Source organism: Beta vulgaris, chromosome 8 (genome assembly GCF_026745355.1).
Source record: "Beta vulgaris subsp. vulgaris cultivar EL10 chromosome 8, EL10.2, whole genome shotgun sequence".
NCBI lineage: Eukaryota > Viridiplantae > Streptophyta > Magnoliopsida > Caryophyllales > Amaranthaceae > Beta > Beta vulgaris.
In genome coordinates this window covers 16,662,447-16,806,625 of record NC_079209.1, presented here as the reverse complement: position 1 = coordinate 16,806,625, position 144,179 = coordinate 16,662,447, and the positions used below count along the sequence as shown (strand labels likewise).

General features: G+C 35.9%; 3 protein-coding genes, 1 long non-coding RNA gene and 1 pseudogene across 5 annotated transcripts; 2 read left to right on the top strand and 3 right to left on the bottom strand.

The window, feature by feature from the left end:
• The first annotated feature begins 29,237 nt into the window (after positions 1-29,237).
• On the top strand, positions 29,238-64,709 carry LOC125492881 (cysteine-rich receptor-like protein kinase 44; annotated as a pseudogene).
• Positions 64,710-80,709: 16,000 nt separating this feature from the next.
• LOC104901116 (cysteine-rich receptor-like protein kinase 10) lies at positions 80,710-87,719 on the bottom strand. Its single transcript, XM_057391009.1, is given in 3 exon segments — positions 80,710-81,134; positions 86,929-87,380; positions 87,383-87,719. Coding segments are annotated over 3 exon segments (783 nt in total). The 5' UTR covers positions 87,681-87,719; the 3' UTR covers positions 80,710-81,101.
• A 3,176-nt stretch (positions 87,720-90,895) lies between these two features.
• On the bottom strand, positions 90,896-91,543 carry LOC130589848 (cysteine-rich receptor-like protein kinase 10). The gene has a single exon (XM_057391452.1). It carries the CDS (start codon positions 91,541-91,543, stop codon positions 90,896-90,898), a length of 648 nt encoding a protein of 215 aa, XP_057247435.1.
• Positions 91,544-124,137: 32,594 nt separating this feature from the next.
• On the top strand, positions 124,138-143,285 carry LOC104901115 (cysteine-rich receptor-like protein kinase 6). The gene is made up of 8 exons (XM_048634940.2): positions 124,138-124,417; positions 124,587-125,292; positions 131,506-131,642; positions 141,561-141,691; positions 141,849-142,059; positions 142,158-142,395; positions 142,581-142,731; positions 142,808-143,285. Exons 1-8 carry the CDS (start codon positions 124,354-124,356, stop codon positions 143,117-143,119), a joined length of 1,950 nt encoding a protein of 649 aa, XP_048490897.1. The 5' UTR covers positions 124,138-124,353; the 3' UTR covers positions 143,120-143,285.
• On the bottom strand, positions 126,527-129,876 carry LOC104901114 (uncharacterized). Of its 2 annotated transcripts, XR_007269041.2 has the most exons (3): positions 128,877-129,809; positions 127,765-127,825; positions 126,527-126,836 (listed from the first exon to the last, which is right to left on the bottom strand). It is a non-coding gene; the product is annotated as an uncharacterized LOC104901114 (long non-coding RNA). The 2 variants fall into 2 exon arrangements; XR_791155.4 differs by lacking the exon at positions 127,765-127,825 and having other exon boundaries at positions 128,877-129,876.
• Positions 143,286-144,179: the final 894 nt, after the last annotated feature.

The window sequence follows — 144,179 nt, the reverse complement described above, 5'->3', positions numbered from 1 at the left end:
CATGTCTCCATTCTCATTGTCCAATTGCAACTCATGAGTCATAAGGGAACCAGCAAGTTGTTCCAGATTGAACTTCGTAAAGTCCTTAGTTTCCTGTAAGGCAGTTACCTTAGCCATCCATCGATCCCTAGGAAGGCTCCTTAGGACCTTTCGTACCTGTTCCTCAGATGTAATCACTTTTCCAAGAGATGTTAGCTCATTAATAATATTAGTAAAGCGTGTAAACATGTCTTGGATAGACTCTTTTGATTTCATTTGAAAAAGTTCATATTAGTTCTGTAATCCCCCACAATTTTAAAGAATTTTCATAAATATTAAAGTATTTATGTAGTTATATTTAAATCCAAATGAGTTTGGAAAATGATTTGACTTTTAAAAAGGGTTGACTATTTTAAAAGTCAACTAAAAATATTTTTCATAGCTTAATAAAATATGTAATGTTTTAATTAAGCATTTTAATAAGAGTTTTAATTACTAAAAGTATATTTGAAAAGGAAGCTTAATGGAATCAAAAGCCCAAAAGTGATAAAAAGGAAAAGAGCTAATTGATGACTACAGTCCTAAAGAGCCCATCTCATTAGTCATCAAAGTTTCATTAATTAAAATCTCTTTTCCTAAGCCCAAAAGTAAAGCCTCTATATAAATATCCTAATAAACCCAAATTTTACCCTACACACCTTATTTCTCTCTCCTCTTTCCACGTGATTTCTCCCCTCTCTTACTCGGCACTTTCTCTCTCTTCTCCTTTTGTGCGTCGTTCTTTGTTCTACCACAAAAGTTGTTTCTTCTTCTTCAAGTAACGTTTCTTGTTCAACAAGAAACGTCACAAATCTTTTCAAGTGCCAAGAACTTGCTGTCGCCGGTCTATTTTGGTCCTTGCTGCTGTCCGGTGCCTTCCTTCCTCCATTGTTGTGGTTGTTTTTCTTTCTTCCTCTTCAAGATTCCATTAAAGTACTAGTTTTTTATATTATTTTATTATTTATTAACATTTTACGATTTAAATTATTGTTTTATATGCAATATGATTTCGGCTACCGTATATTAATTATAATAAATTTCAGATTTATTATATTAAGTTATTTTTAGTTTTATCATGAAATTTATAGTTTTTAGGGTTTTTAATTACTAGAAACTATATACTTCCTCCGTTTCAAAATAGATGGTACATTGTTGACTAAAGCGCTTGTCGAGGCACTACTTTGATTACTAATATCTTTAATTATGTATTAGAGTAAAGTATAAAATTTTGATTTTCTGAAAATATACATTAAGACAAATCCAACAACATATTACATTATAACATTTGATTTTACCTAATAGTAAATAATGCATGGTCAAACCTCATTCATGAATAGTGGAAAAGTCAACAATGTAGCATCTATTTTGAAATGGAGGAAGTATATAAAGTATAAATCATGAGATTTGGTTAGTACATAATTTTATATGTATTCAATATATTTTCAGAAGATTTATTAAATCTTATAAATGCTGTAATTTCATAAAATAAGTATTTTAAGGGTTTTAGATGATTTTTAATCACTAGAATAGTTGTACTATACTAGGGATTAAAAATAACGAAAGTTTGGTACGTAAAAAACGATTTTAAAACACGTTTAAGGGGGTTTTGTTCGTTTTAAAGTTGTTGTAAATTTTAGTTCGAGATATTTATTTTCATTATTTTATTTTCTAGGCGGAGATTTCGTAGTAGGAGACTTTTAGCGAGTAAAAGTAGCCTATAGATTTGTTTATACAAGGTACGTACATTGTCTACGTGCTATATGATTTAGAAGCATGCTCTAAGAATGTTTTATTTATTAGTATCATGTATAGGACTCTATTTGTTCATATATATGATTACTGGAATTGTTTTACATGTTATTTGACTGTGTGCTACATGTAAACTAGAAGTATTTATGATTATAAATGTTTTATGGAAGTTTGATGCAAGCAGGATAAGTCAAGTTTATGTATTAATTCGTGAGTGAATTCATGTAAGTTAGATTGAATCATGTTTTACATGGATTCTTGAGTATTATGATTATCTTATAAGAACCGTGAATCTTATTTGGTAAGTTACAAGTTATACCTATATAAAGGTAAAGTTAATTGTTGGCTAGGTTCAACAAGCAAGTTAGTAAAGTATAAAAAGAAGTTAAAGGAGTCTTGATTGATAAGTTGTGAACACTTGTTAATCCAAAGATAAAAAGGAATTCTGTTATGATTGTGTGATTATTAGTTATGTGTTATTTGTTTGGTGGGTGTCAACACAAGTAATAAATATATTCAGCATAAAGTGAAACGAGAATAGGTTATAGACTTTAGACTGGTGCACGTCTAGAGTTGGACACTAAGGGTTGGAGTACATGGTGGTAGCCCATGGCTTTTCTAGGAATGCATTGATCACCATCCCTCTTTCAGTTCAAAGGTTCCTCGATATCGCAGGTCATTTTGGAATATGTGGTAGCTCCCAAATCTCCTATTTTAGATAAGCCAACTCGTCCAATAACTATTCCATTTAAAGAAATAAATAAAGTTTAGAGTCTAGTTCAGTAAGAGTTGTATGCAGATTATTATATGTTTATATTATTATTTATCCCTGCAAGTTATATTTTTGTAGTATCATGTTTACGATTATTTATGTCTGATATGTAGTACTCAGCTTTGCTGATTACGTGCTTGTTGTGTTTGTGATCATGGCTTTGCCTATTGATCCTGTGGTGATCCTTCGGGGGAGCAGAGTCAAGACAGCATTGACATTACAGGTTCGCAGATGCATCTCATTGGGAATCTGGAATGGAGAGACTCTTGTATTATAGTTTCATTTAAGTTGCTTTCGTATATAGGAACATTTACTTTTCAGACAATAGTTTTTAAGTTGGTGTGTTTTAGTTTCTGACATTGTTTTTGGTTTCAAAAGTTTTAATAAAGTTGTTTTAGAAAGTTGTTTTCCGCTGCAAAATTCTGAGTAAGCCGATACGTTATCACACGGGCGATAATGCCTGGGTAATTCTCTAAGGTTTAATATAAAAGTATTTTCTAGAAAGAGAGAATTATCGGGGTGTTATAGGTTCATCAAAAGATCTCTTTTTGATCTCTTAACTTCACTCGTACCTTCATGAGTGACTTCAAGAAGATCCCAAATTTCTTTTGCGGTTTTGCATCCCATGACACGATTGTGTTCATGAGGTCCAAGACCACAATGAAGCAGTTTTATAGCAAGAGCATTAATTTTCATCTTTTCGAAATCTGCTTTATCAAAATCGGATATAGATTGAGGAATTACCTCATTCTTGTCATTAGTGGTAGTGACTTCAAAATCACCTACCTCTATGACTCTCCATACCTGGTAATTGTTGGCTTTGATAAAGATCCCCATTCTTTCTTCCAGTAAGTGTAGAACTTACCATTGAACATTGGTGGCCTCTACGTAGAGTACCCTTCTTCTAGTTTTGTAATACCCCATATTTTTAGTATTTATTTAAATAATAAAATATTTATTTTATATTTATTTTCTAAAATAAATATTTTAAGCAAAGGGTATTTTAGTATTTTATGTGATTTTTAATTATTTTGGCGGGAATATGGCGCCAAAATTGGATTTGTTAAGCTTTTGGTATTAAATCCTAGTCAAAAAATTTCTGAAAACCAAAAAAAAAAAAAAAAAAAAATTTTTTTTTAGGGCCATATATTCCTACGGGATTTATGGTGAATGGAGGGAGTTTTGTTTTCCTATAACTTCCAAATTTATGATGGAGTTACAAATCTTGGTTTAATCCCTAATTTATGGTGAAGGTTACAAACTATTTAATTTTTGAAATTAAGTACTACCTATTCTACTCCTATAAATACCCCATATCTTAAGCCATCTTTTCCACACAAAAACTTTGAAGAATCATATTTCTTACTTCAAAGTTCTTCTTTCTCTTCCTATGTATTCTAGTTTTATATTTCTTATTCAAGTTTCAATTTTCTTTTTTAAGAAAAATATTTTCATATTTCTTACTCAAAAATATTATGCTCATGATAGATCATTCATGTTTAAATTCATGATTAAGTTCATGTGGTAGATTGCTTGTTGGTTGGCTATGAGAAAGCTCAAGTATAAGAATAAGTGAAGATACTAGTATTAGTTTGTGCAAGATCAAGGTACGTTATGTAGCTAGATCTTTTAAAATGTGGTTTATATGATAAAGTTGTTTATTATGGTTGGATTGGTTTAGAAATTTGGTTTGAAATGGTTACAATATTTTATTATTTACTCTTGGAAGTGAAAAGAAGGAATGATTTTATCAATCATTTTTATATAGAAGTTTTGTTATCCTTTTTGGAAAATTAGATTATTTTTACAAGGAAAGGTTGATTGGTTTTTATGAACTTTGAATGTTCAAAAAGTTGTTTATGAGGAAAGGAGGTTTATTCATGACTTACAAGTCATATTATTATTATTTCCGCTTGATTAATATCAAGAGATTCAAAGTCCACTTGTTGGCAATTATAGTTACCCCTTGATATAGCTCCGTGATGGGATGACTAGCTTGGGGGGTGTGCACACTTAGCAAAATAGAAGGGGTGATAAGAAGAGGAATTGTTTTCAGGATTATTTTTAATCCAAGTTGTTTGGAAAGAGTTTGTTCTTAAAAGGTTATTCTTGAATTATTATTCAAGTGTTTGGAAAGAGTTTGTTCTTAAAAGTTTATTCTTGAATTATTATTCAAGTGTTTCAAAAGAGTTTGTTCTTAAAAGGTTATTCTTGAATTATTATTCAAGTGTTTGGAAAGAGTTTGTTCTTAAAATGTTGTTCTTGAATTATTATTAAGTGTTTGAAATAGTTTATTCTTAAAGAGTTATTCTTGAATTATTGGTGATGGAGTTTTCAAAATGAAAAATTGTTATGAACTAACAAATGTGTTACTTATCTAGTACATTTCATACTCAGTTTTATACTGACGCGTATTTCCTTTTTCCTATTTGGCTTTGCCCTGTTTACCTTTTTGGTAAGCAGTTTTACAGGTGAATTTTGGATGTGCATGGGAGCATACTAGGAAGGGATCTTCACCTAGATTAGGGTTTTATTTATTTGAGTTTGAGACAATATTTACTTTTATTAATAAAGAAGTATTATTATTTTTGGTTAAAGTCTTCCGCTGCAAGTTATTTTGGTTAGTTAGTAGTTGGTTGCCGAAAGTGTTAGTCACGTGGCGGTAATACTCCTAAATTACTCAATATTATTAATTTTATTTAAAAGTGAGTAATTTGGGGGTGTTACAAAGTGGTATCAGTTTTTCAGGTCTTGAAAAGATAAAAGTTGAACATTAAAATTGATGGGTAGACATAAGATGGGCATATAGAGTTTCGCATTTGCATTCTAAATTTTTTTTTAAGTTTAATTATTTTATTTTTGACGATTTGTATAGATGCATCTTGCTAGTCCACAAAAAGTATAATATTATATATTTATATTTTTATTTGGAAAGAGAAGGGTGTAGATATGTTGGGGTGACAAGCTCTGTCTAGGATTAGGAAGGCTCTCCCCGACGCTGTGGGTAACTTCCTTACCTGGGAGCTATAATCACCTTGGCTATTCTATATCTTGAAATCAAGTACACTTTAAAATTTTTGAAATAAATATTTTAAGCCATAGTGGTGCATCTAGTACAAATTTAAACTATATATATTTAGTTATCATATATTAATATTACTTTTATGATGATGTACTTGTAATATTTCAATTCTTTTTGCTTTTATATGATCGTTGTTGGAAGTTAAGGAAAAAGTTTATGTTATTCCCTATGTATGGGATAAGCAAGAAGTCATGCTGCATTGGCGAGCAAATAGTAGTACTATGTGTATTTTTTTTACCTTTCGAAAATACTCAGGCCAGTCTGATTATATGGCCATTGATGAGTTGGAGAATGTTATTTAGACGACTACGTACCAGATTTAAAGTTTTCAGATCGTAGACATATATAGTTTTGTTTTGGTCATGAAACGTTCTAGTTGTCTTAAGAAATTTTTGATATGCTCAAATATTCTAGTATTGTTATAAATAAGGCTTCATATTTGGCCGTGATATATGAAATATGTGATTGCTATGTTTTGAACTAGTTATACCGGCATGGTTATTTATTAATTTTTTTGGTAGTTACACAACTATTCTATGAATGTTAGTTGAGATTTATCCTCAAACACCCTTATATCTAGTAGAATGGCAGAAAGAAGGAGAAGGAGTATAAGTTCTATGGTTAGAAGGCTAGCAAAGATAACTGAAAACATCACTCAAGTGATAGCTAATCAAGTAACCAAGCAGAGTGAGACCGATAGTTTTGTGAGGTCTTTAAGAGGGTAGCACTGTCAAACCTCCGACTTACCATGGGAAAGAGGACCCATCTATTTAGAAAACTGGATCTGAGAATTTGATAAGCTTTTTGATGTCATAGTGTGCCCTGAAAACCTTAGAGTTAATAATGTTGTTTATTATTTGAGAATGAGGCAGACCTATTGTGGAAACAAAGGAAAGATGATCTTTAGAGGATCCGAATTTGGTGGAACGAGTTTAAAGATGCCTTGAGGACTAAGTTTTATCCTCGTACTTAAGGAAGCAAAAGGCTATGGAGTTCACCAATCTGAGATGGGGACTATGTTGTTAATGAGTATTATAGCAAATTTTTGGAGTTAATGAGGTTTGCGCTGAGATAGTACCATTGAGACTTTGAAGGCCCAAAAGGGTTGACCTTAACCTCCAAAGAAGTTGGGAGGAGTAACTTTGAACTCTTGATGAAATTTATGGTAGAGCTGCTCACTTTATGGGATTAAAGTAAGAGAGCTTGAAGGACCTTCTTTGGAGAAAAGAGGATGCATAACAACAATGGGAACCAACAAATGGAGATAAGAAGCCTAAGCCTAATGGTGGATTTAACCAAAACTGAGAAAACAATAGGTATCTAGTCGGAAGCCTAATGGAGAACAAGGAATGGGAAGAAAGTGAGAAACCTTTTTTCTGCAAAAGGTGTGATAGAAATACACTGAAAGATTGTCAAGGCAACTTGGTGACATGCCATTATTGTCAGAAATTGGGCACCGTGAGTATGAGTGCTTTAGAAAAGCTGGTGGAGAACCTGCATCAAACCTGACCCGAGTAGTAAGGCCCTAGAATGATCAACAAAGTTAGCTTCTTCAATGCTGGTGTTAAACCAGGATGAGGAATTAGTCTAAAGATAGAGTTTTTGTCATGAACCGCCGTGAGGCTCAGAATGTTTCTGAGGTAGTAGTTGGAACCTTTTTCATTAATTCCTTGTCTGTCAAAGTGTTATTTGATTCAGGAGCATCTCATTCATTTATTTCTAGCACTTTAGTAGACAAGCTCCAGTTAAGCAGTCCAGTGTCTATTTCTTTGAAATTGCGTTGCCATCAGGGAAAATGTTTAATTGTACTAGTTTGCATAGTCAAGTACCTTTAGTGATAGTTTGGGTGAGATTTTCATCCGACTTAGTTGAGTTTGCCTTGTCAGACCTCGATGTAGTTTTGGGGATGAGATGGTTGGGAAGATTGAAGGCTCAGATTGATTGTGAGGCCCAGAAGGTGTCCTTAGTCGGTCCCAAGAAAGAAAGGGTGACTTATAGGAAGCTTGGGAAGGAGAAGGGAATGAAGATAGTGTCTGCGATGAGAATTCAATCTTATGTGAAGAAGGGGTGTCCATTATTCTTATGTGGAGTTCAGAGGATTGAAAAGGAAGATGAGAATAGGGAGATCCCGGTCGTATCTGAGTTTCCTGATGTGTTTCCTGAAGAGATACCGAGTGTGCCACCGGTTAGGGATCTTGAGTTCATCGTAGACTTGATGCCAGGAACCGGACCTATTTCAAAGGCTCCTATAGAATGGCTCCAGCTAAGATGAAAGAGTTAAAAGTTCAGTTGGAGGAGTTATTGGAAAAAGGGTATATAAGACCTAGTTCGTCTCCTTGGGATGCACCTGTATTGTTTGTGAAAAAGAAGGATGGTAGTTTGAGGTTGTGCATTGATTATCGGGAGTTGAACAATGTGACGATCAAGAATAAGTATCCACTTCCGAGAATAGATGATTTATTTGATCAGTTGAAAGGAGTGGGGATTTTCTCGAAGATAGATTTGAGGTTAGGTTATCACCAATTGAGGATTGCTGAGGGTGATATTTCTAAGACTGCATTTAGGACGCGTCATGGTCACTATGAGTTCACAGTGATGCCATTTGGTCTGAATAACGCACCTGCAATGTTCATGGATTTGATGCATAGGATTTTCAGGCCATGCTTGAATAAATATGTGGTTGTGTTATAGATGATATTTTGATATATTCGAAGGTTAGGAGCAGTCATGAACTGCATTTGAGGGAAGTTTTGTCCACCCTAAGAGAGCATAAGTTGTACGCCAAGTTCTCTAAGTGTGAGTTTTTGGTTGGATAAGGTTGCATTTTTAGGACATGTTATCTTAAAGGATGGAGTTTCAGTGGATCCTGCTAAGATTCAAGCGGTGCGCGAGTGGCCAATACCAAAGATAGTGTGTGATATAAGGAGTTTCCTTGGGTTAGCTGGTTACTATCGAAGATTTGTAAAGGATTTCTCGAATATCTCGAGACCAATGACTAGCCTGATGAAGGAAGAATGTAAGTTTGTTAGGAATCCAGAGTGTGAGGAAGTTTTTTTTTTGGTGTTGAATGAAAGGTTGACTACAACACCTGTTTTGGCTCTACCTGATGAAAGTCAGCAGTATGATGTTTATAGTGATGCTTCGAAATTTTCGTTAGGGTGTGTATTGATGCAGAACCGGAAGGTCATTACTTATGTTTTAGGCAGTTAAAACATATTAGGTGAATTATCCAACTATGATCTTGAATTAGTTGTAATAGTGTTTGCTTTGAAGTTATAGCGAACTACTTGTATGGGGCAACGTGTAAGTTGTACACGGATCATAAGAGCTTAAAGTATATTCTCACTCAGAAGGAGTTGAACATGAGGCAGAGGAGGTGGTTGGAGTTGATCAAGTATAATGATCTAGAGATCCAGTATCATGAAGGGAAAGCTAATGTTGTTGCTGACGCATTAAGTCGAAAGTCGAGTCATTCAGTTAATGCAATAGTGTTGCCAAGTCAGTTATGTGTCGAGTTTCTAAAATGTCATTGGAAGTAATAGAAGAAGAGGTGTTGAAGAATTATTGGGTTCTTTGTCGATTCAACCCTCAATCTATGATGAGATTAGGGAAGGTCAATCAAAGGATGAAAAGTTAGAAAAGATTCGAGAGAAGATCCAGGATAGTCAGGTATCGAATTTCCAAATAGCCGATGATGGAAGTATTCGGTTCAAAGGATTGTGGTGTATACCATATAATAGAGATGAGTTGAAGCGGAATTGATGGAAGAAGCTCATAGCTCACCTTATTCAGTACACCGAGGTGGTGATAAGTTGTATAAGAACATGAAGCGAGAGGTAGCAGAGTTCGTGGCTAAGTGTCTCACATGCTAAAAGGTCAAGTTTGAGCACAAGAGATTGCAAAGGAAGGTTCAGCCCTGGATATTCCGAGATGGAAATGGGAATTCTATATCAATGGATTTTGTGTCTGCATTACCAAGAATTAAGGCTGAAAATGATACAATTTTGGTAGTGGTAGATCGTTTAGCTAATCAGCAACTTTCTTCCTATGAAGAATACTTGGTCAATGGATCAATTGGCTAAAGCATATGTGAAATGGGTGGTGAAGTATCATGGTGTGCCTAAGGACATTGTTTTTGATCGTGATTCACGGTTCTTATCAAATTTTGGTAGAGTTTGTAGAAGGCTTTGGGTAACTAATTTATTATTGAGTAAAGCTTTTCATCTGGCTACAGATGGACAAACGGAACGAACAATCCAGACTTAAAAATATGTTGCGATCTTGTGTTATGGAGTATCAGGGTTCGTGGGAGGATTTCTTGGATTTGATAGAATTTTCCTATAACAAACAGTCATCATGCAAGTATATTGGTATGGCTCTGTTTGAGGCTTTATTGGTCGGAAGTGTAGACGTCAGTCTGCTGGAATGATATTAGTGAAACTGTGGTGCTTGGACCGAATTCCTCAAAGAGACGGCGAAAGAGGTGAAAGTGATTCAAGAAAAGATCAAGGTTTTAAGAGTTATGCTGATTTGAAGCGAAGGGATGAAGAGTTTCAGGTTGGGGAGAAGGTATTGTTGAAAATATCTCCAATGAAAGGGGTGATGCGATTTGGGAAGAAGCGAAAGTTAAGTCCAAAGTATATCGGGCCATATGAGGTGTTAAAGAAGTTCGAAAAAAGTGGCATATAAGTTGCATTTGCCAAATGTTTTAAGTCGAGTCGATGATGTTTTTAGTTAAGGAAGTATATTTCGGATGTGTCTCATGTGCTGCAACCTGAGGCCATTGAATTAAATGATAGTTTGACTTACGAGGAAAGACCTGTAAGAATCCTTGATAGTAAAGTTAGAAGTACTCAGACTTAGGATGTAAGATTAGTCAAAGTATTATGGTTAAACCATCATATTGAGGAAGCAACATGGGAAGTTAATGCGGATATGCGCAAAAAATATATGGCGTTGTTTTTCGAGGTTAGTTGTCGAGTTACGGGGTCGTAACTCCTTTTAAGGGGGGTAGAATGCGATAGAGTTTCGCGCTTCTACTATAGTTATGCTTTTAGCATATTTTTGAGTCAGTATATGCATTTTAGACATGAGCATTTGAGTCAGAAACTACAATTTTGAATTTTAATCCGTTTTTGGAAAGTGTTTATGACTTTTTGTCTTAAGTTTCGAGGTCGAAACTTCTTTTAAGGGGGTAGACTGTAATACCCCATATTTTTAGTATTTATTTAAATAATAAATATTATTTTATATTTATTTTCTAAAATAAATATTTTAAGCAAAGGGTATTTTAGTATTTTAATGATTTTTAATTATTTTGGCGGGAATATGGCGCCAAAATTGAATTTGTTAAGCTTTTGGTATTAAATCCTAGTCAAAAAATTTAGAAAACCAAAAAAAAAAAAAAAAAAAAAAAATTTTTTTTTTTAGGGGCCATATATTCCTACGGGATTTATGGTGAATGGAGGGATTTTTTTTCCTATAACTTCCAAATTTATGATGGATGTTACAAATCTTGGTTTAACCCTAATTTATGGTGAAGGTTACAAACTATTTAATTTTTGAAATTAAGTACTACCTATTCTACTCCTATAAATACCCCATCTTAAGCCATCTTTTCCACACAACAACTTTGAAGAATCATATTCTCTTACTTCAAAGTTCTTCTTTCTCTTCCTATGTATTCTAGTTTTATATTTCTTATTCAAGTTTCAATTTCTTTTGTTAAGAAAAATATTTTCATATTTCTTACTCAAAAATATTATGCTCATGATAGATCATTCATGTTTAAATTCATGATTAAGTTCATGTGGTAGATTGCTTGTTGGTTGGCTATGAGAAAGCTCAAGTATAAGAATAAGTGAAGATACTAGTATTAGTTTGTGCAAGATCAAGGTACGTTATGTAGCTAGATCTTTTAAAATGTGGTTTATATGATAAAGTTATTTATTGATTTTATAATGGTTGGATTGGTTTAGAAATTTGGTTTGAAATGGTTACAATATTTTATTATTTACTCTTGGAAGTGAAAAGAAGGAATGATTTTATCAATCATTTTTATATAGAAGTTTTGTTATCCTTTTTGGAAAATTAGATTATTTTTACAAGGAAAGGTTGATTGGTTTTTATGAACTTTGAATGTTCAAAAAGTTGTTTATGAGGAAAGGAGGTTTATTCATGACTTACAAGTCATATTATTATTATTTCCACTTGATTAATATAAAGAGATTCAAAGTCCACTTGTTGGCAATTATAGTTACCCCTTGATATAGCTCCGTGATGGGATGACTAGCTTGGGGGGTGTGCACACTTAGCAAAATAGAAGGGATGATAAGAAGAGGAATTGTTTTCAGGATTATTTTTAATCCAAGTTGTTTGGAAAGAGTTTGTTCTTAAAAGGTTATTCTTGAATTATTATTCAAGTGTTTGGAAAGAGTTTGTTCTTAAAAGTTTATTCTTGAATTATTATTCAAGTGTTTCAAAAGAGTTTGTTCTTAAAAGGTTATTCTTGAATTATTATTCAAGTGTTTGGAAAGAGTTTGTTCTTAAAATGTTGTTCTTGAATTATTATTAATGTTTGAGAATAGTTTATTCTTAAAGAGTTATTCTTGAATTATTGGTGATGGAGTTTTCAAAATGAAAAATTGTTATGAACTAACAAATGTGTTACTTATCTAGTACATTTCATACTCAGTTTTATACTGACGCGTATTTTCTTTTTTCCTATTTGGCTTTGCCCTGTTTACCTTTTTGGTAAGCAGTTTTACAGGTGAATTTTGGATGTGCATGGGAGCATACTAGGAAGGGATCTTCACCTAGATTAGGGTTTTTATTTATATGAGTTTTGAGACAATATTTACTTTTATTAATAAAGAAGTATTATTATTTTTGGTTAAAAGTCTTCCGCTGCAAGTTATTTTGGTTAGTTAGTAGTTGGTTGCCGAAAGCGTGTTAGTCACGTGGCGGTAATACGCCTAAATTACTCAAATATTATTTATTAAATTATTTATTTAAAAGTGAGTAATTTGGGGGTGTTACAAGTTTCTCTCTAGTATTCATATTTTTCAAGATCTTGAACTCAACAGGGTTTACTGATTATTAGAGTTCCCGCTCTGATACCAATTGTTCTATAATATGAGCACTATAAGAGGGGGGGTGAATTATAGTGAGAGAATAATTTATACTTTTTTGCGGAATTAAAAGTAAACTTGGGAACAAACAATGGGAACACGAGAGATTTAGCGAGGAAAAACTTCCTAGGCCTAGTAGGAAGAAACAACCTCGACCACAAGGGATTTTAAACAACTTTCCACTATAATAGGCCAAAACAACTCTGATTACAACCTATTACTTTTCTCTCGATTCTCAACTTAAGTCACTCAACTCAAGTTCGCAACGACAGTTCCCACAACTCACGTTCCTCTCAAACTTCACTAGAAGTTCCTTTCTCTTTCTCTTTCTCTCTCTCTTTCTCTTGCTTCACTCAAAGCTTCTCACACTTACAATAGTCCACTCAAACCCTTTTCTCAAAAATACACTTTGTAAAATAATGGAAGAGTAATAAACTCGATTAATGTAAGTATGAATTCTCTTAAGGAAAAGGCACTGACACTTTAGATAACTTAAGACAAATTAGCTAAGTCAGACACATTTTGTTCAAATGAATTAGGCGCATATTTATAGACAATTAAGACAAGACATTATCACCACTAAGTTAGACCATTATCCCATGATCTCCATGATGTTAATTATTTTAACCAAAAAAAATTAAATATTCTGTGTCAAGTAAATAATCCACTAATCCACTACTTGACTTCATAAGAGAAGCAGTAACACATTACGTGGTTTTACAAAACTTGAAGAATAATTAAACTCATTTAATTTAATTAAATACTTGGAGGATAATTAACTAAGCCACTAAATCCACTAACTACATAAATCGTGTAGCAGTAGGTTTAGGCGTGCAATCCAATTTTTAGGAAATAAATAAATTTAGCTAGTTTTTAGGAAAAATATCTTTTTCAAAATATCTTCAATGAAAACGGAAAAAGAGTTTTTATATTTTAAAATCCGAAACATTTAAAAACCGGAAAGATATTATTTTTGAAAACAAAATCTTTTAAATAAAATATAAAAGATAAAAGATAAAAAGATAATATTTGAAAATCGGTTAAATTAAAATAAGAAAATCTTTTTAAAAAGTGGATCTTAGTTAAAACAACCCTAAAAACTCTAACAACTATACTGGGCACAAGTTTAACTTAGGCGCACAACATTAGAGTCTCTTAGGAGTTCCTAAATCAGTTTTAAGTCTTGTTCCCTAACCTTGTTCCTATAGTGCCAGGTCTTTCCTTACATGGGAACAGAACCAAGTTCCTTTGAGAATTCACCACGAACTTAATTAAGCTTTTACTCAACCTTAACATGAAGATTAATAAATACCCTAATGTATTCTAATTTTCATTCCATGCTTGATTCTTCATCTCTCGAACATCTTTACTTCGATCTTGATTAATTCTCTATTTTAATCTTCAATCAAGTATTCTCTTAGCTCGAGCATGAATTACCTTGCAACAACATAAATAAAATATACTATGTCTTTTGTGGTTAGGTCATCTTCAAAACTCAAGGGTCAACAGAATTTCTTGAGTGAAAAAGGTTGTTGATTAGATTTGGAGATTGTTGGTTGTTGCATGGAGTTGTTATGACCTTTTATGGTCATGTTTTCATTTATATGATGCTCCCCCTTCTTGGTTTTTCCACCACAATTTCCAAATTATTTTCCATACCTTTAAGGCTTTAACCTCAGCCCCATTACAACCCCTAAAAGTCCCCTTGATCATTGTTATTGTATTGTTAAATATTAAGTGAGTCAAAAAGTCAAAGTTAAAGAGTATTTGCTTCATCTGAGTCGACTTATTTAGGTTAAGAGTCATTACTTACCCTTAAACACATGAGAGATTTGAGTGCACATAACTATAGTGAGGTCTGTCATGTTTGGTTAAATCCAGCTTGGGGGAGATGGTCTGTGGTATGATTGGAGAGTCGATTGCAATACATGATTGTTTCGATGCTTGGTTTATGTAGTGATTATATCTCTTGTGTTTTCAATTGAGTGTTTAGCCCTGTTGTAGTCCCATATTGTAGGTTGTCTAACTTTTCCGATGTCTATGTCTTATTGCTTGAGGACAAGCAATGGTTTAGCTTGGGGGAGTTTGATAAGTCATTTTATATATAGTTTTTAGATGCATTTAGGTTGCATTTTAGAGCATTTAGTTTCATATTTAGGTTCATTGTGCATTATATTCTTAAGTTATGCTTTTCTATTCCTATTCGGTATGTTTTCTTTTTGATGAATTTCAGGCATTGAAGACTTATTTGGAGTATGATTAGCTAAGCTTAAGGATTAGGAGCACTTGGAAAGGAAGCTACAATGCATAAGGATCGTATGGATATGTCATAGTACGAGTTAGAGAAAAAACGAAGCGGAAAATCATTAGAAGAAATGTGAAAAAGAGTCACGTCTACTCTTCTGATCATAACTTTTGATGTATTCTTAGAATCGAGTAATTCCACAGATTTGGAAACTAGACTTGAAGATCTTTCCAACGATAGGTGGCACGCCCCGAGGAGACTTTAGTCAAGGAGTTATGCCTTTCGGAAGATTGCACTGTTCTGCTGGAATCTGCCACGCTACGCGCGGATCACTAATCCGCCTATTAATGATTTATTTAAGACTTTCCTTATCTTGTAAATTACTTTCCAAGTCATTATTATTGAATATTTATTTAGATAGGTTTTCATTCTTTTCTCTCTCCTCCCTCTCACGTTATATTTTAGGTTTTAGGTTTTAGTTTTCTCTCTCTTCTTTCTCTCTAGTTTTTAGTGTAAACCCTAGTTTTTATTCTTTTCATTAATTCATGAGTTCTATTAGTTTTTCATTGATTTCTTTTAATTATGTTTCTTTTATAGTTTTAGATTTCATTATTTATTTCATGATAGAGTAGTTTTTTTATCTATGGTTAAGTTGAACCCTAGTATGATTTAATTCATGATTGTTTCTTTAAATTCTCATATTAATTGTTAATTGTTCTTGCTTAATTGATTGTGCATATTCCAATACTAGATTAGGGATAACTAGTATTGTTATTTCCATTGTCTTGATCACAACGGGAGTTGGATTTTGACGGATTTGAGTATTTCAATTAAGGACATGAAGTTCTCCACGGGAGTAGGTAGAATGGATTGTTAGGAAGTTAAAGTGTCGTGTTTAATGTCTTTAATTTGCATGATTCCACAAGAGTAGGCTTGAATGCATATTAGAGAAGCCATAGATACTCATGAGAGGTCTGTAGTATTTTATAGGGTGGACTTTTCCTTGTGAACAGTTAATTGATTAATTTGGGGTAGGAATTATTTTGTATTACTTCGTGTTAGTGGGGATACATAACTGTAGAGTCTTTTATTTATATATTGATTAGTATAGTTATTTCGACGATTATTGATATTAATTTCCTTTAGTCTTACCATTATTTAAACGACAATTATAGAACAACTTTCTCTCCGTGGGATCGACTCTGACTTACCCTACTACATAGTTAGAAGGATTAGTTAGGTTATTTATTTTTGTTAGGTGCGCGACACGCCTTTTACTTTCCCATTATCAAAATTTTGCTACTATCTCATCGTATTTAATAATATGTCCAACTACTATATGCAGTGTTGAGAATTCATGAGATCAGAGAGAATCCTAAGGTGCTAATGCTCTCTAGAAAGAGAAACCCCAAAACAAGAAAAAAGAAAAAGAAAAAACTAAAGCCTACTCCTATTGCGTATCATTTTGTTTTCCTCTTCAAACTCCTCATCCTTTCCTTCATCGCTGCAACCCTTTCGCCTTCCTCCCAAATAGATCCCTCCAAGTAATGATTTCAACTCGGCGGACGGAATAGTGTTTCGCTTTTCTTGCCTCGAGATGTAGCGAAAATTAGCCTATTTTACACCAAGAACTCCTATTGAATTAATCTCCCTCCCCAATCAAATTGCAAGGATGCCCATCATTAAGGCGATACTGATCCTCTCTCACCTCTGCCAAGGAGCTGCAGTTAACACGCCACCCCCAGGGAAGTTCTTCTTTCTCTCTCTTCGTTTCCTCTCTTCTGATGTACTCTCTTTGCTTTATTTTTCTTAGTTTTACTACATAATGCTTCCCCTTCCCTCTTTTCTCCTTTTTGTTGGTTCTTCGAAATTGACTGCCTTAAGTAATAGACTACACTTCTCTTCCCCTCCCCTCTTCACTCGAGCTCTGCTCATCCCTCTGATGATTTTATTTTCCTTGCACTATACTCCTCTTTGCCTCCACCATCAGGATGCCCATTATAAATACCCCTCCTTTTCTACCCACTTCCTCTCATCCTCTCATTCAAAGCACTCCTTCTGCTCTAACATCTCTCTCTTTGCTTTCTGCCATCTTCCCTTACCTCCCATGTCGGATACTCCTCCTCTTAACTATGTCGCTGTCGTCAAATCCCCTATCTCTTCTAATCCCGTTCCCCCTAACTCTAATAGGACCTCACCACCTCCAACTTCCCCTTTGGATCACAATACTTGTCCGCCCATTACCACTACCCTCACCATTCCCCAACCAATGAGCCATAACAGTGACTGTGCATCTTCGTCTCCCCTCCCATCAAGGAACACAAATCCTCCTCTCACAGACCTTCCACATACACCTTCCCTAAGTGTGACTGTCGCAGCCCCCACTATAGAAAACACCACCCTTGAAAAACTTTCGTCCTCCTTTTTCTTCGAAAAAGTGTGGGGAGACCCTATCCCTACTACTGCTGTCATTAATCGCCTTAAGCGCGACTGGCAATTCATCCATGGTGAGGTCTCTTTTCGCCATCTAGCCAATGGGTTGTTTCTCATCTTCTTTTCCAACCCTCTTGATCGGGCTGATGTCTGGGATAGGAGACCTTGGTTCGTCCAAGGTCTCAATTTTGTCCTCCTGCCTTGGCGCCATTTTTTCAAACCTTTTTTTACCCGCATAACTCACGTTGATCAATGGATAAAAATTTTGTTCCTGCCCATCGAATTCTGGTCTTGGACCCACTTAGCCACCCTCACCCAAAAGATCGGTCACCTCATCAAACTCGACCGCTTCACTCTTCAAAATGATGAGAAAGTTCAGTTTGCGCGCGTTTGTCTCAACATCAACATAACCAACCCTATGCCGAGGTCCCTCACCATGACTGCTGGAAATGACTCCCATGAGTTCTTCCTCTCTTATGAGGGTGTTCACGAGGTATGTTCTCTTTGCGGTGCCAAAGATCATTTTTTAAACACTTGCCCTAAAAAACCTGAACCTTGCATTGAGCTTGTGGTGACTCAGATGGAAGCTAATAACATCAATCGTACTTCCAACCAATCCTCCCCTGATTGGATTTTGGTTAAACCTTAGAGGCGTCAACGTTACCATCGGTCTGTCCCTTATCGTGGTACCAACAAGTTCTCTACTCAGCCTTCCCAACCTGTTATTTTACCCAACCCCATCCCTGATCAATCCCTCTGTTATAATGAAACCTTTTGTCATCCTCCCTCATCACAACCCTCACCCCCTCCTCCTTCCAATCTGCTTTCACAAATGCATTTGCTACTCTTGCGGACTTTCAAATCTCTTGTGACGCTGACCTTCAGCTCAACCCACCCCAGGACGATCATGACCCGTTGGAGAATCTCAATGACCCGGGTGAAGATGACCTCGACGAAGACTTTCTCCAGGCTTTGGGAGTTATCCACCACAATCCCCACATCACCTTTGATGCTGATATGACAAAACTGTAACATTCTCATGAAACTCAATCTGCTCAGGAGCCATCTAACACACCTAAGAGGCGCAAAAGGGAGCTTTATGAGCTGGCCCAGTCCTCTTCCTCCTCTACTCCATGATTCTGCCATCTTTTTTATTTTGCTTACGTACCATGAGGGTATTTTTTGGGTTATTCTTGTTTTTGTCTAGCTTTTGCGTTCTTCAATGTATTAATTATAAGACTAGACCGGCCCCCTCATTTGTATGCTAGTTCCCCCCCTTCCTAGAATTCTTTGGTGTTCCTATGTTTTAGGGGGTTTTATTATGTTCATTAGTTTTAATTGTACTATGTTTAATTCATCTACTAATTACAACTGTTGGTTCGTTTATGATTGTGTTTCAGTAAGCTCTCAATCTGTACTACTTCTTCCACCCCACTTATACTATGTCTCTCACCCTTTCATTTTCCAAGAACAATTCTCTCGCTTGTCTCCATCGAACTTCTCTTCGTCTTAATGCTCTGTCCATTTGGTAATTATCTTTTCCGAATTTCACTTCTTCTTAAGGCTCTATATACGGACTCGAGTGTTCTATCACTCGCTAATGACTCGAGTGCTCCATCACTCGCAATGCTCTCAGGGTTTTTACCCCCACTCAGTTTCTTCGTTTTCGAATTACTCACTTTCTTGCACCAGGTTTCCTCAATCCTCAAGTACACCAAAAATGGTGCCTATGGCTGCATTCGCAAAGTGTTAGTGTTATCAAAATTTTGTGTTATTTGGCCCACTTTTTATCAGGCCCAAAGGACCTGATGGTACGTTGTTTACAGTTACCAGAACTCTTAAAATGGGTTGCTTCGCACGTCCTCAAACGGATCTTCGTACCTCTTATTTGTTTTTTTAAATGAAAATCCTCACATGGAACATCCAAGGGGGAAAAAATCCCAACGCTCTCGCCGCATTAATTTACTTAAAAAATAAATTCCACCCCGACATTATCTTCATTTTTGAGAGTCTTACTAATTCACGCAATAGCAATACAATTTTAGACGCTTTACATTTTGACAACAAATTGATCATTGACCCCGTTAATCATTGTTGAGGTCTTTGGGTGTGTCGGAATAACAACAACATCATCCTAAACAATCTTGTCCATACATCTCGTTATGCCAAACTAACGGTTACTTACAACCCCAATGCTAAAGCATATTGCATCCTTGGCATCTATTGCCCAGCCAAGGAACAAGAAAATGACATTTTTTGGGCGCACCTATCCAACGAGCTACAAAACATTCCTTCCCCGTGGATCTTACTAGGCGACTTTAATGAAATGCTAACTTGTCATGATTGCCCCGGCTAATGACCAATACAAATGCAATTGATATACCCTGTTTACAAAAGTCTTTTTCCTGGAAAAGCAATTTACCTGATCAATCTATCTATGAACGACTTGATCGAGCAATCGCACTTTAAACATTTAGAGATGACTTCCCGGATGGTACTATCTCTTACTGCAATTTCTCAGTGTCTGATCACGCCCCCTATGTTCTACTCTTCCAACGACATTACTAAAAGAACTCCAACCTTGTTCCGTTACCAGAACTTATGGGCCCTCGAAAAAGAGTCTCATTCAATAGTAAAAACACATTGGAACATTAACATTACAGGATCCCCTTTTTTTCGCGTCCAACAACGACTATACCGTTTTAAATCAGCTTTAAAAACATGGGCAAAACAAAAGTTTCATCACACTCACAACAAATTGCTTGCCAATGAAACCATTATACAAGAGCTACAAAACCGCCTATGGCTCCAACCTTTTAACTCGATCCTTATAAATCATATTGGTCGGTTAATTAAACAAAGGGAGAAACTTCTTTTCTATGGGCAACGCCACTGGGGGACTTTGAGTCAGAAAACATGGTTAACACAAGGAGACCGTAACTCCAGATTTTTTCACAATAGAATGAAAAAAAAGGTGGCTTCCACCACTATTTACAGACTCAAAAATGACCTAAATAATTGGGTCGACTCTCACGAAGATATAGCCGACATTCTAAATCTCTTATTAAAAAAACGATTCACCTCTACAGCTGATCCCCACTGAAGAATTGATCTAAGCCATATCTCCCCCTTTGTCTCTAACATGGAAAAATCTAACCTTCTCGCTCCTGTCTCTAAAAGGGAGATACAGGATGCTTTCAATGACATCAACCGTAATAAAGCCCTGGGGTCTGATGGGTTTGGAAGCAAATTTTACGAGGCCTATTGGCCTCCGATTGAGCACGATGTATGTCTTGCTATCCAAAGCTTCTTCCACCACGGAAAGCTCCCCCCCTCTTTGAATCACACTATTATAAGGTTAATACCAAAAATTGATCACCCCAAAAACCCTAATCATTTTCGGCCTATCAGTCTTATTAACACTATATACAAAGCCATCTTCAAAATCCTACTACAACGCCTCACTCCAATTTTAGCAAGGGAAATTTCACCTCTTCAGAATGCATTCACACAGGATCGTTCCATACATGACAATGTTCTCATCGTCCAAGAAATTGTAAATGTTTTCCAAAAATCGCAGAGTAAAATAGGTTGGTGTGCCCTAAAACTCGATATGGAAAAAGCTTATAATCGTATTGAATGGGATTTCCTATGGCTATTATTGTCATCCTATGGATTCCCCTCTCAATGGGTCTCCTGGATCAAAGAATGTGTTACTAACGTTTCCTACTTTATTAAGGTTAATGGCCAAACCTCTCCATGGTTCAAACCTTCAAAAGGTTTGCGTCAGGGAGACCCTCTCTCCCCGTATTTGTTCATTATCTGTATGGATGCTTTCATAAGAAAGCTCATGCTTGCTTCCTAAAACCCAAAATCAGGGATTGGTTTCAAACTTTTCCCTAAAGGAACCCCTATCCCTTGCTTAATAATCGCTGATACCAGTCTCCTTTTTTGTAAAGCCTCTCCTACTTCCTGCCACACTTTAAAGGAATTAATCGACATTTTCTGTCTTCAATCAGGCCAACTGGTATACTTCCATAAATCAACTTTTAACTCTTCAGGACCCGTCTCGAATATCCGGAAAGCCCCCCTTGTAGCTTGCTTCAATATGCAACCCACTGCCAAGTTGGGACGTTACCTTGGCATTTATTTCTCATCCTATTTCCCTACCAAGAACGACTTTAAAAATATCATCCAGAAAACAGAACAACGTATTAACCAATGGGAAGGTGGTTTCCTCTCCAAAGCGGGCCGCTTAACATTAATTCAATTCAATCTAGAGGCTCTTCCTTCTTATGTGTGCTCTTGTTCCCTTCTCCCTTCTAAGATTGCCGCTTCTCTGGATAAATCACATCGCAATTTCTTTTGGCGACAGCAAAAAGAAAAGAATGTCCTCCCCCTTGTTGCTTGGGATACAATTTCCCGCCCTAAATCAGTTGGCGGCCTCGGACTCAGAAAGGTCCTCCCTCTCAATCAAGCTTTTCTGGCTAAATTAGGTTGGAAAATTCTAACTGACCAAAATAGCCTTTGGGTTCAACTCGTCTCACAGAAGTACCTATCAGCCCAATCTTTCCTAAACTGCACCCCTAAACCAAAAGCCATCCTTAGAAAAGGCATCCGCTGGAAAATTGGCAATGGCCAGTTAGTAAATTTCTTATTAGATACTTGGATCTCCCCCGACAACCTTCTAACTATGCTTAATATAAACCTATCTCAAGTGAACTCAAACCTTCATGTAAGTCATTTTATCCGCCATGATAAAACATGGGACATCCACAAATTATCTTCAATAGTCCCCAATCACATAATTCAACTTATAAAAGGCATACCAATTCCAGTTCATTCACTACAAGATGCACCTATTTGGGGCCCCACAGCCTCAGGTAATTTTTCTGTCAAATTTGCAACTTGGATAGCGCATAACATACCCCACCACAGTAACAAATGGCATTTTGCCTGGATTTGGCAACTTAATCTCCCACCAAAACTGCTAAATTTCCTATGGGAAATTTGTCAAAATAGCATTGGTGTCCGTTCGATTCTTCACAAAAGAAACATAATTCCTCTCTCTACTTGCCCAGTTTGTACTCTTCATAACGAGACCATCGACCATCTCTTCCTTACTTGCCCTAAAACCAAAAGTCTTTGGACCACCATTTAAGTTAAACAATGGCTGGGTAACACCTACACACCATCCTCTCTTCTCGGAGACCTTCAACAACTGAAACCAAATAAGCCTGCCATTTCTAAACTTATCTTTTTAGTTTGGGCTATTTTGAAAGAGCGAAATGACATTATCTTTAACAACCTCTCTCTTAATATTTTTCGGAATTTTCATAAAGCTAAGTTCTATCACGATGAATGGGCTCATTGTCTTTCCCTAAACCAACGCCTCCTCGCAGGTACCCCACACCACTTCCACCATCATGCTCCCCGTACCAACACCACTTCCACTCCTCGCCTGGTCGCTTGGACTCCACCAACAGCTACCTACTACAAATTAAATTTTGACGGATCAGTTCACGCCTCTTCTGCCGCGGCAGGGGTCATTATTAGAGACCATCACGGGAATCTACTCCAAGGGAAAGCTTACAATCTCGGCAACAGACAGATTATGGTGGCCGAGGCGCTTGCCCTCCAGAAGGGACTTCATCTAGCTCTTCAATCCGGCTACAAGAACATAGAAATAGAAGGCGACAACCTCCTGGTTATCAGCACCTTCAAAGGCATTTGGAAGCCACCTTAGAAAATTTCAACTATCATCCACGACATCATTCTTATGCTCACCTACTTCGACAATTGGAAACTGCATCACATCTACAAGGAAGCAAATACAGCAGCAGACTGGATTGCCAATGTTGGTCATTTAGTTATTGATGATTACCCCATTGTAGATTCTTTTCACTCTTCATTTCATTCCATCCTTGTAAACAATGTTTTAAGTGTTCCCCTCGTGCGTAGGGCCATCTAAAACCTATTTTTCATACCTTTAAAAAAAATATTAATAATATGATATTTCGTTCTTATATATATATATATATATATATAAGTGAATTCATATGAGAGTGCACACTTACATGAGAAATGAGAATGAACTTTACGCGCTATAACTGTTATGAATAAGTGATGTAACTCTAAGTAAAAAGTGATGTAACTCCAAAAAAAAAAGAATAATAGAATAAAAAAATTCAAAATTTTTTTTATTTTGGGGATAAAATTTTTTTAGGGATATAACTCTAATGAACAAGTGTTGTAACTCTAATCCAATCGTGTGGTTGAGATTCATTCTCATTTCTCATGTAAGAGCATTCTCATGTAATCTTGCCCATATATATATATATATATATAAATATTATATAATATATATAATATAATATATATATATATAATATATATATATATATATATATTATAATATATATATATATAAATAGGGATGAGATCTTGTGAAAACACCCATAAAACTGAAAACTAAAAACTGAAAATCTAGGCCATTGAATAAATTAATTAGATGATCCTGCGGCTGGGAGTTATTGTGTGCCATTACTGTCATGCACAAGACCACACTTCAACTTTTGCAATTCCCTTTCTCTCTCCGGACCATAAATTCATCATACAACAATGGAGAATCTCCATTTTATCTCTCCTCTCACCATTTAATTTATAGGAACTTACGCGAATTCATGGTAGGTATAAATTAATTCAAAGGCAAAATATACCTTTCACTGTAATCTGCCATTTTCTTGTGAGAAATTCTTGAGGAATTTGAGAAATTCAAATCAAGAATTTGAACTTGAACAAATAAAGATTCTGAGAAACAAATTGATTCAACTTAATCTGTTGGAATCAATTGAGGTAAGATAGAACTACAAGAATCAACTAAGACGTGAAAAATCTGAGAGAAATTTAGAGAATAAATGTGAGAAAATTCGAAAAAAAAGTGCGATAAATTTCGAGTAATTCTGAGAAAGAAGAAATTTAATTAAAATGAATTGAATTAATGGAAAGACGAAGATCAATCGGGAAATAAAGAATTCCGAGAAAGTAAATTGATAAATTTCGAGCAGAGTTCTGAGAAAAAATAATCCGAGAAATTTCGACAAAAAAAATCAAGAAAATTAGAACTTCAATTTGAAGCGAAGCAGATCCAGGATTGAACTTGGTTGCCCTGATACCAAGTGATTTTTAGAGAAACAGAAAGATTCAAGAAGCAGCTTCATTCATGATGAGAGAATTTGAAGAAGAAGGTGGGGGGATATCAAGACTTAAAAGTTATACTATTAGTTAAATTTACCCTTATAATACTCAAAGTTATCTTTATAATATTCAAAGTTACCCTAGAAAGATGAAAATTAATTATGACATAATAAAGTTATCCTAAACGTACTAAAAGTTACCCTTATATTATATAAAGTTGCCCTTGAAATATATAAAGTTATCCTTAATATAATGAAGTTGCCCTAAAACAGACAAAAAGTTACCCCTAAAGTATATAAAGTTACCCTTGTTTTCAATTTTCAGACTAAGAGCCTTTTTAGCGGATCCTACCCATATATATATATATATATATATATATATCTATATATATATGTATATATATCTATATATATATATATATATATATATATATATTATATATATATATAGGAAGACTCTTATGAGAATACCTCCTCTATGTGAGAACACTTTTTTATGTTAGAACATATCTGCAGCTTTGGATCTAATCTAATCTAACTGTTCTAAATACACTTAAGTAATGGCATTTTCGTAATTTAGTTTAACCCTTACCCCCTTTCCCCATCCCTTTGACGCTACTTTTTTTCTCTCTCTAAAGTTTTGCACTTCAAAATTTTAGTTCGATAATTTGCGGATTTCACACTATTTTTTCCATAATTCAACAGGTATTATTCGAAATTTTCATCATCTATCATATACCATCATAAGCACCTAAATGATAAACGACAACAGAAATCCAAATAAAACACATTATATTTAGGCCATTAGTGGTTTCTAGCTTTAAGTGAATGTGTGTTGGTTACTATGATACATCAGAAGGTCACTATGATATAGCAGAGGGTCACCATGATATGAAAATAATAAGTATTATTTTTTCTTGACTAATTTCTTTAAACATGTGATAGATGGGTTATTATGATATAACACAGAGTCACTATGATATTTTCTCATAGTTTTGCAGGCTTAGTTGCTCAATGTCGTTTTCTTGATTCTCTTGGTACTCTTCTTCAATTTTAGGTTAATTAGTATTTTGTTTTCTTTTTAGATATGGAAGTTGGTAATCTTCATTTATAGGTACCTTTATAATTTATATAGTAACCCTTTTTTCAATTGATTTATTAGAACACTCTTTCAAAAATGTACTTCCTCATTATAGGTACCTTTTTCTAGAATATAGGAACTATTTGTTATTACCATTTTCACACTAGCAAACATTTTCACATAAATCTACGGATGAGATTCATTCTCACATAAAAAAGTGTTCTCAACCCTATATATATATATATATATATATATATATATTCACTTGAATAAGCCTAAACCTACGTATGAAATTCATTCTCACATAAAAAATTCTATATATAAATATAAATATACATATATATATAAAAAAGTGTTCTCAACCCTATATATATATATATATATATATATATGTATATATATATATGTATAATATATATATGTATATATATATATTATATATATACATATATATATATATATATATATATATATATATATATATAGGCTTACAAGTACAATATGATAGCACAATATCCCAGTGTTTACTCTCAAACCATCATGACTATTTCACATGCCCCACATCTTGGTCAATGCCTCAATTTAAAGTTAACACTTATTAATGGGTAAATCGATACTCTATACCATCTAATGTATATTCTCTATATTCCTACCCCTACTAAAATACTTTAATCGAGTAGTTCCAAAATAGGAGTTCAAATTAAACCGAAACACCTAGTTCAAGGCATCCATCATAAACAATTACAACAAGATATATAATAATCATGCTTTGGATATTCAACGCAGAAATGACAGCAAATTGAAATATCACAAATTCGAAATCTGCTTATAGACTTTAGAAGGTGTTTTTTTTTTTTGGGTTTTTTTCTTATAAAGATTACTATAATCAATGAAAACACATTTTCGGCTACGACTAGCAAACTTATCACCCTTGGTTTTTTTATTATGAGCATAAGCAAGACAACCAACAACACGAATAGCATCATAAGAAGGAGGACGATGAAAGAGACATTCAAAGGGACATTTGCCATGAAGAATCATAGAAGGAGTGCGGTTTATAAGATGAGCTGCAGCAAGAACGCAATCCCCCCAAAAAGAAATAGGTAGATGAGCTTGAAAACGAATAGCACGGGCAACATTGAGAATGTGTTGGTGTTTACGTTCAACCCTCCCATTTTGTTCAGGAGTGCCGACACAAGAAGTATGAAACAGGATCCCAGAAGCAGAAAAGAAATCAAGTAAGCAATGAAATTCAGTGCCATTATCACTTTGAACAATTTTAATAGTTTGAGAAAATTGACGTTGAACCATAGCCACAAAAGACATGAACATAGACAAAACTTCCAATTTATCAACCAAAAGATAAGTCCATACAGCTCGAGAAAAATCATCCACAATGGTTAAAAAATAGCGGGCACCACTAGAAGAAACATGTCTGTAAGGGCCCCATAAATCACAATGAATCTTTTCAAAAATACGGGAGGCCTTAGAATCACTAATAGGAAATTCTGTTCTAGAATGTTTGGAACGAAAACAAATATCACAATGGGGAGGTAAATGACCCTTATTATTGCAAAGAAGGGGGAGCATTTTTACAATTTTCTCAGAGGGATGACCAAGACGTTGGTGCCAGAGATCCAGAAGATTTGTGGTGGAAGAAACAATAACATGGTGAATGAAATCGTTGCCTGCAAAATAGTAAAGCCCGTCCTTCCTAGTCCCCGTTCCAATCTGCTCCTTCATGCGGTCCTGAATAAGACACACAGAATCATTAAATTGAACAATACACTGCAAATCATCACAAAGTTGTGACACCGAAAGTAAATTGCAACTCAAATTAGGAACAAAAAGAACGTTCTTAAGAGTAATAGTGGGAGACAAACAAACCGAGCCCATCATGGTGGACTGAACGGAGGCACCGTTAGGAAGACCAACAGGACAAGCAAAAATTTTAGAATCAATAAGCCATGAACTAACACCCGTAACATGATGAGTGGCCCCTGTGTCAATAACCCACAACTGTTTATCAAACTTACCATTAAGACGAGAGGTAGGAACATTACCCAACAATCCTGCTAATGCTTTCCACTGGTCAGATGAGAAGAGAGAGGAAGTAGAAGGGGCCGCAGGTGGCTCGCCAAGAATGGAGGCAGCGACATTAGCGCGGGCAGGTGGGGTACCACGACCACGACCAGCCCCGCCCTTGGTGGTTCTGTCCGGAAAACCGTGAAGATCATAACAGTGAGCCTGACCGTGACCTTTCTTGTGGCAGTGGGAACAAGTGAGGTGGGCCCAGCAGGAGGCGGCATCATGGCCGTTTTTGTTACACTTGGTGCACGTGAGGCGTGGACCGCGGCTACCAGAACCGGAATGGACCTGGACCGAGAAACCGAGAGCCTCACTCGGCCCAGGCTGGACAGTGGGAGTTTGGGCCAGACGGACCCGTTCGTCTTGGACGGCTAAGTGGTACGCTCGATCGAGCGTGGGCAAGGGTTCGGTCGACAGAATGTTTGTACGAAGCTGTGCATAAAATTCTGAATATAGTCCCATAAGAAATTCATGCAATTTGGCGGTTTCACGTCGTTCCGTATATAAATCAGAAACATGACAATTTGAACAACAAGAACAGGAGATTGGAGGTTCAAGTAAAGAGAGTTCTTCCCATAAAGAATTCAATTTACCATAATAGGTAGAAACAGGCATAGTTTTAGTTTGTTCACAACGAGCAAGAGAAGATTTAATTTGTTGAATGCGAGGGCCATTAACAATAGAGAAACATTGCTTAAGATGCGCCCATAAACGACTAGCCTCACTATATTTAGTTAAAGTACTTTTTACCTCAGGTGTGATGGTGTTTGTGATCCAAGAAACAAGCATGGCGTGAAGGGTTTGCCAATCCGAGGGAGTACACGGAGGAACAGGCGATGAGATGGTCCCATCGACGAAGCAAAATTTGCGGCGAGCAAGCAAAGCAAGCCGAATATCGGCCGCCCAGTCGGCATAGTTTTCATGGGTTAATCGGGTGGGAGTGATGAAGTCACCCGGACGGTCTTGAGGACCGAGAAAGAAGGGAGAAGAGGGATCGATTTTTAGAGGAGGCGGTGGCGGCGGAGCTGCTGCATCTCCGGCCATGACCGAAAAAAAACGGAACTTTTGTGGGTTTTTGTGGAACTTTTATGAACCTGCTCTTGATACCATGACAAAGTGATAATGCACCGTAAAAGCTTGGCCTTCTCATTCCATATTACGTAATATATAATACATAGGTATCTCTTCATAAGGAGAGAATCAAGGGATGGCATAACAAATATAACAACTTTCCTATACATCAGAATAAGATAACTAGAAGATATTTTCTATCCCTAATATTATGCTAACAAACTGATAAGTATCGTAACAAATTACTAGTTAGAGAAAAAAAAAAGCCAACGACTTCTAAATGCTTTATTGTAAAAGCCAAAACCTCTATAATCTCTCCGACTCTACAAAAATGTGAAACCATTTGACATCTAAACACCCCTATCTAAAAAGATGAAAAGAAATAGTAAACTCTCACTTAATCTTTGTTCATTTGTTTTCTATTCTCTAGCTACTAATGTCTTAAGCGCAGATCATCTCTTCACATCGTGTCCACCAAATGATCAAACAGGAAATTATACACCAAATAGCATTTTTGAGCTTAATCTCCAAACCTCTCTGAATTCTCTTCCTACAAATACATCCATCTCAGGCTTCTATAATGGCTCTGTAGGCAATGATACGAACAACGTTTACGCACAAGCACTTTGCAAGGGAGACGTGTTGGCATCCGAATGTGACCGTTGTGTTCGAGATGCTAGCCGAGAGATTCTCCAACAATGTAAAACAATCGAAGCTACCATATGGTTTGATATATGTCAAGTTCGTTATTCGTACTATATGTTCTTCTCTTCCATGACATTTACAGGAAAGTATGAATATGAGAATAATACTGTCAATCCCACTATATCCAGTGCAGCCTTATCGCGATTAATGGATGAGTATGAAGACTAATAAGTCTAATAAGTCAATGTTTACTTTCTTGTATTGCTGTAATAATAAGTTGTTACACTATGTAACAAACTTTGTAACAGAAACTCAACTACTATAAGTAGTCTTTATGGGTTTCTTTCTCTGTTGTAATGAAGAACTCTCTCTCATTCTGTTAATAACAAATTTTCCCTCCCTTTCTTCTCTCTATTTTCTCTCTACATATCCATACATGGATTCATACCTATGTTAATTCACATGGTATCAGAGCAGAAATCGATCAATTTTCTGCGAAAATTCTTATAATCTTTGAGTTCTTCCTTCTGCTAAATCTTTCTAACAATTGCGATTCCTTTTCTTTGCTAAAATGGTGGAACTCGAAGTTACTGATGAAAATGGAGGTGTTTCATCTTCTTCTAATCTGAATTCTGGAAATGTAAGCATTGCTTACAATGATCCTTTCTATATCACTAGTTCAGATCAAACTGCTAGTAAACTTGTATCGATTAATCTCAATGGTAGCAATTTTATTAGCTGGAAACAATGTTATCAAAATCGGGATCCTACTTTGGATCGTAGGGGCTGGTAGAATCGAATCGGTGGGATCGGATCGTAGGATCGTAAGATCCTACAATTTGGTGAAATAGAGATAATTATACTAAAATATGGTGAGAACCTCATGTTAAAAATTTACACATATTAATAATGATTTTCTTAGTTAGCAAATGATGATAGTTTTTCAATACAATAAGATTGAAATAACATGCGATCAAAATCTAATAGGAGAAATATAATATGTGAAATTACTTTATGATTTTTATATGGTAGGATCGAATCGTAGAGTCGTAGGATCGTAGAATCGTGTTAAGATCCTACCATGTGAGTTTTTGTGGTTGAGCAGGATCGAAAGATCCTACAAAATTAAGATCCTATGTAGGATCGGGATCGGTGGGGTCCTCCAGGATCGTAAAATCGTAAGATTCGGATCGGGATTTTAACAACAATGGCTGGAAACGTAATGTGAGGAGAGCTCTAATTGCGAAGAACAAAATAGGTTTTATTGAGGGAACAATTGTTAAACCTGATGAATCACATAAGGATTATAATCGCTGGATGAGATGCGATTATCTTGTAATTTGCTGGTTAATGAATTCAATGAATGAAGAAATTGGAGAGAATTTTACATTTGTAGAAAGTTCAGCACAATTATGGAATGAAATTGGTGAATGTTATGGTCAATCTAATGGACCTCAAATTTATCAGTTGAAACGAGAACTGGACAATCTCAAGCAAGAAAATCAGTCTATTATGATATACTATGGGAAATTGAAGCGTTTTTGGGATGAGTTACAAAATTTGAGAAGTCTGCCAACTTGTACTTGTGGTGTATTGCTGAAATGTAGTTGTAGTTTCTTGAAAAGGTTGTCTGAGTTTGAATCTGAAGAGAAGCTAATGCAGTTTCTTTTAGGCCTTAATAGTGGCTTTGATAATGCCATTAGCAATATCCTTGCTATGGATCCTCTACCTTCTATCAGTAGAGCATTCTATTTGGCTCAACAGATTGAAAAACAAAAGGAAGTTAGTAGTATGAATTCTAGTCCAGGAAATCATGAGGTTAGTGCATTTGCTGTTCAGCAGAAACAACAGTCTTATGCTAGGAGTTCTTTCAAGAAAGATTGGAGAAAAGATAAATCGGAGAGAATGTGTGATTTCTGTAAGAAGCAAGGGCATACTAAGGATGTGTGTTTCAAGCTGAAAGGTTTTCCAGAGTGGTTCACAAAGAAATATGGAGTTCCTTCTAAAATTGCTGCACATGTATCTGCTCCAGAGCATATCAGTTATGCAGGAGATGATCCTCTTGATTTTAATGCTGCTGGACCTGTTTCTTCTTATCAAAATAACAATGCTGAAGTTCCTGATGCTACTATGATGCAATCTATTATGAATGAGGTTATGAAAGCAATGAAAGGAAAACAAATTGTTGGAGAATCTTCCAACAATTTTGTCTCATATGCCAATTATGCAGGTATTAATTTCAATACATCTGCTTCTGATATTTGGATTGTTGATTCTGGTGCCACAGATCATATGGCTTTTGATGATAAATTATTTATGCATAAAAGAACCTTAGTAAAGCAAGTTGAGATTGGATTGCCTGATGGAACTTGTTCTTATGTTTCTGAAATTGGAAGTGTTGCTGTGTTTCCTAATTTGATTCTCAAAGATGTTTTGTATGTGCCTAGTTTTAAGCATAATTTGATTTCAGTTGGAAAATTGATAGATGATGCTGGTATTGAAGTAGTTTTCAGACCACATGAGTGTGTCTTTACTCTTTCTCAAAACAATTACATTCTTGGTACAACACCTAAAATAGGTGGTTTGTATTTCTAAATTCCTCATCTAAGTCAGCTTCTACTGTTTCTCACAAAATCTTTCCCATAGTCACTAATGTTGTTGTTGCTGATTCTCATTCATCAACATTATCATCTAAATCTCCTAATTCAAAGTCTTCTCAATCTTCTGTCAATTCCTTCGATCTGTTACATGCCAGGCTTGGTCACATTTCATTATCTAAGATGAAGCATTTAGGCATATGTGATTGTAATCACTTGAACAACTATTTTTGTGAAACGTGTGTGTATGCAAAACATCATAAACTTCCATTTCCTAGAAGTCTTAACAGAGCTGCCAAATGTTTTGATCTCATTCATATTGACCTTTGGGGTCCATACAAATACAAATCCATTTCAGGTGCTTCTTATTTTTTGACAATCTTAGATGACCACAGTAGATGCACTTGGACTTACCTTCTTCATAATAAACTGCAAGTCTACAGGACAATTTCCACCTTCATTCTTCAAATAGAAAATCAGTTTCACACTACCATTAAAGTAATTAGGTCTGACAATGGCACTGAGATTATTCAAGATCAATGTTTATCATTGTTCATGAATAAAGGCATTCTTAATCAAAATAGCATTGTTGGTAGACCACAACAAAATGGTCGTGTGGAACGCAAACATAGACACCTTCTTGAAGTTGCAAGAGCCCTTAAACTTCATGCCAAATTACCTTCAAAATTCTGGGGTGACTGTTTATTAACAGCCACTTATTTGATTAATATCATGCCTTCTTCTGTTATTAATTGGAAAACACCTTCTGAAATTCTCTTTGGTAAACCTCCTGATTACTCAATGCTTAAAATCTTTGGTTGTTTATGTTTTGCATACAATGATGACAGAACTAAGGATAAGTTCAGTCCTAGAGCTAAGAAATGCATTTTTCAAGGTTATCCATTTGGACAAAAAGGGTTCAAAGTCTATGATTTAGAGTCTCATAAATGTTTTGTCAGCAGAGATGTCATATTTCAAGAGCACTCTTTTCCTTTTCATCAATCTTCACTTTCTAAATCTTCTTCTATTTCTAATAATAATTCTACTGTTTCCTTTGATGATCCTATTTCTTCTTTTGATAATACACCTCTTCCTAATAATCTTTCTACTTCTTCTATTCCCATTCATACCAGTTCTTCTTCTTCTGATTCATATCAGTTACCTACTGCCAATAATCATTCTTCTCCTATTATATCACATATTCATTCTCCTGTTCCTATTAATTCTCCAATCACTGTCCCTTTTTCATCACCTACTTCTTCTATGTCTTTGACTCCAACATCACATCATACTGCAACTCTTTCTTCTAATAATGATATTCTTCCTATTACTAGACATTCATCTAGAATTTCCAAACCTCCAGCTAAGTTTCAAGACTTTATTTGCCCTACTCTTCCTGCTCATTCTACTTCTCTTTCTTTTTCTGTTCACACTAATCTGGATTCTATTCCTGAACCTACTTCATATCAGCAAGCTATTAAATTTCCTGAATGGAAACATGCTATGCAACAAGAACTTATTGCACTAGAAACAAATGAAACTTGGGTTCTTACTACTTTGCCACAAGGTAAGAAAGCCATTGGATCAAAGTGGGTGTTTAAAATAAAGCACAAGGCAGATGGGAGTGTAGAAAGATTTAAAGCAAGACTTGTTGCTACTGGGTATCAGCAAGTAGAGGGTGAGGACTTCACTCATACTTTCTCACCTGTTGCGAAGCTAGCAACAGTTAGAGTCATTGTCTCTCTTGCAACTGCAAAACACTGGCCTTTATGTCAGCTTGACATAAATAATGCCTTTCTCCATGGTTATCTAGAAGAGGAAGTTTACATGAGGCCTCCTCTTGGTTATGATAAAGCAAAAACTGGTGAAGTTTGTCTTCTTAAAAGGTCTCTTTATGGATTAAAGCAAGCTTCACGTCAGTGGAACAAGGAACTTAGCAAATTTCTGGTTAGTCTTGGGTTCACTCAATCCAAACAAGACTATTCCTTGTTTACTCGTGATTTACATGGAGAATTTGTGATTATCTTAGTCTATGTAGACGATATGGTGCTTACTGGGACTTCTCAATCACAAATAGATATTGTTAAACAAGAGTTACATCAAGCCTTTACAATCAAAGATCTGGGAGAACTTAAATACTTTCTCGGAATTGAAGTCATCAGAAATAACTCAGGTACTTTGCTGAGTCAAAGAAAATACATTTTAGACATCATCAAAGATTTGAATCTTGATAAATCAAAGCCAGTTTCTTCTCCTCTTCCCAAGGGTTTAGGCCTTTCTACTGAAATTGGGGATATTTTAGAAGAACCAGAACAGTATAGGAAGCTTGTGGGCAGGCTACTTTATCTCAATATCACTCGACCAGATCTCTCATATGCCACACAACATCTCAGTCAGTTTTTAAGTTGTCCCAGGAAACCTCATTTGCAAGCTGCCATGTATGTAGTTAGATACTTGAAGGCTACATTGAATCTGGGATTATTCTATTCAGCTCAGTGTGATTTGATTCTTAAAGCTTACAGTGATGCTGATTGGAGCACTTGTACTTTCAGTAGCAGATCCTTAAGTGCCTATTGCATTTTCTTGGGTTCACATTTAGTCTCATGGAAGACTAAAAAGCAGAAAACTGTAAGCAAATCTTCTGCTGAGGTAGAATACAGGAGTATGTCTAGCACAGCATCTGAAATAGTTTGGTTGGAAGGATTGCTTCAAGATTTGAAAATACATGTTCCTCTTCCTATTTATTTATATTGTGATAACACTGCTGCACAACATATTGCGCAGAATCCTGTCTTCCACGAAAGAACTAAGCACTTGAAACGAGACTGTCACTATGTAAGGAGCAGGTTGAAGCAGGTTTTCTCAAGACATCTCACATCTCTAGTCATCTTCAGCTGGCAGATCTTCTTACTAAACCTCTTCCAGGTCCTCAACATCAGTTGCTGGCTTCCAAGCTTGGACTTGTGGATTCCTCACATGTCCAGCTTGAAGGGGGGATATGAAGACTAATAAGTCTAATAAGTCAATGTTTACTTTCTTGTATTGCTGTAATAATAAGTTGTTACACTATGTAACAAACTTTGTAACAGAAACTCAACTACTATAAGTAGTCTTTATGGGTTTCTTTCTCTGTTGTAATGAAGAACTCTCTCTCATTCTGTTAATAACAAATTTTCCCTCCCTTTCTTCTCTCTATTTTCTCTCTACATATCCATACATGGATTCATACCTATGTTAATTCACAATGAGCTATCGCGTGAGGCTGCATATAATTCTTCTAGTGAAATGTTTGCGATTGGACAGATAGAAGTTTCAGATGACACCATTTATGGATTAGTAGAGTGTACCAGAGATATCTCCTCTGATGATTGTAGCTCATGTTTGACTAATGCTTTAGGAGATCTTGATGGATGCTGTTCTTCGCGTCAAGGAGGGATAATTCTTAGCTTCAGTTGTAATATGAGATTTGAGATATATCGCTTCTATAATGCTACTGCTGTCAATGGTAAGTCGTTTAAATGTTAAACCTCCATGTTCTTGAGTTAGATTTAAGAGCAGAAGTTTTTCAAGGAAAATTTTCATGTATCAATATTGTACTTCAAAATGATAACACAATACAACTAGGTCTACTGGTGAAACTCTTTAGTATATGAACTTGAGGTCATGGGATCAAAACCTATGTCATATATATAGATTAAATGAACTAAAACTCTCTTAGGGAGAGCGCCACGTGACAGCATTCCTTGTTTAGAAATGTCTTTCAATATATTGATATAGATTCGAGACTCAACTCTATTACTAACTTGTGAAATGTTATTGAACTTAACGGTACATGTCAAAAGAGTGTGACCGTTAAACCAATTGGTCTTAGTTTGTAGATTAATAAAGTAGACATGTCCCTCGTCATTTTTCATTGTGGGATTATTGATATGTGATTTCCATTCTTAACACCTGCGCACCACATTTCTGTTAGATTTTGGTCTTGTTTGGCAATTAGCGGATAGTTGTTAGCTGATTGTATAAGCTGATTATATTAGTTGTTTGTATAAAAGTGTTTGGTAAGTAAATGATAGATAATTGACAAATATTTGTAAAGACTATACATAATTTATTGCCGTACTTTTTATTGATTATTAGTGTAATTCTCAAAAAATTTAGGTGATCATTGGCCCATTCTTTTCCAAAACTCTAATGTCAAAAAGCTCCTCCCCCAAAATTTTCAAATAGAGTTTTTGGGGCTCAAGCAGCTAAACGGAACCTCTCTTTACCAAACACTCAAATTAGAGGATTGAGTCAAATCGTATAATACAAGTTTAAACCTCTAATTTTACCCCATATCTCTCTTTACCCAACAAGGTTTATCTACTCATCAAAGTTTATTCTTCTTTAACCTTTTAGTTAATTTTTTTTGAGAGGCCCTTTTAGTTTAAATAGTTCTACCACATAACACACAACTTTGTCGTTGAAAACTTCAAAAGGAAATGTAGATAGGATAAAATTTTAAAAACAACCTAACCAAAAATCCATCTAATATACACACAATACTATATTAGCAATTTGATTTCCATGGTTTTGATACTATTTATTTGACTATTAACAAGTTTAATAATATATTGATAGAAAAATCATAAAAAGGTTGAAACTTTGAAATACCCACATTCAAACAAATCTGGTCGTTGATTTTCAGTAATTATTCATATTGAGAGAAAAGAAAATTTATATCAACATTTTTCATTTCAAAGCAGAGATATTTGTTCGTATCGAGAAAAGGAGCAAAACCAGGGTGCTGATGGTGGCAACTGTTGTTCCAATATTGTCATTAATAGTGATTGCTATCTGCTGTGTAGTCTACTATAAGAAAAAGAAGAAAGAACAAAAAGGTGAATTCCTATTTCAACTATACATTTATATGTATGTAGAATTGATATTATGGATAATGCTACACTAACATGAGGGAGTTCTTTGTAGATGAGAAGACAACCCGAAATGTATTAACCTTAAATGTCCCAAGAGATGTTGTGTTGACCGAAGATGGTAGCTTGATAAGTACTGAGGGACTACCATCTATGGATTTAGCTACTCTTGAAGATGCCACGGACAACTTTTCCAATTCAAAATTGCTTGGACAAGGAGGGTTTGGTGCTGTCTATGAGGTAAATTATCATCTTCACAACAGTCAAATCTGTAACATTTTGGGTTTTATAAATTCTAGAGGTGAACAAATAGTGGACCAGTCCGCTCCTAAAAAATTTGTTTGGTTGGGTCGGACGGGGTCAAAATTTCGGGTAATTTTTTGTGCCTAAAGCCTGTTATTTTGGGACAAAATCGGGCCGAGCTAAAATTTAGATAAAAAAATTCATTTTCGACTTGCACAAAACCTGTCTCGAAGCCAAAAAAAATTCGAGTCGGATCCGAAACCGGGACAAAATGTTCTGCCCAAGATCGGAAATTTTTTGGCTGGGCCTAACTACCTTTGATCAGCTCTTATCTCTATTATATAAGGCAATACATGGGGACACCAAAAAATAGAAAAAGGGAAAAAAGAAAAAAAAAAAAGATAACTAACTATTTCATTTGAACGAAAAAGGGGGGAAAGTAGGACATTTAAACTCAACATCAGTTTTTTGAAAAAATAAAATGTAAAGATAGCTTTTCTATCCAATTAATTTTATTTTTTCTACTTTATTTGTTATCACGCGCCCGCACGCACTGCGTGCATGTAAGACTAGTATATTCTAAGAAAACTGATGTGCACGCTTTCAAGTTTCGGCATTGAAACAAACGATCTTAAATTCTTAAGTGCAGTTTGGTAAGGAGAGTGCCCAGCATGATGGCCAGCACGAACTACACAAGCTCACTACTAGCCGGTGTGAGCCTGTGGGGCAATGGTTTTTTTTAAGCGCGATACGAGTTCGAAGGGCAAGCCCGCTGATGTCTTGCCTAAGAAAACAAGTTTTCTAATTTTTAAGGTTCCAATAGCACAACCTAACACGACACGTAGGTTAGACAATGCATAGAGTCCTCTTTGCGACATTTGCCTAATAAGATTGTCACGACTTTCACTTGGCTCGTCCGATGGCCAACATAATAATTTTACGTTTAATAGATTTTTAGATGTTAGTAAGTTTTATGTTGGAATATTGCTTCAAAGTTCGGTTAGTTATTTTGTTCTAATTTTTAGGGTCAATCCACAAGTTAGTCAAATCAAGATGTGTTTGAATTGTTAGTTCCTAAATTATAGTAGTAGTAAATTAGTCTGTTTCTTAGAGTAGAACGTGGGTATGATCCCCATTTTGTTGCTTTGTTTTGTTAGTTTTTTTTAAGAGAAATTTCATTAATTGAAGGTTAAATGGCATCGACATTAAAGAAAAACATAAAACTATTAAACAAGTTTAAATCAAATTTGTCTTCGAAAAAATTATAATGAACAAGATCGATTAATACAGTGCAGCCTCATTGTATTTGCTGAATCAAACAGCTATTGATGAGGAAGTCTATTATTCTGACATAGTTGGAGAAGAGCATTCTTGATTGAGCAATATTTACCGCATTCGAGATTCCAATACGTTCATGTTGAGTCTTGAACTTCAACCAATAAGAACAATTTCTCATACTTAAAAACAAAAAAAAAACCACACTCACAACTCCCATAGGGGAGAAGGAGATCTCCACAACAGAGACTAAAAACCCCATAACAGGGTTTAAAGAAATCTAATAATGAGATACTAATTTATTCAACAATACAAGAAAAAAAACTAAAAATTTAAAATAAAAGGAAAAAGGGGGCTTATCATGGATGAAATTATCTATGACAGCCCCTAACTGATAAAGAAGGAGTAGTGGAGGCTAGTGTTTTAGAAAGAAAAAAGAGAGAGGAGGAGGCTAGGGTTTTTTGTTTTGTTAGTTTAACTTAGGTATTTTGAGTGGTGTATTTTTCTGATTTAAAGGTATTCGTCTCTTGATTAACTAATATAGTAGTACAATAAGTTTGCATAAGTTTTCTTTCTCTTTGTTATTTTCTAAATTCAACGGTTTAACATGGTGTTTATTGGAAATTAGCGTAAGATGCAGTGAATTTTGCTTCTTTGAATTGGTAATTATTTGGAGTAGCAATATATATGTGAAAAGTAGAAATTAATGTGTGAAGTCTTTTTGTTTAATCGGCTATGAATCAACAACTTTACAACAACACTTCGGTATATGTAAGATTACAAGGTCGACACATTTTACTTCACATACTTCTTGTATAATATTCTACTATAATCCAGATTTTTCTACCTCCTCCTACGATTAGCTTATAGTCTATGCTACTACTTAGATAAGGAGATAATAAGTAGTAGATTTTTCTAGATCATTTTTACTATATCATACTATACATTTCACAACTAGATTTACAATGCACATCATCTAGATCTTTCTCGATTAGTATTTTAACACCCCCATAATCTGGAAAATTTTGTACTTCAAAGTACATCAAATAAAATATCATTCAAAAACAATCTCATTGATGAACTTGTCACCATCCACCATAGAACATGTACTTTTGAGTTTTAATGTTGGGAACCAACCTCCATCTTCTTAATATGTCTTCTCAATTTTTATGATGTTCTCGTTAGTACCCACATTACCAACTATTTTTAACTAATTCTCGTGTCACCAGTTATCGCCCAAAATATTTGTTCTCAAAATTTTCTTTTATTGTTGGTATTCATGTCACCAACTCTCCCAGCTAATGCTGTTGCCATTAACAAATTTCAAAAATAATCTTCTTTAAAGAAAGTGTCTTCTTAATTTTCTTTGCCAAAATTGGCAATCTCATTATTATTCTTTGTTATTTCTATAGGAACACTACAAGAGGGGGGGTGAATTGTATGTGTGAGAAATAAACGTAACTTTTCGCGGAATTATAAAACAATGAAAGGAACAGGACAAAGACACAAGAGATTTTACAAGGAAAAACTTCTTGGGCCCAACAAGAAGAAACAACCTTGACCACTAGGGATTTTGAACTCAACTCTTTCACTATAATAGGCCAAAACAGCTTTGTTACAAACCTATTATCTCTCGGACCACTCCTTGAGTTCCTCTACAGACTCAAGTCCCAACAACAGTTCCCTCTAACTGTTGTTCCTCTCGAACTTCACTCGAAGTTCCTTTCTCTTTCTTTGCTTCACTCAAAGCCTCACACTTTACAGGATTCACTCAAACCCTTTCCCCAAACTCAAACAATAAGAGTTCTTCTCAACTCTTTTCTCAACTCGAAATACAAAATAGTAGAATGATAGAAAGTACTAATGAAACAATGAACTCATATGGTAATGAAACTTGAACTTGGAACTTTGAACTTTGGTGGTACTGACTAATAAAAGTGATACTCAAGTTAATACCTTTATAGATTAATTATCACTTTGTCAGACACACTTGAACTCAATTAAGTGCTTGTCTTAAATAGCAGTAAGTTTAATGAACGTGGTTTAGATCATGTGTTAGTGGGTAAAAACATTTTCCCATGATGTTCCTTAACCAGAGGAACACGTTCCTTTTGACACCCATGATCTCCATGATCTACGTTAAACGTGTGTTATGGAAATTCTACTGCTTCCTTAATAATAGCAACCACTTATGCAGTAAACCAAAAATTTGATTTAATTAAAAAGTATTTTAATTAATAAAACCAAAATTAAATCCTTTTATCAATATAATATCTTTTAAAATATTTTATCCAAAAACCAAAAAAGATTTTATTTTCAATAAAGATAAAATCTTTCCTTTAAAAATATTTTCCTTAAAATCAGATTTTTAACAAACACAAAACAGATTCCTAAATTTTAGCCTTTAACAATTCAACTGACACATTATAACTGTTGCACAATATAATACTTGTCGAGTTTCTTTAATTTTGTTAGTTCCTTAACAGTGCAAGTTCATCAGTTCCTTACAAAGGAACTGATAAACACTATTTATAATTTTAGTCAGTTCATCGTTTTAGACACATGTTTCCTATACTAGTTCCACTAACATAGTTCCATAGGAACAATTCCTTTATTCACAGGAACAACTCCATAGTTCCAATTCATTACCTTATGAAGATCTTTGTTTCTTACATAAGAAACCTAATTACACCTTTATGTAAAAAAGCTCTTCTTCTCTTCGAGTTCCAACAAGGAACTTATTCTTCTTCTTGGAGTTCCAACTCAGAAACTTCACTTATTATCTTTAAAGACCATTGTTAATTCATAAACCTTGCACACATAAAACTTGTAAACCTTGTTAGTTATTACTTTAGTTTGTCATCATCAAAACCATATTGGCTCAACAATTTTCCCCTTTTTGGTGATGACAAACCAAGGCAAAATAATATAAAAACTAACACAAATAAAACATAATATAATCGTGCAAGATCATGTTAAGTAGAGAATGAACTAGAATAAGAATAATAAATAAGCTTCTTTGCCATTATCTTACTCCTTTTGACATCATCAAAAAGCGTATTATTTTTCAAGAATTTATGATCAATCTTCCAAACTTATAGTGACACTACACACCACCATAAATATATAATTAATGGTCAAACATGAGTTTAAATTTTTTACAATTTACTCAAACATCAATCTAGTAATATTAGCCATCCTCATGCACATGTTAATCAATTAGTTAAAGAAGCTAAAGCATACTAGACATAAACCACGCACCACTGTACCAAAGTGCAATCCATAGAGTAGAAAACAAATAGAATGTCCAATAAAATTCAAAGAGAAAATTAAAGGCTCATTTCTATGAAGGAATGATTGGACTAGGCTAAGAAAAAATATATGAATTGGTCACGTGTTCCTCCACCATTACCTTTCCTAAACTTTCAATTTACTTTGTGATTTGCCTTTGAAAATACACCTTAGTTCCTTTCAAATGACATGCAGTTCCTTACTTCCTTTTTGATAGTTTGAATAGATTCCGCTGTCTGTTCCTTGATTTAAGTTTCAAGGAACTAATTTATTCCTTTTACTTACTTTAGATTTGATACTAAAGGAACATACATGGGACTACTAGAACCCATAGATTTTATGACAGCTTTATAGAAGTAGGAACTTGAATAACTAATGGAACGTTGAATCTCTTCTCTATCTCCCTCTCACACATCTCTCTTTTTATTCTCCTGTTTGCTCTCATATTTTTATTTTTCTTTCCTTAGTTCCCCCTCAAATGTTGCATCATCAACAATATTTAAAGTTATAGTGGAAGAACACAAATTGAAGCATTTGGATATATAGTGAACTGAATAGAAAGAAAAAGGTATGTAAATTTGTTATGAAAGGTTTGGAGTAATTTTTGAGATCTTTAAAAATAAATGATGGTATAGGAGGTTTAATAATTTAGAGAATATAGACACATAATTGGACATTCATATGTAATGCACTTGGTGTGGTCGAATGTATAATAAATGAGTTCCTTGAATGAAAGGAACTACACTTTTTACTTTCTCTTCCTTTTGACTAACAATTAGCAATATGGACAATAAGGGTAATATTACATAGAAATCAGTGAGTCATCTATTAAATTTAATTCATGACTATGCATAAAACATAGAAATAATTGTGGTGACATATTTATATGGAAGACATTTCACAAAAACTCTACATATGCACGCTAGATGACTTTGCCATTTAGAGAAAAACTAGACATCATCACTTACTTAACAAAATAATCTCTACAATTTTTGTATGCCTTTTGAGTGAGAGAAATTTAAATACTTCAGTAAATAAACGCAAGGAACAACAGGTGCCATATATTGTTCCCCCTCACTAAGGCATTCATAATGTCTAGTTGTTAGAATTAGGAACCCACATTTTCTTGAGTTCCTTTCTTGAACACAGATTAGACTTATTAATACTTAACTCAGTTTTAGACTTAAAGTCAGATTTGGCCATTAGACATAACTGAGCAGTTCCTTTGTCCCAAAATTCCTCTTCGGGTTCAGATTCTTGTTCCCAAGAGAGACACTCTTTAATATAGTGCTCTAAGCTACCACATTTATAGCAACCAGATTCAAAATTTTAATTAGAACAATTTTTACCTTTGGTTTTGTTCGATTTCAGATTTTTGTACATCCTCTTGAATTTTCGAACAAGCTTCATAATTTCTTCTACATCAAAGTCTTCCTCTTCTTCTCCCTCTTTCTCAGCCTTTAGAGCAAGTACCCGATTTGTGGAACTTTCACAATATTGAGTTCCTAACTGGAGTTCATGGGTTAACAATGAACCAGCTAGCTGCTCTAGATTGAACTTGGTGAAATCTTTGGTTTCTTGGAGAGCAATTACTTTAGCCATCCATTTCTCCTTTGGCAAGCTCCTTAAAATTTTGCGAACCTGTTCCTCAGATAAAATATACTTTCGAAGAGACTCTAACTCATTAACAATGTTAGAAAATCGATTAAGCATTTCACAAATTGCCTCATATGGTTTCATTGCAAAAAGTTCATATTTATTCATTAGTAAATCAATTTTAGACCTTTTAACTTCACAAGTTCCTTCGTGGGTGACTACACGATTGTATTCATGAGGTCCAAGACCACAATATAATAGTTGAATAACTTTATCATTAATTTCCAATTTCTTATAGTCAATTGATTCAAAATCACAGATGGGTTTAGAAACTACCTCGTTCCTTTCATTTTTGCTTGTGACTTTGAAATCTCCAACCTCTATAACTCTCCATACCTGATAGTTTTGTGCCTTGATGAACATTGGAGGTCGTAATGTTGAGTAACCTTCTACGAGTTTCTCGGTAGAATTCGTGTTCCTTGGATCTTTTTCTCAATAGGGTTTCCTACTTTTCGTGAGATCTAGCTCTGATAACAATTGTTATTTCTATAGGAACACTACAAGAGGGGGGGTGAATTGTATGTGTGAGAAATAAACGTAACTTTTCGCGGAATTATAAAACAATGAAAGGAACAGGAAAAAGACACAAGAGATTTTACAAGGAAAAGCTTCTTGGGCCCAACAAGAAGAAACAACCTTGACCACTAGGGATTTTAAACTCAACTCTTTCACTATAATAGGCCAAAACATTTGTTATAAACCTATTTCTCTCGGCCACTCCTTGAGTTCCTCTACAACTCAAGTCCCAACAACAGTTCCCTCTAACTGTTGTTCCTCTCGAACTTCACTCGAAGTTCCTTTCTCTTTTTTGCTTCACTCAAAGCCTCACACTTTACAGGATTCACTCAAACCCTTTCCCCAAACTCAAACAATAAGAGTTCTTCTCAACTCTTTTCTAACTCGAAATACAAAATAGTAGAATGATAGAAAGTACTAATGAAACAATGAACTCATATGGTAATGAAACTTGGAACTTGGAACTTTGAACTTTGGTGGTACTGACTCAATAAAAGTGATACTCAATTAATACCTTTTAGATTAATTATCACTTGTCAGACCACTTGAACTCATTAAGTGCTTGTCTTAAATAGCAGTAAGTTTAATGAACGTGGTTTAGATCATGTGTTAGTGGGTAAAAACATTTTCCCATGATGTTCCTTAACCAGAGGAACACGTTCCTTTTGACACCCATGATCTCCATGATCTACGTTAAACGTGTGTTATGGAAATTCTACTGCTTCCTTAATTATAGCAACCACTTATGCAGTAAACCAAAAATCTGATTTAATTAAAAAGTATTTTAATTAAAAACCAAAATTAAATCCTTTTATCAAAATAATATCTTTTAAAATATTTTATCCAAAAACCGAAAAAGATTTTTTTTTAATAAAGATAAAATCTTTCCTTTAAAAATATTTTCCTTAAAATCAGAATTTAACAAACACAAAACAGATTCCTAAATTTTAGCCTTTAACAATTCAACTGACACATTATAACTGTTGTACAATATAATACTTGTCGAGTTTCTTTAATTTCGTTAGTTCCTTAACAGTGCCAGTTCATCAGTTCCTTACAAAGGAACTGATAAACACTATTTTATAATTTTAGTCAGTTCATCGTTTTAGACACATGTTTCCTATACTAGTTCCACTAACATAGTTCCATAGGAATAATTCCTTTATTCACAGGAACAACTCCATAGTTCAAATTCATTACCTTATGAAGATCTTTGTTTCTTACATAAGAAACCTAATTACACACTTATGTAAAAAAGCTCTTCTTCTCTTGGAGTTCCAACACAGGAACTTCATTCTTTTCTTGGAGTTCCAACTCAGAAACTTCACTTATTATCTTTATAAAGCACCATTGTTAATTCATAAACCTTGCACACATAAAACTTGTAAACCTTGTTAGTTATTACTTTAGTTTATCATCATCAAAACCATATTGGCTCAACATTCTTGATCCTGCAATTTTTTCCTACATGATCAAACTTTCTACACTCCCAGCATTGTGGTTTCCCTTATCTTTATGGCAACATTCTACAATATCATGGTTAGACTTTTTGCAAATATTGCTAGAATATTTTTGATTTATACCTATGACTTCTCCTTGTATTCATCCTCAACAATTTTCTTGGGCATCTTCTTAAAATTTTTAACAACTGCAATCTCAATTGCTTCTGCATTGATTTGAAGATTTTCCTTTGTTTATGGACTCCAAGGATCCTATAAGCGTTGGATTTAATAAAAGAGAAAACAAGGTTATGACATTGGATGAAGAGACGCAAACAAACAAAGTTAATCATTATACCCTCATTGCTAATCAAAACGGAAGACATCAGACTTCTTAAATAATGGAAATAACAACAAAATAGAAAAAGTAGGAACACATCCCACCTGATACACTCCACTATTTTGACCACACTACTCTATTACTCAACTAACTTAATTGACTTGAACAAATTACTAAGTGATAATACTTTATTCAACCACATGCTCCTAAAACATAGCAACTAACTTGAATCAAATAGCTCACACCCCCCTTGATTCAAGCTACAAACAATTTTTTTTTTAAAAAAAATTAACAGTAATTTTGTTATAACAGACATGAGAAAGAAACAAATAATTGCATGCAAAACAATGAAAGACAAACAACAAATTTGCGTGGTTCACCAATTTGGCTACGTCCAAGGGCAGAGAGAGTATTTTATTACGTGAAGAAAACCAAATTACAGAGAAAATTAGACTAAATCCGTAGTCTAAAACAACTAGGTAAAATAACCTATTTATACTCCGCGTCGAAAAACGTGTTTCCGCATAAATCGGACATCCGCCCGATCGGGCGGAACTTTTGCCAAGCCCAGATTGACACGGACCTGATCGGGGGATCTCGCCTTGTCGTAAGTTTGGTGAGGTGCCCGATCAGGCGGACACACCCAATTGCATCGAGCGACCTCCAAAACAGTTGTTTGAGAAAATCATCTCAAGCCCAATCGGGCGGCTTCGCTCGACCCAATTGGGCGGTACTCCAAAAAGCCCCTTTTGACGTATTTCGTCGACCACATTCAAGGCATTAATCTTACAAATCTCCACCTTGACTTGAATCCTCTCACAATAAACTAGAAAACAGATGCATTGATCATAACGCTCAGAATCTCCCAACAAACAGCTTTGTTCCAGAAGACAACCAGACCAGATTAGTCCCTAAGGACCCCAGATTTGCCCCAAGAGGGCAACTAACAATCGCGAACATTGAGTATGTTCAAACAATGTTGAAACTTACTCTCGGAACCGGCTTGGTGAACATATCAGCAGTTCCTACCTTCTTCACCTTAATTCTTCTCTCACTCCTTATAAAATGATATCTCACATCAATATGCTTAGTCCTCTCATGATGACTTGATCCTTATCTAAGCATACTGCACTCAAACTACCGCAATACACAATAGCCTGATATTGATGTAAACCAAGATCACTGACTAGCCCGTTTAACCATATCCCCTCTTTAGCAGCTTCTGTCAATGCTATGTACTATACTTCAGTACTAGATAAAGTAATTATAGCCTGCAAAGTTGCCTTCCAACTAACAACATAACCACCAAGAGAAAATACATAACCAGTCATGGACCTCCTATCGTCAACATCTCCAACATAATCAGAATCAGAATAACCAGTGACTAAACACCGAGTATCATTCCCATAAATAAGACCAATATCAGACGTACCTCTAAGGTAACTAAAAATCCTCTTGACTACCTGTCAGTGCTCCTTACCAGGGTCACTCATGAACCTACTACCGATACTAACTGCATGTGCAAGATCCGACCTAGTGCAAACCAGCATACATCAAGCTCCCTACTACACTAGCATAACCCGACTCATGTACTCCTTCTCCTCAACAGTCACTACTAGAAAAAGTGTGACTTCTAGACGCTTTTTGGCCCTATTTGCGAGGCCTAAAAGCGTAAAGAAATTTACTCTCGACGCTCCCAAAAAGCGTCCAGCCAATTGAGTCGGTAATTCGCGACGCTGAAAAGCGCCTCCATTGTCGACGACATACAACGTCTCCATTCTCATTTTGGTGTCAGCACATGGGTTGGTGGGGGTGCTGATTAGAAATATTGGGACACATTAAAGCGTCCAATTTCTCAATGCTTTTTGCTGTCTATAAATATTTAGAACGCTTTTCGGCGTCGAGAAAAAAAATTTAATTCCTCTTTTCCATTAAAAGTTCTGACATTAAATAAACTTTCTAGATCTTGTGTACACTTTTTTATATACTTCTTTCCTAATTGATTAACATATCCATACACACGCATAATTTTGTATAACATCAACAATGAAACTTGATTAAATAACTTCAATCGATCAATACTATAACTTGTAGTTACATACTACAATTAAAATTCCTACACATATATTTCATGATTACTAAAATCTTAACCAAAATCTCTCTAAAAACATCATCCTACACGCAAATTGAAAATACGAAAGATAAGAAAAACTATCACAAAAAACTAAAGCCTGAACAAGCTAAATGTAGCAAGATTTGATGGTAGCTAATTTAGAACGACTCTTAGCCTCTCAGGTATCCATCCGTTCTTGATATGTTTCACCTTTATTATTTTTGAATACCTTCAAAAGGAGATAAAAAAGACAAAAAAAAAAAATTTAGTACATGTTAATAACATGATATAATTTAAGTCTCACACTAGAAATTTTGCTAATGCTACGTCTATCAATTAAATAATCACTTACAGCCAAGTATAATAAAAAAGCCCTTTATCCGAAACCAATTATACTGGAGAAGGGATAGAAAACAAAGGTGAATGCACTAAATTAAACCAAACGCACGAGATCACAACTTTGACTGAAAAATTATATGACTCGAAGAGCAAAGAAAAAGCATCTACATACCTACAATACCTTTACCCCATAAAAACACGAGGAAAAGAAGAATATTACACTTCGCATTACAATGCTGAAATATAAAGCTAAGATAAACTGAGGATAGTTCAAGAAACCAGAAAATAGGATGTCATATATATGTTCAGTGCATGTATATAATGAATTGCTACGTACTATTTATCTACCTAAGGGACCATAATCTTCACAAAATATAAACAACATTGTGGTGTCATAGCTCTCTACGCTCAACTAAGCTTCTTAAGTCATTGTTAACACAATCAAATTTAAAAAACTACTTTTTTTATCTAGTTAATCCCAAAAAGAATCTAACAAAGATATGCTTGTAACTATAAAATTACCCTTCTCCTAATGTGGAAATCTTTCCTCGAAAGAAAAGTCAAATGAGGATTTGTGGGTTAGGACGTTGTTACACTGTAGTCCCCTACTAGTTTATGACTAGTTACTAGAATTGCTTACAAGATGGACAATTTTTTAACAAACCAATATATCTTCATTTCACATAAACCCAGACATATTCTAGGAAACTTCTCATAGACACCCCTCACCCCACCCATCATAACAATACTTGTAACTATCCTTGCTTAAGTGTTATAAATCTTAGCACATCGTCTTTTGCACTTTCTGAACTTGTTCAGGTTGTTGCTTAGACTCTAGTGATTCTACCTGATTAGCATACAAATGCATGATAAATTAATATCAACAGAATAATAATATTACCATATAACTAAATAGGAGACTAATAATTCAATCCCACGATCTCTAAAAGGAACACATTATCAATTCTGAAATTTTCATATATTAGGATTTGGGATATTACCCAATTTAAAATTTATTTGAATGCCAAAAGAGAAATAAACAGATAATATTTATAGTTGAGCAAATATATTTTTCACAAAAGTGTTGCAACTTCAAGGGGGGTTAAGTTTCAATTCAACTCTTAAATTTAAATTACTCCTAAACGAACATTCATCAAGGAAGCGATTTAAATTAAGTCTCGATAACAGACCTTCGCCACTTGCTTTGCCTTTGGAGGCTCGTCATCATGATAGCTATCTTATGAGCTCTCCTCCTCACTACTGCTATCTTTCTTACCTATCTTTGCACCCTTGACTGTTGTTGTACCCTGTTGAAAGAAATCAAATAATTAGATCCTACCAAAATCTTTTTTTTTTTGATAAGCAAGATTAGAATATTATTGCATCAAAAAACCAGAAACAATGAGCTCAGCAAGGGACAAAACCCCAAGACCAAGAGCAGAACCAATAGGCTATACAAAGCCTAAAAAACACCTATGAGAGAAATAACTCTCTGAACCATCTAATATCAGGCTATCAGCAGCTCTAGTATTATGGGAAATAATATTATGACCAAATATCATATTTACACAAGTCTTCTCACTCTACTATAATTTCCAACATAATTCTGAATCACCCCCAATCCTAAGCTGAACATCAAACAAAAAGTGCAATTATCCCTAAATAAACACTCTCCAATCTTATTCGTTTTCGCATCTGGCTCATCGTCACTCTCATCTGACCTGTCTTCAAGGATATCCTCTTCACTGTCAGAATTAGCTGCTGGATTTTTAGCACTAAGATGAGCTTTAGCAGGACCTTTTTGTAACATTATGGATTACAATGATGTCAGTCAAAATGAAAGCTCCGCTACCATTATAATTCCACAATATTATTATTCAACCTTATTAATGGAATACCTTTTCATTCTCGAATTCACTTTCATTAGAAGAGCTACCATTATATGGCTTTTGTAGTAGTGTTTGTAGAGGTTTCAAGTACAGATTATCAACCCACTTTCACTAGAACTTAAAGTTCATGACAAATATGTTTAATGCACAATAATTTCTATACGCTACCTTTAAATGATTTTACATACAATAATTAGGGTCAAGACTAGCTCCTCATTACTAAGAATGCAGAAAAATTCAACAATGTGAAGAAAAAAACACTCACCAACTCAGAGTAGTTTCAACATGTTCTAATAGGGTGACTCCTCATTCAAAAGAAGTTTTAGGGAGTTATTGATTACCTTAGTCTTTTCCATCTAGAGGAAACTAAAACAGTCAAAACATCAGACAAAAGCAGCACCTATTTCAGGAACTAGACAAGAATTAGTAAACAGTAAGTAACACTTGATCTCACCATTGGAGACAACTTTCATTCCTTCCCTTTGTTCATCCTTTCTTTCACTAAGTTTAGCTCTTTTCCAGCTTCTCATTGTCCTTTTTTCTATTAGTACTTCATTGTAATTTTCTATATTCCCTTCGTTTACTACTAAGAACTCGAAATTAGGATTAAACAACTAACTGAATTGCAAACTGACACCATAATAGAATTGTAAATGCACACAAAAACCATTACTTTCAACATGAAGCCATTACATGAGAGAAAAATACGAATTTAATACTAAAGGATCAATATTTATCAAAATTAACAAGAGACTAATTCCAATTTCTATGTTTCTACAATAAACGCACAACCAAACAGAAATTTGGGCTCTAGTTCAGGTGATATTCACCATTTCAAGCCTATAATTTTCACAAAGCAAGATTACATAACTAGCAACACAGAGATTAAGGTCAACAACAAAACAAAGCTTGAATTTAAAATCAATCAAATGTACCACATTTGATTATGATGATAAAAGTTCAAAATTCAGCACTATTCAATTCGCTAGCGTAACCCTAGATTTTCAAACACATGCATCTCGAAAATTTAATTAGGGAGAGAGAAATAAAGAGAGATTACCTCGATCGGATCCATGGAGAAAGGAGAGCACGACATGCGACAACCATCGACGGCACACTACTTGTGGCGTCGGCCTCCAAGCTATGGTAGTTGCTCACATGATTTATGACAAAAGCACCATAGCCGAAAAGCGTAAGAGATTAACGAGAAAAAAGATTTCTTGCATCTAAATTGCGGATTGAATTGTGGAAGTGATGAATTCTTTAGGGTTTGAGGTTGAGAGGAGTGGTGTGCAGGGGAGTTAACATCGATGCGGTTGAATCTTGGAGTTAAACTAAAGCACAATTTCTCTCCCTCCTAGTAATGCAAATTCATGACATGATTAATACGTGCCTTGCACGTGTATACCCGACGCTTAAAGTTGTTGGTATAATACGTGGGTGCACAAGAGCGTCAAACAGACACGGGAATTAATATTCCCACCAGCACACACTCTTGAGCGTCGAGCTTTAAGCGTCCAGAATCTATCGTTTTTGTAGTAGTGAGTCTTGGGTGCAAAAGTAACAGACAAATGATTATTGGACGCACTTGAACTATCTCTGGGCTTAGCTGTTGACATGTCAAATCTTGACAAAATCTTCTGAATATAACCTTTCTATGACAAGAAAAGTTTCCTTTGACCTCTTTCCCTGTAAATCTCCACCCCCAAAATCTTTTTTGCAACACCCAAATCCTTCATTTCAAACTCAGCACTGAGAAGACCCTTCAATCTCTAAATATCAGACTTGGTCACTGCAACTATGTGCATATCATCTACATACAGGACCAGATAAATCAATCATCCATCCTCCAACTTGTTGTGATACACACAACAATCATAGAGACTCCTGTTGTAGCCTAACTCAATCATATATATCTGCCAAACCGTTTATACCACTGCCTAGGAGACTGCTTTAGTCCATACAAGGACTTCTTCAACCTGCAAACATAATCTTCTTTTCAAGGAATTTGGAACCCATCTGGTTGGGTCATATAAATATCCTCTTCCAACTCCCCATGTAGGAAAACTGTTTTCGCATCTAGTTGCTCAAGTTCAAGATACTGATGTGCAACTATTGCTAGTAGCACCCTGATTGAAGTATGTCTGACTACTGGTGAGAAAATCTCATTATAATCAACTCCTTCCCTTTACGTGAATCCTCTTGCAACAACCTGAGCTTTATACTTGACCCCCTTAGAAGGTGAGGTATCTTCCTTCTTCTTGAAAACCCATTTGCACATGACAATCTTTCTTTCCTTAGGACGTTTGACTAGCTCCCAAGTCTGAGTCTTATCCAGAGACTCCATCTCATCTCCAATTGCAGTGAGCCATTGAGCAGACTCGTTACCAGAAATAACTTCTTTATAAGTAGATGGCTCATGATTTTCCACCTCCACCTCCTCAGCAACCTGCAGTGCATAAGCAACCATATCCTCAAAACCATACCTCTTTGGATGTCCCACACCAACTTTTCTAGCTCTATCAAGTACTATGCTCTGTTGATGTGCTTCAGATGAGGTTGGTTGATGACTAGAAGATTCATCATCACCATGTTGATCTTCTCCACCTTGGTGCTGTGATTCACTCTCATCGTGAGTGACTTGTAGCTCCACTTGTTTATCAATATCACTACTAACAGACAGCACAGTAGAATCCACAGGAGAGTTAAGCATATAATTTTCATCAAATATTACATTCCTACTAAGTATAACACGACTCTCAGAAGATGACCAGATTCTATAGCCCTTAACTCCACTCTCAAAACCCTCAAATACACCCTTCTTAGCTCTAGGTTCTAATTTACCCTCATTTACATGATAATAAACAGTAGAACCAAAAACTCTCAACAAATAATAATCTGCAGGCTTACCAAACCACACCTCATAAGGTGTTTTATAGTTAATACCTGTGTGAGGTCCACGGTTGATCATATAGCAAGTTGTACTTACAACTTTGCCAAAAATCTTCTAGCTAACCTAGCATTTGAGAGCATGCACCTCGCTCTCTCCAACAATGTCTGATTCATGGGTTATGATACTCCATTTTGTTGTGGCATATTTCTAACAGTATGATGTCGAGCAATCCCTTCATCCTTGCAAAACTCATTAAACTCAGATCAATAGAGTTCCAGACCATTATCATTATGCAGCTTTTTTATCTTTCTTTTCAGCTTGATTTTCCACTAAAGCCTTCTATTGCTTGAAGTTCTTGAAAGCCTCACTTTTATGCTTCATCATAATTACCCAAGTCATTCTTGAATAATCATCAATCATCGACACAAAATACTTGTGACCTCCAATAGATTCAACTCGGGAAGGACCCAACAATTAGAATGGATATAATCAAGAGTACCTTTGTTGTATGAACTGCCTTTGGGAACTTGCTGCGATGAAGCTTCCCAAACACACAAGGTTCACAAATCTCTAGATCCTGCACCTTGTGCCCACATAGAAGATCCCTCGTTGACAGAATTTGCATCTCCCTTTCACCCATGTGTTCAAGTCTCATATGACACAACTTGGTCATATGCTCTTTGTGAATCTTAGATGATGCAACAATAGTAGAACCTGTCACATAGAACCTTGAAAAAAAATATAAGGTACCATTTTTAATACCTCTCATAACCACCTCCGAACCTTTGTAAACACTCATAAGTCCACATTCACCTTGAAAACTGAAACCCTTGCTATCAAGAAGACTCAAAGATATCAGATTCTTTATAATAAGTGGAACATGCCATAAGTCCTGAATCTAATGGAGCCTATTCTAACTACTTTCCATGGAGCACTGTTGGGCCAAAGAAACATTGCCCCCATCTATTTGCTCATAAGTTGAAAACCACTCTCTGCGTGGACTAATATGATACGATGCCCCATAATCAAGAACCCACACATCCCTACAATGTGACTGATTATTAGCAACTAGGGCCAGATCTTCCTCAGAGTTACCTTCAGTTTCTGCCAGAGCAACAAAAGCTTCATTCTTTTCCTGCTACTTCTTCTTCTTGGGACATTTCCAATGCCCCTTTTCCTTACAGTAATTACAGATATCAGTAGTTTTAGGACCCTTAGAATTCAAATTTTTATGGTTCGATTCCTTTACCAGATTTTCTTTGTCTCTTATTCTCAGTAAACCCCAAATGCCGATGCCTGATTTTTTGTACTAGAACTAGATGCCTAATGACAGACCTCTCTATTATGAAGAGCAAATCTTACTTCTTTTAATGACAGACTATCTTTCCGAACAATAAAAGAATCCACAGAATTCTCATACGATAAAGGAAAAGATACTAACAGAATCAAAGTAGCATCCTCATCATCTACTTTAACATCAATATTACGAAGATCTAGTAAGGTAGCATTCAATTTATCTAGATGGTCCCCCAGAGACGTACCTTCTTGCATACGCAGGCTGAACAGACGTTGCTTCAAGAGCAACTAGTTGGTTACAGATTTCGTCATGTATAGACTCACTAACTTCAACCACAGACTAGTAGCAGTTTCCTGCTCCGCGGCTTCAGAAATTATGTCGTCATAAAGACACAACATAACGGTTGAGTGCGCCTTTTCCTCTAGAATTTTCATCTCAGGCGGTGACTGAATCCATTGACTTCTTTGCCAACGGTGCCCACAACCCTTGGTGCTTCAGTAAAGCCCACATCTTGATTTTCCATAGACTAAAACTATTCCTCCTAGTGAATTTATCTATTTTCACATTCATTCTGGACATCTTTCTCACACAAATCAAACACAAAGCTCTTGGTGCCAATTTGTTATAACGGACGTGATAAAGAAACAAATAATTAAATGCAAAACAATGAAAAACAGACAATCGTTTTACGTGGTTCACCAATTTGTCTACGTCCACAAGCAGAGAGAGAGAATATTTTATTATGTGAAGGAAACCAGATTACAAAGAGAATTAGACTAAATTCGTAGTCTAAAACAACTAGGTGAAATAACCTATTTATACACCGCGTCGAAAAACGTGTTTTCGCATAAACCGGAATCCGCCCTATGGGGTCGGGCGAATCTTCTTGTTGATCGATTGGGCGGAACTTTTCCCAACCCTAGATTGACACGGGCTCGATCGGGCGACCTCGCCCTGTCGTAAGTTCGGTGAGGTGCTCGATCGGGCGACCTCCAAAACCAGCTGTTTGACAAAATCGTCTCGGGCCCGATCGGACGGCTTCACCCGACCCACGGGTCGGGCGGTACTCCAAAAACCCCTTTTGACGCATTTTGTGAAACACATTCAAGGACTTAATTCTTACAAATTCATTGTTCAAAGTCATACGCATCTACAATAGTAGTAGAAACTAAACAAATACATATCAAAATGAAATAAATACAATGCTAATATGAGAAAACCACCACCAGTTAGTAGATCTAAAACTTCTGAAAACCCTTGTCTTTCACATCGTTGTCTGATGCAGCCTTCTGCAAGGGGGTCTGTCGATCTTTTGTAGTTTTCAAGTAGAACTGGATTGAATTCAAGTGATTGTAAATTAAGTCTTGATATCTGTTGCAACTCCACACAAATTTCGATCAACAAATCAACATCTTGAATTACACAAAAACCCAAAAATAAAGTCTCCAAACTCTCACATGGAGAGAGATAAAAACCAGTATAATATGGGTAGATATAACCCAATATATGGGTAGAAAAACTTTCCATTAGAGAGAAAAAGGGGCTTACTACTGCCCAAATGGGTGGTAGAGCCCCTAGCTTGAAAATTAGGGTTTTGTAGGAGAGGAGAGGGAAGAGAGAAAAAAAAAGAGAGGGGAGGCGGAACGAAGTTATTGTACTACTACGAAATTTCTGAGTTAGAACTAAAGCTACAGACACCTAAGTCAAAAGAAAAATAAAATAAAGTCACGTTTAGCTTGAGAATGAGACTTTGTGAATATATCATCTCTCTGATCATACGACGATATAGATGGCTATACACACACTTTACTGCTCCTGCACAACACTTCTTCAACTCGGACTTAATTGCTACCACAAACACATAACACACAATTGGCTTTGGCTTAACAAATCTTCAACTTGTAATCTTGACCGAAACATTAACATCCCCAGACACTGTCGCACACTCACACTTTTAGAATAGCTTGCTTTCTTATTCTTCTGCAACCTTTTGAGCACAATTGCTTTGATTAATTTGCTCATCCATTTGCTTGTCCCAACATCGTTCTTCCTTGTAACCATACCTTTTGCAATAGTAGCATTGAATGCTACTCAGAAATTGACGTTGTCCTTCGGCTTGACCACGTCCTCCATCTTCTTCACGACGACAACTTCGACCACAATCGCGACCATCGAAGCCACCCCTACCTTGATTGTAATCTCCACCAAAGAACTTTTTTTTCACTTGAAAAGCCTTTTCAATCTCATTTTCTTACGAGCTTGAAATTCTATCTTTATGGGCAAAAAGTGAACCCATTAACTTATCAAAATTATAAGAGGACATATTTTTTTTGTCTCCTTAAAACTTTTCGCATCATTGTTGAGTGAATAATATTTAATAAAAGAGAAAACAAAGTGTATGCCATTGGAGGAAAAGACACAAACAAACAAAGTTAATCATGATACACTCATTGTAGATCAAAACGAAAAACATCAGACTTCCTAAATAATGGAAATAACAAAAATAATAAAAGTAGAAAAACGTTCCCACGTAACACTCCACTATGTTGACCACACTACTCCATTACCAACTAACTTAATTGACTTCAAGAAACTAGAAAGTGCTAATACTTTATTCAACCACATGCTCGTAAAATATAGCAACTAACTTCAATCAAATATCTAACATTAAGTTATTCCACTGTAATTTTTGATATATCGTTTGGTTTCTTAATAATAGCAACAGTGTTATCATATTTATCCGTTAAACTTTAAAAAACTTCTTCACAATTTGTTCATCTATAACCTCTTCTCCAAATGATTTCATTTGATTCACTATTTCTATTACCTTTGAAAAATAATGTTTCTTTAATTCTTCTTCTTTCATTTTTAAGTTTACAAATTCTCTTATTAGAAATTAGAGTTTGAAACTTCTCACCTTGCTCTCTCCTTAAAATTCTTGATGTAGTATCTCCTAAACCTCCTTTGTTTTGTTGGCTCTTAAAATTCTTGAACATATTGTATCTGTGATAACATTTTATATAAGGTATAATGCTTTAGCATTCCACATTCTTTCACCATTGAACTGCCTTTTTTTTTCTGTTTCCTTTAGTATATCCCATCTTCATATTCCATATATCCTTTTATCGGTATAAATCCACAACCCATGAGACTAAAATAATGCCTTTATTTTAATTTTCTAAAAATCATAGTTTTTTCCCCGAAATTAGAATTGGGAAAGTTGGATTGTTGACTGTCATCATAACTTATATTGTGTTTGAGTTGAATTTGTTTTGGCTATAGTGGCGAGATTTTGGAAATTTTGGCTCGGATACCACTATAGGAAATTACAAGAAGATGCAAGTGGACTTTGCTTCTTTGAGTTGATAATTATTTGGAGTAGAAGTATATATATGTGAGAAGTAATAGTGATATGTAAAGTCTTTATTTTTATTGGCTATGATTCACCAACTTTACAAGTTACAAAAAGGTTGTGACTTATGGTATTTACATGATTACAAGGTCAGTACATTTTACTCCACCAACTTCTTGCATAATATTCTACTAAAATCCAGATTTTCTACTTCCTCCTATGATTAGCCTATGGTGCCACCCATCCTCTTAGGCCTCAACTACCAAACCTGTCACATCAGAATATGAAAGTTCTCTATTATATGGTGTGAATTGATGGTAAAGGAAAGGAAAGTTATGTCTACCGATCATTAATCATCTATGAATAGACTTAAGATTGTACTTGTGCGATTTTCAGGTAGTGTACATCTTAATGTTAAACTAAACTAAATTAAACTAAAATGAACATTATGTTAGGGTGTTCTCCCCGACGGAACGAAAGTAGCAGTGAAGAGGCTTGCCAGTGATGAAGATCATATCATATCACGTTGATTATGCTACACTATCTTCAGTTACTATCCTATGTAATCAATAGATATAATCCTTTCCTTAGTTAGATAGAATATCCCTTTGTATATTCTATAATATCTTGTATAATGTATGCTTATAGTCTTTGTACTTGGCTATAAATAGCCTCTGTCAATATCAATACAAATCATCCATTATTCATACTCTCATATGGTATCACAGCATTGATCCTTTTTCTCTCTCTTTTTTTTCAAAACCCACGCCCACCACAACTCTTGTTCCCATGGCAGGCATTGATCATAACATCCCCAATGTCTCAGACCCATCCCAACCCTTCATTCTTGTCAACTTCAATAATTGCATTAAACTTACTTCTGCCAACTACCTTTCATGGAAAACTCAAATCCACTCCATTCTCTTTGGATATGACCTCTTGAAATATGTAGATGGCAGCCATAAAACCCCACCCGAAACCATTACCATAGACTCCAAAACCACACCCAACCCAGCTTATTTTTATGGCAACGTCAAGATAAACTAATCATAGGTGCTCTTATTGGCACTCTATCCCCTAATATTGCTCCTCTCATTATCCAAGCCACTACTTCTCACGAAGCATGGACTATTCTAGCCACTACATATGCCAACCCATCTCGTGGCCACCTTCTTCAAATCAAAAACCGTCTTGACAACCTCACTCAAAACAATCAAAGCATAGCTGACTATATGCAAGCTATAAAAGCTTGTACCACCCAACTCTCCCTTATGGGTAAACCTATGGATAATGAGGATATTATTGCTAAAATACTTAAAGGTTTGAACCAAGAAACATACAAACCTATCATTGATGCGGTTCGTGCTCGTGACACTCTCATTACCTTTGAATCTTTACATGAAAAACTCATTAATCATGAAGAGCTCACCTCCTCTATTTCTCAACCAACCTTCCCGGCTTCGGTCCATGCTGCCCACCACCGCCACAACAATTATCGCCACTCCTCCTCCTCTCCTTCCCCACCCGGTCTTCTCCCACGCCCAACCAACACCAACTCTCGCCCGTCCACCCCCAACCCTCGTCAACCCAACCCTTTCAAGGGTAAATGTCTGTGGTGTCGTAATGTTGGCCATGTCATTTCCCAATGTTCCATATTTCGTCAACTTTTCCCTCACATAGTCTTCCCCTCACCCACACCCTCCCCTAACTCCACTCCAAAATCATCTCCCTCTTACACTCCTCAAGCCCACACCGCCACTACCCCTTCACCTTCCTCCTCTTCTTGGCTCATGGATAGTGGTGCTACTCACCATATTACCAACGATCTCACTAATCTCTCACTCCATGCTCCGTATGATGGGTGTGATGATCTTATAATTGGAGATGGCTCCTCACTTCCTATCACTAATATTGGTTCTTTCTCTATCTCTCACTCTACTCATGTCTTTAAATTTAATAATGTTTTACATGTTCCCACTATATCTCTCAATATTTTATCTATCTCTCAATTTTGCAAAGATAATAATGCATATGTTGAGTTCTTACCCTCTTCTTTCTTTGTTAAGGACATCTCCACGAATCACATTCTTCTCCAAGGTCAACTTAGAGATGGCATCTATGAATGGCGTCCTCCTCCATCTGTCCACACCACCGTTGTGACTCCATCTCCGGATTGGCACCATCTTCTCGGCCATCCCTCCAAAACTATTCTCAAAATAATTAGTAGTCAATTTTCTTTACCTATGTCATCTGTTATTCCTTGTAATTCTTGCAACATTAAAAAAATCACAAACTCCCATTTTCTAAATCTACTCTCACTTCTAATGCCCCTCTTGAACTCATTTTTTCTGATGTTTGGACTGCTCCAATTCTTTCTCATGACAATTACAAATATTATGTTATTTTTGTCGACCACTACACCAAATATATATGGTTTTACCCTCTTAAACGCAAATCTGATAGTGCTTCCACCTTTTCTCGCTTCCGTGCTCTTGTAGAAAAATTCTTTAACAAACCTATCATTCAACTATTTTCTGATAATATGGTGGCGAATATCTCAAACTCACTCCTACACTCCTTGAAAATGGCATCTCTCATCTCACCTCTCCACCCCATACCCCGGAACATAATGGCTATGCAGAACGCCGCCACCGTCACATAGTTGAAACTGGACTTACCCTTCTCTCACATGCCCACCTTCCTCTTACTTTTTGGCCCTATGCCTTCACAACTGCCACATATCTCATAAACCGTCTCCCTACCCCCACTCTTCACCACAAATCTCCCTATCAAACTCTCTTTAACAAGGATCCAAATTACATTAAATTACGAAGTTTTGGTTGTTTATGCTACCCATGGCTACGCCCTTATACCTCTAACAAAATGGAACCTCGCTCTACCCCGTGCATTTTCATTGGTTACTCCCCCACTCAAAGTGCCTACTACTGTTTTGATCCATCCACTTCCAAAGTCTACACGTCTAGGTATGTTAAATTTATTGAAAATAATTTTCCCTACCCCACGCTACAACCAAAATCTCCCTCCCATGCTTCTATAACTGCTCAAGAATGGTGCACACTCAACTTATCTTTTGTTCCCTCACTAACAACATCTACCCCACCTCACATTAACCCCACCAACCACACTACATCTCACGCACATTCCCCCCACACCCATTCTCATACTCCTACTGCCTCCCCACCCTCCCATATGTCATCACCTCTTCACATTCCTTCTACAACACCTTCTGCCTCCGCACACGCTACTACCCCCTCAACCTCCCCTCCTATCTCTCCTTCCTCCCCCTCCTCACAACCAAGCCTCCCTACATCACCCCACCTCATCCGTGAACCCCCTGCAGCCCCTACATCTACTCTCCCACCAACACGCACCATCACCACCCGCCTTACAAATAACATCACTAAACCCAACCCAAAATATGCCAATGCCACCACCATTACCACTCCTTCTCTCCCTCCTACCACCGCCAAACAAGCCCTTAAAGACCCTCATTGGGCTGCCGCCATGCTCGCCGAATACCAAGCTCTCATAAAAAATCAAACTTGGACTCTTGTTCCCTCCCAATCTTCTTACAACATCGTTGGTTGTAAGTGGGTTTTCCGCATCAAATACAACCCCGATGGTACTCTAAAACAATACAAAGCTCGTCTCGTCGCCAAAGGCTTTCACCAACGCCCTGGCATTGACTACTCCGAAACTTTTAGCCCCGTCATTCGTCCAACCACTGTTCGTCTTATTCTTTCTCTTGCTATTAGTCAAGGTTGGTCTCTCCGTCAACTAGACGTCAATAACGCCTTTCTACAAGGTACTCTCACCGAAACCGTTTACATGACCCAACCCCCTGGTTATGTTGATTCTCACAACCCCAATCATGTCTGTAAACTCACAAAAGCCATCTACGGTCTCAAACAAGCTCCTCGAGCTTGGTACATTGAACTCAAAACCTTTCTTCTCTCATATGGCTTTAGTAATTCCATATCTGACCCTTCATTATTTATTTACCAACATGGCTCTCAGTGCTTCTATCTTCTCGTCTATGTTGACAACATAATCATTACCGGCCCCTCTCCCGCTCATCTAAACACCTTCATCTCTACTCTTGCCTCACGTTTTTCCCTCAAAGATCTTGGCTCCCTATCCTTCCTTCTAGGTGTTGAGGTCATTCCTAATGCCCATGGTTTATTTCTCAACCAAACCAAATACATCTCTGACCTCCTTCATCGTTACAACATGGACACTTGCAACCCAGTTTCCACGCCCATGGCTACTCACCCTCCCCTTCTCCACTCTCATGGCACACCTATCCCTAACCATACTGAATATAGGGCTCTGGTTGGCAACTTACAATATCTCTCCCTCACCCGTCCCGACGTCGCCTTCACCGTCAACAAACTTGCTCAATACATGCAAGCTCCAACCGATATTCATTGGCTTGCCCTCAAACGGCTCCTTCGCTACTTACGTGGCACCATTCATGTAGGTATCCAGCTTCACCGTGACACTCCCATGCGCCTCCATGCATTCACGGATGCCGACTGGGCCGGTGATAAAGATGACTATGTATCTACCACTGGCTACATTGTTTACCTAGGCCGTAACCCTATCTCATGGAGTTCTAAGAAACAACGTGCTCTAGCTCGGTCGTCTACCGAAGCTGAATTCCGAGCCGTCGCGGACACCACGGCGGAAGTTCTATGTCTTCGGTCTCTTCTCACAGAACTTGGGTTTACTCTTCCTCATACACCATCCATCTACTGTGATAATCTTGGTGCCACACACTACTCTGCACGTCCCATTTTTCACTCGCGTATGAAGCACCTTGCTCTTTCCTTCTACTTTGTTCGTGAGCAGGTTCAGTTAGGGACCATTCATGTGCAACATATTTCAGGTGATGATCAACTCGCCGATGCGCTTACCAAACCATTACCTAAGGCACGTTTTTATCTTCTTTTAACCAAGATTGGTCTCGCTCAAAGGTCGTCCATCTTGCGGGGGCATGATGAAGATCATATCATATCACGTTGATTATGCTACACTATCTTCAGTTACTATCCTATGTAATCAATAGATATAATCCTTTCCTTAGTTAGATAGAATATCCCTTTGTATATTCTATAATATCTTGTATAATGTATGCTTATAGTCTTTGTACTTGGCTATAAATAGCCTCTGTCAATATCAATACAAATCATCCATTATTCATACTCTCATAGCCAGAAGGACATGGCAGGGGATGGAAGAGTTCAAAAATGAGATCATGCTCATTGCAAATCTTCAGCACAAAAACCTTGTTAGACTACTAGGATGTGGAATTGAAGGAGAAGAGAAGCTTCTTGTATATGAATTCTTGCCACATAAAAACCTTGATTTGTATATTTATGGTATGCATTTACATTAACAATTCTTCAATTACACCATCAGAAATTGGTTACCTTTGAGCTTAATGATGTTGTAATTTTCAACCAAATTTCAGATGCAGAAAAGCGTGCGCACCTAAACTGGGAGACTCGATTTAATATCATTAATGACATAGCTCGTGGACTTCTATATCTTCATGAAGGCTCCAGGGTAAGAATAATTCACAGAGATCTTAAGCTTAGTAATGTCTTGTTGGACCATGATATGATGGCAAAGATATCAGACTTTGGCATAGCAAGGATATTTTGTGATGATCAAAATACAGCTACCACCAAGAGAGTTGTGGGCACCTAGTAAGTAAACTTATCTTCTCAGTTCCAATGCCTTATCTGAGGGTGTTTAAAGAGATCTATCTCCCAAAGGCCCCTCGTTTCAAAGGCCTAAAATTTGAAATTTATTATTTGTTTTGCCATATTATACTGATACTAATGCTCCCCCTAAAAGAAATTCCTAAACTCATGCTTTAGGTTTTTTTTTTTAGTAAAAATTAGTATTCCATATTGTAATTTTATAGATGATGAATATTTAAGTTTTATAATTATACATGATAATTTTAATATTAAGAATGAATGTCAATAATTAACATAGAGACGCCAACCTTTTAAACACGACCCTATCTAGTTCTAATGGCTCCCCCTTTCTCATATTTTTATTCATATTGTTAAGAGTATAACCATATGTGAGTTGGGAGTAGTTAACCCATATTGAAGAAATAAATAGCAAATGGCTAATATATAGATTGGTGGGTCACTCCACCTATTACCAATTGGTTTTAAGATGGAATGAACCATACTTATCTTGTATGTGGTCAAACTCTCGACGAGTGTGGGCCTCTATTACGCCTAACAGAGTTTATCATGGTATTACTCCATCTTTTACCAATTGATAGCGTTGTGTTAGGCACAAAAAAGTTTATCAAATATATGAATCACTAATTGAGATTTGTCCATTATATTGCGAAAAGTGGGTACATGGCACCAGAGTACGCAATGGAAGGCTTGTTCTCTGTAAAATCTGACGTGTTCAGCTATGGAGTTATTGTTCTAGAGATCATTGCTGGAATAAGAAGCAGCCATTACCTTAAGGCGCATTCTAAGTCACCTGTTGCATATGTAAGGCTTCATTTTTTTTCTTGCCACTCAAAAAAGTATATGTGAATTAACTTATTAATCTTTATAAAAACTTGCTTGAGCTTATATATTGATCATAAGAACATGGTTTTAGTCCCAAAGCTAAAAGACTAATAAAGTACTATAAACGTTATTTTTCTTGGTTGCTAAACGCCTCCAATTAATTAATGTACGATGTAGGCGTGGAAGTTGTGGAACGAAGGCAAAGAGTTGGAAATTGTTGACTCTTTACTTTCTACGCCATATCCAAGAGAAGAGGAGCTAAGATGCCTCCATACCGCGCTTGTTTGTGTTCACGAGGACCCTGCAGAAAGACCAGGCCTGACAAAGGTGGTTTCTTTACTAAGTGGTGAAACACTTACTCTCCCTCAACCAAAAGGGCCTGCTGTTTTTGTGAGATCACATGATGCTGATCAGATAATGGGAAGTGATTCTTCTGTAAATGAACTAACAACCTCGACGATAGGTCCTCGATAACTTTTTTTTTTCTTTAGCACATATTCATTGTGGTTGGTGGTATTTTATAGAATTGAATATAGTTACCATTCTCGTTTGTTTAGTGACATAGGTAAATGAGGTTGTTCATAATCTACTAAAGTCAAACTAGCAAATTGTTTTTGATAGGCAAGGTAAGGTATTATTACATCAAAACATACCAATGTGATCATTCTAAAGACATGCCTTTAGATGAACGACAACACCAGCAGGCTACACAGCCTAAAGCTAACTCTCTTTGATCGCTATAAACCATCTATGATCACTATGGCTAATTTTCGTAGGTATAATACTATAAATTCTATTATATACATTGTATTTGATGCTATGGATGATAGTATCTAAACACTTCACTTGACTATTCTAGAGGGCATTATTTCTCTCTCCCCATATGTGATAAATGATGCTCATGATGGCAGCATATAGAACACTTCTTCTGAACTTACTCTGCTTTTTCCTGCGCATACATCTTAACATGGAGTTGTAATTAAGATGAGTGCCATCATTCCCAGCCACTGAAGTATGTTTATGATGCATCTCCTACTGAAGTAGCAATTAAAGAATAAATGCAGATGAGTTTCAGTGTCATCTGCACAAAGGAGGCAACAGCTATCCTGAGTGATGCCCATTTGCAATAGCCTATTCTTTGTATTCAACCTTCCTTACATCAACAACCACATAATGAACCGATGCTTAGGTTGTCCAAGTCTGCACCAGACCATCTTTGCCCAGTACACCTCTCTATTTGTAGGGACCATGTGTTGGTAACTCAATTTTATTGAGTATTGAGGCATGTTAGCTAGCTGAACCTCAGTTAGGTGGCCTTTCATGATATCTTTCACTTTGCAAATTGCTCTCCAATACCAACTATCATACACCTTTGGAGACTAATCCCACCAGTTTTGCTCTTTCAGAGAATTGGAATGAATCTATTTGACCCATAGATTATCTTTTTTTTGTTGTAATCATCCACCCATGCTTACCCATGGCTGCCAAATTCCATATCTGGCTATTTATTATACCCAGACCTCCTACTCTTTTTGCTATACATATGTGCTTCCAGGCAACTTTCACAGGGCACCTAGCACTAGTACATAATAGACGATTTGCGTCCCCTGATTTGCGTCGCACAGACACGGAAACGACGCACAGTTAGGATTTGCGTCGCATGTGGGAGGAGTGCGACGCACAACATGGCCCATTTGCGTCGCACCTGCTTTACATGCGTTGCAAAAAGCAAATGTGTGTCGGATACCCTGACTCATGCGACGCAAATCGTCTCTACATTTAAAAAAAAAATTCACACTATGTGCGTCGCACGTCTTTTAGGTGCGTTGCAAAATACCCAATTGCAACGCACCTTATACAATGTGCGACGCACATATTAAGTCCACGAGGCCCATATCCCACTACCCTTTTATTTCAGAAACTGCACGCATACTCACTCAACCCTAATTTCACCCAACCCTCTCCCTCCCTCTCTCAGCCGCTTCTCATCTTTTTTCTCTCTCCTCCCCTCTACAAGAAAAAACAACCCAGATTTCTGCCTTAAACATTTCTTTAACTAATGAAAGCTAGTAGTATGTAGTATGCTTGTTACGCATTTCCTTTACTCTTGCATTATTTTCGGTTTTAATCATGAAGACGCAAGCATCTTCCCTGCGCAAAATTGTATTGAATCTGAGATTGACGTCCTTGTGTTGTTCCTGAATTATGTAAGATGAAAACACGCATCCTTGAACAACAAAGAGATTCTTTACTGGTAATTTTCCTTTTTCATTCTGATTTGTTCAGTTTTTTTAAAAAAAAATTTAGATTTGTTTTTCGGTTTTAATTTTCAGATCTGATTTTTTTTTTTTCAATTTAGATCTGAAAACTAAAATCTTCATGTTTTTGTTTTTCGGCGGTAGCGGCGGAAGATTGATACAACGCAAGCAATAGTAGCGGCGGATGAGACTAGCAGCGACAGTACCGGCGACAGATGCTAGTGATATATTGTTTGCAATACATACTGTAAATTTAAGTTTTTCATTTTGTTTGCAATACATACTGCAATACTGGAATTTTGTTGGTTTACTGTTGTGTTCGAGTTGTAAATTATGACATTTATGGATTTTTTTTTATTTATTCTTTTGTGTTCCCTTCTTCTACTGATGAGAATGGTTTTTTGTTGCTTTTTTGTTCGCTTTTTCTTCTTCTACTGAAATTTTGTTGGTTTAGCCTAGTTCATAAAATTAATTTTTTTTAAAAAAAACAGCAATTTGCGTCGCACGTAGCCCAAGGTGCGACGCAAATCACTCACCTGCGTCGCACCCTAGGCGATGTGCGACGCACAATACCCTACCCTTTGAGCTTGATGTTGGGCTGTGTAGCCATCTGCGTCGCACCGTATACAACGTGCGACGCAAATAGCTAACTAATCTGCATCGTTTCTGCATACGACGCAGATCGTTTCTGAGTCATTTGCGTCGAGGGCTTTGGCATCGCACCATAGTCCGACGCAAATAGGCGCCTCACATCCGACGCAAATTGCCTTTTCCAGTACTAGTGTAGAATCTGTTATACCACTCCAAAGGAGAGTCCTGCAAATGCTATTGATATGTTTTAGAACAAGTTTGGGCAATATCATAATCTCAGCCCAATAGATTTGTAGGGTCATCAACACAGAGTTGACCAAGGTTAGCCTCCCAGAAGAGAACATGTTTCTTGAACTCCACACCTTGATTCTTGAACATATTCTTTCCACTATTTTTTCATATTCGGCTGCAGATATTCTCTTAGAAGAGATAGGAATGCCTAAGTATCTGAATGAAAAAGAACCTTTTGTGAACCCTGTCATATCAAGTATCCTTTATACTTCTAAGGTGTGCATACCAGAGCAGAATACAACATTTTTTGAAGGACTAGCTTGTAATCCTGTTGTGTTTGAGAAAAGTTTAAAACCTTGCATCATCATGCGAACTGACTTGTACTCTCCTTTGCAACATAATTAATATTATGTCATCAGCAAAACAAAGGTGAGTCACCTTTCTTTCTCTACATCTGTGGTGGAATTTGAAGCCTTCTTTCTCCCCTACCTTCCTCAGTATTCTAGACAAGTATTCAATACAAAGTACAAACAGCAGAGGGGATAAAGGGTCACCTTACCTCAAGCCTCTTTTACCTTCAAAAAATCCATGGAGAGAACCATTTATAGCTAGGGAGAACCTTGGGGTCCTAACACAGGTCATGATAAGTTTAACAAAATGCTCTGGAAATTGTACACCCACTAGCATTTCTTCTAGAAAGTCCCACTCAACTGTATCATAAGCTTTTTGTAGGTCAAGCTTGATGATACATCTTGCCAAGGACTTCTTCCTTTTATACCCTTTTACTAAGTCTTGGCACACACCATGATATTATGTGCTATGAATCTATTCAGCACAAAGGCTCCTTGATTCTGAGCTATAATATCAGGCAATATGCTACTAAGTCTAGCACATAACACCTTTGAAATGCACTTGTAGATTGCATTCCAACAAGATATGGGCCTGAAGTCTTTTACACTTTCAGCACATTTGCCTTTAGGTATGAGGGTGATACTTGTAGCATTTATTTCTTTGAAGAGCCTACCTATAGTTAGGAAATCCAACACAGCATTGCCAACCTCATCACCTACTATCTCCCATGTACCTTTGAAGAAGGAACTACCAAAACGATAAGGTCCAGGGGCCGTCCCTCCATCAATTGCAGCTTTGATCTCCTCCTTTGTGTATGTGGCATTCAGTTGATCCTTCATCACATCATCTAGCAGGGGCCCATTATCTACCACCGATTGCTTGAGTTTTGTTCTAGTCTCCATTTTGGAGCCAAGTAGGACTCTATAACACTCCAGAAACACTTCAGGTACCTAAGCTGGCTCAGTAGTCCAGTTTTCATGCATGTCTTCTATAGAAAAAATGGAATTCTGAATGTGTCTTTGCTTGATTGTTTGATCAAAAGAAACCAGTGTTCTCGTCCCCCTCCTTAAGCCATACACTTTTAGCTTTTTGAGCTAAAAACTGCATATATGTCTTGTGAGCTCTTATGTACTCAACCTGAGCCTCTCTCCCTATTAGCAATGTCTTCATTAGAGGGATCAGCATGCAGTGCATTCTAAAGAGCTTGAAATGCCAGAAAAGATTTAGCATCACGAGCTGCAATGTCTCCAAATCTCTCTCTATTTAACATCTTTAGTTCACCCTTGACTACTTTCAACTTCTTAACAAGTAAGAACATTTTAGTTCCAATTTGTGTCCCCTGCCAAGCATGGGTAACAATGTCCATATACTGAGGATGTGTTTGCCACATTTTAAAGAACTTAAAAGGTTTCTTACCCACTGTAATTGCTGGATAAACAGACACCACAGCAGGACAATGGTCAAAATACCCCTCATTCTTGAAACACACTTCAGTAGTAGGGTATTTATCATTCCACCTTTGATTCACTAAAACTCTGTCAAGTTTAGAGAATACTCTACTACTGCCCATTTGTTCATAGTTCCATGTGAAAAAATTCCCACAATACTTGGCATCCTCAATTGCACATAAACTAATGCAATTATGAAAATCATGCATTTCCTGCAATCTGATTGCACTTCCAATTCTTTCATCTGTGTTTAATACACAATTGAAATCCCCATGAGTATCCAGGGACCCTGAATGCTCCCACCAAACTTAATCAAGTCCTCCCAAAGAGTCTTCATCTCCCCTTGAGTATTGTGAGCATAGATGAAAGAGCAATCAAACTCTTCTCCATGCTTTGGCTCTATGTTACATTGAATCAGTTGACTTGAACTCCAGAGTGGACTGACCTAAAACTCCACAAGATTCCAAGCAATGATTATCGTGCCACCTGGGTGGTGCATACTATTTGAGGTGAAAGCCCACCCCCAAAAAAACTTCAAGTATAAGGCCCCCAAATTCCGAACCTTAACTTTTGTTTCAAGAAGACAAACTAGGCTGCATTTATTTTGTTTCAGAAAGCATCCATTATTTCTCTGTTTATCATCCCTATTTGCCCCCCTAACATTCCAACGCAGCATACTATCCATCTATGTCAAGAGGCCTTCCACCTCCCTCCCCTATCTCAGCCAGGCCCGTCCCTGACATTTTGGAGGCCCTGGGCAAAGTACGAAAAAATGAGCCCACTCCAATATCAACTACTATTCTTGATCTATATTGATTTGAACATATTAAAGGGCAAAGTTCGGATATGAGTCTGGTAACTCATGAAATCTGGATTCATTTTACCTTACATTTTTTTTATAAGGTATGGACTTTATAACAGTTCCACTTTGACATTTGCGATTTTATTAACATCTAATATATTTGACTATCCTACTTTTGATTCGTACAATTTTTGTAAAATAGAATATTTGGAGTGTAATATACATTGAGATAAATTTGATAACACTTCATATTAACATTTGTTCTTATATATTAGTAATCTCATAGTCGACTAGAGCAAACAAACGATGTAAACATAAAAATTAAAGAGATATAAAATCGAAGGGGGTGTGAAATAGCAAAAGCGTAGTTACTTTATATGAGAAGGAAAAAAACCACTTTCTAAAGATTAAATAGTTATTTAAAACCATTAGAAATAAAAGAAAACCAAAAAAAAAAAGAAAAAAAAAAGAAACTGGATCTTTAAAATCATTGAAAATGAAAGCAAAACCATAAAGAAAAATTAGAAAAGCTGAAAGACAAAAAAAAAAAAAATAGAAAGATGGAAGAAAAAAAAATAAGAGCAAAAAGAAAAAATAGAAAGTGGAAGACAAAAAACTGTACTTGGGGTTCGAACATGGGATGGGTGAAATGGAAGGGCTCAATAACTAACAACAAACCAAGGAACTAATATGATACTAGATGAATATAATGCAATGCAGAATTATTTATCTTATCTTGTAGATTGCAAAAAAACGACTTTGACCTTTTCTCCCTAGGCCCTAGGCGGGCGCCCTTCCTGCCCAGGCTCAGGGACGGGCCTGATCTCAGCCCTTTGTCCCTCCTCCACATTCTCCTTTTCCTGCAAGCTTCCATCATCAGAGACCTCCTGAGCATCCAGAGCCCGAAAAGAATTGCTCACAGCCACTCCTAGAATCTTTTCCTTCCCATCCTGAACAGGTTACACTACACTAGTGCACCCACCAGTTTCCCCCTGCTACATCCCTGCAACTGGTACCACCTTAGTGGCTTTTTTAACCTGTTTTTTTACCTCCTTTTATGGTATACCTTGTCCCTTTTTACAATCCTCAAATACATGACCCAGTAAGTTGCAATGAGTGCACATAGTGGGTCGCCACTCATAACAAAGTTTAATCACCCTCATATTACCATTCTCATCTTGAAACTTCACCTCATCAGGTAACTGTTGTGAAATAGCCACTTCTATTTGCACTCTAGCCAATTGCAACTTGTCCCTATTGATCGTTGCCTGATCTTATTGTATAAATTTCCCAATTGAACCCACAATTTTGCTCAAACACCTGTTTCCCCAAAATTTCAGCTTAAGATTCTTAAGTTGTATCCATATAGGAACAACTTTTATCTCATTCTTAAAATCTACAATATCTTTGTGCCATGGTTTACACACAACAGGTTTTGTATCAAATGTGGGTCTATTTTCAGCCAGAATTTTATCACGATTTTTCAGAGAAGTAAATCGGACAATGAATACACCATGATCAATGCTACCTGTCTTATCAATTCCCATATTCTTCCATATTCGTCTAAAGAAACCATCAATTACTGTTAATGGCGGATTAGCACCAATTACAGAGCATGCAATTGACGAATTTCAATAATCCACTTCATCTTGAATGTCATCCATCACTATTTGCACTACGTCACCATTCACTCCACTAACATTACTATCAGGTTTCAAGATTGGAATTACCTGATTGTTCTCCATTAGCGATTGTCTAGTTTTCATCACCAATAGCGATGATGCAAAATTTACGATGATCCTCCACCTGATTCTTCATCGCTGCAATTGAAGCTTTAGGGGTGAGTATTTCACCTTCCTCTTTCGAATCATCCAATTCCACCGCCATCGCTGAAACCCCCAAAATTTCATCCATGGATTTCGTCTTCTTCGCTATCGAATCAGAGACAGGACCTTTTTGCTTATCCACCGAGTTTGAAATTGCAGAAGAATTCGAGCTTTTGGCTTTTCTTGCCATAGCGCCAAGCGCGGGATAAGGTATCCTACGTCGAGAGAAAAGTCGAGAGCATGAAAACTTCTACGGCAAAAGTTAAACTAGCTAATTAACCACTAAACTAAGTAAAGTAGTAAGCAAAGTTCATTCTTCCACCAGTACTAAGAAGCACCAAAATGTCTTAAATAAGCTAGGCCTAATTAAAAAAGAGTTGGAATGTGTCAATTACCAATTTTATCTATTAAACTAAACTAACTACGAAATAACAAAAAAAAATTAGGGAAAAGGATTCAACACCAACCAATCATGATTTAGTCAATTAGAAGGTGAAACATGGAGGAAACAAAACTAAGCAACTAATTGAGGTTGTTGGCTCTTAAGATCTAATTCATCCCTCAATCAAATTTCACGCTCATGAGTAATTAAGCAAGATAACAACATAAATGTCAACCTTAATCTCCTCTCTCAACTTGATTAAGGTATCAAAAAAAAAAAACCATCCAAGAGCCCAACTAGAATGCAAGCAAATAGTAATCATGCTACAAATTAATTAAGAAACATAATCAAACCCCTAATTTTGTATTCAAACACCCCCAAATCAATCATGGTTGTGTTTTCACCCAAACACTAACCAACAAACTTCTCACTCCATAAACACAAAAATGATAACTTTAGAGAAATTAACAACCAATAAAATGATACTAAGCATTAATATAACATTAAACTAGACAAAGTAAGCTACAAATAATTAAACTAAGCATGAACGACTCATCAAATGAAAACAATTTACTTGAGAGCTTCCACATTTAGTTCTTAACTAGTTAATATATGACTATTATAACTTCTTCATTGTAATACATTAAACTCAAAACTCATCCTGATTTAAGTCGAATTTGTTCAATCACATCAATAATCGCCTCTACAACGATAATAGTAATGATAATCAGTTAACTCGACAAGAACAAAAACTTAGCTAATTCCCAAGTTTAAATTCATTGTAGTTACATTACCAATTCCTTATACCATATTACGAAAAACAATTCCTTTCCAAACCAACAATACAACAACTAAGATTATTAATCGGCATAGCAACTCCCTAGTTATGTTTCATGCCAACAATAAGCAATAATCTACCAAAAATTGATCCACACATATTCATCCAATCACTAGTTGAAAAAAGCTAATCTGATGGGGTCAAAATCGGGGTTACTGATGCGGTTTTGGTCCGCATCCGATGAGCCCGCAACAACTTATACAAATTACTTATCCGGTCCAAAACCGGATCAATTAATTTACTTAACTAATGCGGTTCTTCATATGGCCGCATCAGTTTATTACCTTTGACTATTAAAAAAAATTGTATACAAGCAAACATTGCTTTGTATGCAGTTCCAGGTTATTGATTTATCAGACATCTGCCCATTATCCCAGGTTGGCACGAATTTCTAAGACAACATCCTAGCAAGTAACATTTATCAACAAAAACATCCAACCAATTCTGATATTAACTTTGCCATGGACTCACTTTGTATGCAAATTTAATAACAAAAACCAACGAAATAAAGATATAAAATTGATATATTTACATAGAATTAGTAAAAAATGAATACATTATACAAGAATATAACCAAATAAAAATACAAATAAAAAAAATGACATTATACATAAAACTAAAAAAAAAAAAATCAACCGAAAATTTATACAAGAATATAACCAAAAAAATAGAACAAAATACGGAAATTAAGAGATAATAAGCATAAAGCAAAAACCCAGATCTAGAAAAAAACTCAAAATAACAATAAAAATAAAAGTTAAGAAATGAAATTATAAACTTAAAACTAGGCTAACTACAATCGAAAATAAGAAAGTGGAACGAAAATGAAAATTTAAAACGAAAAAAATAAACGCAACCCTAGATCTGGAAAAAAACAAAATGCAAAGAGAAATAGAGTTGATGATAGCGACGAGCGACCGAGAGACGAGCGACAGTTGTTGTTGTTGTTGTTGACAACGATGAGCGATGGAGAGACGAATTTCTGATGAGCTATGAGAGGAGAGACGAGATCTAGTTGTTGATGATGAAAACGACGGTGTTGATGACGAATTTTCAATGAGAGGGAGTTGATGAGAGAGGGAAGAGGAGAGAGGGTTGATGAGACGAGTTTTAGAGTTTGTGAGAGGAGAGGGGGAAGAGGCATCGTTATGAGAGAGATGGGAGAGGGTTATGAGAGAGAGAGAGAGAGAGGGGGAAGGAGGGTTGATGTTTTTACGGTTTGCTAATTAGGTGGGCTGGGAGTCATAAGGGAGCATGGGCCACGCACGAGGAATATGGGCCACGCGAGGATAAAGTAAGAAAATATGATGCATTGCACAAAACCGCATCAGTTTTTGTAATCTGATGCGGTCCACAAGAGGACCGCATTAGATTGTCCTCCCAGCTTTCCCTTCCATTTTTAATGCTTATTTTCGGATGCGGTTTTCAAAAAACTAAATCTGTTACTAAGTGACATATAAGGTTTTTTACACTAGTGAATTGATCAGCGCAACATCATCAAATTTGGACTTTTAGTTCACAATTAACAATGCATTCAACATTATCAACTATAACTACAACCCACAATCCATTTATAAATTTCATTCAAAATTGAAACAATAATAATAAAAACAAAGGAACAAGGGGTTAGTACCTTGGAACACTACCACAAACGGTGGCAACAAAGTGAAGGGAGGGAGAATAAAGCGGCAGCTTGGCAGCGGCAAAACGGTGGCACCACCACCATACTCGCGCCACAACAAACAGTGAGAGGAGAAGGAGAAAGTAAATAAAGGCCGGCTTTCAAGGCCGCATCAACGTGGGACGACAATCACCTGTGAACAAAAACAGCAGCAGAGACGAAACAGAGGAGAGATAAAGACGGGAATAGCAACCCCAGTGGTTTGCAGCAGCGAGAAGAAAGTGGCTCTGGTAAGCTGAGGAAACTCCGGTGAGAGAGGTGCGAAGGGAGAGAAAGAAAGTTCAACGGGTTTGGGGTAGCTAAAAATAACCGACAAAGGGGAGGTATTTCGGGGTTAATGGTTCTTTGCATTTCCAAAACCGACCAAGAAAAGGTATGGATTATCCATGAAGGGAAGTTTATCTTGTAAGAATTAGTTTCCACTTTAGTTAAATATTGTTCAACTAATTTTAAATTATAAGAACCCAAATATATTTTAAAATAACTTCCCAAAATAACATTAATTAATAAGATGATAAATAAAAATCATACTCCAACACAAATAAAATATGAATACTAAAAACGTAATTAGTTAAAAAAATATAATTAGCATTTAATTAACATCTTTAAAAATAAGCCTTACATACTACCACTCTTATTACAAGTTTTTGTCCTCAAAACTTCCAAACATTTATTTAAAGAAAACTAGAATTTCAAGCTCGCAAGACATTAGGCGTCCATCCTCCATTTTACCATCATGTTTTGTATCTCTACTTCAACTTAACTCACGAAATCAAGGAGCAAAGAAAACAAAAGGGGCAAAATTGTCTGCATTAAATTATGATAATCCCATTTATCGAGATCTCGTTTGAAAATCATTTACTTAAGCAAATCATATAACTTTTGTCAAAATACACACACTAAAGTAATTATTATCAAAGACAATCAAGTCAAAACAAGATAACATTATATACATTAACAGATACATACACAAGTAATACTTAGGCATATAAATGGATCCATATAATATACTAATAAGCGCAAGCACTCATACGGCTTGATTCATTTACACCTAACTCTTTAGTTAATCCATTAAACCTATTTTTCAACCATTACACTATGATATGGATATCACAACATATCCAAAACTAGTCAAGCTCTGATACAACTCCTAGCAGCCTGAATTCTCTCAACCAACTTACAGAGGATTAAGCACAGCAAAAGAAATCTAGTCAAGATAACCCGGACTATTACCATCACACTCACCGAACTACATCAGAGAGTGTGGAACTCAATTTCCAATTCTATTTAATTTAAATTAACTATTACAATACGCCTTGATTCTTTGAATCTATTCTAATAAATTTCTATAGAAAATCTGGTAGATTTTTCTTTAAAAATAGGACAACCCTAAAGCGGGAAATAATTTAAACCTGTTTATAATTTCAATCTATAAAATACTCCAAACTCAACAACCTCAACACTTTTGCGGAGAAACCACGAACAGAGAATTAGGAGTACTAGCTAACGACTTCTAAATACAGAATTATGTTATAAATAATTTAATTGCTAACTATAACAACGTCGAGCGTCCTGACTTCGATAACATCTATAACACACCTGTAGCTCATATTAGTTTTAGGGAAACTGCCACCCACCAAGTGACATGCCACAGAAATGACAAAATAACATACAGACACATCAACAAAGCTGAGTACTAACCCGTAAACAAGAGTAACACATACTTTGGTGGCTTTAACTTGAAAACATCTCAACAATCAATATAGTCATGATGTCACAACATGCATCACATCAACTCCTGTTGACCACATACTTATTATACCTTTATGTGATTATTTCATTTCTACCACACCATCATTCACATAACAACAAATGCACCAAGGCAACTTCCACGCAATCATAAACAGAAACATATTGTTTATATTTTCATTTAATTAGATTTCAACATATCACAATTACTTATGAGGAATCTAAGTTAATGAACTCTGATATAGGTTATATAACTAATTTCCTTTAATCGGTTCCTTATAAGAAATCCAACTTATATTTACAAATACTATATCAGTCATTTTCTTAGACTTATAAAACAATCCCTTATTAGGAATTAAATAATGTGACATCATTCCATGACATGATTCTTTATCGGGAATCCAATACCAAAATATGATTCCTTATCATGAATCCAATAAGAAGATACGATTCCTTATCGAGAATCCAACATCATTACAACTTACAATGATATGCTTCCTTAGAAGGAAACTAATATCGATATTCATATTCAAATATTGAATAAACATTCATAACTTACCTGATATGATTCCTTATCGGGAATCCAATATCGAAACAACTTACCACGATACGATTCCTTATTAGGATTCCAATATCGATATGCCTTTCACAATTTGAGATAAAATTCTTTTAACCAGGGGGAAAGAGAAGGCGGCGGAGGAGACAAAGCTTACACTCCGACAGTGAGGGTCGTCACCCAACCATTCGCTTTACTTTTGGCCAATAACCGCGACTAGTCTGGAGTATATTTTTTCTGATGATTTAGTCATCCATCCACAGGTTTCACATTGCCTATATAGCCCGATTATTGCCCCACAGAACAATGGGCAGGTTTCCCTATGGGGACCCCCAAGGTTTACAGTCCATGGGGGTACTGCTCATGTCACCTCATTCGTCGACTCAGACGAGGCTACTTTCTCCTTTGGATCACTTCTCATTATCATTCATATTTCAATACTTCATTCTCAAATCTCATCCAATAGTTTAATCATTCTTAACAAATTTGTATAACAAACCAAACCTGACAACTAACTTAGAGAGCCATAATCGTTTAACATATCATCCTTACAAGTATTCCAAGGATCGATACATATATACTTTTATATTCAATTTAGCACTAATCATTGAACTAGTAGACCACACTAATTTTTAAACAATCATACTTTATCTCTAATTTTCTCTCTTTGAAAACGTGAAAAATAAAACTGAATTAATAACCCATTTTATAGTACATGGACTGGTCAAAAATCCTTCAAGAATTATTCATCTTTTACTCCTTAATTTAAGGGATAAAATCTTTTCTTTTTAGAAAATAAATTTAATCCTTTTATCTTTATCATAAATCCTAAAAGGATAAATTTTCCTTAAATCCATCTTTATCTATATCTTTGATAACCAATGCATTTTCTTTTCATCTCATATTACTTCGAAAATTCTTTTTCCTAAACCTATTTTCAAAAATCTTATTTTTATCAAAATCTCGTTTTTACAAAACCTTATTTTACTCGTTTTTTATTTATCAAAAACACGTTTTTAATTAAAACGCTTTTCTAAATCGTTTTTTATTTAAACTTTATTTTGGAAAATCTTTTTCCTGTAAATATATAAAATTAACATAATTATTTATTTCCTTAACTCTAGGAAAATAATAATTATCCAAATTTTATATTTCTATATTTGGCACAGAATATATCATCTAGTTCTAGTATACTACATTTTACATAGAGTAACTAAACTTGGAATTAAAATTCAATATAAACTTGGACTTCAATCTTGATTCTTCATTTCTTCAAAGTGTACAATTATTTATTCGTTTCTCAACCATCTGTCACAAACTTCCATAATATAACATATTATATTATTTTTCATCATCAAAACTTAACATGCACAACAAAAAGTTATAGAAACAAGAAAAAGAAGAATGTGCAAGGGAACATAAAGCATTTAGGAACATATATATATATATATATATATATATATATATAAGGATTTATTTAACAAGAATAATACAAACTTTTGATTATTTTTTAATAATAAAAACTTGATGTAAAGTTTGATGTAAAGTTTGTATTATTAAAAAATAATTCAATGTTTGTATTATTGCAAGAGAACGAACAAAAATTTGTATTATTGTAGTTACAAAATCATACCTAAAACTCAAGACAAACAAATGTCATGTTGCCACATGTACTCTTCCCTCCTCCACACAATCAAATAAGACATTAAACAATAGAAATGTGTGTTTCAAGACTCAAACCCATGACCTAACATTTGATATGTGAATGCACTAACTAACTACACTAGAATGCTCATGTTGATCTTTGTGGGAGAAGAAGTCATTTAAAGACAAATATTTCTGTTTTTGAAGAGTTCATATGCATATTAGTAAATAATCCGGGACGTATGATTTGGAACAAAAACTAGTTACATTTCTAAAGAACTACTTTCTATCCTTAAAAAAACTACTTTATGTTCTTTGCTAAACATACTGAGAAAAATGATAAATTTACCTCATAAGTACAGTTTTCTTCCAAATCCTAACTAATATCAAATACAACCAACTCTTCCTATAGGATATTTTGGGGAAAATTTACTAATCAAATATTTATTAGAAATATTACTAAGATAATATTTTTGCTAAGATATTGATATATCCTAACATACTAATATATTCTAAAGATAATATCATATTTTTATTATCTGTAATATTCCTAATTATACATTGTGTGGTAATCATTTATCATATGATCGCCTTACAACATTACATCTCATATATAACACTTTACAATACCAAGTAGTACTTGGTCCATTTGTTTGGTTTGTATCTCACAATTTTGAGATTGTAGGATTGCAAAGCCCACTAGAGACACTACGGGAGTGGGGATCTCACCTACCCATTTCCCCCTACACTTAAGGGGCTTTACCTATAAAGTCAGGCTGGGTTGACCCAAATAAAATTTCAATAGGATTGTGCGACTTCTCCTTAGTCCTTACCATAAAAAATACTCCCTCTGTCCCATAATATAAATCATAGGCATGTTTTTACACAAAAATTAACGTTAGTTGAATCTTGTTTATTTGGATTAATATATTCAATTGCATTGGGATAGCTTTATCTTTCTTTTCTTTTTTCTTTTAAAACGAAAACAACAAATCAATAAATGTTGTACGAATAATACATGATAATAAGTTCTAGAAGGTGAAGAGTTTACTCCTATAAAAGGAATAATACACATATTTCATCCAAAAAAAAGAAACAATTTGATTCGGTAAGTGCTTTGCATAATACATGGATATTAAGAGAGTAAATGAGGAGTGAGCAATGGCAAGATTATTTAGATAATCTTGTCAAAGATTTCATTTTGCATTAATTATGGGTGCAGTTTCTGATGAATTTATGAGGATATAATAGGATTAAATTATCACAATGAGGGTATTTTAGGTAAAAGTATTGGATTTAACTAGAAATACGACTTATACTTCGAGACACTTTAAAATAAAACATCATTTGTATTAGGAAAATTTCCATTGGTAACCCTCATATTTTGACTTTTTCCATTGGTAATCCTGAATTTTTTAAATCACATTGGTAACCTTAGCTCAATTATTCCATACATTTCAATCGTCATATTATGAAGAAAAAAAAAACAGTAATTGTCGTAAAATGTTGAAAATTTCAATTCAAAATTAACGACATGCAAACCAATATGTTCTCAATTAGTTTTATAGCACGCAAACGAGATACTTATGGTCATTTTTTTCGATTCCATCTTTAATATTAACCAAGCAAATTTTTTGGCATGCAAATCGAGGCACGCCAATCAAGACATTTCCTAACGTGCAAAGCAAGGTATATGCGGTCGTACTTTTTTTTGCAAATTTCAACCTCAAATATGATGTTACCCTGAAGAGCCATAGTAGTGACCCCGAAAACCTCAACCGAACAATTTTTATGTCGTGGAAAACAAGGTGATAATTGGGCAAGCAAATCAAGACATTAACTCTAACGAAAAGTTGAAGGAGTAATAATTTTTAGTTCAAAACATCACATTTAATATTAAGATAATGGTCAATGTTCATTAAATGGCCTTTTCATTGGCTTTTGGCTTTTTAATTTGGTCAAACAGCCAAAAAAAAGTGTTTGGTTATTGGATTTTTGGTTTTCTGAAAAGCTGGCTTTTAAGTCAAAACAAAAAGGCTACTTAGAGTAGCTTTTTGGATTGACTTTTGACTAGTTGGCCCACAAACTCTCTAATATAAATGGCCAACAACCATAACTAATTTTACCAAACACTTTTGAAAACAGTTGGCTTGAACAACCAACTCAAAAAGCCAATACATACCGCCAATGCATCAAGCCAGTTAAACAAACCAACTAAAACAACCAACAACTAATTGCCAAACAACCCCAATAACTTAGACTTACCATTGAAATTTAAAAAAAAAACTTGGGCTTCATAATGGAAATCTCAAAACTGGGAGTTACCAATGAGAATTTCGCCCTGAGATGAAAGGAGTAGTACTCTAGAGCCCTATCCAGATAATTTTGGGGATTTCCCACATACCTGTTTGCTCTATTACAATAAATGATGGACCCTTTACAATAATTAACTCCTAATAAGCACTAAAGAGAGCAATCATAACCAACATTGAAATACCAAGTGACTTATCTACAACAATTGATGGGCCCGCTTTACTCTTTCCTGCAGAAAGACATGACACTGTTAGGCTCATTCATTTCACCCTTTTTTACTAAACAAAACTCAAGTGGTTTGGTTATGAGGACATTGTTACATTTATCTGTCGGGTTGACAACCCACTATTAATATAGTATCAAAAAAAATTATGTTGAGTTGGATTTCATTTTCACAACCCTTAAAAAGTATTTAATAATGATGGGTAGTCTACCCAATGGGGATCCAAGAATCTGATAATGGTAGGTCAAACTAACCAGTGGCAGATCCAGGATCTGACCCACGTGTGTTTGGAGTACTTCGAAAAAACATGAGATAAATAAAATTTAAATTGTTTATGCATTAGCCATTGTATAACACTTATTATAAGCATTCAAAATATAGATGTAAAAAAGGACAATTGAATTCTCAAATTTATTTTTGGAAGAAATATATTTCCAAGTAGCTAGGTATTAACTATTTGCAAACTAAAAATTGAAAAGGCAAAAAAACTCATAAGTAATATGTAGAATCAGAGTCATAGGATGGTTCTCATAGTAATCCAAACTCTTAGATGATTTGCCAACAGAATGTTGCTAATACATTTTTGGTATATTAAATAAAGAATACAGAAAATTAAAGAGTCCATATTATTTCGATAAGATAGTCCTTGAAATTGGGGGTTTTTTAAATTGTGATTATTATAAAAAGAAGGGCAAAAGTTGGAGATTATTTGGGATAATTTAATGTTCTACAAAAGTTAAAGCTAAAAACAAAATTAATAAAATGAAAAGAAAACCAATGTAGACTTCTCCATATCAAAACAAAACAAAAAAAAAAGTTAAAACAAAAGAAGGGAAAAGGGGTGAAAAAACACATAAAAGGAAAACCGTAAACCAACGTAGATTCGCCATCAAAAAAAAAGGGAAGGAAAAGGAGTGAAAGAGCACGCAAAAGGGGAAAAGGCAAAGCAAAAAGTCCTCATTTTACATCAAACCCGCGTAATGCTATGTAAACCTACAAATTCGCGGCCTAACAACCACTGAACCAAACATCAAAACAATGATACGATGGTATTGAAAAAAAATTTGTAGAGCTTTTATTTGGAATGGAGATGTTTGCAGTCATAGACCTAATAGCATTGGTTGGTAAAATCTTTGTTGTGACAAAGCTGCTGGTGGATTTGGATTTTGGAATGTGGTTAAATCGAATATTGCAAGTTTGGGGAAATATGTGTAGGACTGTAGGCAGTTGCTACCAAACAACATAATGTCTGGGTTAAGTGGATCCATGTAGTTTACTTAAGGAATGCTGATTGGTGGAATTATGTTCCAAATTCTGGCTGAAATTGGTACTGGAAACAAATTTGTGGTTAAAAATCAGTTGAAGCAATTTTATTCTAGAGCTGAATTTCTGAGTATTTCTAAGTACTATGTCAGGCAGGTTTATGACAAATTGATGAGAGACCTCCCTCATATCTTCTGGGACAAATTTGTGTGGAAAAGATTGAGTGTACCAAAGCACAGATTCATAGTGTGACTGGTAGTTCAGGGAAGGCTCCAAACAACTAACAAACTAACAAGGATTGGTGTTAGTAATACTGCTGATTTTTTGATCTGTAGCAGAGATAACGGGTCTCACTCTCATTCATTCTCTGAGTGTCATTTTAGGAATCTAGCTTGAATGAGATAATGAGATGGATGAGGTTAAACGCAACAACAAATGATCTCAGTCGTTTGATTAGATGGATTTCAAGAAGTAAATGCTCAAGATTTAAAAGAGTCGTATGGACTGCTGATATATCTGTTGTGATATATATGATCTGGAGCGGTGGTGGATCCAGGAATTAATCCACGTGGGTTCGAAATTTTTTTGATGTTAGATTAGCATCTTCCTCACAATTTTTCGAGATATGATGTGAGCACACATAATTTACTGCATTTAGAATAGTTTGCCGAATGACCAAAGTCAATTCTCTAATGCAAACTTTTCGGAATTATTATTTAAAAATTAAGAATTTAATTAAGATTTGTTTATTAAAGTTTGAGTTAACTGAATATAAATTTATCATCAATTAATGTTTATTTAAAAAAATGATGAGTTAAATTAGCTAAACTAACAGATTTTAGAATTTTTTTAAAAGAATAGCTTTGGGAAGGCATTCTTTTAGTTATAAGTAATATCTTTAAAGGTTTTTAAGTTCAGGTAAAAACACCAATCATGCCAAAAATTAAAGTATTCAAACTAACTTGGGATAAACCTAAAATGACAATATTCAACCTATTATGGAACGGATGAAGTATTATTTTCTATTACATGTTTGATATGTATTATACTCAAATTGCATTGCCTTTTTTTAAACTACCAAATATTTAAGAATGCAATTCAATAAAAGACTAATAAAAAAAATAGATACTGATTGTACGCCCGAGTACTCTCTCATAATTAAATGCCAAAAGAGTAAAATATGACAAAGAAAACACCCCAAAATTTGAAAGATGTGGAAACTAATTAAATGCTAAAAGAGTAAAAGGACATTATTTAGAAGATGAAAAGAAAACTCACTCCTCGCAGGCGGGATTTGATCCCGCGTCCCATTGACAGTAAATTCACCAATTCTACCACTGAGCCATGCGGACATTTACTAAATCAATCCGGCGCAAGATAATTATATTTTAATGCGTAGATGCCATTTTTCAACGGTTTTTCTTTTTTTTTTTCCAGATTTGTGTGGGTCATTTGAAACCACGCTAACCCACTTAGACCTGGCAATCGGACCAATCGGATCGGATTCGGACCGAACCAATTCAGATCGGACCGTTTTCTGATCAAGTTACATTCGGACAGGGATCGGACCGGATCAGACCGTTTCGGATTGGGTCATCGTTCGGACTATTATTTCGGATCGGAATCGGACCGGACCAATTCAGATTAGACCGTTTTCGGATCAAGTTACATTCGGACCGGGACCGGACCGGATCTGATCGTTTCGGATTGGGTCATCGTTCGGACTATTATTTCGGATTGGAATCGGACTATGGTGGAATGAATGGAATACTTATGCCAATGATATTTTTTTTTATATAAAAAAAGGGTAAGTTTCGGGTATTTCGGATCAAAGCCTAATCGAAACCAGTAATTTAGGATCGGTTTGCCTTCGGGTCGGATCAGTTTTAGATCAAGTCGGATCGGGTAAGATTATATCGGATCATTCAGATTTCGGATGAGTTTCGGATCAAGATTATTTCAGATCAGGATTCGGACCGGATCGGGGCAGTTTCGGATTCGGATCAAGGTTTGGACCGTCTCGTTCGGACCCAGATCGGACCATGGATCGGATATTTCGGACCGGATGTTCGGATCAGGACCAACTTTGCCAGGTCTAAACCCACTGAACCCACGTTGGATCCACCTATGATCTGGAGGTGCAGGGACAAAGTTTATTGACATCAACAGGTGCTTACTGTTCATAAAACTGTTGAGGAGATTAAGCAAATTGTAAAAAGTAGAGTTCATGTTGTTCTTCCCAAAAAAATAGCTAGAAGAGATTATATGTGGTATATAGCTCTATAAGTGGTTGATGTATAGTTTTACGTCTCTTGTTATTTGAATTTGCCTTCTAACCTGAGTTGCATTGGTTGTAAGTGAGTTAAAGGTTGATATATATACTTACTTAGTAAAAAGAAATGATATAATACGATGCAGAACAATTATAAGGAGTTTTCCTAAATTAATGGTTGGTGATCACATGACCAACTGGGACTAATCACAGGTCCGCCGCTATTTACTCGATTGGTAGATAAAAAATTTTCCTAATTGACATAAAAGTTCATGAAAAATATAATTTTCTAGAAAATAAAATATTGTAAAGTTGTTTTGCCGACAAAAAATATTAGGAATATTCACTTTTTACGAAATTTTACTTCCTATATTATGGATAAAATTATTTAGTAGAGGGACTTAAATAAGTAAAACTACCTACGAGAAATACCAAAAAACTTTTAACGTTTCCTAGAAATTGGAACTTCAATGAAATAATACTTGTGGAAATTAATACTAATTTCCACATGGAACCAAATTAAAGTTATTTTTACTAACATGCATGTTTTTATTAATTCTCTATTATTTTCTTTATATAATTCACTGATTTTACTCAATTGAACTTTTTCTTACTAAATTTAATTTATTTTTATTGAAGTAAATGCATTTTTCTTAATGTTACACTCTCTCCATCCCAATCTATAGTGTTCGTTTCTTATCTTGCACAAGTACTACTCCCTCCGTTTTATAATATAAGGCACGCGCGATGTTCAAGGTTGAACTTAAACCGTTAATTACTCTCAATTTATGTTGATAGAAAATTTAGAAAAATATTATTATAGTATTTTTCAAGACGAATCCAACGGTATAATTTTTATAATTTTTATTTATCGTATTTGAGAGATATTTGTGGTCAAAGCAAATTTTCGTAAAGCGCGAATGCAATATATTTTGAAATAGAGGGAGTAGTTTTTTGGCACGTACGACGCCGCGGGTAATCATAATTTTCATTTATTAGTATTTAACATTGAAATTATAACACCAAATATTACTTGGTTTAGTGGTTAAAACTTTAATATACAAGATTGAGGTTATAGGATCAAATCTTATACCATGCATTTTATAACTTTTTTTTTTGTTCGTGCATTACATGAAGTCAACACTATAAGGATAATGCCACGTGTCATAGTTCCTTGTTGAAGAACCTTTTAATATATAAGTGATTGTCTGGTTGAAATTGTTTAATATGGGAAGTTAGAATTCCTAGAAATTGAAATATTTTGATGTTGTTTGGTTGACAAATTCATGGGAAGTAGAAATTCCTAGGAAGTTCCACTTCCGACAAAATGGAGGAAATCACTTACCTAGGGGGACATAGGTAAGTGGAAATTCCCATGGGAATTTTCATTTCCCATGAATCACCAAAAAACATTTAGCAAATCATAGGAAATACAATTACATGGAAAAATAAATTTCCAAGGAATTCATACTTCCTATATTCAACCAAACAAAAACTTAGTACTCCCTCCGTCATATAATATAGTGCCTACTTCATTTGTGGTGGGTCAAATTTTTAAATCTTTGACCGAATGTTCTCATTTGTATATATAAAAAAACATATTCATGTGGGATCTTGTTAGATTCAATTCGTCTAAATGTGTAGTTCCATAATATCAACTTTTTATATTTTTTATTAATACGGAATGTAAGATATTAAAGATCAAAGTTATGTCTTGGAGACCGTGTAAACGGAAACAAGCACTATATTAGGGAGAGAGGGGGTATATATTAAGAAAATTATCATTTGCTTTAACTAATTGTAGTACTTGTATTGAAAAGATAAATATTTACATTGAAAAATACAAGTATTAAATGTGCTAGAACTTTCCTGATAAGAAGTAAGGATAAATATTAAATGTACGTTATGTGGCTATAATGTCTATATAAAGTGAGGTCAAAATAGAAATGAGTTCTAGATATAAATAAGTTATCCTGTGTCGTGAGGTTGTGCCCCTTCTAATAGTTCCACAAATGCCTTTAATTTGATTCTTTAGAAGTTGTATCAATTGCCTCTACTATTACCTGTCGGCTAAAGTGTTCGTCTGAACTCAGATTTTGAAATCAAAAACCGATTCAGTTATTATTTTTTATTCAAGTGGATAAAAAATCAACTTAAAACAATAATGGCATATTTCAGAAACTTCCACAACTTCAGGCCTCCGTACCATAAAGACCATTAAATAGCTGAGGATAAATCATAAAGAAAAATAAAACAACGTTTTACCTGGATTTGTAACGAGCATTTCTGATGGGGCAGGAGCTGGTACCGCGGATCTAACTCATGGTAAAATTGCTCAGTTGTATCATACCTCAGTTGGCAGCTCGGATAAAATACCATCACCCGAATACTCGTGTTATAATCATTAATCATAGTAGATAAAGCCCTTGTCAAGCAATTCTTACAATGAAAGCCATCAATATCGGGCGTGCACTGCGCCAGGCAATACACACTGTCGAATAATGTCCAGTTACCATCCTCGGTCGCAAAGTGTCCGAAAGGCGTAGCGACCGCGGCCCGACTAATAACACTATCAAGTTTAGCTGCTAATACTGGAGCTAACGCATCATAATTTGACACATTGCGTAACGACCACACTCGAGGCCCTGGAGATGTCTCGGCGGAGGAAAAAATGGAACGGTTTGCGTACCTTAACATGCATTCTTCATACCAACATATGCTTCTTTAGCAGATGGACAAGAGTGCACACTTTGATTTGTCGCGGCAATAATACACTCATTGCATATTTCTGCGCTCACATCTGTTCGACATTGATAGAGGGCGTAAAGTTTGTCGGGGATTTTGCCGGAAGTGGCATTATAGAAGTTGTGAGTTGAGGTTTTGGTAGAAAGTTCGGAGAATAGGAGGTTGAGGTTCTTTTCATATATGCTGTTCTTAGTGTAATTAGCACCATTAACACAAGTAGAACTCACAAAGGTTACCTCTGCGTCAACTCTATTAAATTGACAAAGGCACATTATTACAGAGATGAGGATAAGCGGTTTTCCGCCATTTCTTCAAGTTGATTTTAAAATGTTGTGATAGTTTACTAGAAAAATAATTTTCCAGCCTTATCTTATGGCAACTCTTGAATGCTTGACTCATTGACAAGTCATTTCAAACTTATTGTGGATGGCAGGAAGGACTTTTCAAACGAATGTATTATTGCTTTTTCTCTTTTTCGAATTTTTGATTTCTTTGGATAGGTAAGTTGAATTTTCTTTTGTGGGAGGAGATTGGAGATCTTTGTTATAAAGGTGAGAATCGATTTTAGGATCTCTGAATCAAAGGTAATGTCAATAACAATTGATTATTACCTACTGCTCGAATTTATTATTAATTGTGATGGTTTGCTACATTAGTAAAAACTGTGGTAAATAGGAGACGAGAAAAAATGGGTAAAATAGGTAGGACTTATATAGGTAATTAAATGACACAAAACAAGGTAGCAACTTGCAAATATATACAATCCTCCATTCAAAATATATCGAGCAAAGAAATGAAATAATGAAATACAACATGTAATTCAAAAGGCAACGTAATTGAGAATATGAATAAGGGAGAGGAAGTGGCATGGAGCTTACAGTAAATGGATTTACGAAATGACTCAATTTTCACCTATGAATTGTTCATCGTCTCTCACTTATCAAAAAGGAAATGGCAATATTGGTAGTGATTGATATTCGTTAACATATTGGTGTAAAAAGAAATTAAAATTTTATTACCGTGAACTGGTAAATAATAAGAAAAGTACTCCATCTATTATTTTTTTAGTTGTACTAGTTTGATATTTTATCATTCTTGGTGATTTAGGTATGTTCTCCCCATCTTATTTTCAGTTCAGTTCAATTCAATTCAATTTAGTTTAATTCAGTTCAGTTCAGTTCAATTCAGATCAATTCAGTTCAGCTTGGTTCAGCTCTGGACAATACTTTTACTCTCACATATCACTATTCATTTAAGTTCATTTCAATTCAATTCAATTCAGTTCAGTTTAATTCAGTTCAATTCAATTCAGTTCAGTTCAATTTAGTTCGGTTCACTTCAATTCAGTTTAGTTTAGTTCAACTTTTTTATGCCGAACAGAACAAACCCTTAAATGTAAGTAAAAAAAAAAGTCATGAAGAGTATCACTAGTTTTAACATATATCTTCAAGATATGAGCAATTGTAAAATTATTTAGTAGAGGGACTTAAATAAGTAAAACTACCTACGAGAAATACCAAAAAACTTTTAACGTTTCCTAGAAATTGGAACTTCAATGAAATAATACTTGTGGAAATTAATACTAATTTCCACATGGAACCAAATTAAAGTTATTTTTACTAACATGCATGTTTTTATTAATTCTCATTATTTTCTTTATATAATTCACTGATTTTACTCAATTGAACTTTTTCTTACTAAATTTAATTTATTTTTATTGAAGTAAATGCATTTTTCTTAATGTTACACTCTCTCCATCCCAATCTATAGTGTTCGTTTCTTATCTTGCACAAGTACTACTCCTCCGTTTTATAATATAAGGCACGCGCGATGTTCAAGGTTGAACTTAAACCGTTAATTACTCTCAATTTATGTTGATAGAAAATTTAGAAAAATATTATTATAGTATTTTTCAAGACGAATCCAACGGTATAATTTTTATAATTTTTATTTATCGTATTTGAGAGATATTTGTGGTCAAAGCAAATTTTCGTAAAGCGCGAATGCAATATATTTTGAAATAGAGGGAGTAGTTTTTTGGCACGTACGACGCCGCGGGTAATCATAATTTTCATTTATTAGTATTTAACATTGAAATTATAACACCAAATATTACTTGGTTTAGTGGTTAAAACTTTAATATACAAGATTGAGGTTATAGGATCAAATCTTATACCATGCATTTTATAACTTTTTTTTTTGTTCGTGCATTACATGAAGTCAACACTATAAGGGATAATGCCACGTGTCATAGTTCCTTGTTGAAGAACACCTTTTAATATATAAGTGATTGTCTGGTTGAAATTGTTTAATATGGGAAGTTAGAATTCCTAGAAATTGAAATATTTTGATGTTGTTTGGTTGACAAATTCATGGGAAGTAGAAATTCCTAGGAAGTTCACTTCCGACAAAATGGAGGAAATCACTTACCTAGGGGACATAGGTAAGTGGAAATTCCCATGGGAATTTTCATTTCCCATGAATCACCAAAAAACATTTAGCAAATCATAGGAAATACAATTACATGGAAAAATAAATTTCCAAGGAATTCATACTTCCTATATTCAACCAAACAAAAACTTAGTACTCCCTCCGTCATATAATATAGTGCCTACTTCATTTGTGGTGGGTCAAATTTTTAAATCTTTGACCGAATGTTCTCATTTGTATATATAAAAACATATTCATGTGGGATCTTGTTAGATTCAATTCGTCTAAATGTGTAGTTCCATAATATCAACTTTTTATATTTTTTATTAATACGGAATGTAAGATATTAAAGATCAAAGTTATGTCTTGGAGACCGTGTAAAACGGAAACAAGCACTATATTATGGGAGAGAGGGGGTATATATTAAGAAAATTATCATTTGCTTTAACTAATTGTAGTACTTGTATTGAAAAGATAAATATTTACATTGAAAAATACAAGTATTAAATGTGCTAGAACTTTCCTGATAAGAAGTAAGGATAAATATTAAATGTACGTTATGTGGCTATAATGTCTATAAAAGTGAGGTCAAAATAGAAATGATTCTAGATATAAATAAGTTATCCTGTGTCGTGAGGTTGTGCCCCTTCTAATAGTTCCACAAATGCCTTTAATTTGATTCTTTAGAAGTTGTATCAATTGCCTCTACTATTACCTGTCGGCTAAAGTGTTCGTCTGAACTCAGATTTTGAAATCAAAAACCGATTCAGTTATTATTTTTTATTCAAGTGGATAAAAAATCAACTTAAAACAATAATGGCATATTTCAGAAACTTCCACAACTTCAGGCCTCCGTACCATAAAGACCATTAAATAGCTGAGGATAAATCATAAAGAAAAATAAAACAACGTTTTACCTGGATTTGTAACGAGCATTTCTGATGGGGCAGGAGCTGGTACCGCGGCATCTAACTCATGGTAAAATTGCTCAGTTGTATCATACCTCAGTTGGCAGCTCGGATAAAATACCATCACCCGAATACTCGTGTTATAATCATTAATCATAGTAGAAAGCCCTTGTCAAGCAATTCTTACAATGAAAGCCATCAATATCGGGCGTGCACTGCGCCAGGCAATACACACTGTCGAATAATGTCCAGTTACCATCCTCGGTCGCAAAGTGTCCGAAAGGCGTAGCGACCGCGGCCCGACTAATAACACTATCAAGTTTAGCTGCTAATACTGGAGCTAACGCATCATAATTTGACACATTGCGTAACGACCACACTCGAGGCCCTGGAGATGTCTCGGCGGAGGAAAAAATGGAACGGTTTGCGTACCTTAACATGCATTCTTCATACCACACATATGCTTCTTTAGCAGATGGACAAGAGTGCACACTTTGATTTGTCGCGGCAATAATACACTCATTGCATATTTCTGCGCTCACATCTGTTCGACATTGATAGAGGGCGTAAAGTTTGTCGGGGATTTTGCCGGAAGTGGCATTATAGAAGTTGTGAGTTGAGGTTTTGGTAGAAAGTTCGGAGAATAGGAGGTTGAGGTTCTTTTCATATATGCTGTTCTTAGTGTAATTAGCACCATTAACACAAGTAGAACTCACAAAGGTTACCTCTGCGTCAACTCTATTAAATTGACAAAGGCACATTATTACAGAGATGAGGATAAGCAGGTTTTCCGCCATTTCTTCAAGTTGATTTTAAAATGTTGTGATAGTTTACTAGAAAAATAATTTTCCATCCTTATCTTATGGAGCAACTCTTGAATGCTTGACTCATTGACAAGTCATTTCAAACTTATTGTGGGATGGCAGGAAGGACTTTTCAAACGAATGTATTATTGCTTTTTCTCTTTTTCGAATTGTTATGATTTCTTTGGATAGGTAAGTTGAATTTTCTTTTGTGGGAGGAGATTGGAGATCTTTGTTATAAAGGTGAGAATCGATTTTAGGATCTCTGAATCAAAGGTAATGTCAATAACAATTGATTATTACCTACTGCTCGAATTTATTATTAATTGTGATGGTTTGCTACATTAGTAAAAACTGTGGTAAATAGGTAGACGAGAAAAAATGGGTAAAATAGGTAGGACTTATATAGGTAATTAAATGACACAAAAACAAGGTAGCAACTTGCAAATATATACAATCCTCCATTCAAAATATATCGAGCAAAGAAAATGAAATGAATGAAATACAACATGTATTATTCAAAAGGCAAACGTAATTGGAGAATATGAATAAGGGAGAGGAAGTGGCATGGAGCTTACAGTAAATGGATTTACGAAATGACTCAATTTTCACCTATGAATTGTTCATCGTCTCTCACTTATCAAAAAGGAAATGGCAATATTGGTAGTGATTGATATTCGTTAACATATTGGTGTAAAAAGAAATTAAAATTTTATTACCGTGAACTGGTAAATAATAAGAAAAGTACTCCATCTATTATTTTTTTAGTTGTACTAGTTTGATTTTTTATCATTCTTGGTGATTTAGGTCTGTTCTCCCCATCTTATTTTCAGTTCAGTTCAATTCAATTCAATTTAGTTTAATTCAGTTCAGTTCAGTTCAATTCAGATCAATTCAGTTCAGCTTGGTTCAGCTCTGGACAATACTTTTACTCTCACATATCACTATTCATTTAAGTTCATTTCAATTCAATTCAATTCAGTTCAGTTTAATTCAGTTCAATTCAATTCAGTTCAGTTCAATTTAGTTCGGTTCACTTCAATTCAGTTTAGTTTAGTTCAACTGTTTTTATGCCGAACAGAACAAACCCTTAAATGTAAGTAAAAAAAAAAGTCATGAAGAGTATCACTAGTTTTAACATATATCTTCAAGATATGAGCAATTGTAATTTTTACTTTATGAAAGTTAATATCAAAAATGATAAAAAAATTTGTCCTTCCCAAGCAAGAAAGTTAAACCTATCTATACTAATATATTAAAAGGCCTTCGTAGCCATAAAATGGTGCCATGTGTGCTCTTCCTTATGGTGTTTTACTACACGTATGCTATATACAAAAATTAAAAAAAGTAAATGCATTGTTTAGGATTTGATCCCATGACTTCAAGTTTTAATACTAAAGTCTTAACCACTAAACCAAGTGATAATTGGTGATATCATTTTAAAGTAAACTATTAATAATAAAAACTATAAGTACTCGGGGTATAGCCCACGCTTACAAACTAGTTATTGAAACAAAAAAAGAAGGATTTTACTAATTTTTATTTTGTGTTTTTGCTTTTGCACGATCTACAATTCACATATTTGACCACTAATAATATATTGGTTAAATAATAGTAAAAATCATAAACTGTTGATATTTTATATTACAAGTTGAGATAAGTCCAACAAGACCCCACACGTCGATAGTTTTTCATATATAATCATCATTGTACGTAGTCAAAATCTTTAATGTTTCAATAGGATATTTAAGTGAGCACGATAAAAAAATTAGATAGAGATTATCATTTAAGTTTATATGTATGTGCTCGATTGGTTATGAAAAGCAAATAGTTTTATGTGCATAAGGTACACAATGAACTTATTGTGAGACCACTTGACTTCCACCCAATACAATTAACTTTTAATTTAAAATGAGTCACTTTTAAAACCATAAGGTTACTTGCAAACAACAAAAATTCTAATATGAGACTAATGCGCAATAAATTTATGTGAGAATGGGGTAACGGTTTTCCTTTAGGTAATATATAAATGTAAGTGATTTATTTAAGATAAAAAGTTATCTAAGTTTAAAAGTGAGATTATTTGACTGAAAAAGTGACACGTTTGATCTAAAATAGACTCATTATGACTAAAAGCAAATTGGTTTCATAACAAACTTATTATGCACTCAATGTAGATAATACTAATAGTTTTTAATATTATGCAAAATAAAAATGTAAATATCTAATGTTAGAATAATACTTCATGGATTTGTTTGTAACATTTCGGATAGACTTACAGATGAACTTGCAACAAATTATTCTATAGGACTCCCTACTGCAAAGTTGCAACTCTTTCATTTCTGAAATCATAATGGACCACCAATCCACCATTAATTGTACCTTTGACCCTAGAATTGACTTGTTTGTCTGTTTTGCCGACTAGGGGGTCAATTATAAAGTCTTCGCTTCAAGTTGTGGTCGTATAGCAAAGACGATCAAAATAATATATTTCAGATGAGGACAGATTAGATTTTTTCTGAAGTGGGGTTTTCTGAACTAAATGGTATCTATAAGTTTTGTACGCGTGCAAGATCAACGACAAAGATTATTGTTTGGCCCAATGTATCTCTGGGCCTATAAATCCAAGGTAAATTACTATATTGTCCTTGTTACATTTAGAAGGCCGATCCCTTAGTAAGTCCGGCCCAACCCACGCTCTGTTCCAATTTGGCACTCACATTTTATCATTCCAACGCCTATAAATAGAGAACATTGAGATACTGAATAGCACACTTACAACTTCTTACTAAACTTCAAGGTCAATACTGACTTGAGCGTCAGAGGGGCTATCCAGGAATCACCCACGGGGTAGTAACTCTTGGTCTTACGACATCTTTTGGACGCTTGGCACCCCTAGAATCTTACACTACACACCTTTGATCAGATCCCCCATTCTACAACTTTTTACCCGAAACAAGTTGGCGCGTCTATGGGGATCGTAACATCAAAAAAGCCATGGCCAACACATGAAGAACACGTCGGACGAGACAACCTCCGAATTCACCTCGTCGAGATCGGTTAATTTCCTTGAGGTGGCCAACAAAATAGCAGGGAACCCCCAAAGGGCCCTATTATTCTCTGCCAGAAACTAACACAATCTCAAGGAGATCTGCCCTCGAGAGGCGGCTAGTGCCCTCATGGAAAGGGGACCTCGAGAACAAATGTTTCTCCCTCGAATAGAGGCCCCTCTACAAGCAACCGAGTCCCAAGCCATCACACAACAGATGCTCCAGCAATTAGCAGAGCAGTCAATGACACACTGGAGCGTAGCATAAGGGCCCTCGTGTACAACGTCCAGAATGGGGGCGAAGGAACCTCAAACATACAACCCATTCCTCAAAAACCCTTAAGACTTAATGGTCGAGGACCCCATCAGAAACTTGTGCACCTCGGTAGGTAACTCAGGCACCTTAGCCAAATGCTCGAGTACCTCAATTAAAGCACAAGTACCGTACACCTCAACTCGAGCTCCCGCGGCAAGAGGAGACACTCGGCATGTCATAAATGAGTGAGCACTCTAGAGGGGTGCTCGAGATGCCTGAGACGTACTGAACGAACGCCGAGCTCATTCGACGCATGCATGAGAGATATCCCCTGACCCTAGCCGAGGACGGGGATGTCCTCGACAACATGAACAGGGCAGTAAAAGGCATAAGGAGAAAGAGTCGAGTAAATCTTGGCCCAGTGAGTGCTCTACTGGTAACTTCGGCAAATTAGGCTTCATCACGCCCTTCAGCGAAGAGATCATGAGGACTTCCAACCCCCGAAAGGTTAAGGTTCCCTCAATCGAGTATTATGGAGGGACCACGAACCTTATTGACCATCTCGCCGCCTTCAAGGCGCAAATAAGTAATCAAATAGGGAGCGAAGTTGCATGGTACAAGTTTTTTCAAATAATACTGAAGAAGCTCATGGTCACCTAGTTTACTGAACTTTCCCCTGGAAGCATCTCAGACTTCGCCTCTCTCAAGGCCGCATTTGAGCAAAACTTTATAATATTTAGGAGACATTGAAAGACCAACATTCACTTGATGTCTATTAGACAACAGAGAAACGTGAAGTTGGCAAATTACATTAAAAGGTTCAACGAAGAGCCCCTAAAAATTTCGGACCTACAAGACAGTATAGCTTCACTGCATTGATGTCAAGACTCTACCTTCGAGTAGGTTTAAGCTGAAATTGGCAAAAAGCGAAGCATCTACCTTCTGTGAGGCAATGAGTCTCACACAAAAGTTCATACAGGCTTTAGATATCTGTAAAACTCACAAAGAGCTAAGTAAGAGGAAGAATGATCATCCCACTCAAGCAGACACATCAAGGATGTATGTCGAAGAGATCGAGATAAGAAGTCACGGACTGACGACAATCGGTATGACACTCGATATAACCTCAATAAAAGAGAAATTGAGAAGGGTGAATAATTATATATTTCTAACCTTTTCTATTTACTCTTACTAGCTCTTTATTAGTAATATAAACTACAAGTTATGGGTGTTCATGATTTTTATAGGTTATCTTAGGAATCATGTTTATATTATTATTTATTAGTTTGATCTATGTCATATTTTATAAATTTAATAATATATCTAATGTTGACAGGTATATTATAATGTTAGAGTCAAAGAAATGAAAATAGGCCTTAGCAATTTTATGGGTTAAACATATTTGATTAAACCATGCAGCGAGAAGAAAAGGAAGTTTGAATTTCCTTGATGCAAACTAACGGCAATCAGAAAAGTGGCCTAAAGCCCAATGGTGCCACTTAAACCCATGTATGAAATGAAGAAACAAAGAAGAAAAGGGAGCTGGATGGGTTTTGCTTTTGTGGGCTAAAATTGACGCATCATAGGGTTTTGAAGGGGTTGGAGTTGGAGACATTAGTAGAGAGGGAGGACGAAATAAAAAGGAGACAACAACATCAATAAGGGGAAGCACGCAGCAGTACGAGAGGGCAGAAAACGACAGTTTGATGAAGCAGAATTCGAACCAGATGACGCAGCAGTACAACACCGGATTCGAAGCATTCAAGCAAAAATTTCGACCATGATTTCTCATAATTTGGCTCCATATTATGAGTAGCTAATTTATTTTTTCAGGACTTAGATGAAATCCTATTAGTATGAATTGATAGTTTAATGGTGTTTGAGAATTAATTTTTGGTTTATGATTGCATAACTATTGAGATTATTATTTGGTTGATTAATTTTTGCAATATAGGTTGATGATTGTTCTTGTAAAATTGATTATTGGTTTTATTGTTATCAGATTTACATACTTTGTTCTTGTAGTTGAAATTGTGATGTTATGTAGTGGTGTTTGATGATTTGTGGTTAAAAAGTTGAATAATTTATGTTTTGGTTAGATAAGTTATGTCACCTAATTAATCACAATACTGTTTTTATGAGTATTCCGACTTGTAGTTTAGGGTACTTGATAAACAAATTAATTATTATTTCGATTCATCCGTTAATCATACTAGTTGTGGTGGATTCGACTGTCCTAGATTTCATATTATTGTCTGTTTTCCAATTCACTTTTTATTGCCAAGTTTATATAGTTTATTATTTATTTCAGATTAGTTTAATTAATTTACAAAAAAAATCATTCTATCACTATTTAGGACAAAATTAGTAGACATTAGATTTAATATTACTCAACTGTTCCTTGTGGATACGATACCCTATTATTTATCACTTACTATTAAGTCTTGTATACTTGCGAAAATAAGATTTTATAACTTGTTTAAAATCACTATCAAGTTTTTGGAGTCGTTGGTTAATTTAATTTAGTGTCTTCTAGTTTATTTCTTATTATAATATTAATTTTTTGTTTTTCTTATTTGCTTTTCTTCATTAGTTTCTTAGATATTTTTGCATTTTACAAGTATTGAAGGTTGCAGAGAAGTTGTTGAATCAATATTTCAAAGATCAGGTGCTTTCTTTCCACTCTATATATACTTCTATTTTGTGCTTGTTTTTATGTTATTAGTTAATGTTAGGTCGTAACGAAGGGCTTTTCATAACGAATGGCTGCAGTTTTTTATTCAACCGCAACCCTTCTACAACTAAAGGGTTGCGGTTTTTGCCCTAAACCGCAACCCTTCTAAATTGGAATGGCTGCGACTTGTGTAAAAACTGCAACCCTTCTTTTTTTTCAGAAGGACTGATACAACAAGTGTTAGCTATTGGCATTGAGAAAGTTCATAAACATTCTTTGGTTGACATTTGTCATTAGGTGATTGTGTTGTGAATTTGTTGCTTGTGTCTACCTTGTTTGTGATCATATGCCACCTACGCCATCTTTTAGAGCCAACCCGTTAGGCACACTTCCTCTTCCCATCTCAGAAACACCCGTGATCCCTTTAACCCACTTCCTCCACCTGCCATTGACCCCTCCTTTGGACACCCTAGGCATTCAATTCACTTCTGAGGCTCACCTAGAGTGTTTCCATGTCCTTAGTGGTCGTGGTCGTCGCCTTCCCGCTACTCGCTTCTATGATCCTCTAATAGTCCCTGAATTAGGAATAGATAGCGACCTCCAACAATTGTTCTACTTTTTAGCTTAGCAACAATTCCTCCACATGCATGCCCTCTCGTACAAATGCATAACATTGGAATTTCATTCTACATTAGAATTCGTTCACTCTAGCACTAAAAATCCTTGTTCCATCTCCTTTCAACTCATGAACGAGTCCCGGCAATCGAATAGAAATCATCTAAATGCCATTTTTAGTTGGCCTGTTCAGGGTTCCTACGACCCCCATTATACTATACTTGGGCGCTATGATGATCATACATTTTGGAACTTAATCACAGGTCAAGCTGTCTAATATCCCCAGCGTGATAAGGATTCTGGATTGTTAGCCCCGACCTGCGCACCACACATAAATTGCCTTCTTTGACCATTTTTCGGGGTTGTTAGCTTTTTATCTTGTGGTGTCTTGTAGATGGAGCGAGTTTCTTGAACCCTGTGATGTGGCTCATGGATCATTTTGATGAGGTTACCAGGTCTCGTGGTGAAATAGTTATCGGTTGCATCATTTTTGTGATTGCTCTTTCTTTTGGTGTTGATTTGACATGCCAACACGTCATATCAGGTAGCACACAACTTGATCTGAAGGCTTTCCCGACCTTAGGAAGGATAGCCAATGAGGTTACTATAGATGAGTATGTTTGGATGGTTGGGCAACATCCTTATGCTTACTTTCCAAACCCGGAGCACACCATCATCGACAACCTGGAGAACTGCTTTTTTGCTCCTGATTTCCATTAGATTCCTTCTGAGGAACAGAGTGGTGAGCCTATTTATGCTCCCAAATCTTCTACTTAAGCTCATCAGCCTCCAGTATCCCCTTATGCTCACCAGCTTGATGCGCTCCATCAGTGTCACACCGATTCTGTTGCTGCTATGCAGCATTCTGTGGATGTGATGACCTCTCAGCACCAGGCTTTCTAGTCCACCTTTGGTAATGTTCCCCAGTTGCTACACAATCGTCGCGCATGGCACATCTCATAAGGATGGACGCCGGGTAGCTCTAGCGATCATATACTATGCATGATGATCTTCCTAATCCAAGAGTTTCCTTTATCCCTTCTCTTTGTATGCTTTTTTTTCTTGCACATTGAGGACACTGTGCCATTTAGCTTGGGGAAGGGATATATCACATCATATGTATATATTAGTCATCATTTAGGCATTATGTATTTCCCGTTTCTGCATATAGTTTCACTATTAAGATGCATCTTGCAAATCATATGCATAATAGTTCTATCATTTAGGTTGTATTTAGGAGTTGTTGTCCGATGATAGCAAAGATTTATGCATGTGCTTGTGAATAAAAAAAAGTTATTTTTGAGAATCTCATAGTTAACAAGGAATTGATTGGTTTGGGTAAGATTGGTCTCTCATTTGTATGATTAGATTAGTGTTGGTAGCTACAACCTAGTGAGGATGTTGTCATGCCTTATAGACTGACATATTTGTGATGCTCTTCTTTCTATGTGTGATGCTCTTCCTTTGCGACTAGTCTCTAAAACTTGCATTGATACTCCTTGAGGTCATTATTGACTTGTTTATGCATAGAATATGATTGAGGAATTGTTGTTTTCTGAGCTACATAGCCAAATGCCACCTACATTGATTACTCTTGTTTGCAACCCTTGTGAGCCTAGCCTGTTTCTTTAGTTTAACTACATCTCTAACTCTTTACCTTGTCCTACATAGGGGATTGTAACTCTATGTTGGTGATAGTCAATTTGCGACATCGGATATTCATAATGATGTTTAATGTAATTTGATGATTAGTTGAAACTCCTGATCTGTGTTGAGTTCATCTCCTCATAGTTACTTTTGATACTCCTATTCATTTCCTGTATAGATGCTTTTGGTTAAATCCTTCGAAAAGAAAAAAACAAAAGGAAATGATAAAATAAAAAAAATATTGTGATTTATGTTTTTAGTGTTCAATAAATGGAAATTGGAGTTTTTCTTTGAGGAGTTATGATTCAGTTAATGAAAATAGTGCAATTTGAAATGCTTGTGTTTGGAGTTTTGTAATTTTTGTCAAAGGTGTTCGAAAAGCTTCACTTTCCCCTTTCAGCACCACTTTCCGAAAACTTTCCATACCCATACCTAAGCCTTCATTACAACCCATATGAAGTCCTCATGATTATTTGCATGTAACGTAGTCCTGTAGCGGTGGAGTGTGAGAAGTCGTGCAAGCTTATGGTAGGATATAGTCAATGGAATGGATACTTGAGCGATCATTTGACCCTTTTTATACACATGAGAGATATTCTGCACGACTAAATTGAGAGCTACTATATTCATGATTGAGTCAGGCTAATGGGAGAACTTGTGGTGTAAGATGGTTGCTTTTTCTTGTGCTGTACTGTGAGGTTTGATTGTTTTCTACCATGATAACTTTGAATATGTGTTTCAATGGGTTTAGAAAATTGGCATGCATACTTTGCTTGACGCGGCTATTGAACTCCTTCATTGGTTTCTTAGTTTGGATTGCTTGAGTACAAGCAATAGTTCATCTTGGGAAACTTTGATAAGTCGATTTTTAGTTGCATATAGGTAGGTATTAAGTCTCATTTTCATGAAGTTCTTAGTGCATCTTAGATCTAATTACATAATTTGAGCGTTCTTTTGAACCATTTTGTTATTTCGAGATACTTTTGGCTCTTCTATGTGGTTTTCAATTCTTGTAGCTGGTTGTGACTAAGAAAACTAATATGGTTCGTAGATGGTCTAGTTAGCGGTTTTCGGATGCGAGAAGACGAGTTTGAGTGCTTAAGCGGTTGAGTTGAGTTGATTCATTGTGATCTTTGGGGACCTTATCATACTCGTTCCTCGTGTGGAGCAAGATACTTTGACTCTTGTTGATGATTTTTCTAGAGCTATTTGGGTTTACTTATTATTTGATAAAACTGAAGTGCGTACCATGTTCATGTCTTTTCTGGCAATGGCTGAGCGTCAATTTGGGGGTAAAGTTAAAATCGTTCGCAGTGATAATGGTACCGAATTTAATTGCATGAAACCTTATTTTCGAGAGATTGGTATTTTGTTTCAGTCTTCATGTGTAGGTACTCCTCAGCAAAATGCGCGTGTGGAACTTAAGCATCAGCACATTTCAAATGTGGGTCGTGCTTTGCGTTTTGAGGAGCACTTACCTATTACTTTTTGGGGTGAATGTATTTTGAGTGCTGCTTACTTAATTAATCGCACGCCTTATGCTTTACTTGGTTTGAAAACTCCCTATGAGATTTTGTTTCGCACCCTTCCTTCTTTTGATCATGTAACACGCTGACAAATTACATAACCTTAAGTCAGCGGAAGCATAACCTAATTATGTGGGTTATGACCCACAAATAAAATAATAGCCTAAGATTGAAAATTCACTATACAATCACTCATCGTAAAATAATACTTGTTTATCCATCATACAAAATATCATAAAACCTCATAGAATCATACATAATCTCCATAACGCAGTCTATCATTGATCCACAACTGTTCTTCCATACCTAAAAAATAAAACAAAACGTCGTGAGCCGAGGCTCAGTAACATACTACTCTAACATCGTAAATTCATTTCACATCATTTTATTTATTAACATGGAGGAGAGAATAAGTAAAACATTTCACAAACATATCATATCATGTTACATTATCTTCTTTATCATGTTCATCATCATATATCTTTTAGTTTGGTAACTTGGCTAGTACATCATAACATAGGGGACGTCTCCCATCAGATAACAGTCAGGCGGTCACATCATATGTGACACTTGCGGTGCCCGTATCATAAAACAGTCAGGCGGTCACAACATCGGTGACACTTGCGATGCCCGTATCATACTGCCAAGAACCATCTTTCACTGTACTTTATCATGTTTCGTCTCTTATTACATATCATAATTACATTACCTCATTGTAATCAAAATCATGAAACATCATTAAATTCATAGTGTCTTCATACTCATATTTTCATAAACATCAAAATTATTTCATATCATCGAAAATCATCATAATCACAAAACATTTCACATCCCACAATCCATGCATCAACACGTAGTGCGAAATACCATAAAACATCATTCGAAAGGGATTGTGGGTGTTAGCAGTAGACGTTACCTGAATTTCCTACTTACCAACCATGATAGCCGAGGGAGGTTTGTGATATCCTTTATCTTCTTTAATCTATTCAAGAATAGTTTTATTAAAGAACGCTTCATTATTTAGCTATTAAGCGCAAATATCAGTTAGCGCATATTAAGGTCATAGCGTTCATTATTTCTTAATTGTTAATATCTTTTTAATTAAGGTGACTATTTCATCAACTAAGTAGGTGAAATAGCTCCTTTAGTTATACTTTTAGAATTATGTAACATCGTACTTAAAGTTATATTACATAACCTTTAACCATTCCAAAATATATTATTGTTCGAGTTCATAGTTAAGCACCAATTAGTCGTCCATGATTAAGCTATCATAGGGCCTTTAACATTATTTTAATCACTAAAACTATTAAGTCAAGCTATATTGTTATTATAAGTGAACTTGAGTATTAGTGAAACACTCATAACTTAAAAGCAATTATAAACAACAAACTTAATGAATTATATATAATTAGTTTTAGTTAACTCAAGCGACTTAGTCATTAGGAATTATAGCCCGGACATACTTTTAGTAAATAAGTTAAGTGGTTTAATGAAACTAACTAAATCAGTCCACTAAAGCTCAAAATATTAAAGCAACAAGATTAACTGAAATTACTTAACTAAGTAAATCAGATTATAAGCCCAACATTATACTTAACTTAATAATTAAACTAAAATAACTTAATAAAATACTAAATCAGCTTTATGTTAGCACTAATAGCCCAACAATTAACTAGGTGGCACAATTAACATTATAAAAATCTGATTTGAGTCCAAATAATACACATGCAACAATTGAATTGGGTTGGTTTAACCAATTTGCCCCTAACTACACTAATTAGCAATTGGGTAACAAGTGGGTTAGCATTATAAACTAGAAATCAGAATTTTAGAGGGAAATTGAAAGAAAGAAAGGGGTGGAGTACCTCTGCTCACTTGGAGCAGGGACGAAACAGAGGCGGCAGGGAAGGGGAGCTGTGCTCCGGCGAGCAGGGGGGATGCCGGCGAGGCTTGGCAGCGCAGCGCATTACGGCAGCAGAAGGTGATGTTCGTTGGTGGAGCAGTAGCAGCAAAGGTCGCGCGCGCGAGAGATAAGGCGAGGGAAGAGAGCCCGCGGTGGCGTCGCTGGTGGGGCTGCAGGGGTGCAGCGCGGTTTCCGGCGGCCTCAGTGGTCAAAGGAAAGCAACGAGAGGAGGTGGCAGCGCACCGAAGGTGGTGCGTACAATGGTGGTGGTGGTGCCAAGAGACAACAGAAATAAGGAATAACTTGTTTGATTTTTGTTGTGATTTTGGGGGTGAATTTCAGCTCAATTTAATGGGGGGTTTTTATAGCTAAATTGAGGAGACAAAATGGAGGTGGAAAGATGATGAATGGTGGTTCAATTAAGGAAGATTAATGTAGGGGACAAGGAGGTGGGTGGTGGGTGTTGACCGTGGGTTTGGGGAAAGCTGAACAACAGCTCCCTTCATTCCTTTTTCTTTCTCATTTTCTTTGGATGTCAAAATGTCAAACTTTGCTATTTCCAAGAGTTTTAACTTTGACTTGTATCTATAGTATTGAAGTCAAAAACTATATTGTAAATAAAATCATAATAAATATCATTAAAGTAATATATATATATATACTTATTTTGTAAAATAACTTTCTCCATAATAATTTCGAAAAATTTTAGGACGTAATTATGCTAATAAACATAATTAGTAATTAGTAAAACGAGTTTAAGGTTCGGGGTATTACATCCTCACCTCCTTAGAAAAGTTTCGTCCTCGAAACTTGCAATAAGTTGGTCGATTAAACAACAACCTAAATTCGTTTGAACAAAACCAAGAGCTAAAACATTCATGGCTTCGTTAGATATTTAACCTCCATTCCGCCATCATCTTTTGTGTCTCTACTTCAACTCGACTCGCGAAATCGAAGAGCAAAGAAAACAAAAGGGGCAAACTTGTTGGCAATGAATTCCAACTAACATATTTGATGAGACCTCGTTTGAAATTCTTTTGGTTTCTCAAAAGTATCAAGATACATACTTTGAGTAACTACATATCATAAAAAAAAATGCATGATACTACGTACGCATTAAGAGGTAACTAACACAGATAATCACATGCACCACATCTTTACATAAACAGATTCATATTGTACACGTAAAAGCGCAAACGCTCAAACAGATTGGTTCATCTATACCTAATTTTTAGCCAACCCATTAAACCTATTTAAAACCTTTACGCTACGATATGGGGATCATAGTGTTCCTGAATCTAACCTCAAACTTTCTCTGTACAACTTTACTTTCCATAATATGTGTTGAATCCTTGTGAATTTAAATATCCATGACACAATTTCATACTACGCCCCGCCAGTTTTACTTAGAAAGCTTAAACTCGAATGTTAATCATGCCCCTTAATATATCAACCCATTCTTTTCTTACTCATTATCATTTGACGATTCTCATCCTGCTTGGTATTAATATAACTTCTCTTATCAATTCCACAATAAAGCTTAAAGGCTATTCGTAAACATCACATTTTGGTTCATGTCGTATATAATAGTATCATCTAATAAGGTATTCATAAAGATCCCTAAACCTAATATTGTGCATTCCCAAATTTTCAATCATCACATTATCATACCAAATCAATATCATTATTATAGCCTCAACGTTAAGCGGTTACTAATCTGACAATGACATAACGTACTCATCACCAACTTCCTTACCTAGTTATCATCAGTACTCAAGATCTTAATTTATTCAAGGCTTCACCGATCCAAATAATGGTTTACTTCTCATCATAGTTTCAATTTCCTCAACATTTTTCTCTTATCCTCTTTTATTGGTAATTTGATCACTTGAATTCATTTCTAGATCATCTCACTAATCCGAACGAAGAAGCCAACATTTCAAATTTAGAAATTCTTTGTCCCAAATTTTGATAAAATAGAAAAGTCAAGAACTTATGCACATTAATTTTCGTCTCGACATCAACGCTTACTTATTAATTATATTCCATATGGCTATTACATCTCCAAGTAGCAAATTCCTATTCCTTCAAGACATCGATTCGTCTAACTCTTTAATTACTTAGTCATAATTTATTTTTCACTACAATCCCATAACATCCCAAAAAGGGGTTCGCATCACCTTATGAAGTGCTTCAACCATTAAAACTAAAATCCTTAATAACTGAAGTAATGGTAATTGCTTTCTAATTCCTCGAGTAGAATTTCTAAATCCCTTCAAAATTTTCGAATCTCCAAAATCGTCATATGAACTCCTATAAAGTAAAATTCAATCTCAACTTATAACCATCATGATTATTTCATAAAGCTTAGCCTTTTTATCATCCCACAAATAATATACCCTACTCATCATAGCATATCTAAATATTATTTCGTGTATTACCTCGAGCATCAAATATTACTACTCATACCTCAAAAGATCATTCACCTTGTCCCTATACTCAATAGCCATCATTTTATCCTCAGTTATTCAACATCAATCTTTTCAGATAATTCCTACCAAGTTTAAATCGCAAAATTTTCCATTTAACATCTTACACTCTAGTAACCCCATAGCTTTAGGTTGCACTAATCTTCAAATAATACCTCAAAAGATCATAAGTTCAAATCATCACTTCGTTAAGATTCTAATAACCCAAATAATCCTCAACTCCTAATAACTCATTCAAGGAAGTAAACCTCATATTTTTCATCCATTGTCTTATATCTCATCTTATATCAACCCAAATGGTCTTTACTAACCTCGAGTTTTCCTTAATATCTAATTTCCCAAAGGACCATTCCTAGGCGGTGCAAAGTCTATTACTCCGCACTTCCGGCTAGGTTTCGGCTCTGATACCACTCTGTAACGCCCCGACAAATTACATAACCTTAATCGTCAGCGGAAGCATAACCTAATTCTGTGGGTTATGGCCCACAAATAAAATAATAGCCTAAGATTGAAAATTCACTATACAATCACTCATCGTAAATAATACTTGTTTATCCATCATACAAAATATCCTAAAACCTCATAGAATCATACATAATCTCCATAACGCAGTTATCAGTGATCCACAACTGTTCTTCCATACCTAAAACATAAAACAAAACGTCGTGAGCCGAGGCTCAGTAACATACTACTCTAACATCGTAAATTCATTTCACATCATTTTATTTATAAACAGGGAGGAGAGAATAAGTAAAATATTTCACAAACATATCATATCATGTTACATTATCTTCTTTATCATGTTCATCATCATATATCTTTTACTTTGGTAACTGGGCTAGTACATCATAACATAGGGGACGTCTCCCGTCACATGACAGTCAGGCAGTCACATCATAGGTGACACTTGCGGTGCCCGTATCATTTAAACAGTCAGGCGGCCACAACATAGGTGACACTTGCGGTGCCCGTATCATAAAACAGTCAGGCGGTCACAAGATCGGTGACACTTGCGATGCCCGTATCATACTGCCAAGAACCATCTTTCACTGTACTTTATCATGTTTCATCTCTTATTACATATCATAATTTCATTACCTCATTGTAATCAAAATCATGAAACATCATTAAATTCATAATGTCTTCATACTCATATTTTCATAAACATCAAAATTATTTCATATCATCGAAAATCATCATAATCATAAAAAATTTCACTTCCCACAATCCATGCATCAACACGTAGTGCGAAATACCATAAAACATCATTCGAAAGGGATTGTGGGTGTTAGCAGTAGACTTTACCTGAATTTCCTGCTTCCCAACCATGATACCCGGGGGAGGTTTGTAATATCCTTTATCTTCTTTAATTTATTCAAGAATAGTTTTATTAAAGAACGTTTCATTATTTAGCTATTAAGCGCAAATATCAGTTAGCGCATATTAAGGTCATAGCATTCATTATTTTTTAATCGTTAATATCTTTTTAATTAAGGTGACTCTTTGATCAACTAATTAGGTGAAATAGCTCCTTTAGTTATACTTTTAGAATTATCTGACATCGTACTTAAAGTTATATTACATAACCTTTAACCATTCGAAAATATATTATTGTTCGAGTTCATAGTTAAGCACCAATTAGTCGTCCATTATTAAGCTATCATAGGGCCATTAACATTATTTTAATCACTAAAACTATTAATTCAAGCTATATTGTTATTATAAGTGTTCTTGAGTATTAGTGAAACACTCATAACTTAAACGCTATTATGAATAACAAACTTAATGAATTATATTTAATTAGTTTTAGTTAACTCAAGCGACTTAGTCATTAGGTATTATAGCCCAGACATAGTTTTAGTAAACAACTTAAGTGGTTTAATGAAACTAACTAAATCAGTCCACTAAAGCTCAAAATATAAAAGCAACAAGATTAACTTAAATTAATTAACTAAGTAAATCAGATTATAAGCCCAACATTATACTTAACTTAATAATTAAACTAACATAACTTAATAAAATACTAAATCAGCTTTAGTTTAGCACTAATAGCCCAACAATTAACTAGGTCGCACAATTAACATTACAAAAATTTGATTTGAGTCCAAATAATACACATGCAACAATTGAATTGGGTTGGTTTAACCAATTTGGGCCTAACTACACTAATTAGCAATTGGGTAACAAGTGGGTTAGCATTATAAACTAGAAATCAGAATTTTAGAGGGAAATTGAAAGAAAGAAAGGGGTGTAGTACCTCTGCTCACTTGGAGCAGGGACGAAACAGAGGCGGCAGGGAAGGGGAGCTGTTCTCCGGCGAGCAGGGGGGATGCCGGCGAGGCTCGGCAGCACACTACGGCAGCAGAAGGTGATGTTCATTTGTGGAGCAGTAGCAGCGAAGGTCGCGCGCGAGAGAGAGAAGGCGAGGGAAGAGAGCTCACAGTGGCATCGCTGGTGGGGCTGCAGGGGTGCATCGCGGTTTCTGGCGGCCTCAGTGGTCGAAGGAAAGCAACGAGAGGAGGTGGCAGCGCACCAAAGGTTGTGCGTACAATGGTGGTGGTGGTGCCGAGAGACAACTGAAATAAGGAATAACTTGTTTGATTTTTGTTGTGATTTTGGAGGTGAATTTCAGCTCAATTTAATGGGGGTGAATTTCAGCTCAATTTAATGGGGTTAAATATCATTAAAGTAATACAAATATACTTATTTTATAAAATAACATTCTCCAGAATAATTTCGAAAAATTTTAGGACGTAATTATGCTAATAAACATAATTAGTAATTAATAAAACGAGTTTAAGGTTCGGGGTATTACATATCATTTGCGTGTCTTTAGGTCGTTGTGTTATGCTCACAATCAACGTAGTAGAGGGGACAAGTTTGCTAGTAGGAGTAGGCAGTGTGTGTTTGTTGGTTATCCTAGTGATAAGAAGGGTTGGAAGCTCTTTGACCTTGATAAGAAGGGTTGGAAGTTCCATGAAACTGAATTTCCTTATGTTGATGTTTTGCATACCCGAGATGAGGTTGAGGGTGTGTCCTCCCCTATTTTAGTTGGTGGTGATGATGATTTTGCTTATGAGGTTTTCTATGATCATGATTCTTCCCTTCACACCTCTGCTACTCTTGATGTTCCTAGTGGGGGTTCTGGGGTTGATACTAGTGATGATGGTGTGAGTGATAGTGTTGTAATCGCTGCTCCTGTGGCTAATTGGGGTGTCAACTCCGGGGTTGATACTCCTACTTCTGAGGCAGTTGCATTGGGTAGAGGGCAAAGAGCTAAGGTTCCTTCTGTGAAACTATGTGACTTCGTTGTTAAAACTGTGCGAAAGCTGAGTTCATCTCCATCTAGTTCATCTACTCCACATCACGCCTCAGGTATGCCTTATCTTATTGTGCATTTTGTGAATTGTGATCGATGTTCTGTGGGACATAGAAATTTTCTTGCAGCCGTTTCTGCAAGGAGTGAACCACCATCTTTTAAGGAAGCTATGAAATATCCTGGTTGGCAGGAAGATATGCATCATGAGATTAAAGCTTTGGAAGATAATGGTACTTGGAGTATGGAGTCTCTATCGCCCGGGAAACGTGCCCTTGGCAGTCGTTGGGTGTACAAAGTGAAATATAACTCCGACGGAAGCATTGAGCGCCTGAAAGCTCGTATTGTTGTGTTTAGCAATCATCAGGTGGCTGTCATTGATTATACCGACACATTTGATCCCGTTGCAAAGATGACCACTGTCCGTGCATTTCTGGTTGTTGTTGCTGCTAAAAACTTGGAACTGCATCAAATGGAAGTGCATAATGCCTTCTTTCACGGGGATCTTTCGGATGAAGTTTATATGAAGTTGCCTCCTGGTTTCCATAGTGCTAAACCTAACCAGGTATGTCGCTTGAGAAAGCCCTTATATGGGTTGAAGCAAGCTCCGCGTTGTTGGTTTGCAAAACTAGCTCACTCCTTGAAGTCTTATGGTTTTCAACAATCATACTTTGACTAATCACTGTTTACTCTTCACCAGGGTGTGGTTCAGATTAATGTGCTAGTTTATGTGGATGATTTGATTGTGTCTAGGAACAATTCCGCTGCTCTTGTTGCTTTCAAGAAATATTTGTGCTCTTGCTTTCATATGAAAGATCTTGGTGTTCTCAAGTACTTTCTTGGTATTGAGGTGGCTCGTAGTTTTGAGGGTCTTTTCTTATGTCACCGCAAGTACACTCTTGATATTATTTCTGAGGTTGGCTTCCTTGGTGCCAAGCCTGCTTCTTTTCCAATGGAGCAAAATCATCACTTCAGCCGCTCCACGAATCCTTTGTTTGAGCCAGTGGAGCGCTATCGACACTTGGTGGGTCGTCTCATTTATTTATCCTTCACTCGACCGGACTTAGGTTATGCTATTCATATCTTGTCCCAGTTCTTACATGCCCCTTGGCGTGATCATTGGGATGCTGCCTTGCGTGTTGTTCGTTATTTAAAGCATAGTCCTGGTCAAGGCATTGTCCTTCGTGCTGATTGTGACCTACATTTGTTAGGTTGGTGTGATTCTGATTAGGCGAGTTGTCCTCTTACTCGTCGCTCCTTGTCTGGCTGGCTGGTTTTCCTTGGTCGTTCTCCTATCTCTTGGAAAACGAAGAAGCAAGTTACTGTTTCTCGCTCTTCTGCCAAGGCTGAGTATAGGTCCATGGCAGCTTTGACTTGTGAACTAAAGTGTTTGAAGGGTCTTCTTTCTAGCCTTGGTTTACAACATCCTCGCGCTATGAACTTATATTGTGATAGTCAGTCAGTACTTTATCGTTCTCAAAATCCAGTATTCCATGAACGCACGAAACACATCGAGGTTGACTGTCATTTTCTCCGCGATGCTATCTTAAATGGTATGATTCATGCCTCCTATGTGCTTACTCATGAGCAATTGGCAGATATTTTCACTAAGGCTTTGGGCAAGCAACAATTTGATTATCTACTTCGCAAGTTGGGCATTTGTCATCTCCATGCTCAAACTTGAGGGAGGGTATTGGGATATTTTGTAATTATGGTATATGTTAATATTATGTTAATATTCTGGGCGATAGTCTAGCATGTAATTAAGCCCATTTAGGAGCTTTAGGCTTGTATATAATTTACTTTATCTCATAATGAAAGGCAAGGCAATATACTTTCCTTCACATGATAGAGCAGTGCGGATCTCCGGCAGCCTCGGAAAACGCCAGCGAGGCGACGATGCAGGTGAGCGAGTGAAATTGCGGGTCGATGGGGAGGAGATAGAGAAGGGGGTTTCGGGGTTTTCACGGGGTTGGGGTTTTTGGTTTCCTTGAGGTTTGGGTGAGAAAAAGAAGACAGAGAGAAAAGATTTCGAGGGGTTTGGGTGACGGCCTAGAAGAATAGTGGGAGGGGTTTGATTTGGTTTCTTTAACCGACAAAAGAAAACATATGGGTTTGGGTTATCCAACTTAGGAAACTTTATTTAAAAGAGTTTCCGCTTTAGGTAAATAGTGTTTAATAAATTTTAAATATTTAGAATCTAATATATATTTTACAGGAACTTCATAATATCACAATATTAAATATATTACAAGCGTGACAATATCAAATATGCATATTTCTTAACCCAAATAAAATAAAATATTCGAAACATAATTAACTTAATAAACATAATTATCATTTAATAAACGCCTTCAAAAATAAGCGTGTTACATTAAGTGTGTTAAATATCTCTATAAATATATACATAAGGGTTCAGATAGAGTATCCATGGAAGTTAATAATGGTGATGAGATTGCACAATACGTGGATGCGAAATGGATTTGTGCACCCGGAGCTTTTTGGAAAATCTACAAATTCCCTTTAACCCGAATGAATTCATCAATAGATCGTCCCCAAGTGCATTTGCCAAACATGCATCAAGTGAGATTCGAAGAGAACTACCTAATTTCACACGTATTAGATGACCCGAGAAACTCCATAACGATGCTGACTCAGTTCTTTAAGATAAATTAAACTGATCCAGGTGCAAGAAGATATCTTTACAGGTGGCTTAAGTATAGGTGTGAGTGGCGAATAAGGAGAAATAATCAGCGAGTTATTGGTCGATTGTACTTAGCTTCTCCACTTGAAGGAGAGAGATTCTACATGAGATTATTGCTCCAATCATTTGAATATCTGAGAACGGTCAATGGTGTCATACAATCGACATTTAAAACTGCTACGGAATCCCTTAGTCTAATTGCGAGTGATGAAATCATCCGCAAGTGTCTTTTGGAAGCGTCTTTTGTAAGAATGTCATCATCATTACGAAGATTATTCGCAACCATCTTAGTATACTGCCAACCCACTGGATTACATGTTTGTAGGGGTTCAGAGTGCGCGGAAGCGATTGATTCAACCAAAGATTGAGAGAAATTAATAAAGACGATAAAATTATACTGGCAAAAGATGCAATAGTAATTCCACAATGATAAAATGGAATGTTAATAAATATATGGAGAATATACAATGTAAATGTTGTTGTTATAATTCTAAACAAACACTAAGCTATTTATAATAGCATGATAATGATAAAAAATAGCATAGCTAATTATAGGAATGGTTAAGCACACATTCCTCACACAAAAGCAGATAATTCACATAATGTGAATTGTGATAAATAGTAAACTATGTTTAGTAAATGGTGAGACATTATTTTCCCACAAATCTCCACCTTGGCTTGCCATTTCACCGGGTGATTCCAGCTAAGTTAAGGCAATGTTCGAACTTAGCTACCGGGAGTGGCTTTGTTAACATATCAGCAGGATTATCGGCTGTATGAATCTTTTCGACAACGAGATCTCCTGTTGCTACAACATCTTTTATAAAGTGGTGCTTGATATCAATGTGCTTGGTTTTAGAATGATGTTTACTAGTCTTGGTCAAGTGGACAGCACTTTGACTATCGCAAAATACGACAAGAATATCTTGTTGTAAACCAAGCTCATACACCAAACCTCGGAGCCATATCGCCTCTTTCATACCTTCAGTGGCAGCAATATATTCTGCTTCAGTTGTAGACAAAGCTGCAATAGCTTGAAGTGAAGAATACCAACTAATAGCAGAGCCACAAAGTGTAAAAATATAAGATGAAATTGATCTTCTCCGATCTAAATCACCACCATAGTCAGCATCCACATAACCAACTACACCACCGGGATCAGCTCTTTCTTTATCAAATATCAAGCCAATATCACAAGAACCCTTAAGGTATCGAAGTATCCATTTTACAGCTTCCCAATGTTGTTTGCCTGGATTGTGCATGAACCGACTAACAACACTTACTGCATAAGACAAATCTGGTCGAGTACACACCATGGCGTACATTAAACTTCCAACTGCATTACAATAAGGAACATGAATCATGCGCCTTTTGTCTTCGTCTGTTTGTGGACATTGTTCAGAGGACAATTTGAAATGAGCAGCAATAGGAGTATTAACAGGTTTACTTTCATTCAAGTTGAACTTGTCAAGCATCTTCACGATATAATTTTTTTGTGATAAAAAGAGTTTTCCGGCTTGACGATTCCTGCTTATCTCCATTCCAAGAATTTTCTTGGCAGGACCTAAGTCCTTCATATCAAATTCACTACTTAACTGAGTCTTTAACTTGCTGACTAGAGATTTATCTTGGGCAGCAATCAATATATCATCAACATAGAGTAATAAGTATATAAAAGACCCATTTGACGTCTTCTGAAAATAAACACAGTTATCATAACTACTTCTTGAGTAGCCTTGTCCCATCATAAAGGAATCAATCCTTTTGTACCATTGTCGCGGAGACTCTTCCAAACCATAAAGAGATTTTTTCAAACGACATACATAATTCTCTTTGTCAGGAACTATGAATCCCTGAGGCTGATGGATATAAATTTCTTCTTCAAGGTTACCATGAAGAAAAGCAGTTTTGACATCTAACTGTTCCAACTCCAAATCATGCAAAGCGACCAGAGCAAGTAATACACGAATTGAGGTATGACGAACGACAGGAGAAAATACTTCATTGAAATCAATACCTTCTTCTTGATCAAAACCTCTAACAACATATCGTGCTTAATACCTTGCATTCTCAACGCCAGGGATGCCTTCTTTTCTCTTAAACAGCCACTTGCAACTAATAGCTTGTTTACCTTCGGGTAACTTCACCAGATCCCAAGTTTCATTATTATGAAGACTTTCAACTTCTTCTTGCATTGCTGCAATCCATTTTGCTGAATCTGCACGAGATATAGCCTCATCGTAATTTTTAGGCTCATTGGAATCATCAATTTCTTGTGCAGCAACCAAAGCATATGCGATATTAGCATTTTGGCCAATGTATCTTTGAGATTGTCTTCTTGGTCTTTGATCCGGAAGATTTTGATCCTTTGACCACGGTTCTGGTAAACCCCGTCTTTGTGGTAGACGTTGCGGACTCGTATTTTCAATTATAACAGTATTATCGTCAGATGCAGGTTGAGCTGAGGAAGTATGGACACCTTCCTTTGATTTTGAGGATGAGACCTCAAACTCCACCTTCTCTCTAATATTCTCATGATCTGTAATGGTATGAGAAACACAATTCTTTTCTCCAGAAGATCTAAGTTCATTTTCGTTGAAGGTTATATTTCTACTATAAACGGTTTTACCAGACTCAGGGTCATATAAACGATAACCTTTAACCCCTGAACCATAACCTAAGAATATGCACTTTTTAGCACGAGGTTCCAATTTCCCATCGCTAACGTGCGAATAAGCAAGACAACCAAATATTCTAAGATTAGAATAATCAACAGGATTACCTGACCAAACTTCTTCTGGAATATTACCATCAAGTGATCTATTTGGGGAGCGGTTTATCAAATAGCTTGCAGTGTTTGCCGCTTCAGCCCAAAATCCTTTTTTCAAGCCAGAATGAGAGAGCATACAACAAACTCTCTTAAAAATAGTTCTGTTCATTCGTTCTGCAACTCCATTTTGTTGTGGAGTACCTGGAATGGTATGATGTCTTGCAATACCTTCTTTCTTGCAGAACCTATTAAACTCATTTAAACAGAATTCAAGACCATTGTCTGTTCTCAGCCTTTTAATTTTCTTACCAGTTTGATTTTCAATTAAGGTTTTCCAATCCTTGAAAGTTGAAAATACATCACTTTTATACTTAAGAAAATAAACCCAAAGTTTTCTTGAGAAATCATCAATAATGGTCAACATATAATGACGTCCTCCTGTGGAAGGATCTTGTGAAGGACCCCAAAGGTCCGAATGAATATAATCTAATGTACCTTTTGTTCGGTGAACGCCTTTTGAAAAGCTAACTCTATTCTGCTTGCTAAAAGTACAATGCTTGCTGAAACCAACCTTACCGGTACAATGATTGCCAAGGAAACCTCTTTTGTTAAGGACATGCATTCTTTTCTCACTCATGTGGCCCAATCTCAAATGCCACAACTTCGTATCGTCATTGTTGGATGAGGCAGTAGCTGCAGATCCTGTAATAGTAAATCCCTGCAGCACATATAAACTACCAGATCGATTTGCCTTTAATAAAACAAGAGCACCTTTGGACACTTTTAAAACTCCACCTTCAGCTGAATATTTACACCCAAGTGATTCAAGAGTGCCTAAGGAAATGAGATTTCGTTTCCAATCGGGAACATGTCTAACACCGGTCAAAGTCCTAGTAACGCCATCATTTGTCTTAACTTTGATTGTACCTTTACCAACAACCTTGCATTGAGCATCATTGCCCATCACAACAAGACCATCATCAACTGGTTCATAGGTGGTAAACCAGTCTTTATTCGGTGACATGTGAAATGTACAACCAGAATCAAGAATTCATTCATTTCTAGATCTTTGTTCGGAGTCAGCTGCTAATAATAAATCCTCATCTGACCCGGGCTCAGCAACACCAGCTTCGGCATGAGTTTCAGGTTGTTTACCCTTTTGTTCTTTTTCTTGCTTATTTTTCAACTTATAACAATCAGATATTTCGTGTCCTTTTTTCTTGCAATAACGGCAAAATTTAGATTTGATATCTCTAGATTTTGATTTAAACCTGTTTCTACTTGTACTACCTTTTTCAAAATTTCTCCCTCTAATAACCAAGCCTTCACCCGAATGTTCCGAATTTATATCGGTATCAAATTTTTCTTTTGATAATAGATGAGACTTAACATCTTTAAAGAACAATGTAACATAATTTCCATATAACATTATTTCCTTAAAGTGTCGATATGAGAGTGGTAGTGAAATAATAAGTAAAACGGCTTTATCCTCATCATCAATTTTGACATCCAAGTTCTCCAAATCAACAATAATAGAATTAAACTCATCAAGGTGAGTTTGAATAGGAGTACCTTCTGCCATTTTGAGTGTAAAGAGTCTTTCCTTGAGTCGAAGTTTGTTTGCAAGGCTTTTGGTCATGTAAAGAGATTCTAATTTAGCCCAAATATCTGCAGCGGACTTTTCACTCATGACCTCACGAGACGAACATAACTAAATTACGGACAACGCTTTCTCATCCATATCATCCCATTGTTCATCTGTCCAAGTGGATGACTTTTTGGACTTTCCATCCAAAGCCTTCTTTAAACCATTCTGGGTAAGAATGGCTTGCATTTGGATTCGCCATATGGAAAAACTAATTTTACCATCAAACTTCTCAATATCAAATTTTGTAGACATGATAAAAAATCCCGGTTGAATATATAAAGCTCTGGTACCAATTTGTAGGGGTTCAGAGTGCGCGGAAGCGATTGATTCAACCAAAGATTGAGAGAAATTAATAAAGACGATAAAATTATACTGGCAAAAGATGCAATAGTAATTCCACAATGATAAAATGGAATGTTAATAAATATATGGAGAATATACAATGTAAATGTTGTTGTTATAATTCTAAACAAACACTAAGCTATTTATGACAATGATAAAAAAATAGCATAGCTAATTATAGGAATGGTTAAGCACACATTCCTCACATACACAAAAGCAGATAATTCACATAATGTGAATTGTGATAAATAGTAAACTATGTTTAGTAAATGGTGAGACATTATTTTCCCACATGTCCTATGGGACGATTTCTTCACGTACATGGTTGAGGATTATCCATCTTCAAGCACGACAACTAATAATGGTATTCTCATTGACAAGCTTTTGCAGGACTTGGATCGTTTATTACTGCCGCTGAGAAAAGACTTCGTAGAGTTACCAAGTTTTCCTGAAAGTCCTGAGGACATCGATGACCTCCCTGCAATCATGGAGGAGTACTTTTTTGTGCCAGTAGTTCCAGAAGAGGACTTAGCGTGCGTTGACACTCTTAATGGTGATCAACGACATGCATACAAGACAATTATGGATGCTGTCATTTCAAAACCTGGTGGAGCTTTTTTCGTCGATGGTCCAGGAGGTACCGACAAAACATTCTTATACTGAGCACTCTTAGCAACCGTACGTAAAAGGAAGAGGTGAATATATTATTTCCACGGCAACATCTGGAATTGCAGCGACGTTGTTGCATCAGGGAAGAACATTGGACTCAACTTTTCAGCTCCCATTGCAACCTGATTGCAACTCAACTTGCTCATTAATCAAGCGTTCTAAAACTACCACTTTACTAAAGCATTGTGGCATAATTATATGGGATGAGGCTCCAATGACACACGGATATCATTTTGATCTCGTTGATCGTTCATTGAAAGAATTAATGGAAAACGACTTACCATTTGGAGGAAAAATTATTGCGTTTGGTGGTGATTTCAGATAAGTGTTACAAGGGGTTTGAAACGGAATAAGAGCTCAAATGACCGATGCGTCATTTGTCAAGTCCCCTTTTTGGAGACATGTCATTATTTTGCATTTGAGAGAAAATATGAGATCAAGAGATGATAGCGCATTTGCTACTCGATTACTCTCAATTGGCAACGGAGATGAACTAGCATGTCAAATCACATGATAAAACTGCCAAACCATATGGTAATACCATCAACTAAGGATGTCTCGATTGAAATGTTGCTTGATTAGGTTTTTCAAAATTTAAGTCAACATGTGGGAGAGGGAAATTAAATGGTTGAAAAATGGGAAATGAAAAACAATAACATTAAAATAAAAGAAAACTCACTAAGAATACCTGCTCACCTAGAGGCTGGAGACTAGAGGCCGAGGGAAATTGGAGGTGCGACGAGTGTGGTTGTCGCGGCATCGTCGATGCGGTTCATATTTTTCAGCTTAGGCAAACGACAACTACAAGTCTGCAACTACTATTAGCGAGGCCGAAAGCGACGAAGTTGCTTCCGACGATGGGCTTGTGGGTCGTACCATCATGGAATGTGGCGACTCAACTCAGAGAGAGAGAGAAAGAGAGAGAGAGAGACAAAGAGTTAGGGTTCTAGGTAGTGGGGTCATTTGACAATCATTCAAGGAGGAAAGAAAAATGCGTATGCTGTGAGTTTAAATTAATTATTGGTCACTGACCAACTGAGACCAAGGATAGGTCCGATCTAGCTCGAATTAGGGGGTTCTGTATATACCAGGCTTGTACTAGAATATGGATCGAAGCGGACCAGAATATGGATTGAACCAGAGCAGCCCAGAATTTGGACTAGACTGACCTAATTCGATGTATAGAATAATTCTGATTTTGGGTTTCCGATCTGGTTCCTGTGGACCGCAATTTCTGTTATTTTACTAAAACGAATGTTTATATGTAAAAAGAGTTAAGAACGTAGAAACTTACTATTATTACCTTTAGGATTATTATTATTAAACTTATTAAATTTAATGTATCTAATTTATAAATATCTATAAATCAAATAAAAAATATTTAAAAAAAAATTAATTCCAGTTCAGCAGGTGCAAAATAGAATTGCAATTTTTCTAATCCTGTTTTGAAAAAAAATTCCAAATTTCAGTCTACCCTTCCAGTACGGTCCAATCCTATACCGTGCAGACCCCTAAGTCTACAGGAAGTAGGAAATAATTTTTTGAACAAGTGCGTCAATAATCAGAATAGAAATTGACAAGTTGAGTTAATAACTAAATTCTAAGATTGGTATTCTTGTCATTAACGACAGAATTTTTCATAGTTTCTAGAGTATATAATCGTTACTCACAATCATTTTTTTAATCTTAATCACATATAATGAGTACGACGCGTGCGATTGCAAGCGACAAAGGACAGCATAATTTATTCAGAGCCACAGACCATAAATTCGTCACTTTGTCAAAAAGATCATATTAAATGTTGACAAAGCTATCACTCTTAAAAAGAGGTGGAAAAGAATAAAGGATTATATTTCCTAGTGTTTGAAAGCCCATCTCTACTGCTTGTATTTATTCCTTAATGTTGGGCTTTGGGCTCTTTGGTCCGTTTCTCTTTCTTTCCTTTTCTAGGTTTTCTTTTACTCTTGTATATATATTACTCATTTTACTACTGATAGAGTTAAGTTGTAAATCATATAATATCATCATCAATATACAAGTTCATGAATCCTTGAGATCAACGCTTCTTCCTTTAACCTTGGAGTAATAACCAATTACTCCTTCACCAAAGTTTTCATGGTATCAGAGCAGCACAACCAATAAAGTTCCAAACTTTATTTTTTCATCGTAAGTCACGCATCTTTCTCTCTCATTTCTTTATCTTTCCACCATGACTGCCATCCCAGAAGATACCCAAAAAATAGACCAATCTCACACCCTTTTTCTCCACCATGCGGACCACCCAAGTTATATTCTCTCTCCTGAACCACTTGATGGTAACAATTACAACCAGTGGAAAAGAGCCTGCATTATTTCTCTAAAAGCCAAAAACAAACTCGGTCTTGTCACCGGAAAATGCCCAAAACCTGCTAGTTCATCTCCTCATCTTAGCCAGTGGGAACGATGTGATAATATGGTTATATCCTGGTTAATACATTCCATGGCAAAAGATATTGCTTCAAGTATCCTTTACTGTGACTCATCCGCCGAAATATGGTCTGAACTTGAGATTCGTTACGCTCATATGAGTGGAACTAAAATATATAAAATCCACAAAGACATCACAAACTTCTCACAAAACAACCTTTCTATCACAAATTATTTTACCAAACTCAAATGTCTCCATGATGAATATATGGAAGCCATAGATATACCTCCATGTACTTGCGGTTCTGGGCAAGCAATTTCTCAACTCCTTCAAAATCAACATCTTATGCAATTTCTCATGGGCCTTAATGAGCCATACAACACCACAAGGGGAAACCTCCTCATGAAATCCCCTTTACCTTCAGTTAACCAAGCTTACCATTCTCTTCTTGAAGAAGAAAGACAACGAGAAATTACAGCAGCTCCTTCCATAGACCCAGAAGCATCTGCAATGGCATCTTTCAACAGAAGGTTTCAACAAGGTCCTCACAATGGCAAGGGTACAAATGAGTATCAAAAAGGGCCACAAATGATCACGGGTTATAAGGGAAATATGGTGAAGAAAAACAACTATTACTGCGAACATTGCAAAGTGCCGGGGCACTCAACAGAAAGATGCTACAAGTTGAATGGATATCCACCAAATCACAAATTTTTTAACAATTACAATGGGAAAGGTAAAAAGGTGGTTGCTTATTGTTCAAATGATACGAGTCAAGCTGAAATGAATGAGGGAGATAGCTCTAATCGTCAACCCATGATAAGTCAAGGCCAATACAATCAACTCATGGAGATGATAAACAAACAAAATCTGAATGGCGGCACCAACACATCCCAAGACACCAATCCAGCAGCCATGCTCGCAGGTAAAGTCCTTTGCTCCATGACTTCTATTATGCAACCCATGTGGATTCTGGACAGTGGCGCCACAGACCATATCACACCACATCTATCATCTTTCTTGAACTATAAAAAGGTCACAGGAACACAAAACCATATTAGTACTGCCAATGGTCATAAAGCCGAAGTTAAACACATAGGTAGCGTGAAATTACGACATAATCTCATATTACATAATGTTCTCCATGTTCCCGAATTTCATTTCAATCTGATTTCCATACATAAACTCACCTCTGATTTAGGATATCACATCTCATTCTCCTCTTCCACTTGTTTTATTCAGGACCATTCCATGAGCAAGCCTATGCCTCTTGGTAAACACAAGAATGGGCTATATTTTGTTGACACATTTTTGGAGAAAGAAGATGAAGTCCATAATACCACTCTTGCTGCAAATAGCTTAGTTTTACCTTTTTCAGAAAGTAGCATAAAACAAAATTGTAGTGCTGTTGTTTCTCCCTCTGTAATTACAGACTTTTTGACTGAGCAATCTTTTTGTAATGTTTCCCACGTTCCTATCAATGACAAAACTGATATTTTCATGTGGCATTTACGGTTGGGCCATTTGCCTTTTGATAAATTAAATTTTATACCTTGCATGCCACGTGGCAGGCCCAATACTCATGTATGTCGTGTATGTCCTCAGGCCCGTCAAACTCGCAAACCATTTCCCATCAGCTCCATCAAAACACATTCCCCTTTTGAGCTTATCCATATAGACACTTGGGGGCCCTACAAATACCCTACTCATGCCAACCACAAATACTTCCTCACCATCGTCGACGATTACTCTCGATGCACTTGGACACACTTAATGCAGTCCAAAACCAATGCTCTCTCCATCATCAAATCCATCATGGCCTACGCTCAAACTCACTTCAACACCACCATTAAAACCATTAGAACCGATAATGCTTTGGAACTATGTGAAGGATATGCCAAAGAATTTTATCGTGCCAATGGAATAGAACACCAAACTAGCATTCGTGACACCCCTCAACAAAATGGAGTTGTTGAGCGAAAACATCGTCACCTTTTGGAAACCGCTAGAGCACTTCAATTTCAATCCAACCTTCCTATTAAATTTTGGGGTGAATGTATTCTCACCGCTACCTATCTCATTAACCGATTCCCTCTCAAAAGCCTCAAACACAAAACTCCTTTCGAAGTCTTTCTCACTAAACAACCCGACTACTCCCACTTACGCTCCTTTGGGTGCCTTTGCTTTGTGTCCACTCTCAAAAAGGACCGAAATAAATTTACACCACGGGCCACGCCTTGCGTTTTTATGGGGTACCCCAATGGACAAAAAGGCTATAAAGTTTTGGATCTTGACTCTGGGGCCCTTTTCACCAGTCGTGACGTTACCTTTCACGAGAATATTTTTCCTTTCCACCTTCCGCACCCCTCTCCGCCTACAACTTCCTCTTCCTTTTCTCCCTTGGACCCCATTTACATACCGTCCTCCACTCCTTTTGACACACCATCCCCCGACTCCACTCTTAATCACCCTACTGTCTTGGATCCTCCTGCCACCGGTTCAACACCACTTCCACCTCCCACTCCATCTCTCTCTCCTCCCATCATCAATTCGCCTCCTTCACATCCTCCTCTTGATGACACCAATCTTCGTCGCTCTACCCGCATCCACACTCGCCCTACATATCTCCAAGATTATGATACTACTCTTCCCACATCTCTCCTCACCGGTCACTGGTGCCACCTTGTCCAATACTCTGCGTTGCCTAATAGTTTTCATGCATTGGTTTCATCTGTTTCTGCTAACCATGAACCCAGGTGTTTTTCGGAGGCCTCTCATCATCCTGAATGGAAAGCTGCAATGCAACATGAACTTAATGCTCTCATTCACAATGGTACTTGGGATCTTGTCGCTCTCCCTTCCGGCAAGAAAGCCATCGGAAGCCGTTGGGTTTACAAGATCAAATACCGCAATGATGGTACCATTGATCGGTATAAAGCCCGACTCGTTGCTCGCGGTTTTTCACAGATTCCCGGGGTGGATTTTGATGAAAAATTTTCCCCCGTGGTCAAAATGACCACCATCCGCTGTCTTATTGCCATAGCTGCTGCTCGCTCATGGCCCCTTCACCAATTGGACGTCAACAACGCGTTTCTTCACGGTGACCTCCATGAAGAGGTCTACATGAAAGCTCCCGAGGGCTTCCCTAATCCTCTTAATCATGTTTGCAAACTCAAAAAGTCCATCTACGGCTTAAAACAGGCGAGTCGCCAATGGTTCGCTAAACTTACTCATGCCCTTCTCTCCCATGGCTTCTCCCAATCAAAGAATGATTACTCTATGTTTCTTCAACGTGCCGGCTCCGACATCACCATTATCACCATATATGTTGACGACCTCCTTGTCACTGGCAACAATCCCCTCTCTATCCAAGCCATCAAAATTTTCTTAGCCACTCACTTCAGCATCAAAGATCTCGGTCAAGCCCGTTGTTTTTTGGGTTTTGAACTTGCTTACCTTCCCGACGGTATCTCTCTCACCCAACACAAATTCACCAAGAGCTCTTAGCCGACAGTGGTTTTTCTACCTACAAACCTGCCACTACTCCCCTTCCTCTCAACCTCAAATTAAGCAAAGATGATGGAACTCTCCTTCCCGATGCTACAACCTACCGTAGCCTCATTGGCAAACTTAACTTTCTAACTCACACCCGTCCTGACATCTCTTTCGCCGTCCAGACCCTTAGCCAATTCATGCAACAACCTCGCACAGAACACCTTAAAGCTCTCCACCATGTTCTCTCTTACATACACCGCACTCATGGGCAGGGCATCCTCCTACGAGCTCTTCCTAACCTCACCCTTCAAGCATACTCTGACTCCGATTGGGGTAGTTGCCCCGACACCCGTAAATCTCTCACCGGCTATGTCTTGCTTCTCGGTGGCTCACCCATCAGTTGGAAGTCTAAGAAACAGGGAACCATTTCCAAATCATCGTCTGAGGCTGAGTACCGTGCCATGGCCCATGCCGCTGCCGAAGTCGCATGGGTCGTTCGACTCTTGACAGAATTGGGTCTCTCCAATCTCACTCCCGTCACTCTCCACTGTGACAATCAATCAGCCATCCATATCGGCAAAAACCCGGTATTTCACGAGCGCACCAAACATATCGACATCGACTGTCACTTCACTCGTGAAAAAGTCCTTGAAGGCCTGCTACAGTTAACTTATCTCCCGACTCGGTCTCAAATAGCGGATATTTTTACCAAGGTCCTCCCGTCGTCTCAGTTTCGCACTCTCATGTCCAAGCTCGGCATGGTTGATTTTCATCCCCCATTCCAGCTTGCGGGGGGGTAAAGGATTATATTTCCTAGTGTTTGAAAGCCCATCTCTACTGCTTGTATTTATTCCTTAATGTTGGGCTTTGGGCTCTTTGGTCCGTTTCTCTTTCTTTCCTTTTCTAGGTTTTCTTTTACTCTTGTATATATATTACTCATTTTACTACTGATAGAGTTAAGTTGTAAATCATATAATATCATCATCAATATACAAGTTCATGAATCCTTGAGATCAACGCTTCTTCCTTTAACCTTGGAGTAATAACCAATTACTCCTTCACCAAAGTTTTCAAAGAAGTTGGGGAATTTTCCTCGCTAGTCGCTAGGATGTATTTTTACACGGTTTAATTTGTACCATTCAGACTACATTGTAGACTAGAGAAACAATATGACTCGGTTTCAAAGCTGTCAAACCGACTACACTTGTAAACATTATTTGGGAGTGTAGATCGTCCCTTATCCTAGATCTTCGTTTCTAAATTAATGTCAATATTAATCTGAAGCTACCATATGGCCATGTATTCTTCACTTATATCTGTCCTCACTCTTATGTTGCAGATTCAGCTCTATCCAGGTACTCCTCTAAAACAGTAAATTAGTTTATGATCCCGTGTACTGCATAAATCGTCTATGACTTTTTAACGTCTGTGCATTGCATTTACGTATTTTTGTAACTTCTTTAAACTATAAATATTTCTTGTTTGTCTTATTATTTCGTTAATGTGGCTAAAACTAATTTTCAGGAGACGCAACTATAATCACTTTAGAAAACAAGTGCGACAACACGGTGTGGCCTGTAATTGACACCACCAACGGCGCTAGCTTGAACACTAGTATCACGAAGGGATTTGCGTTGAACAGGGGCGAATCAAGGACCATTAACATACAAACAAGTTGGAGGGGTCGGCTTTGGGGGCGGACATTTTGCAAAACTGACAGCTTGACAAAAAATTTCTCCTGCCAGACTGGTGATTGTGGCTCGGGAAAGATGGACTGTATGGGTGCATCTTATCAGCATCCCGTGACTTTGATTGAATTCAGCACGGGTAATTCCGGAAACGCGCCCGACTTCTATGACACTAGCGTTGTCGATGGTTATAACCTCCCTGTAGCGGTGGCTCCACAAGACGGAAGCAGGAGTGGTTGCGCCGTGACTGGCTGCGTCTTCAATATTCATGGAGGTTGCCCCGATGAACTCAAAGTGATGGACAGGAATCAAAGCATAATTGGTTGTAATAGCCCGTGTAACGTATTTCATACGAACGAGTCTTGTTGTTCGACTTCGGACGATTGTAAACGTGATAGCTTCTCACTTGGGTCACTTATCTTCAAGAAGGCTTGCCCACGAGCTTACAGTTATGCGCTTGATGATGCCACCTCTACCTTCACTTGTTCGGGAATTCAGACATCGTATATTATCACCTTCTGCCCGTCACCTAGCCTTGCCAGGTGCATCCGCTTGACTTCTGTGGCTTCTTCTTTCATACTCCATATTGTTAGTACTTTCCATGAAAAAATAAATGTTCTGTTCCACTTATTTATATCATCTGTGCCACTCGATCATAATTATTGGTTGATCTTAGATCTTAATTATTTTTTCTCTTATATATTTATTTTAAAATAAGAAATTTATTTCAATATTAAATGACATATATAAAAGTACAAAAAGTGGGAGAGAATAGGACTCATTTCCCCTCATATTTCATTTGGAATGCGGATATCCGTTGCGTACGTCAAAATGAAGTTTAACTATTATTTTCCCTTTATTATAAAATTTCTGCAGATTATTTTGAAATTCGATTATGGGCACAATTTTTTGATTTTAATAAATGGGTTTAATTTTTTTTATTTCCGCCAAATTTGAGTTCTAATATTATGTCTCAATTTTTTAAAATATTTGGGCACGAATATTAAAGTTATATTCAAAATTTTATTTTTTGATTTTAATATATGAGTTTAAGTATTTTTTTTCTCAATATCTTTTTAATATATGGGCACAAAAACATTTCGAGTTTTCATATTTTGTCTCAATTTTTTTTATATCTAGGGCATGAATATTGAAGTCACTTTTGACAAAATTTCATTTTTTCTGACCATTTATGATGTAATTTTAATTTGAATTTCAACTATATTCGAATTAAATTTTAAATAAACTGTAATTTAAGTTATTAAGTTAACTTTTTTTTTGGAAAAAATGTAATAAAACATATATTCGTAAGAGCTATTGTAATTTGAGTTTAATTTTACTTGAACATAGTACATATTTTTAAGATTTACTGAACATAAAACAACACACATAATTTTATTTTCAATAACGAACTGTGTACCTGATTAATGGTAAAGAATCGGCAAATTTTATAGTTCCGTCTTTGAGGATGTCATGAAGCTCTGGCAAGTTTATATGATTGAATCTTATATGAATTGATTGGATTCCAATTAGATTTGATTGATATTTTTGTTTTAACAAGTTTATGCATGGAATTGAGGTTGATTAAGTGGTCAGAGGTGTAACAACCCGAATCTATAACCAACCTAATTAGGAACTAAACACAGCGGAAATCATAATCCAGGCCATTACCATCACACTAACCACGAGTGTGGACCTCAAAAACGCTTAACTTACTAAAACTTTTAGAGTCCAATGAATATATTAGAACCTCTAACTCTAATAAACTATATTAAGTGATTCTCAAATATTTAAACAACTAGATATATTATTAAAATCCTACAGAAAATTCGGCAAAGTTCCATTTGTAATATGGACTGCCTAAAACTTAATTTAGGACTCGCGTCCAATTCATAATCCTGTATCCTCAAAATCCAGCAACCCAAATAAGTCTAGACTTTACAAACTCAAACCTTTTTAATTTAATTACAAATTAACTATTAATTATAATATTACAAAGTTGATCGCCCTCGTCGCGATACAAATAGTATAAAGCATACAACAAACTTCCAACATCGAACCTTCTTTATACATTACCTTCATGTACCTGCATATATCAGGCATATAGTATCAGCCAAACTGGCTGAGCAAGATTTCATACAAAAAAGCCAAACATATATGCAGGTAGGATAACATTAATCATATCCTACAAATCATTTTTTCTTTCAGAACCTATAAATAAAATAACAAACTTTATAAAATCATTTCTTTCTTTCTTTTCCAAAACAAATCCTTTCTTTTCTATTTCTAAATCAAATCCTTTCTATTTCCTTCTTTAAATCAAATCCTTTCTTTTTCTTTTTCTTTCACGAAGAAAAAATCATAAACCTAAGGAATGGAACGAACTTTCTTTTCCTTTGGGCGAGCTAGGCCCTCCGGATAACTATAGACAAAGACCCCTAGTGTGCACACCCTACATACGGCCGAACCGCAGCAGAAGATCTAAGTCCGAGGTACTGATCAACGTACCCCCCAACTATTCTGTATCTGTAAAGTCGAGACGAACCCGACAAAGTTCCAATTCCTTGAGATACCACTTAAGGTAATCCCCACAACTTTGAAAACACAAAACTATTCTTAGAGATACCACATAGGCAATCCAATAACTTTGCAAACATAAAAACTATTCGAAATATCTTTCTATAATCTTTCCTTCATTTGCGGTTCGAAAACCAAACTTTCTATCTTTGGAGGAGCATCCTCCCATTCAAACCAATCTCAACAAAGATTTGATAAAAAAAAACCCTTTTAAGACTCTTTTTGTAATCTATAAAAGATACTTTTAAAACTAAACTCCCATCTTTTAAAAGAAACTCAATCAAAATGAGTTTAAAACTTTTATAAAACTCTTCTCGTAACTATAAACGTCTTAATAAGAAATCTTACCGTTTAACCTTACAAAACGTTTAAGTAAGAAATCGTACCTCTTTGGACTTATAATGTAAACTATAAAAGTTCTGAATATGAAACCTTACCTTTTCGAATCACAGTTAAACAACTATCTCGGTCTAAACGACTCTTCAGTGAAACTGAAAGCTACAATATAAATATGTGTACTTCGTAAGCAATAAAGGACTTGGATACAACTAACTTTAGTTCACAAAGCAATCAACCTTTCCTAAATTCACATAAAACATCAAACAAACATATCATGTTCTTTTATCATATAAATGACTTTCATGTTCTAACGTCTAACTAAAACCGTCTAACTAAAACCCTTACCAAATTAATCAAAATCATCTTACTTTATATAAAATCAACATTAAAGAATCATATGTACATATGGTAACTCAAAAGTTCATTATGAAACAAATATATGAAAACGTAAAGTTTTTAAATCAACTATATAAAATATGAAATTTGAGCAGAAACTTAATATGAGCATAACTTCCTCCTTCGAACTCCGAATCAAGCGTTTCTTGAGCCTAACTTGAGTAGAATTTCGATATGAACAACTTTTGTGAAATAGTATTTTTGCGAAAAACGTCCGGAAACTGTTGAAAAACATGAATTACAAAACTGACCTGTGATTTCTACGAATTACAACACTTTATTGTTCTACATTGCATTAAGATACAAACCTTCCATTCAATCAAACCTCAAGCCATCCCAACTCACACTAACAAGTTTAATCCTCATCTTATCAATCCAAAATAACTATTCTACTCAATCAATTCATGCTCACAACCTTCAAATCAAAAACCATTCAAATTCAATCACAAACAATTAAATCCAATAAAATTCAGCTCACATCCTATATTAAACTAAGAACCTGATTTAACTACTTCTACACATCAGATTTGATAAACCAACTAAAAGAGAATCATCATATATCTTAACTTTCAATCGATTAAATATAGAGGAAAAAACCAATCTTTAAATTCTACAAATCCTTATCACAACTAATTTTTCAATCCCATTGTAAAATTTAGAACTGAATTTTCTAGTGTAATCCGACAATAATAAATCTGAATTTGTGCTTACCAATTTAAAGAAAATAAAACCTGAAGTAAAGATATATAACTTTGTACCTTCACTAATATACTAAATAGTAGAAAGAATGAAATAGGAGCACCAGAATACATACACAAAAGGAGCAGCATGTGGCTGCCATTTCCGGCGATGAACCGCCATTAACAACAACCAGCAATAGCAACAGCAGAACAACACAGCAATGACATCAACTCACCATATTTTAAATGAAGCAGAGGAAAGAGAAAAATGGCAACCGACACCCTTGGACAGCAGCGACGGCGCCGGAGAGACAGATGAGAAAGAAGTGCGAGAATAGCGGTGAGAGAAGCAGAGGACACGGTAGAAAAAGAAAGGAAATGAGATGGGTTTGGATTTATTTCATCCAAACAAACCGACAAGTGCAAAAGAAATGGGTCAAATTATCTTAAACTTCTCTCCTTATACATATATATATCTAAAAGAAAACATCTATTTTCCTTTTCAAAATATAAGTTATATACTACTATTAAGAGTTTACATTAATAGTAATTCCACTAAAATATTACAATACGATTAACTAAATAAAGAATATTAGCTATTCACTAATTGCATGGTCAAACTCAATTTCTTTTAAATACACTCGAGAAATATTATTATATAATAAGGCTAGTAATCATACTTAGCACTTAATAAAATACACTTTAAAATAGGGGTATTACAAGAGGGGCTTTTAAGTAAATTTCAAGAGGGACACTATTGTTCTCTTTGGCTATAAAAGAGATAAGAAAAGAGAGTGAGAGACAGACAGTTGTTAAGTAGTAGCCTACAACTCTACAAGGCCCCACATCATAAGTCGATCGGCTAACGATATAGCAGTATTGTTTATGTTAATTTCTTCCAGACGAAAGTAATGCAAGTTTAGGCCTTAATACTAACCATCTGAATAGTTGCTTATTTTTTTCATCTTCAACTTCAATTAATACAATTTTCAAGACAAGCAATTGATCGATAATATATACTTTCTTCATTGGAACTTATTAGAGCTAATTTACCTAGCGTATGTGAGCTTATTTTTCTTGATACTTATTATTTTAAGGTGAAGAAAACAAACTTGAAGTCTAGTAATCTATTATTTGTTTGTCCGTTTTACCCAAACAGGGATCAATACTAGTATAAACATTGGTCATTTTTTACTTAGATGTAGGTTTGGTTATATATTATTACTAGTCTTATATGCACGCGATGCGTGTGAAAATATATAGAATTCTTCACATATAATGGAGATGGAGATATAGTTATCTTGTTACTTTTTAATTAATAAAAGCAGGTAGTTAACTTTCCTTATTATTTTTCCTTTTTTCTTTATTTGATCCTCCATGTGTTGCTTTATATAGTGAGATTCCTAAACATTTTTCCTCTTCCTCCTAATTTGTTGTCACTTTGAATTTCACGATACAAATGCACAACTTTAACAACTATTATATTTTATTTTCAATTATTAGTAAAAATCAGTTAGAGCTGTGATCTGGATACATTGAGACAAATTCGTATATCGTTTAAATCATTATAAGTATCTTTATCTATTAGTTAAAGTGATATAGTACAATGAAGTAGTGATAGTCAAGAATAAAAGAGAAATAATATAAGTACTAAAATATTTACTTCTAAGAAATGAAGTGCATTGATTGGTTTATAGTTTTTGAGTAATTTAAATATTTCAAAACACAATCTATACAAATATATTAAAAGGCGTGCGAAAAAAGCATATGCGCCACGTGGCACTATACTTAAATTTCTAATGCAAATGTTTTATGTGTATGTGTACTATTCACTTTTAAAAAAAGTGTAAGTGCAAGATATCGGACATGTGACCTTTGTAATGAAAAGTAAGATTATAACCATCAATATACTATGATTTTTTTGTCTAATGTTTCAATTAAAATATGATAAAGTTTTCTAATAATTATAATTAACTAAAAAAACTTAAACAAGTATATACATCTCTACACTTTTATTACGTAACTTATAATAGAATATTGATGTCATATTCTCTTACCACAATTCCTTTTAAGGTGTTGTTTTCAAACTCAGAATTTTCAAAAAAAAATTCTACTTATCGCGTTGTGACGTGAATTTTTCAATTTCTTAATGGAAAAAAAAACGAAAAGTGGAAAAATAAATTATGAGATTTAAAAATAATAACATATTATTTTTTATTGTAACTGACCCGAGGCATTGCCGCCCGGGCTAAAAAAAAATAGTCTATACTAATATATTAAAAGGCGTGCGTAAACCAGAAACGGTGCCACGTGGCGCTCTCCCTAGGGAGTTTTAGTTCATGTAATCCGTGTACAATAAAAAAAATTAGAAATTGCATAGTATAGGTTTTGATCCCGCGACCTCAAGTTCATGAACTAAAGTTTTAACCACTAGACCAAGTTGTATTTAGTGCTATTATATCAAAGTACAATATTAATAAATGAAATTTTTCTTAACTGGGGCATAGCCCGGGCCTAATAACTAGTTATAGCACTAAAAGGTGAGTATGGTCCCTTTGGCCTTGCTTCCCCTTTCGTAATTTTGATTTAGGATTATCTTTTTATTTTGACGGATTGATTTATATATGATTATCGGTGTCAATATAAACATAATTATCATTATGAGTATGTTTAATTTTAAATTCACTAATACAATTTATGTCAAAATACAGTTATACTATGGGAAAGTTAGTTTTAAATAAATTTTAAAAAAATTACATACAGTGTAGTTTCTGAACCTATGACATCAGCACCATCGTCGGCAGCACCATCAATATCACCTTCAACATCGCCATCACCAAGATCACCTTCACCACCCATACTTGATCTGCCAAACAAGCCCGCTACCGCACCTTCAACAAGTAAGTTTTTATTTTAATATACCACAACATTTTTCTTTTATAACAGTCCGCTCATTTTTGAACGGTTTTATTTGTATTTTGTAAATGGATTTTTCACCGGGAACCTCGAGTTTTACGAATATTTCCCGATTACTTTTGCAGTTTTCAAGTTTCCAAAATGCACAAGGTGCCCTTGAGATTTTGATAAATCATCATAACACCCTTAATGACTAACGGTCGTCAACTCTGTTAGTCATTAAGGCTAAATAAATCCCTAACTAACCTAATTAATATACTAATTAATTCTAATTAACTCTAATTACCTCAAATTAAACCTCATTAACCTTAGTTAATTAAATCCCCGCCCTTCCTCACCTACTAGCCACCCCAACCATCGTCATGCCACTATACCAGCCACCACCACTTCGAAGACCTCCCCCCCTTCCCCAGCCCTATAACCCCTTCCCTTCCAAGGCTCGAAAACCTCCCCCCCTCTCCTTCCCCCAGCTTGTAATGGAGGAAAGGAGGGGGTGATTTTCGGGGCTAAGGAAGGGGATATGGGAGGTTTTTGGGGCTAGGGAAGGGGAGGGGAGGAGGTTTTCATGGCCGAGGAAGGAGAGTAGGAGGTTTTCGGGGATTAGAAAAGGGGAGGGGGAGGTTTTCAACGGTGAGGAAGAGAAGGGGGAGGTTTTTGGGGGAAGGGGGAGGTTTTCAGGGTGGTGGTGGCTGGATGGGAGGTTGAGGAGGGGATTTTAGGTCGTCAGTTGAGAATTTTGCCTTTAGGATTAACAGGATTGACGGAAACTTAATGGGAGGGTCAAGTCATGTATTTTTCAAAACCTCAGGGCCATTTTGTGCATTCTGGAAATTCCGAGGGTACCCGGTGAATATTCGTAAAACTCAGGGGTACTTGGTGAAAAATCAATTTTTTTTTAATCCATACTAGTTTATATGGAATGTGCACTGTACGTTCTATAATAGAATAGTACTTCCTTTGTTATTTATAGGGCTGCTTTCGGTCGAGCCGAGCCCGAACTGTGGTATGCTCAGCCTGTATTCGTTTAAGTTTATTCAAGATCGAGCCGATCTTGAAGCATAACGAGTCGAACTTTGTTCGAGCCTAGCTTTGACCAAATTTAAACGATTCGAGCTCGAAATATTCACGAACAGGCTTCACTCTTTATCAACCCCTAGTTTTTACATGTTCTCTTCGTTTTACCTTTTTTAATATTTGAGATTTATAGGTTTTTCTTTTCGACCATGAAACTAATATTAACTTATTATTGTGTGATATCTAGGTTAATATATTTATGTATATATCTAAAATATTTTTTTTCTATATAAAAGTATAATCCAAGCTGTTCACGAACTTTCGAACCGAGCTTTTCCTAGCTCAGTTCTGCTCGATAAAGTCTCGAGCCGAGTCTAAATTCGAGTTGAGCTTTGACCGAGGCAATCCCGAAGTGTTCGAGAACAGGCCAGGCTCATTAAGACCCTATAATGATCTAATGGAATGAAAAAAGTTATTTAAAAATTACAATAGGTTGTTTAGGGCGTATTTCGAGGAGTATGCATAAAAGTTTTTCTTTTTGCATAAAATTAACAAACGAAAAAATAGTTAACGTAATTTTAATACGTACATGTGGATAAATCTATCTCTATTATATAAAAGTTACGTAAGAAAACAATTATAGAGAACCTTATTTTATTTCAACTTGTCATTCTAAACAAGTTAAAAATAATCAATTATTCCATACCCGAACATCACAAATTGATGAGAGGTAGAGAGGTCTAGTATATTTTAAAAGTCTTGCTAGTCATCCAAGTGGCATGAATTTTAGTTAGAGTACTTTGTAATCTGAGATCCTATCAGCGTCCTTCACATTACAAAGTTTTATCCAAGCCCTACTCATTTACGCACTATGCACCCATTCTACATACATTATATCTTGTATGTTTGCTGGATTCGACAATAATTCCCGAAGCGTAATAGATTTAATAGCATTTCTGATTGAAAATTGCAATCTTTCTTTCTTGGTGTGACATACAGTATCCAAATTCACATATTCATCTCTAAGATGGTTATCAATACCATGCTATATATAAAAGACCTACTCAAATGCAATGGAGGACCCACAAAATGGGCCTTCTAGGACTAGTCATTCGAGGATGCAAAAAATCAACCATCCACATAATCTTTTAGATAGTTTAAGGGATGAAAAAAAAATACAAGGTAAAAGTAGATATTGTGATACCACTTGCTTCAATGTGTTGAGACCCATGGCCCAAAGTGGTCTCAATTACATTCTTCTGCTACTACTAATTAAGTTAGCTTTGTCACCAAGTATTAGTACTGCTGATAATACTATAGTACTGATATCCATGGTTTTTGTCTGTAGCTAATTCTGTTGTCTGATGCTCATTGGTGTGCTGTATTACAGCCGTTATTTTGTCTGATCCAAGAAGGATTTCAGGACACCTGTCATCCTAGGAATGGTTTGTCTGTTGTTTGTAATCAGAGCATCAGCAGTATATTTACGTAGCTAAGGAAGAATGTAAGAATCATTTAGAAAAATGGAATGAAAGAGAAAGTGATAGAGTTTATCACTATCAAGAATGAATAACTTGTGTGATTGTTTTCATGGTATCAGAGCTACGGCTACTCAAATCAAAATCATTCACTAACTATCTTTCATTTCACTAAAAATCCAAACTTTGTTAAAACCAGTTTTTCAAAATAGCTAAGAAAGGGAAGATGACTACTATTGAAACAACCAGTCCTCTTTATCTCCATCCTTCAGATGGAAATAATTTCATGACTGTGGAAAAACTTCAAGGATCATCAAATTATAGATCCTGGAAGCGTACCATGGAAATAACTCTGGCATCAAAGAGAAAGCTAGGCTTTGTTACAGGACAGGTTAAAAGAGAGAATGGCACAGGAGTGAAGGCTGAAGCATGGGATACTTGTAACAACATGATAATCTCATGGATCCTTGGTTCTGTGTCTGAACCTATAAAGAAATCCATTATGTTTGTGAGCAATGCTTGTCAAATATGGAGGCAGTTGGAGCAAAGGTTTGCTCTCACTAATGGAACTAGAAAATACAAGCTAAACAAGGACTTGTATGAAACAAAACAAGATGGAAAGCAAGTGAGTGAATATTACACTTCCATGAGAAGTGTGTGGGAAGAACTGGAATCTCTCACTGCTCTACCTGCTATTACCACAGTCACAACAGAAGTGACTGAGTTCATAGAAGCTATACAACAACAACAAGAAGAAACAAAGCTGTTTCAATTCTTAAATGGTCTAGATGAGATCTATGGACCACAGAGGAGCCAAATGCTGATGATGAGCCCTCTTCCCACAGTAGAAATAGCATGCAGCTATATAGAACAAGAAGAAGCTCAGAGAGAGGTTCTAGGTCAAGTGAAGGAAGAACCAGATTCTATAGCTATGTACAGCAAGGGAACTGGGGGAGTAATGAACCAAAAAAGCCTGCAATGTAGTGTGTGTGCAAAACCAGGACACATTGCTGAAAAATGCTGGTTTTTAATTGGTTTTCCAGGAAAAGGAAAGAAACAAGGACAAAACTAGACTCAGTCTCAATACAAGGGAAAAGGTAAGATGAACTACAATCAGCAAAAATGGAGCAAGGGAAGGAATAAAGATCAGAAGGTAGCTGCTAATGTTCATCTTAACCTTAATGAGGGAGCATCAAGTGGTCAGGGAAGCACTATAACTGCCCAACAACTTGAACAACTTCTCAAGCTGTTACCTACACCATCTAAAGCAGGAGACACAGATGATGAGATGGATATAAGCTATGCAGGTATGGTGTCCTATTACTTTTGCTGATGTAGGGAAGAATGATGCATGGATCATAGATACAGGAGCCTCAGATCATATGACTCGGACTCCTGATATACTCACTGATCTCACATAATGTAAGAAAAATGCTTTGATTAATTTACCAACTGGTGAGACTTCCAGAATCTCACACACTGGACATATAGTGTTGAAAAACAATGTTAAACTTAACAATGTGATGTACATTCCAACGTTTAAACATAATTTGCTATCTGTTCAAAAGATGTGTGAAGATGGAAATTATAAGGTGATGTTTTATAAAACATTTTGTATGGTAGTTGATGAAGTCACAGGAGAAGTAAAAGGAGTAGGAAAGGGTGAAAATGGATTGTATTACATGTTAGATGAACCAGTGAGTAAAACTTTGAGAAGAATTAGGGAACAATGCACTAGTAGTACATACATGAAAAAGATTAGCAGTTGTAATAAGAATGTTATGACTGCAAGCAGCTGTAGAGAAGTTCCTAGTGTTATTAGAAATGTTGCTAAGCTTAGCAAGGAGACATTATGGCATCATAGAATGGGTCACACACCCATGAAGAAGTTGATGATGATAGAAGAGATTGGTGTGAAGGGAACTGGAACAGATGTGTGCTTAGCTTGTCCCTTAGCTAAGTTCACAAAGCTGCCCTTCCACAAGAGTGACTCAAGAGCAACAGAGAAGTTTGCACTTGTTCACATTCACTAGTACAAAATAGACGATTTGCGTCCCCTGATTTGCGTCGCATAGACGCGGAAACGACGCACAGTTGGGATTTGCGTCGCACGTGGGAGGAGTGCGACGCACAACATGGCCCATTTGCGTCGCACCTTCTTTACATGCGTTGCAAAAGCCAAATGTGCGTCGTTTCCGTGTCTATGCGACGCAAATCGTCTCAACTATCTGCGTCGCATGTCTTTTAAGTACGTTGCAAAATAGCTAATTTGCATCGCACCTATTTAATGTGCGACGCACATAAACCACGAGTCCCACTACTACCCTTTTTATTCCATAAACCCTAGCGCGCCTCACACTCTCTCTCTTCAATTTTCATTCTCAGCGCGCCTCACACTCTCTCTTCAATTTTCATTCTCAGCGCCTCTCTCTTCAATTCTGATTCTCAGAAACTCTCTCTCTTCAATTCTCATTCTCAGAAACTCTCTATCTCACTCTCTCTCTTCAATTCTCATTCTCAGAAACTCTCTATCTCACTCTCTCTCAAACCCTCAAACACGTCTGTCTCTCTCAAACACTCAAACCCCCTCTTTCTCTCACCCTCAAACCCGTCTCTCTCTCTCTCACCCTCAAAAACACGACTCTCCCTCACCGGCCTCTCTTATTCTCTCACCGGTTCTCTCAAACACGTCTGTCTCCGGCGAAAAATAGGTATAATCGCAACAAAAAAAACCTCGTTTTCAAGATCTCCGGCGAAAATTATGTATAAACGCAACAAACAATCTGATTTTTCATTTTCGAGTTAGATCTCCGGCGAAAATATGGTATAATCGCAACGAAAATTGAAGATCTTCGAGTATAATCTCCTGCGACTTCTTCGTGCATCTCAGGTTTTCAGATCTACATTTCGTTTTTTCATTTTTTTCATTTTTTAGATCTAATTTTCTGTTTTCTTTTTGGCGTTTATTCGTTTTTAATTTTAGATCTTATTTTTAGCGTTAATTTTTTAGATCTAATTTTTGGCGTTTATTCGTTTTTGGCGTTAATTTTCTAGTTTTTTTTTTGAGAGGAAATTAATTTTCTAGTTCATGCATTTGAAATTTAGATCTAATTTTTAACATTAATTTTTTAGATCTAATTTATTCGTTTTTGGTTCTCATATCTGCGACTTTTTTTTTTATTTTTTATATCTGATTTTTTACTTTTATTGGCATTTATCATAGTATGGGATTTTCTTTTTAATTCTCTGAATTTCTTATTTTCATTTGCAGATCTGTGTAATTTGTTCTTCTCGAAGTCTTCTTCGTCGAAAACCGACAGCGGCTCATCCTTGTTTTAGTTTTATTTTTACATTTGTAATGTAATTTGTTTACATTTAGTTTACAAATTCTTTTACATATTTACAATGTAATTTGTTTTGTATATATTGTATATATATTTTATACATTTGTTTGTATCTAATATTTACATATTAATGCAAAAGATGTGTTTGTATATAATATTTACATATCAATGTAAAATTATTGCAATTTTAAATTGGGAATATGGAACTGTGAGTTTGAGAGAAAAAAAATGAATTATTGCGATTTTAAGTAAGTGCAAAATATTGAGTGCTGGCTCCTACTTTTTGGCCTGATTTGCCTATTTTTTGGCTTGATTTGCCCACTTTTTGGCTTGATTTGCGTCGCACATTGCTTTATGTGCGACGCAGATGCTTGATTTGCGTCGCACATACTGCTATGTGCGACGCAAATTACCTTATTATTTGGGGTTGTGGAGAGCCATCTGCGTCGCACCGTATACAGGTGCGACGCAAATAGCTCAACCATTTGCGTCGCTCAGCATACGACGCAGATCATGTCTGGGTCATCTGCGTCGAGGCCTTTGCCGTCGGACCCATGTGCGACGCAAATAGGCGCCTCACATCCGACGCAAATTACCTTTTCTGTACTAGTGATTGATACCTGGGGGCCTTACAAGGTCAATTACAGAGGGAAATTCAGGTATTTTCTTACCCTAGTTGATGATTACTCAAGAGTTACTTGGGTTCATCTTCTAAAACTTAAGTCTGATGCATTTGCTGCTATCAGGAATTTTGCTGTAATGATACAAACTCAATTTGGCAAAGGAATCAAAATACTAAGATCAGATAATGCTCTTGAGCTTGATGATGCAAAATGTAATAAGAAGTTTTTTTGGTGAAATGGGGATTGTTCATCAAACATCCTGCACTGATAGACCCCAGCAAAATGGGAGAGCTGAAAGAAAACATAGAAACATACTTGAGATGGCAAGATCACTGAGGTTTCATGCTGGTTTACCTCTCCATTTCTGGGGAGATTGTGTTCTTACAGCTACCTTTATTATCAACAGGGTTCCTAGTGATATTCTGAAGGGTAAAACTCCCTATGAAGTTCTTCATGGAAAGAAGCCAGACTACTGACAAATTAGATCATTTGGGGGTCTGGCATTTGCATACAATCTAGAAAGAAGAAAAGATAAGTTTCAAGCAAGAGGAGTACCATGTATCTTTCTAGGATACTCTCACACTCAGAAGGGGTATAGACTTCATCATTTGCTAACAGGGGCATCATTTGTATTTAGATATGTCAGATTATATGAATCTGTATACCCTTATCACATATTTCACTCAAGTACACCTCACTCAACTACATAACAACATTCTGAAGAACAGAACAATTGATGAAGAATAAACTAGAGAAGAAGCAAGAGAAGAAACTGAAGAAGAAGAAATTGAAGATGCAATTACTGCTCCAGATCTCTCTATTAGAAAGTCTAGCAGGACTTCTAAGACACCAGTATGGCATCAAGATTATCACATCAGTGCTAATCATGTTCAAAGAGTTGGAACAACTCAAGTCTCATCTCAGTTCACTTGTATGATGGGCACTGTAAGTACCACTCAGGATCCAAGACATTTCAAAGAAGCTATTAAACATTCACACTGGCTAGTGGCTATGAATGAAGAGCTAGAAGCTCTTGAGAGTAATCACACATGGGAGATCACTGATCTTCCACCTGGAAAAGTTGCCATTGGTTGTAAGTGGCTATACACCACTAAGTATGATCCTCAAAGGAACACTACTAGACATAAGTCTAGGTTAGTAATCCTTGGAAATAGGCAAAAGTATGGCATAGACTATGCTGAAACTTTTGCTCCTGTAGCAAAGTTGACTACAGTGAGGGCTCTTCTTGCTGTAGCTACCATGGAGGGTTGGCATATACATCAAATGGATGTAAAGAATGCCTTCCTCCATGGGGAGTTGGATGAAGTTGTTTACATGAAGTATCCACCAGGCTATGAAGGAGAAGGGTTCAGGTTTTGATGTTGCATCTCAAGAGAAGAATGAAAGAAAACCACCTGCAAATAAGGTGTGCAGATTGCTTAAATCACTGTATGGATTAAAGCAAGCACCAAGGCAGTGGTTTGCTAAGTTGAGATTAGTATTAATGAAGAATGGCTTCACTCAATCAAGAAATGATTACTCATTATTCACTAGGGTCAATGAATCATCATTTGTGGCAATCCTAGCCTATGTTGATAATCTGATCCTAACAGGTAATGACATGAAGGCTATCTCTCAAGCTAAAAGCTTTCTTCACAAGGAGTTCAAAATGAAAGACCTGGGAAACTTGAGCTATTTCCTGGGAATAGAGGTTGATAGAACTGATCAGGGGATCTTCTTGTCTCAGAAAAAGTATATCAGGGATCTTCTAGACCAGTATGCTATGAATGGTTGCAGGACACTCAAGTTCCCTATGGATACTCATGTTAAGCTTCTATCTACTGCTAGCACTCTTCTCCCACATCCTGAGATCTATCAAAGATTAATTGGGAAGCTCATCTACCTAACTCTTACTAGGCCAGATATTGCTTACACTGTGCATGTTTTAAGCCAATTCATGCACAGTCCTACTTCTGTTCACTTCCATGCTGCAAAAAGGGTGTTAAGATACCTAGCTGGATCACAGGATCAAGGTATACTTCTTGCTTCTAATTCTGGAGCTCAGCTTAAAGCTTTTTGTGACAGTGACTGGGCAGGATGCCCAAATACAATGAAATCTACTTCAGGCTTCTGTATCCTACTTGGAAAGTCTCCTATTGCCTGGAAGTCTAAAAAACAAACTGTGGTGGCTAGATCAACAGCAGAAGCTGAATACAGATCTATGGCTATGGCCATTTGTGAAGTCATGTGGGTTAAAGGATTACTCAAGGAACTAGGGATTAAAAACCTTGGCTCTACTCCCATTCTCTGTGACAACCAGGCTGCACTGGCTATTGCAGCAAACCCTGTGCATCATGACAAAACAAAATATGTTGAGATTGACTGTCACTTTATTAGAGATAAGGTTGCTGAAGGACAAGTTAATCCTACCTATGTTCCTACTACTGAGCAGGTTGCTGATGTCCTAACTAAAATCCTGACTACTGAGCAGCATAGGCAACTATTGTTCAAGCTGGGAGTTCACACACTTCAATTAGTCTCCTCACTTTCATCTTGAGGGGGAGTGTTGAGACCCATGGCCCAAAGTGGTCTCAATTACATTCTTCTGCTACTACTAATTAAGTTAGCTTTGTCACCAAGTATTAGTACTGCTGATGTAATACTATAGTACTGATATTAATGGTTTTTGTCTGTAGCTAATTCTGTTGTCTGATGCTCATTGGTGTGCTGTATTACAACCGTTATTTTGTTTGATCCATGAAGGATTCCAGGACACCTGTCATCCTAGGAATGGTTTGGTCTGTTGTCTGTAATCAGAGCATCAATAGTATATTTATGTAGCTAAGGAAGAATGTAAGAATCATTTAGAAAAATGGAATGAAAGAGAAAGTGATAGAGTTTATCACTATCAAGAATGAATAACTTGTGTGATTGTTTTCACAATGTAGGTCCTCCACTACACAAGTATCTACATATCCACGTCATATAGAGTTGTCTATTGTTATTGCATTGCTTTACTGAATAATTTGTTGAATTTTTAACAAAATTAAAGCCATTAAATAGTTGTGCAATCTAACATCTCAATGAAGAAAAGGTAAACAATGTGTAACATGAACATTATTATGTAATTTGCCATTATATAGAGCTTTACAATTTCAAATAATGCTCTTAGCAATCACTTCCCATGAGTCCATGATAACGTTATATGAAACATATAGGTGATTCTAAGGCGAAACATACTTCTCTCTTAATTGCTCTGCCGATAACAGCTGCAATATCAATTTTGTTGTTGTATGGAGTTTGGACTTGTATGCGCAAAAGGAAGGCCATTAAAACATCTTAAACTTGTAAGTACAAAGAAATCTATATCAAAGTAGCAATGGCCTTATTTCAATCATTAAAAAGCTTACTTTTTTTATTCTTTTTTCTACAAATCCAGTCAGCGGAAGTGTCTGAGATCAAAAAAGCTGTTCTTGACTCCTTACAATTTGATCTACACACAATTCGAACAGCAACGAACAACTTTGCCATAGATAACAAACTTGGAGAAGGCGGGTTTGGGGAAGTCTACAAGGTAACATCGTACATATCATTTAACTAATGATAATCTTGTCCCAAAATTTTGTATCTTTTTCTTTGGTTGCCAACAGAAAGGTTAGCCTATTATTACCTCTTAAGATTTAATGTTTCATTTTCTCCTTGCAATATGTTATGGGGTTTCTATTTATCAGGGATTACTCGAGAATGGAGAAGAAATAGCTGTCAAAAGGCTTTCGAAAAACTCAGGACAAGGAGTTGGTGAGTTTAAAACTGAAGTTGTTTTAGTGGCAAAACTCCGACACAATAACTTGGTCAAGCTCTTGGGATATTGCGTAGCATTGGAAGAAAAATTACTTGTTTATGAGTTTCTTCACAATTCTAGTTTGGACAAAATTTTATTTGGTATATATCTCAATCAATGATTGAAGTCCATATTACAAATTATATCTCTTCCTTTTTTCATCAACACCTTATTAGTAGTTTGTATGGTGGTGTTACAGATAACTCCAAAAAATCGTGTTTAGGTTGGCGAACAAGATCCAAGATTATAATTGGTGTCGCGAGAGGGCTATTATATCTTCATGAGGACTCCCCGCTTAAGGTTATTCATCGAGATTTAAAATCAAGTAATATATTACTAGATGAAGATATGAATCCTAAGATATCAGATTTTGGCCTCGCAAAGCTTTTTGGAGTCGATCAAACTCAAGGGGACACTAAAAGAATTGTCGGAACATAGTAAGATCTCTAGACTTCAACAAGTTACAACATTATCTTTGTCATAATCACTGTCTTTTCTATAGTTGGGTTTCAATAGCTCTAAATTAGTCAATTAAAAATCTAGAACATTAACTTTGTTATGTTTTATTATTTCAAACTAAAGATCTTGGTAACTCGATAATTTTTCTAATTATGAATTGCAGTGGGTATATGGCTCCAGAATATGCAATTACGGGTCATTATTCTGTAAAATCCGATATTTATAGTTTTGGAGTCATAATACTTGAGATCATAAGTGGACAGAGGAATCGATTTTTCGGACGTGTTCAGCTTGAAGAGGCACTACTGCACCGTGTAAGTTTTTTAAGTTGATCAAAGTTCATATGCTCTGTCCATAATAATGAATTATAACTTCTCAGTTGTGGAACAGGCATGGAGGTTGTGGAATGAGGATAAAACCTTAGATTTGGTAGATACATCGTTGAACAATAACTTCCCAGAAGAAGACGTATTTAAGCTCATCAATATTGGTCTATTATGTATTCAAGAAGATGCCATTGCAAGGCCGAGAATGACCACTATAGTCGCTGCACTTAATGGTCGAGGAATTAGTCTCCCTAAGCCAAAGCCACCAAATTTCTTTGGTACTATTAATAATTTTGAAGATAATGACGTAGAACATAATTCCCAATATGTATATACAGGTTGTAATACGATTACAGACCTGTCTCCTCGTGACTAATCTACAATAATAATACATTGTTGATTTGCATGTTTATAGGACACGTTACTTAGTTGTACTTAGCGCAATTGTATTATTCTTTATTAGTACAGAAATAATAACTGTTAATAGGATGATATATTTTAAGAGGGCTGAATTCTATTGAAACCATGATATTTACCTTTTATTTTTGTGGAATTATAGAAGCAAAACGATCGATAATAAAATAGAATGTTTCAAAACAAAAAACAAAAAAAAATCGACCTGGTGTAGGTAAAATAATAAGAGGTAAAAATGTTGATGGTAAAAGAACTTAAAAAAAGTTTATCATCATGATATTACTTTGGTTCAAGATTCCGAAAACGGCTTCTTCAACTATATTATATCTCAAATGATTTTATAACAAGTCTTATATCTTGACAATCGAACTTCACGCAGACCCTAAACATACACAGGTTTCACTTGTACTCTAATATCAAACCCGAAAAGGCCAAAAGTGAGATTATTTCTTATCCGCAACTAATAAACTAATATCCCCGTAAAATAAAAATTAAATTAATACAGTAGTATACCTTATACTTGCATTATTTCACTTCAGTTAGATACGCAAAAACTATTAAATTAGTATATAGACCCAAGCTGGACACTTCTATCTAGCCACTTAATGCGATGCTCTTCTTCTAATGCACCAGTAAATGGAAGCAATCATTCAACTTATTTAACTTCAAATCAAAACGCCGTCAACAAGAAGGTTATATATCTCTATTATATAAGGGAAGGGGGAACAATGGTGTCCTTTTTTGAAATGCCTATTTTGCTCCCCTTTCTCTTTCTAAATTTCAAAAGGAATCTCAAAATCAAAATCGACACTCAAAGAAAACTATCGAGAATTAATTTATAACACTCACTCACAAATCACTTAAAAGAATAAACTTTACAAATCACTCATACAATTGAGAAAATCACGTTATAAAAATCACGCAAATCACTCAAATAACCAGGAAACTTTATTAAAACTTAAAATTAACATACAAACTAAAACTAATAACCTAAAACGTCAATACATACAGAAACATTTACA

Coding starts and splice junctions, on each gene's coding strand:
- LOC104901115 (XM_048634940.2), top strand. CDS start 124,354: ATGGCCATGTATTCTTCACTTATATCTGTCCTCACTCTTATGTTGCAG. Junction 131,643..141,560: donor CGCTACCGCACCTTCAACAA/GTAAGTTTTTAT, acceptor AAATCCAGTCAG/CGGAAGTGTCTGAGATCAAA. Junction 142,732..142,807: donor AAGAGGCACTACTGCACCGT/GTAAGTTTTTTA, acceptor GTTGTGGAACAG/GCATGGAGGTTGTGGAATGA.
- LOC130589848 (XM_057391452.1), bottom strand. CDS start 91,543: ATGGCGGAAAACCTGCTTATCCTCATCTCTGTAATAATGTGCCTTTGT.